This window comes from Panthera tigris, chromosome D4, assembly GCF_018350195.1.
Source record: "Panthera tigris isolate Pti1 chromosome D4, P.tigris_Pti1_mat1.1, whole genome shotgun sequence".
NCBI lineage: Eukaryota > Metazoa > Chordata > Mammalia > Carnivora > Felidae > Panthera > Panthera tigris.
The window spans coordinates 14,387,678-14,531,856 of NC_056672.1; the positions used below are offsets into that span (position 1 = coordinate 14,387,678).

Here is a 144,179-nt window from a genome sequence, read left to right on the forward strand (position 1 = left end):
GACTCAAGGAAAAAGAGAGGGATTTGGGGATACAGATCAACCTTTGTTGGCGGCGCCCCCAGCAATTCTGTTGAGGGATGCTTCCGGAACACCAGGTTAGGACAAATACTGCATCCCCAGAAACTGAAAACAAAACTGATCCGTAAGACAGGCAGTTCTAGCGGACCTTTCCACCTGTTCCTGAACTTGGGACTGTTCAGACTTTGAAAGTGCTACAGGTTGAAGAGGTACAGGGTTTGGTCACAAGCAGCCCGAAGTTTAAAGGGCAGAGAGAGCAGGCAGGCGCAACGCGAAGTGTGCCAAAAAAGACAGGTGGAGGAGGCTGGGGGACGCGGAGCAGTGGCGAATTTAGCGACCGACGGAGGTGCAAAGCTGGAAACGTCCGCTCCTTCTGCCCCTTCCTTTCTTTCCCTCCCCACCTGGGTTGGTGACTCAGCCACCCCAGGTTGAAAGAACTGCGATGTAGGCTGTGAATTTGGAAACTCAAAGAGTTAACAGATCAAAAACTAACACAGGGGAGGAGAGAAAGACCACACCCCAAGGGAGTGCGGAGCCAAGTCACAGGAGGAAAATCCTATTGGCATCGAGGAGGCACGGAACCCGCCCCTGGGCGCGGCCTGCAGGGGGCAGGCGATCGCCCAGGAAAGCGGGGGCAGGAGGAGGCCCAAGCAGGTGCACTCGGCAGCCACCCGCAGTTGCAGGGACCCCTCCTGGCACCTCCGCCCGGTGCGCCCTCCTCGGCTCGCGAACCCCGCGCTGCGCTCTGCCGCTGACATGTGCGCCGCCCCGATGCCGCCCCTGGCGCACATCTTCCGAGGGACATTCATCCACTCCACCTGGACTAACCCCATGGAGGTGCTACGGGACCACCTCCTCGGCGTGAGCGACAGCGGCAAAGTAAGCGGGCGCGGGGTCTGGCGAACCCCGACGGGCGCGCGCGCGGACAGGTGGAAAGAGTCTGGCACCTTGCGCTGCGGAGCGAGAGCCTCGGCTCCAGAGTTGAACTTGACTGTTTGACTCTTGGGGAACGCCACAAGAGCCCTGGGGCTAGGTTCGTGGGCTGGCCTGGGAGTAACACGTTCCCAGAAGCTGGGAGCTGTGGAGTACTCACACCCACGATTGGTTAGACAGCCGTCCAGGCTGCGGTGGAAGGGGGAGCGAGGCTGTGCCCTCGCAAGTATTAAGAAATCACTAATAAACCTGAACCTTGCTTCATTCATCTTTGTGTCTTTGGCGCCTGGCATAGTGCCTCGCACAGGCTAGGCGCTCCGTACATTTCATTGAATTTATTGTGAAAGAAATAACAGACGAGGGAGTCACTTGGTTAGTGTTGTTTAGCCCTTTCAGTGCATAGAATAAGCAAACAACTGACTTCATTCACTTGATTGCTCAACAGACAATATACCAACGATGCCAGCGAGATGACTTACAATGCTAGAAAGGTAGTCAGAGCGAAATTAACCACGTCCTCCCTACCCTGCCCCCCACCCCATAGCCATTTGCATCAAAGCAAGCAGTTGCGTTTTAAGGCTCAAAATGTCCTCTATGAGTGTGTCTTCTGTACTTCTTTTCCCCAAATCGGGATTTCTACAAACGACCTAGGTAACTTGATGTCTGATATTTACTGTTCATACGCACCGGGCTGGACGCACCGGGCTGGGGGTGGTGACTGCATCAGCAGTGGCTTGGCTAGTTTGGTAAGTGGAAGCCATTCCATTTTTGGCAGAAAAAAAAATAAAGACGAGGGTGGGCTTTTCCTCAACTACCAGTCTGGTTAGCAAAAGTACACCTATTTGTGACTTGTCAGCTTGAAGATACCATTCCTGGACTCGAGACGCTTCCGAGTCAGTGACAGTTTTGAATCGTGACTCTTACGTTTGGGGATAACTGAACCCTGTTTTCTTATGATGCTTAAAAATTATTCTCTCTGTGTGTATTCAGGGAGACTGCTGTTGTGTTTCCAAGGTGATGGAACTCGCAGAGCTCCCCCAAATGGGGAGGCTTTAATAATGTCCCCCCCACCCCCACCGAGAGTGATACATTATTGCCTGGTGCATTTGACCCTCAAGTTTCAGGGAACCCTTAGACTTGGGGCTAGTCCCAAGAAGTAAAGCAACAGCGACCACTACTCTGGGGAGAGATCAGAGGTGTTTCCCTAATCACCAGGAGCTGTTCATCTCTTGGGTTTCTATTTAAAAATCAACTTCCCATATCTAGAATTTTACTTGGGAAGATAGCAGACAAGAGGGTGGGTTTGAAGACTGCCTTCACCGGGTAGCGCGTAGTAAGAAAAGGAAGTAATTCACCTAAAAAAAAAAAATTACCTTTTCTGGGGGTTTTAGAGAAGAAGAAGGAAAGAGTGTCCCGAACATGCAATTAGCAGTTCAGTCAGGAAGTCTATTCCTCAGCGAGAGCATACTGAAGTTATAAATTTAGAAAAATGCCATTCCTCCACAAAAGAAAATAGCTAGGAATTGAATACAAAGGTGAGTTAATCGAGTGCCTTATGAAATGTCCGAACTGGTAACTGTTGATTTGCTCTTCTAGCTGTAAGGCAGTTGGCTGCAGACTGCGTGTAAGGGAAGAATGTGCCATATATATTCCAAGATTTGACTTCCTCCATTTTGAAAATGGGGCTGCTTTGCCTTTGTAGCTGCTGGGATAATGTTCATTTAAAAAATGTCAAGGTTCTTCCACAAGATTATCTCCCCATAAAACAAATAAGTGTGTGGTGTCATTGTGATGTTTACATTTTTACTGAGCTCCTAAAGCTGTTCACAAACCTTGGGATGATCAGAAACACGTAAGGGTGTTTAAGTGCTGGTTCCTGGGGGTCATTCTCACTCCAGAGAAGGTGAATCTGGAGTGGCCCCCAGGAAATGGCATTCCAGCAAAGGTCCCAGGGCATTTGGATGCAGGTTGTGGGTGGATTTGGGGTAAACAAGGGTATAGGGTGTGTGATGGGACCAGTTGTAGAGGGTCTTGGGACCTAGTTCTCCATTTCAAGCCCAGGTCTGGGGTAGCTTGTCAGATAGAGGGGACATGACTTCCTCTCCTTCTCTCTCTTCCTTCTAGACCTCATCTCTCATTTCCTGTAACTTCGTTTAGGACTTAGAGCATGGTAATGACTAACTACTTTTAATTCATTAAGTAAAGTTCATTGAAAATTACATTAATTTAAAAAATCTCTCGTCAACATCTTAGTATTGGGCATTTTGAATTCAGAGTTAACTCAAGTGACATGTAACTCAAGTGACATGCTCCTAGCAAACCCTTAACCTCTGGCTCACTGTAGCATTTTTGCATATTTCCACATGATGGCATCGTGCAGACCAGCAGGTGGAGAAGAAAGCCATGGCCTATGATGCACTATGTGGGACGTGGGGAGGTCACCACATTTCCACTGTGCAGCATCCCAGCTCATGTCATTGGCCCACTGGGACACAAAGATGCACCTGGGAAGAAAGATCTACATGGCATTTGTCGCCAGGCGTGCCAGCACATTGTATTTAGTATATTACTGTGTCATTATTCCCATTACAGATGGGGAAGTTGAGACTTGAGAAAGCATGCTTTCAGAGATGGTGGCATAGCTGGATTTTGAATTAGCAGGGCCAAAGCCATATTCTCTTCACTAGAGCAAGCCGCCTCTGTGAGGCATAGTCCTCAGCCTCAAAGGACTTGCACTTCTAAGCAACAAAGCTTAGACGTGTACCTGTAATAAAAGTGGACTGACTCCTAAACCAAAGACTGGACTCATTGCTGACGACACGTTGATGAGAGAAACATGCAAACCTTGTCCTGCCCTTGTGAAATTGATAACATAGTGATACATTAACAGACTGCTATGACCCATCAGAACTTGAACTAATCAGGGAGTGGAGAGAAGGCTTTCCTTAGTGTCAAGTGACATTTAAATTGTGACCTAAAGGATGAGTAGAAATTAAATAGGTAGGGCAGGAGGCATTGGAGATAGGGAGGGAGCAGCCTGTGCAAAGACCCTGGGGTAGAAAAGAATGAATGCATCGATGTGGTTAGAGTCCAAAGTTCTAGGAGAAGGATAACTCAAGATAAGGCAGGAGAGATAGGCAGGGCAAGGTCTTAGAGTGCATAGGGAGTTGGAGGGCAGAGACACAGATTTGCCATCATCAAATTGTACACTTTTTAATTTTTTTTTTCTTCTTAACATTTATTTATTATTCAGAGACAGAGAGAGACAGAGCATGAGCATGGGAGGGGCAGAGAGAGGAGGCAACACAGAATCCGAAGCAGGCTCCAGGCTCTGAGCTGTCAGCACAGAGCCTGACATGGGGCTTGAACTCACAAACTGAGAGATCATGACCTGAGCCGAAGTCGGACGCTCAACTGACTGAGCCACCCAGGCACCCCAAACTGTGCACTTTTTAAAGGTCATTTTAGCTTCAAGTTAAAGAATGCATTAGAGAGGGGCACCTGGGTGGCTCAGTCGGTTAAGTGTCTGACTTTTGATTTCAACACAGGTCATGATCTCACGGTTTGTGAGTTCGAGCCCCATGTCGGGCTCTGTGCTGACAGAGCAAAGCCTGCTTGGGGTTCTCTCTCTCTCTCTGGCCCTCCCCAGCTCACTCTCTTTCACTTTTTTCGAAATAAATAAATATAAAAAAAAGAGAATGCATTGGAGAGGAGTCAAGTGCAGGCAAGGGGATCAGATAGGAGCCTGCTGCAGTAGTTTAGGTGAAATGGATGTGGTTCAGAAGAGAGAGGCAGTGCATTGTGTCAATTAAGATATGAACGCCTGGAGCCTGCTTCAGATTCTGTGTCTTCCTCTCTCTCTCTCTCTCTCTCTCTCTCTCTCTCTCTGCCCCTCCCATGCTCATGCTCGGCCAATCTCTCTCTCAAAAAAATAAATAAACATTAAAAAAATTTAAAAAAAAGGATATGAGTATAGTTGATACACAATGTTACATTAGTTTCTGGTAAGAGATGAACTGTTAAGAGTACCTAACTATGTGCATCTGATGAAGTTACTGAACATTTCTGCTTTCCAGTTTCCTCATGTATAAAATAACTAGCGTAACCCCCCCTCATACGGTTGTTGGAGGGCTTACGTGAATTACTAATTGTCAGGTGCATAGAATACCGCCTTGGACGTAGCATATGCCCAGTAAACATCAGTGGTTATCAGCAGTGGAGGTGGAGAGAGGTGGACAGGATTGGTGTCAACTTAGGTCGGGTCAAATGGACTTGATGATATGGTTAGAGAGATATGTGTGACTCTATTAAAAGGTGTGGTGCGATACTTACTTTTCCAGTTTCCTGGTGTTGAAGGGTGGCCAGTGTTGACATTCTGACATGCAAGAAATTGGCTAAGGGGCTTCTGGGAAATATTTTTCTCCCTCGTAAATGTGGGAAGAGTTCTTCCTTTTTTGGATGTTCTCATGTGAAGAGTGAACCTGCTGCCCTTGTTTGAGACGATGAGGAAGAGCTTTAGAGGATTTCAGAGACACTTACCTGGTCTGTCTTTGAACATCATCGAATACATACATGAATAACATCATTGGATAGTTAACTGTCCCGGGAACTGCCCTCCGCCTACTGCCCTCAGACTTCTGCGGGATAATGAAATGGCTTTTTTTTGGTCTACACATCTGTTAATTGCAGCCCAGGGCACCTCTAACTACGGCACTGCTTTTTTTCCAAAAAATCGTATTATTTCAAAGGACTGCTCACTGCCTTTTCCTTTTCCCCATTTCTGTCTTCTCCTTGTTGGCCCAAAATGTCAGTGTCTTTCCAGGCACCCAGATCCTTAGTCCAGACCAGCTTGTTTTCCTCTGGGGTATCTTTGTATGCGCCCTGTCCATTATCATTGACCTTGTCCAGCCTTTCACTTTCTCTTGCAAAACTAATACAGGAGCCTCCTAGCTGTTTGCTCTTCTGCATTCCGATGTCTATTTAATGCCTACTCCTCCTTTAGATCACAATTTAAATGTCACTTGACACTAAGGGAAGCCTTCTCTCCACCCCCTGATTAGTTCAAGTTCTGATGGGTCATGTCAGTGTACCACCAGGTTATCAATTTCACAAGGGCAGGGCAAGGTTTGCCCGTTTCTCTCATCAATGCTCTCCACATCCCCGAAGGCTACTTCCTTGGAGCATGGCTAGCATCACGTATCGCCTCTCATACCACTACCGTCGGCTCTGTGTTGTCTCTGAGATCCAAATGTTCCTGATCGACATTCTAGGGATGACATTATTTGACCCCACCCTGCTTTTCTAACAAATACTTCCTCCTGCTCCGTGTTTCTCCCTGGCAAATGGGAGGGGGATTTCCATGACTCGTTTACACCACGAGGTATCCATGAGCTCAGGGATGTCTATCCCTGCCAACTTCTCACTGTTCCCCAGCACATCGTGTTCTTTTATGCCTCCTTTGTGGGTGCCAATCTCACAGCCCGGAATAGTCCTCCTTTTTATATCCCCCTTTTCACTCCACCTCTGTCAAAATAAAATCTTGCTCTTCCTTCAAGGCCCAGTTCTGATGTCTTCTTCTTCTTCTCAAAAGTTGCCCTGGCCATCCTCCTGCAGTTGCAATAAATTACCCTTTGTTCTCCCACAAAAGTTGGCATATATACTGACACCAGTGTTTTTCTGGTGGTGAGGAGCATGGCTTCTGGAGTCAGACTATGTGGATTCAGACCCCAACTCTGCCTCTTACCTGGATGAATTTTCTAACATATCTAAGCCTTGGCACCTCATGTATAAATTGTGGACAATAATAGCACCCTGAAGGAGTGGTGAGGCAGATAAGACAGAGTGTGTAAAGTACTTGGCACATAGCAATTGCACAATAAATATTGGCCACTGTTCTTGTCTTTTCTTTCGGTAAAGTAATTATTTCATTTTTGCCTTTCATTATGCTTAGCTTTATAGAACGTCCTCACTCACTGGGCTAGTGTGAACTTCTTTTACAAATGGGAGGTGAACTGGAGAGAGGGTAACATTTATTAAGTCATACTCTTTCTCAGACTCTGGCAGATTCTTTGTACGTTAGCAATTCTGAGATGAGACCGCATCATCATCGTCCTTTTTTTGCTTCATCATCTGTGCTTTACACATGAAGAAGGGAGGCTCAGAGAATTGTCTGTCTCAGCTGCGGCCACAGCAAGTTAGTGGCAAAGCCAAGATTCACACTCATGACTGATTTCAAGGTCTGTGCTCTTTCAAGGAGTCCCTCCTGCCTCCTGTCATGAGAAGGGCTGAAACCCTATTGTCCTTAGGGCCCCTCAACATTGACTTATCGTTTGAATGCAAATTAGGTCTATTGAATGTGTTGTGTAGTGTGTGTGTAAGATGTGTTGAATGTGGTGTGTAGTACGAAGACAGTCATGCGTGATGAGTGAAAAAGACATTTATAGCTCCAGAGAGATTTTTTTTTCAAATTGAAGTATAGTTGATACTCAGTGTTACATTAATTTCAGATGTACAGCATAGTGATTCCATGACCCCATACTTTGTGCTATGCTCACCAACACTCACCATACGATGCTATTATAGTACCACTGACTCTCTTCCCTATACTGTACCTTCTATCTCCATGACTTACTCATTCCATAACTAGAAGCCTGGATCTCCCACCCCCCTTCACCCATTTTGTGCATTCCCCTACCTTTTGCCCTCTGGCGACCATCAATTTGTTCTTGGTATTTATGTGTCCATTTCTGCCTTTTTTTTTTTATTCATTCATTTTGGTTTTTTTGGGTTCCACGTACAAGTGAAATCATATGGCATTTGTCTTTTTCTGACTCATTTCACTTAACATAATACCCTCTAGGTCCATCCATGTTGTCACAAACAGCAAGATCTCATTCTCTTTTTATGGCTGAGTAATATTCCTTTGTGTGTGTTTATCCATTGATCTATCGATGGATACGCGGGTTGCTTCCCTATCTTGGCTATTGTGAATAATGCTGCAGTAAACATAGGGGTGCAGATACCTTTTTCAAATGAGTGTTTTTCTTTTCTTTGGGTAAATACACAGTAGTAGAATTACTGGGTCATATGGTAGTTCTATTTTTAATTTTTTGAAGAACCTCCATACTGTCTTTCACAGTGGCTGCATCAGTTTACATTCCTACCAACAGTGCATGAGCTTCCTTTTTCTCCATATCCTTGCCAACACTTATTATTTCTTGTCTTTTTGTCTCCAGCCATTCTAACAACGGTAAGACTATATCCCAGAGAGATTTTTTTTAATGTTTATTTATTTTTGAGAGAGAGAGACGGAGTGTGAGCAGGGGAGGGGCAGAGAGAGAGGGAGACACAGAATCCAAAGTAGGCTCCAGTCTCTGAGCTGTCAGCACAGAGCCCAACACAGAGCTCAAACTCACGAGCTGTGAGATCATGACCTGACCTGAGCCGAAGTCGGATGCTTAACTGATGTGCCCCTGGAGAGATTTTTTAAAAGCACAATTGGACTTCTTCTTTGAGGCTTTGAAGCAATGCTGTTGAGTGTGACTGGAGTTTGCCACTTTCTGGTTCTGTAGTGTTTTCTGTTCATGGAATTTCTCTGTAATCATTTTCCAAGGTTGATCATCTCTTACCTCATGCATGATTCTGACTGACATTGTTTCCTACTGTCTAAAAAGCCATACTCTTTTCCTTTGTGAAGACTTTTTTTTAGTTGACTTTATTATACTACTTTATTAATTCTAAAAGATAAGCTACATTAACTTCAAATTTAACTTCTAATGGAGATCCAGTTTTCAAAATCTTTTGACCCTTGTATTCAGTGCTTCTGCTTGTGAAATGAAGATTTTTTTCCTCCCATGAATAAGTTATTCATGCACTGTTACCTGAGACCATTTCACAACAAACACCTTTGCATCTTTTCTTTCCCTATTGTCCCCGCTCAGGTTGGCACCCGCAGAACACCGGTTCCTATAGCCACAGACCTCTTGCTCTTCCCAGCCTATTACTGGGTTTTGAAGAATTATTTTGACTGAATGAACCTTTCTCAGTTAAAACCCCACTTGAAAACTCGATTGCGCGGATCTCAATTTATCGACAAGCTATTGGTTCACGAGTTAAAAAAAATCTTTGAAGGCTAAAGCAATGATACTGTAGTTCTAATTACAAGTAAGTTCTTCTAGGCTTCCTAGGAATTTTAAAGGCCTGCAGTTCCCCAAAGGCTTACGTGGGCAGAAAAAGTGTATCATGTGATCATACAACCTCTCCATGCACCTATACCCTTATAAACACACTTATAAAACACATTTCTGGAAGGCAATATTAAAATTAAGAGCCAAAATGGAGCACCTGGGTGGCTCCATCTGTTAAGTGACCGACTCTTTTTTTTTTTAATGTTTATTTATTTTCAAATGAGAGAGAGAAAGAGAGAGAGAGAGGCAGACGCAGAATCTGAAGCAGACCCTTAGGCCTCTAGTTGTCAGCTCAGAGCCCAATGTGGGGCTCAAACTCACAACTGTGAGATCAAGACCTGAGCCGAAGTTGGACGCTTAACTGACTGAGCCACCCAGGCGCCCCAAGTGTCCAACTCTTGATTTCAGCTCAGATCGTGATCTCACAGTTTGCAGGATCGAGCCCCGCATTGGGGACGCGGAGCCCGCTTGGGGTTTCCTGTCTCCTTTTCTCTCCTCCCCTCATCCACAAGCACACACGCACTCTCTCTCTCTTAAAAATAAATAAATAAACGTTAAAAATATATAAAATTGAGAACCAAAAATAATATTTACTTTTGTAGAGTAGGAGCGGAGAGTTAGGGACGTGGAGGAGAATTTTTATGTTGCACATTCTAGCTTTTCACAGTGTTAGTTTTTCGTTTTCATTTTACTTTTATAATTTAATATAATATTTACCATTTTAATGTGTGCACTTCAGTGTCCTTTATTACAGTCACAGTACAACCATTACCATTACCTAGTTCCAGAATATGTTTGCAGCATGAACCATGTAGCAGCCACCCCCTATTCTTCCCCTCCCCCCCTCAGCAACCACTAATTTGCTTTCTCTCTCTAGATTTGCATATCCCAGATGCTTCAAATAAATGCACACATACAGTATGTGACCTTTTGTGCCCGACTTTTTTCACTTAGCTTAATGTTTCCAAAGTTTACCCATTTGGTTGGTTATCACTCTAGTCCTCCTGTTCTCAGGAATAGCTAAGCCCATTTTGTCCCCCTTTTTGTTTGGCACCTCCTTACATCTCTTACTTTTTTTCTTGAATCTCCCCCATAACCTCACCTTGAAGGCAGGGACTATGACTGTCTTTCTTTCTTTCTTCCTCCTTTCCTTTCCTTCCCTTCTCTTTCCTTTCCTTCCCTTCCCTTTCTTTTCCTTCCCTTCCCTTTCTTTTCCTTCCCTTCCCTTTCTTTTCCTTCCCTTTCCTTCCCTTCCCTTTCTTTTCCTTCCCTTTCCTTCCCTTCCCTTTCCTTTCCTTCCCTTTCCTTTCCTTCCCTTTCCTTTCCTTCCCTTTCCTTTCCTTCCCTTTCTTTTCCTTCCCTTCCCTTTCCTTCCCTTCCCTTTCCTTTCCTTCCCTTTCCTTTCCTTCCCTTTCTTTTCCTTCCCTTCTCTTTCCTTCCCTTCCCTTTCCTTTCCTTCCCTTCCCTTCCCTTCCCTCCCCTCCCCTTTCCTTTCCTTCCCTCCCCTTTCTTTTCCTTCCCTTCCCTTCCCTTTCCTTCCCTTTCTTTTCCTTCCCTTCCCTTCTTTTCCCTTCCCTCCCCTCCCCTCCCCTTCCCTTCCCTTCCCTTCCCTTCCCTTCCCTTCCCTTCCCTTCCCTTCCCTTCCCTTCCTTTCCCCTCCCCTCCCCTCCCCTCCCCTCCCTTCCCTTCCCTTCCCTTCCCTTCCCTTCCCTTCCCTTCCCTTTCCCTCCCTTCCCTCCCCTCCCCTCCCCTCCCCTTCCCTTCCCCTTTCTTTCTTTCTTTCTTTCTTTCTCTTTCTTTCTTTCTTTCTTTCTTTCTTTCTTTCTTTCTTTCTTTCTTTCTTTCTACTTTTCCACTTTTGTATCCACAGCTGTTAGCATATGGTAAGCACTCAGATGACTATTTGTTGGATAAATAAATGGTGTTTGGATTTTTTCACCACATGATAACCAGGATGGAAAAGTTCACTTGAGGAGTCAGCGAAATGTACAGCTAGCTAAAAATATCTTCCAAACAACCAATTGTTTGAACAAGAACTCTGGGTTTTTCTAAGCTAGATGCTTGATACAACGTATTTGGCCACTGGGGGTTGTAATTAGTTTCATGTCCTAGTGAATAATTAAGAACCTGGAAAAGTAGAGTTTAATTGGAACTCTGAGACCTCATAAACTTCTCAAATGCCTTTAGCGCGAACCATGTGAAGGATTCGGAATAATGTAGATTATATAGGACTGCTTATTCCCTTTGGTTTTATATTATGGTTTGTTAAGTGTTCACGTCTTCATAAAATGGTAATTTACTGAAAATATTGCTTTTAAATTGCCACTTACAATTTACAGTCCTGGAACATGCTAGGCCCTCCATGAATAATAACTCTTATTATCCGTCTCCTGCCCTCATAGTACTTACTGCTTTAGCACAAAATCGCCATTCAGTAAATGCTTCTGAGTGAAAGGACAGAATGGTCTGCTATGCTCTCTACGCTATTTTGGGGGGATGCATAGATGGGGCAAAGTTTTTCACCCATACTATTTATTTATTTCTTTTAATGTTTTGTTTTGTTTTGTTTTGTTTTGTTTTGTTTTGAGAGGGGGTGAGGGGCAGAGAGAGAGAGGGACACACAGAATCTGAAGCAGGCTTCAGGCTCCAAGCTGTTAGCACAGAGCCCATCACGGGGCTTGAACCCATAAACCGTGAGATCACGACCTGAGCCGAAGTAGGACACTTAACCAACTGAGGCACCCAGGTGCCCCTCCTCCATACTATTTAACCTAGAGGTTGTTTTTCCCCTGCCATGTGTAGAAGGGTCTCATGTATGCCTTAACCTGTTGTTTTTGTTTGTTTGTTTTTGTTTTTGTTTTAAGTAGAAAACACAGAGAGAAGCCACTCTAGGTCCTCGGGTCAGTGTGAGCACATGAATCTCCTCAAGATCCAGCCTGGTGTGGACTCACAGTCCTGTGTAGCTAGGATGCTTGGAGCTCATAAGAATTGGTAGCTGAAGAAGAAAGAACAAAGGCTTCAAGGGGTTAGGGACAAAACAATGAGCAAAACAGATGCAGGTTCTGCCTTATTTGCGTTCAGAGTCAATAACCACATGAGCATGGAAAAGTATATAATTTCTAAGAAAGAAAAATGCAGAGCACTAAGGAGGTGTGAAACCAGAGGACTTGGCTTATTGTGAAGAGAGGCTTCAAGAATGCAACCCTAAGGAAGCAACATTTGAGTTGAGTTTGAAGGTTGCATGGGAGGTAATTCGTCAGAGAAAGAGGAAAGGCCTATGCAAAGACCCAGTAGGGGGAAACAACTGGAAACTGATGCTGTGGAGGGTGGAGGTGGGGGGGAGGGGTTGGTGGAAATAGATGAAGCCAGGGAGATACGTGTCAGGCGATAATAGGCTTTTTTGTTTATCCCAAAGGCAGTACAATGGGAAACCAGTGAAGAATGTTACAGAGAGGAAGGCAGATCAGATTTGCATTTAAAAAAATATATAAACAATAATTGCAGAGTAATAATTATAGGAAAACAGACTGGACTGTGGAACAGGGCAAGTAGGTGGTGATAGAGTTGGAGAGAAATGGGCAGATGTGTGAGACAATAGGGAGGCAGAAATCAATGAGGTGTGGTGACCGTTTGGCTAAAGAGGGCTAGGGACAAGCTTCCCCTGTATTTCAGGCTTCTACAACTGAATGGATGTGTTGGCCATCACTGGTTGAGGGAACAGAAAAAGAGATCCACCTGGGGAGGGCAGATTCAGAGGTCTTTTCTGGTCATGCTGAGTTGAGGCCCCCTTGTGACATCCATGTGGAGATGCCAAGTAGGGGGTGGCTGGCAGGTCTGAATATCAGAGGAGATATCTGAGTGGGAGATATAAAATGTGGAATAAAGTTTGAGAAAAGAACAGGAACTATATTTTTTTTTTTAATTTTTTTTTTCAACGTTTTTTATTTATTTTTGGGACAGAGAGAGACAGAGCATGAACGGGGGAGGGGCAGAGAGAGAGGGAGACACAGAATCGGAAACAGGCTCCAGGCTCCGAGCCATCAGGCCAGAGCCTGACGCGGGGCTCGAACTCACGGACCGCGAGATCGTGACCTGGCTGAAGTCGGACGCTTAACCGACTGCGCCACCCAGGCGCCCCAAGAACAGGAACTATATTAACCTCGGTGGTTGAGTTTGGAGTAAAAGACTGAGTGAGATGAGAAGGGCAACCCAAAGGTCAGAGGATAACCCCGGGAATGTGGTGTAATAGGAAAAAAAAAGGATGGGGGACAACTTCAAGAAGGAGGGGGGTGCCTGGGTGGCTCAGTTGGTTAAGTGTTGGACTTGGGCTCAGGTCACGATCTCACGGTTCATGGGTTCAAGCCCCATGTCAGGCTCTGTGCTGACAGCTCTGAGTCTGGAGCCTGCTTCGGATTCTGTGACTCCCTCTCTCTCTGCCTCTCCCCTGCCTGTGGTCTGTCTGTCTGTCTGTCTCTCTCTCAGAAACAAATAAACATTAAAGAAAAAAAAAGAAGGAGGGAATAGAACAGATGGTACATGTCATTGAATGGTAGGAGGAAGAGGAATAATACTGGGAACATGTCCGATGGATTTAGCAACCTGAGGTTATTGGCGACCTTAAGAAGACTTATTTGGGGAAGGGGGCGCCTGGGTGACTCGGTCAGTCAAGCATCTGACTCTTGGTTTCAGCCCAGGTCATGATCTTGTCGTTTCATGAGTTCGAGCCCCACACCTGGCTCTGTGCTGGCAGCTCAGAGCCTGCTTGGGATTCTCTCTCTCTCTGCTCCTCCCCAACTTGGGTGGTCTCTGTCTCTCTCAAAATAAATAAATAAACAAAAAAGAAAAAAAGAAAGAAAACTTATTTGGCTATAGAGAAGATGGCAATCAGCTTCATTTGGGTTTTGGAATGGGTGGAAGATAAGAAAATGAAGACAGTGGTCATAGACCACTTCTTTTGAGAAGATAAATGTGCAATACTTTTGTTTATCCTCTGAGAAAAATAAGGTAGTGCCTTTAATAGTAATAAAATACAAATAAATTATGTATGTTTTATTCTCCCAATTCTTAGGTTACCTGAGGACTTTTTATACAAATGTGCCACTTGTAACATTATATAAGCATGTTGGTATCTCCCGCTCGCCAGTGTTTGAGTGGATATCAAGACATTTGCAAACATGTATGTGCCAGTGCTTAGACGTGGTTGCAGCCTTCTTAATAATCATTTTGCACTCTTATCTCAGAAATGTTACTTACCGTCTCGGCGTCACCAGAATTCCTGGTATTCGGTCAGTATTTTTGTTTTATAGTACAGGATGCCAGCAGCGAAACTGTTTTCATTTTATTAAGATCTAACAGGAAAGGCATAATTTTTCCTTGAGTTTGAGATTTTTTTTTGAAATTAAAACAAAAATAAATAAATAAAACTAGAAAAGACCATAAAGCCAGATGTTTCCTTTATTTAAAAATGCAGTCAAGTTTGCAGGAAAGCATTTTTGGACTTTCTCTAAGGGAACCGAGAAAAACCTCTCCCCTTCCATCCCTCCTGGTGGATGACTTTGAAAAGGGGATTTAATCCAGCTGAGAAAAACAACTCCTGAATGACTCATATTAAGGAGAATTGCAATCTATACATGTTTGAACACAGGCTTGTATAATCGTTCTGGTTTTTTTTTTTTTCTTTCTCTGTCCAGATAATCAAGTAGGAAGCAGGAGAAAAACAAGAAGGCTTACGCTAGATTTATGTCAATTGAAATTAGAATAAGGAGAATTACACATGTAACCTAGAAAGGATTGGGTGCTTCCAAAATGCCAAAGCATTGGGCAGGTAGAGTAAGAAGGCAGTAAGATGAAAGGATATGGAAACAAAATGAAGTGACAAATAGTAATATAAACCCACATCAGTTTACATTTAGTCATGCCTTTGGGCTTCGCCATCGTTTTGTCCACACCCCAAATACCCTTACCTCTCATTCTCCCATATGTATGTATACCTTATCCATCACCTCCTCCAAAAAGCAAACTCATTTCTCTAGTCCTCACTGATTTCTCCCTTCTCTTGAGTTTTCTCAGCTCAGTCTGTAATGCCAGTTTGGACTTTATAAATATGCCACCGTGCACGGTTCTCAGTTTCCTATATGCACTTAAATTTTATTTCCCCAGCTAGAATATAAACTTTTTTTTTTCGTTCTTTTGATGTTAACTTACTTTTGAGAGAGAAAGAGCATGAGCAGGGGAGGGGCAGAGAGAGAGAGAGAGAGAGAGAGAGAGAGAGAGAGAGACAGAATCCAAAGCAAGCTTCAGGCTCTGAGCTCTCAGCACAGAGCTGGATTGGGACTCGAACTCACAAGCCGTGAGTTCATGACCTGACCTGAAACCAAGAGTGGGACACTAAACCAACTAGGTGCCCCTAGAATATGAACTCTTGAAAGGTGAGGATTATTTCTTCTACGTATATCTGATATGTATATATCTGATGTATATATCCTTAGCAGTTTGATGGGCATATGAGGTACATTTCAACAGTATATGCTGCCTTGAATTGTTATCAGTTGAAATGCATTACCGAACACGACAAAAGGTAGGCCAAGAAAAATATTTTAAGCAGCTTCCCCCAACCTCTGTGTTCCATGATTTGATTGGCATGTACTCTGTCACAAGCTCTTGACGTGCACGGGTGTGACTTTCACAGATGGCTGCTTCTCATTTTGTGGGGGTTTAGGACCGAATCCCAGAAGCTGATGTCAGCATGTTGGTCAGTATCACTTGGTAAGCCCACAAGCCCAACCGGTTCGCCCGCACCGGTGCCTCAGCGAGATTTCTCATCCTTGTTATATATGCGGTAACTCTCAAGAAGTAGTTGGAAAAAACCCAAATTTGGCATTTTTAATAAAATGGTATAATGTTCTTGAGAATGTAGATGGGCAAATGAAGGTGTGCTATCAAAGTAGTTCTCGGCAAATATTTGAGGAATGAATAAATAAGAAAGTGATTGTTTCTAATACAGGCAAAAGATTGCATGGCACTTTTTTGTTTTTTAAGTAGACCAGCAGGGAGCCCAATGCAGGGCTTGAACTCAAGACCCTGAGATCAAGACCTGAGCTGAGATCAAGAGTCGGACACTTAACCGACTAAGCCACCCAGGAGCCCCTGTATAGCACATCTTATGTTTCAGCCACTGGTCTAAGTCTTTTATGCATACTAACTCAATCATTGCAACAACACTGTGAATTAAGTACCATTGTGTCTCCATTTTGCAGATGAGGAAACTTGAGTCAGCAACAATTTAAGTGCGTTGTTCAAGGTCACATAGCTGATAACTAGTGGAGTCAGGATTTAAAGCCACATGGTCTAGTTCTAAAGTCTATACCTTTAGCAGCTCTGGCATGGGAGAAGTTAAACGCTTTATTGTTACTCAGATGTTTGGGGGTATATGGAAGCCTTAGGATATAGTAGTCAGTTACTGTTACAAAATTTTTGTTTGCTTTTGTCTTTTTGTCTTGCAACACAAAACTCCTAAGGCATTCTGACAATTTGTCAGTAAACCTGAAGCAATTATGTGTCCTTTCCAAGATCAACAATTTGCTAATTCTTAATCAGGTTTTCAATAACACTATTATGTTGTTACATGTTAGAGCTTTAGGACCTCCTAGGTTGGCTTTGGCAGTGGTGAAAAGTAACCTAGTAACAGTTCATGGCTGGCATACATCTTCACACAGGAGAGGAATTTGTAAAACCAATAGCTGGGCCTGTTCTGAGTTTCTTTTATTAGTCTCAGGAGTTAAGTTTGTGGAGTTAAGCAGGCAGTTCCCATGTTGGTTGTGTGAAATCTAATGTCAAGTGCATTTAGAGATACTATGAAGAGAACACAGACAAGCAGGGAGGGAGAGAATATTAAGTCACATGAAATGCTTCTTGTCAGACTCAGATTTTATCTTTTTAAATCTACTCTTTTGGAAATAGAGCCCTGATTTGACTTTAAGTTAGCAGCTGTGAATGCATGCTGCCTGGATGGCCACCATGATTTTGTTACACATCTATATAGACTTTGTAAGTGGGCTTTATAAATCAAACCTTGGAATAGCTGTAGGAAGTCTTGGCAGAAACAACCAACCAAAATTTTGCCTTTCTGTTCTCATCCAACTTTCAATATGCAGTCAATCTGATTAACAAACCAACAGTAAACAACAACAACCAAAGAGGCTAGAAATTGAAAAACATTTGGTTTTCCAGGGGAACTGGGAAAGGCTTTGTAATTAACGTGACAAATGGAAAACCGACCAAAATACGTTATCAATTTTGCCATTTTGGGTAGAAAAAAAGAGTCGTTTAAAAAAATGTATCCTCCAGCTCTGAGAGCAGGTAATGGTGCCCTACATCTGAGCCTCCAGGAGGGGGCGCTCTCTGGTATTTTTTACACCTGTGTCCCATCCAGTGACCAAATGGGATGAGGAGAGAATTGTAAATCAAGCATAAAGCCTTTGCCCCTTTAAACTTAGGGAATATGGCATCAAATACCATTCTATGGCTGCCATAAAAATACAACAGGAAACTTGGATTAGACCCACAGGTTTGACTAATGATGGATGCAGTGTTCATGAAAACACACAATTTTCCCTGAGCTCTTGGAGCGAACTGGTTGCAGGAGCTCAGGAGTGGGGGAGGGGATTTGCACATAATAATTGTAAAGACAGAATTCTAGTTGGCAAAAAGTGACTCTCCTAGAACTACATAACGTATGCAGCAAGCGGCGAGGAATATATATAAAAACTGAGAGAAAAATAAAGCTCATCATTGCCTTCATCCAGTGCAGATCTTTTCCAGACCTTAATAACTATATCATTGTGGAGCTGTGTGTAAAAGGGATTTTATAAAGTACATCTTCTGGGAAAATGTATTAGTCTGGAAGTTGGCATACCTGAACTAGAGAAGGGATTCTGTTATTCAAAGGATCGTGTGATCATGGGCTAGTCAGCACTCATTGTGGGTCTTTCTTCCTTTTCTGTGAAATGGTTCCAGGATGTGTTCTTCCAGAAAGGATTTTTATTTTCTTCTTTTGCGAGCTAGGGACTACAGGGACTACCGTGCATTTCGTCTGAGCTCAATGCTCACTGCTCACTGCTCCTCTTTCTGCCTAGAGCCTCCTTTTGAAAAGCGTCGATGCTTTCCCTGTGTCCTGAAAGTTCTACCTAAGAAGTCTTGTGCAGCATATCATTATTTTGTAACTGAAGGCTCTTTACAGTATCTTGCCCGCCATATTTATGGAAACAGGTATCGTAGATGTTACTGAATGCTAACTTTATGCCAGGCATTCTTTAAAAAAAATTGTTTTAATGTTTATTTTATTTTTGAGAGAGAGAGAGACAGACAGAGCGTGAGTAAGGGAGGGGCAGAAAGAGAGGGAGACACAGCATCCAAAGAAGCCTCCAGACTCGAGCTGTTCACACCGAGCCTGACATGGGGCTCAAACCCACGAACTGTGAGATCATGACCTGAGCTGAAGTCGGCGCTGAACCGACTCAGCCACCCAGGCGCCCTCAGGCATTCTTTCGAGCATTTGCACATGTGCTATCTCAGCTAATGCCTACAGCCACTTTATGAGGAAGGTAGTCGTTTTATTCTCATTTTATGAGTGAGGAAACAAGGTCTAGTGGGATTAAGTAATGAGTTGCCAACGTCGCACAGCTGATGAATGTTGGAACTGGGATTAAAAAAATATCTACCTAAAATAAATCCATGCACACGATAGGAAGTTCTCACTGCACAAAAGGAGATGTAGTTGCTGGTAAGTTCCCTTCCTTGTTCCTGTAGCCTAGACATGGTATCACCCCTTCCAACAGGCAACCAATGTCTGTTACCAATGTCTTACGTACTTTTCTGGAGATAGTATAGAACACATACAAACGAATGTATATAGCTTACACTTGAAAATATTTACATGTAGTCGTTTTTCCCTGGCAAATGGTAGTAACTAAATGTACGGTTTAACGGTTTGTCTTGGACGATCTTTCCTATTAGCACATAAACTGGCACATCTTAGTCGTCCATAATTTTGCATTATAGAGATGGGCCGGGATGTACTTAAGCATTCTATGTAGATGAGCATGTAAACGATTTTATCTGTTTTGCTGGGGTGTGAACTCAGGGCGTGTGACTCCCGATTGCCTACTTCTTGCCAACCTTCTCTTTTGCTTTCTGCTGAGGTGTTTTCTCTGTTCTGGAAACGAGGAGGGAAATGGAAACTTACTTACTTACTTACTTACTTACTTACTTACTTACTTATTTATTTATTCACTTACTAGATTAGTGGTTTATTATAAGAGGATACAACTCAGGAACAGCCAGAAGGAAGAGATATATAGGACAAGGCATGGGAAATGTCATGGAGCTTTCCCCACATGTCCACCTGTTCCCCGGTCTTACACTTTTCTGAACCTCATCCTTCTGAGGTTTTGTGGAGGCTCCATTATGTAGGCAGGGTTAATTAAATCATCAGCCACCAGTGTGTTTTTTTTTTTCACCTCCAGCCCCTCTCCCCTCCTGGGGTCAGGGGATGTGGGTAACGTGATCTCCTACACCTTCCACCTGTCCAACCCCAGCCATCTGCTGCAGCCACCAGCATGGCCTCACCTGGAATCCTTGAGCTCTTCATTGAGCCTACCACAGTGGTGTTAGCAGACGCATGCAACCAGTGCCAAAGGAATGCCCTGTTTAACCTGAGGGCATAGGTCACCGAGTTAGTGGTTGGCCCTTCAGCTGAATTCTTCAAGAGTGGGTGGGAATGAGCTTCCATGTCATTTCTCCCCAGTTCTGTCTCTCTGGCTTTACCTCTTACAATTGTTTTCCTGGCTCCTCTCACCCTTCTGGACTCATCAAATCAGCTGCAAACCCTAGGCTTCCTCCATCAGCCTTTTCATCCAGATATGGCTCTTTCCTAGATATGTCATCCTCTTGTGTGGAGTTCACACTCACCTCCGCACAGATGACTCCGGTCCCTGTCTCCAGACCTGGCCACCTCCAGAACTTCAGTCCTGTGTCCACACCTGCTGTTGGACAGCTCTGTCTACAAGTCCTGCCCCCCCCCCCCACCTCATCTCTCGTCTCCACTCACAAACCCTTATCTCCTCATGGCCTTCCATAGTTCTATCCTTCTTTCCTCATTCTCTCATTCAGAGATGTGTGTGTGTGTGTGTGTGTGTATGTATACACACACACATACACACACACACACACACACACACACACACATATATATATGTATACACATCCTCAACCATTCCTTCCACATCCAGTATACTACCAAGTTGTGAGGGTTCTTCCTTAACATTCTGCCCACATTCTGCTACTCTCTGCACTGGCCATTGCCTTCACCAAAATGAACCATTCAAATGGGTGATGAAAGCTTCTTCCTGTCACTAAACTGTCCTCCCAACTTACCTTACAATCAGTGTTCCATTAATTTTCACCTGACTCTTGTTTAAAAAAAAAACTTCCAGAGAATAAAGTCTAAACTCTTTAATATGACATTTTAAGGTTCTCCAGAGTCTAGGGCATGTATTTATTCATCCAGTGTCCATTAAACACCTCTGATGTACTAAGACTGTGGCCAGAAATGGAAGTATGACAATGAGTAAAAATGAACATCTCCACCCTTGTGAGATTGCCATTTAATGATAAAGACAGATATAAATAAAACATTAGTTATGAATACATGTGAGATTGTGAAATTGCAACTGTAATCAAATAGTAACTCAGACTTATATAATGTCTGTGATGTGTCAGCCACCATACTGACCATTTATGTATATTGTCTTATTTAGTTGTCACAAAGTGTTTACAACTATTATCCCCACTTTATTTTTTTAATTTTTTTTTACATTTATTTATTTTTGATAGAGAGAGACAGAGCACAAGTAGGGGATGGGCAGAGAGAGAAGGAGACACAGAATCCGAAGCAGGCTCCAGGCTCCAAGCTGTCAGCACAGAGCCTGATGCGGGGCTCGAACTCACAAACTGCGAGATCATGACCTGAACTGAAGGCGGACACTTAACTGACTGAGCCACCCAAGTGCCCCCCCCACTTTATTTTTTTAATGTTTATTTATTTATTTTGAGAAAGAGAGAGAGAGTGCACGCACACCAGCATGGATAGAGGTAGAGAGAGAGAGGGGGGGAGAGAGAGAATCCAAAGCAGGCCCCACACCGTCAGTGCAGAGCCCAACACAAGGCTCCATCTCATAAACCTCGAAATCCCGACCTGAGCTAAAATTGAGAGTTGGACACCCAACCGACTGAGCCACCCAGGTGCCCCTATTATCCCCACTTTATAGATGAGAAAAGAGGCACAGAGAGTTTAACTAAATTGTTGAAGTTCACACGACAGCAAAGGATCTAGTTCAGGTAGCCTGGTTCTAGATTTTGTACATTTAACCACAATGTTTTTCCACAAAGAGAAGGTGCCTGGTGCTTTGAGAATCATTCATTGGGGATGGGGATGAGGAATTTGAGGTAGTCTGGAAAGGCATCCTAAGGAAAGACAGCTAAACTTAAATAGGAAATATGAGTAGGGTTAATTGGGCAAAAATAGAGTAAGGTGTTTATGCAGAAGGAAGGTCATGTGTAAAGGCCCCATGGTGGCGAGAGTAGGGTGCCTACAGGATCTAAATGGGATCAATATGGTGGAGCAGAGAGGGCAAGGGAAGTGAGGAGCAAGACATGGGATTAAGCTGAAATTGGATGAGGCTAGGAAGGCACATAGGTGCAAACCACTCAAGGCCCTGTAGATCATGTTATAAACTTTTCTCAATCTTAAATGCAGTGGGAAGCCATTGAGGTTTTAAGCAAAGGATAAGAGAGAGATGTGGCAAAACTTTCTACAATGTACCGTGAATTGATGCGGTCTTGTTCTCCAGAACAGGAATCCTGGAAAGGGACTAACGAAGTTTGGGAATAAGATTATGGATTCCAGTTTGAACATGTTGACTTTGAAGTGCTTTGTGAGAAATACTCATGAGATATCAAGGAAAATGTCAAATATATGGGTCTGGAGTTTGTAGAAGTCTAGGTTGGACCTTTAAGTTTGCTTGAGCAGATGGTGCCATATTAAAAGAGGTGGCCCCTTTATATATGAAAAGTCGAAAGGCTCAGGACTTGTTTCACTGACCATTGGCAACCGAGAGATGAACTTGTTGAAGGACTTCATGCCTATTAAAGAGAACTTTAAGGCCTATTGGTGAGGTCTGCATTAGTCTTTTGCAGCAGATTTGAATGTAGGGTAATAATCAGGGAGAGTGGGAGGAATTCATTTTAGAATCTTTCTCTGCTGTGTACTTTTACAACAGATTACCATTGTATAATCACTTATCTTTCAATGATAGGAGCTAATTTTTGGAAATTGTGGTTTGGATCTATTAAAAGAAAAGTGGCATAAAAAAAAAAGGCTGTGTGAGTAGGCTTCTCAAGACTGCATTGTGCCCTTAGTGTTCAGATCAAAATGGATTATACTGGGTGACTATTGCTGTGTAACAAATTACCTCAAATGTAGAGGCTTAAAACAACTTACTATCCTCGCAGTTCCTTTGCCTCAGGGGTTCAGGAGAAGTTTAGCTGAGAGGCTCAGGCTAAGCATCTCTCATGGAGCTTCAGTGAAGATGTTGGCCATGACTGAAGGCTTGACCGGGGCTGAAGGATCCACTTCCAAGTTTTAAGTTTATTTGCATTACTATAAGCTGGTGCTTACAGTGGTTGGCAGCAACCTGTGGTATTTCCCCACAAGTGCTTTTCCCAGGACTGCTTGAGTATCCTCAAGGCATGATGGGAGGCTTCCCCCAGAATAATAATGCAAGAGTGAGAGAGCCAGGTGGAAGCTATTCTTTTCTGAGCTAGCGTTAGAAGTCACATAGCATCATGAGTGCTTCATTCCAAGCACAGCACTAAGTTTGGTCCACTACAAGGTTGGGGAAGGGAACTAGACTCCACCTTTTGACAGAGAGGAGCACTGAAGAATCTGTGGACATGTTTTAGAGCCACCACATGGATGTTTGGAATCTGAGTTGTGGAGGGAGCTCCCCCTCTCACCCTGTGTAGAAATTAATTTCTGCTACAACAAACCTAACAGATGGTCAGTCAGCCTCTGCTTAGCACTTCCAGCTATGAGAAGTTCACTACGTTATGAGTCAGTGAATTCCATTTATACCCATTTTCAATCGTTAGAAGTTTATTCTATTCATGAAATTGACAACTCTTCTGCTGAACATTCCAATATTGAAACTACTTCTGCTGCTCTAGAGTGGCACATTTATGTGATGGTGTGTCCATTATCTGCAACCAGGGTAATCTTGATTTCTTTCTTCTTAAGAGAAAATACTGTCAGCTCCACTCAGAATTTCCCCTCACGTTTTGATTTCAGGGTTTTTGCACCTTCTGGTCACCTTCCTGAAAACATCTCAATTCAGTTCATCCCTCCACAACTGCAAACCAACAACTAGTTCTGTACCCTAAGCTAAATTTAGAAGGACGGGACAAGGCAGTCCTCACTTGGCACAATAGGGAAAGACTGAAAAAAACCACTGTGAAAACTGAAATCATGCAAAGTAATCTTAAGAATCAATGAGAGGGGTGCCTGGGTGGCTCAGTTGGTTTAAGCGTCCAACTCTTGATGGGCCTAAGTCATGATCTCCTGGTTCAAGATTTCAAGCCCCGAGTTGGGCTCTACACTGACAGTGCAGAGCCTGCTTGGGATTCCCTCTATCCCTCTCTCTCTTCCCCTCCCCCACTCAGAATAAATAAATAAACCTAAGAAAAAATAATCAATGAGAAAATTATGATTATTGAGATCATTAAACACTTTTGTTAAAGTATTAAAAATTTTCCTTCTGATCTGAATGCATGGGGAGATGAAAAGAAACCGTAAAAATAGTGTTCGTGTAGGATACCTTAAAACATTAGAAACAGAGAATCACAGTGTTTTATTTCTTTATTAAAAAACACAGCAAGAGTAGTTTGGACAGTGCTTGCCTTTCTCTTCTCATTATATAATAATTATACAGAGCAGACATCTTTTGTTCACCTTGGCAAATTGCCATCCAGCTTCTGGATCAACTTCTAAGATTTTACGTCTTGAGCTCTCGATGTAGTGAAATCTCTCTTGAGATACTTCTCTGAGAGTTCCTTCAATGGGAAGCTACTGCTGGTGCCATGCCTTCTGAGACATCTTTAATCACTATCCTCATTTATGTTGATAAGTCTACCTCCGCTAAGTTCCTCTGGCTGTAGATCTAGAATTTCTCCAATGGTGGCACTGTCAACGTTCCCATGGTCAGCTATTTCTTGTATAACTCCCTTTATGTTAGATTCTTGTGCTGTGCTAAGCACTTCTTGTGCTATGGCTTTTCACTTCTCTGCTGTACTTTCATCATTGTTAAGCAATTCATTCTTTCAATGATCTATTTTTGTAAAATGCCACCTGAGTTTATTGCTGGGAGACAAGGAGGTAACACAACTACATGCTTTGCTGTCGGTGTGTGAACTCAGTAACAGATGGTAGACCATGGTAACTGGTAGACATGGTAACCTTGAACCATGCCGTTGGTGTGCTGTTGTTGTTCAACTAAACCGTGGTGTCTGAAATTGATAAGTATCAGAACCGTGCAGAGCAGGTGTTGCCTGTGTTTCTACACATTTGACCTTAGTTAGATCTGTTTTTATGGGCAATTATTCCACACGGCTTGTTTGAGCTCATGGTCCTTGTGGTTATCAAGTTATCTTTACCTTGTGCATTTGATTTTTCTTAAATAGAAAATGTCAGGTTTTACTTACATTCTGGTTAAGCTTTCTCTGGTAGTCTTAGCCCATGGATGTCTTTTTAAAACTTGATGTTGCTATCTAGAGAATATACTATCCCTTCCAAATTGTTACCTTTTTCATATCTAAAAGCTGTTAATAAGAAGAGGCTGGGATGGAGCTTACTGATGTTTCTCTCCATCTCCAGACATGCGTCCCTCATTGTATTCATCAACCCCTTGAGTAGGAATATATAAACTAATATGAATTCTCCAACTCTTTTGTCATCCAGCTTGCCTTTCTCGAGCTTATCCAACAAAGTTAACTCTCTGGGGCCATCCGATGCCATTCCGAAATCAAGGCACACCGCGACGGCAGTCGTCTCCTACCATATCAAATATTAGCACTACTGATAATACCTATGTTTACAGAGAGCTTTTACACTTCATGGACTGTTTTTACATATCTCCATTTGAAAATAGTTTGCCTTTATAAGATTGAAAAGTGTGGCACATATTATCAGCGCGTTTTTAAGAACCGTAAGTCAGAAAAAGTACAGGATTAGCCTGTGTTCACAGAACTGCTAAATAGCAGAATCTTGGTTCTTCAGTGAGTTTAGTGTTTTGGTTTTCTGTAACCACTTCAAGCTTCTCAGACGAGGTGCCTACAGAAAACAAAGGAAGAGAGTTACTGCAGTGTTTTTCCTTTGCTTATTTGCTAGAATAGTCTTCCAATCTTTCCTCCTACAGAGACTTCTATTAGTTTTCTAGGAGTACTAGAACGAAGTACCACAAGCCAGGTGGTTTGAACAACAGAAATTCATTGTCTCTCAGTTCTGGAGGCCGCAAGTCTGAGATCAAAGTATCAGCAGAGTTGGTTCTTTCTGAGGGCTGTGAGGGAAGCATCTGTTCTAGGCCTTTTCCTATGGCTTGTGGATGGCATCTTCTCCCTGTGTTTTGTCATATCAACTTCCCGCATTTCCCCTTTTCATGAGGACAGCAGTCCTATTGGATCAGGGCCCATCCTATTGACCTCACTTTAACCTGATCATGTCTGTAAAGACCGTATTTTCAAATACAGTCGCATTCTGAGGTGCTGGGGGTTTAGGACTTCAGTGGATGGATTTGAGGGATCCTCAGTTCAACCTACAACAGGTCTCTAATGCAGATTTCATGTTTAAAAAAACCCAAAGGAATAGACTTGTGTAGCCAGTACTTTTGTGTATACCTGCATTTTCTTATCAGTAGCTTTGTATCTGCCGCAGTCTGTTGAGATAAACTTTGGGGACAGTTGACATCACCTTTCGGTTCTCAAAAGAAGAATGAGTGTTTTTCCTAAATTCATACTCAGTTGTCCACTTCCTGCATTTAGTTTCTGAAGGTGTCTTTTGTGAGACAGCAGCTGAAATTGTTAGCTTGTTTAATAATTTCATGATTCAAATGTGTCATTTAACCTTGGTTTTGAGATTTGGAGTGAGGTTGATTCAATGTTTTGTGATAATTGTAACCATCTTAGCAGTTTCCCTATTTCACAAATTGGTTAAGACATCAGGGGATTTTGAATTTAAGAAACAAAAAACATTAGGGCATAATAATTTGTATCCCAAAGCCTTTTGCAAACTCTGGTGCATGTAGAGGTCGTTGGGCACATTACTAAAAGAAGGAACATATATGACCTCACTTTAGATTGCTGGTGTTGGGTGCTATCAACGTTAGATCCGTGTCATTCTGTTTTCCCGCTGCTTACGCCCCACTCTTAGTTTTTCTTGTTGGTCATTTGGGTGTTCCACAGGTTATCAGTGTAAGCATTTTATATAATATGATTTTGAAGTTAAAAACTAACATTTATTATGAGCATATAATTTGTTTTTGTTCATATATTTGCTCACATAAAAAAGAACAGCTATAATGCCTGTGTGGTTGTAATAGATGAAGACATGATGAACCGTTGTTTTTATTCAAAGCCTCCCAGATGCCCCTTCCATCCCTGTTCCTTCCCTTCCTCCTCTGAGGGAGCCATTATCCTGAATTTTATGTTTATCATGTCCTTACTTGTCCTTATACTTTCATTTGAATATTTGTACTTCTTATATTATTTTATTTTATTTTATTTTAATTTATTTTATTTTATTTTATTTTATTTTATTTTATTTTATTTTATTTAGTTTGGTTTAATTTAGTTTAGAGACAGAGCATGAGAGCTGGGGAGAAGGGCAGAGGGAAAGACTCCCAAGCAGGCTCCATGTTCAGTGCAGGGCCCAATGTGGGGCTTGACTCCATGACCCTGGCATCATGACCTGACCTGAAATCAAGAGTTGGAAGCTCAACTGACTAAGCCACCTAGGCGCCCTTAAATATATGTAATTCTAAGAAATATACTGTTTGTTTGGTAGTTAAGATTTTTTAAATATTTAAGTTACTGCAAATTGTTTTAAAAAGTCACAAGAACACTATGAACAACTCTCATATAGCCTTCACCCAGGTTCCCCACTGTTAACATTATAATGTTAACCATATTTGCTTCATGGTTCTTTCCCACTTTCTCTAGATATATGTAGATATACATATGCAAACACACACACACACACACACACACACACATTTTTTTAACTAATTGAGAGTAAGTTACAGACGTGCTGTTCTAGTCTAAATACTTCATCATGTATTTCCTAAAAAGAAAAAACAAGGATGCTATCTTACATAATCATGTACAATCATCTAGATCAGAAAATTAACATAGATCTAATTCTGCCATGTTATCCACAGATCCATTCAAACCTTGTCCATTGACCCAGCAATGTCCTTGATAGCTTTCTCTCTCTTCTGGGTCAGGATCCCCACTAGAATCACAGGTTGCACGTTCTTGTCATGAGTTTTTAGTTGTCTTCCACTTGAAACAGGTCTTCAAGTCTTTCTTGTCCTGGATAAGTTTCAAGAATACAGGACAATTTGTTTGTTTTATTTTAGAATGTCTTCCTGTTTAGGTTTACCTGATGTTTCCTTATAATTAGAGTAAGATTATGCACTTTTTGGCAGGAATACCACAGAAATGGAGCTGTGTTCTTCTTGGTGCATCATAGCAGGAGGCACACAATGTTGATTTATCCCATTATTCTTGATGTTAACTTTGTTCACTTAGTTAAAGTAGTATTTACCAAGCTTTTCTACCATATAGTTACCATTTTTCTCTGTAAAATAAATTTTGTGGGGAGATATTTTGGATTTATATAAATATCTTGTTCTGCAACAAAATTTTCACCCACTAGTTTTAACATTCATTGATGATTTTTGCATGAGTCATTTATTACAATGATGGCTGCCAAATGCTCATTTTCTAATTCTATTATTCTTTCCACATGGGTTAGTTGGTGTTCTACTGTAAGAAAAAACTCCCCTTCCTCCCTCCCTCCCTCCCTCCCTCCTTTCCTTCCTTCCTTCGTTTGTGTGGACTTAGGGATTCCTATTTTATTCATTGGGATTTAATTTATTATTACTATTATTATTACTATTATTAGATGCTAAAACTGGCCCATATTTGGCTAGCTGGAGCTTCTTCAAAGTGGCTCCTGTGGACTTTTTAACATTCTTCAACTATATTTTTAGTGCTTCCTTTTTGGTACAAAATTACATTCCAGATTTGTCATGTACTTTCTCTGCTGCAGCCGTTGCTGCAGTCAATCTGATTCTTTCTAATGGAGAATGGTATATAGAAACCAAGATCTGAGCATTATGGGTGCTGATTGCTACAGAGTATCATTATTCCTAAGTCCTCTCAGCACACAGACTTAGGAAGGACTTATGTATGTATGTATATGTATGTATGTATGTATGTATGTATGTATGTATCCATTTATTTATTATTGATCTGTCTAAATGAAAAACCATGGTTGACACCAGTACCTCCAATTCAAATCCAGTACCACCATATGCTAGCCTTCCCTTTCTATATTTGTCACTCCCCTCTGAGAATACTATCATTAACCACAGTATGTTTACCTACTTGCTGGTTACCTGTGTGTAATCAATCTCTTGATCCTGGTAGCTGTCTCCTCAGCCATCCCTGTCCTCTTAACCTGCCTTATTGACTCTATACTTCTTCATCCCCAGCCCTTCTGGCCCTGTTAGCCTTCTTAGCCTTGATGACACCTTTAGCCCTGACTGCCTTTGTGTTCCTGGTCCCACCAGACCCACAGTCTGGGACGTATTAAGGGAAGGGAAGGAAATGGAAAAGCACAAAGAAATATTTTGTAAAAAACAAAACAAAACAACAAAACAAAAAGAGAGAGAGAGAAATTAAAGGGGAGGGCTTTTAACAAAATTTTGTGTGAAAGACAATTTTAAAAATGTGTAGCATGGTGCTTAATAGCCCTCAGCCTGGACAGGGACTATAGTTTAAATTTTAGATACCTACCAGCTGTGTAATCTTGGGTAAAATAGTTAACATACCTATGCCTGACTTTTCTCATCTGTGAAATGAGGTTAATAATAGTACCTACCTCATAGGGTTCTTGTGAAGTTAAAATGAGTTAACACAGGTAAAGTGTGTAGGACAGTGTCGTACACATGGTAAGCACATTTAATAAGAATATTTTTATTATCAGATGTCCCATAATTTTAGAATGTTTTATTTTTGTACTAAAAAGTTACTAAATGCCAACGAATCATTTACAATGCCATTAGATCACAAGAATTACTGAAGTTACTTTATTTTATTTTATTTTATTTTAATTAAAAAAATTTTTTTTACGTTTATTTATTTTTGAGACAGAGAGAGACAGAGTATGAACGGGGGAGGGGCAGAGAGAGAGGGAGACACAGAATCGGAAGCAGGCTCCAGGCTCCGAGCCATCAGCCCAGAGCCCGACCTGGGTTTCAAACTCACGGACCGCGAGATCGTGACCTGAGCTGAAGTCGGACGCTCAACCGACTGAGCCACCCAGACGCCCCTGAAGTTACTTTTTTAATTTATTGAAAAATATCTGTATTTCTATAGCAAAATCAGGTTTTATAAGGTAGCCAGAATGTATACTTTTCCAAGAGTATTTTATCAAACGCTAAAGTTAAAGGAATAATTGGTAAAAGTTATTGCCAATTGAAAAACCAATCATAAATTGAGATAAAGCTTTTTTTGAAAATGTTAGTGTAAGCCACTGAGATGGTTTTCAAATTACATGATTATAACATCCCTGAGTCTTTTTAGGAGTCTGCAGCAAAGCTTGGCAAACTGCGGCCCACAGGTCAAATACAGCCCACTGACTGATTTTATATGGCCAGTGAGCTAATATAATTTTTACATTTTAAATGATTGGAAAAGAAGAAATTTTCATGACAAGTAAAAATTATATAAAATGCAATTTTTTTTCTATACATAAGGTTTCATTGTAAAATAGCCAGGCCTATCTATTATCCAGGACTGCTTTTGTGCTACATGACAGAGCTGTGTCCTTACCACAAAGACAACGTGGTCTATATTTACTATATGGCCCTTCATAGAACGTTTGCTGACCCTTAGTTAATACTATTGCAGAAGCAATCATAAAAGGTCTGGGAGAATCCATAAGACGGGTCGAGTCAAGCAGATACTCCTGGCTTGCCTTGTGACCTTCAACAAGTTATATAACCTGGTCCGTTTCCTCACCTGTGACATGAGAATATCAGATCTGAACGTGTAAGTTCCCCACGCCGCCATTTGGTGCCTTTGTAACATGAGTTTGTTCAGTTCTACCTCTATAAGCTGACAAGTTTTTGTTTGTTTTGCCTTTTTAAGGCAATCACACTTTGTCTTTCTTTTCCATTAATCTGTTTGTGGTGAATTGAGCTAATATGGTGATTTTCATCTCCGTCCAAAAGATTCAGAAATCTTTGAAACCTCATGTTTTTTATCTGATCTTATTTCCCATTACAGGGCCTAAGGGTGGATTTTATGTAATGGGTTGCAATATATGTTACCTTATTTAGTTGGATGGGCAAGCTATTTCACAATGGCCTGAAGAGCAGTTTACTCTGTTCATAGCAACAAACATCTTGCCCAAATTTACCATCTGGTGTTTGAAGCCTCTATCTTGCAAAGATTTTTTTCATTAGCTAACAGCCATTACTCATCTACTTTTGGCTTTAATATTGCTGACATTCTTGTTATTGCCCATCCTAAATAGTCACAGTTTCAAATAAGAGAGTATTTGGAATTGTTTGATTAACAGAAGGGATTCGATTTCCTCATCTGGAAAACAAGGAGGTCAGATGGGAAGGTTCCTGTGAGCTGGCACCACCTATGATTTTATGAAACTTGGTTTTTATTGATTTCTGTATGTGCCAGACAGCCCACCTAATCCGTGGCTTGTGGAGGAAGTGCGTGGGTTATAACAGGCACTCATTAAATGGTGAAAGATTGAAGACGTGGTTGAATGGCCACATAAGCCCAGAAAAACTCAGGATGAAAGAGCATTGCCCCATAAAGAGAATCTCAGTGATATTTTATAACTTTGCCACATTCATTTTCCAAAATACTTTTAGATACTTCTTAAAAATAAATCTCAAGGCTGTACCATGATCTACAAAGCCCCGGCTACCGTCTCTATTCTTCTGGTCCTTGTCGTGTATCCCCACTGGTATCCCTGATGTTTCAAAACTTGCCAAGCATCCAATTTAAATTAAATTTGAATAACATATCAGAGCCTTTGTGCTGATTTGTTCCCTCTGCCTGGAATGCTCCTCCCAGAATATCAAGGGTTTTACTCCCTCCCTTCATGTAAATCTGTGCCCAAACATCATTTCTCAGAGACATCCATCACACCCCACTTTTTACCTCATCCATTTACCTTGATTTATTTTTCATCACAGCACTCACTAATCTATGCAATATATCTGATATTCACCTATCAATTTATTTACATGCAGGCGATAATTGTTGAGTGAATACATGAATAAGAACAAGAAAGCAATCTATTAATTAAGTACTTGATTTGTGAATTAAAGCTGTCTCCAACCCAGGTTTCCAATGGTATTTAAATGTCCTATTTATTTATTTATTTTTTTATTTAGAGAGTACAAGCAGGGAGAAGCAGAGAGAGAGAGAGAGATGGACAGAGGATCTGAAGAAGGCTCTGCATTGAGAGCAGTGAGCCTGATGCAGGCTTGAAACTCACAAACCACAAGATCATGACCTGAGCTGAAGTAGGACACTCAACCAACTGAGTCACCCAGGCACCCCTCCAATGGTATTTAAAGAACAGGGGCGTCTGAGTGGCTCAGTCGGTTGAGCCTCTGACTCTTGATTTTGGCTCAGGTCATGACCCCAGGGTCGTGGGCTCCAGCCCCGTGTTGGTCTCCACGCTCGGTGTGGAGGCTGCTTAAGATTCTCTCTCTCCCTCTCTCTCTCTCTCTCTCTCTCCTTCTGCCCCTCCCCCACTCCTGCACATGTGTGCATGTGCTTGCTCCCTTTCTCTCAAAAATAATTTAAATACATAAAAAGCCCATAATTTTTTGCAGATTGTAAACATATATGTGTTAAAATTGAACTGTGACATTACTTTTAAAATGTATCTAACAGAATAAAAATACAGTGATTTGATATCTATCTTAATCTACTTTTTAAAAAAAATCATGAGCTCACTTCTTCTTAATGATCTGAAATGCTGTATAGTCCCCTTTTCTTCTTGAATTACTAACTCTATTCTACTTTCCTTACAGAGTCTATGCTAATACAATATAATTTTACATTTGAAAGTCTTTTATTGATCAACCACTGCAGTTAGATTTTTGTGCATAAAGGTATTTAAAACTCCCTGGGACCATAAGATAATTTGTTAGATGTAAAATAAAAAAGCTGTTTTTTCCCTCCAACTAGATAATATATCTCTGGACGAGTGTTAACTTGTTGGTCGAATGAAATAGGAGTAGCATCAATTTTTTTTTTATTTTCCTTTTTAAAAAATATTTATTTATTTTGAGAGAGAGAAAGTGAGAGAGAGAGAGAGAGAGAGCGCACGGGCTGAAGAGGGGCAGAGAGAGGGGGAGAAAGTGAGAATCCCAAGCAGCGTCGAGCCATCAGTGCAGAGCCTGATCCTGCAAATCATGAGATCATGACCTGAGCTGAAATCAAGATTCAGATGCTTAATCAACTGAGCCACCCAGGGGGCCCCTTATTTTCCATTTTTATGCATATAAGTGCTGAGAAATATTTTCACATGAATCAAGTGGGTGGGATTGGGAGGGGCTTTGTTATAGCAGTATCTCTCAATTTTTTCAATTCCTTCTGAGTTATTTGATAACAATTACTATTAATATATCACTGAAAAAGCACTTTTAATGATCTGTTGGTGGATATGCAATTACGTTTTCTGCAAGTTTTACTAAAAGTAAAGACCACGGTGCTAGAGAAATGTCTTAGGGTGCCAGGAGTTGATAGGAGTTGGTAGGAACACTTTGGACCTTGAAGATTATGGATATTCCACCAACCATGTCATGTGCTGCGGCCCAGAGAAGGGGAGAGTTGGATTCAGCTAAGGCTAAACTTCTACCTGGTATGTATTGACTAAGACGTAAGAAATATGAAGTAATAGGTGGTAGAATCTAAGCTAGACAAGGACAGTGTGGAAGAAGAGCACTGATGGGCTGGGGAAAAGTAGAGAGGAGAAGATAAAGGGAAATTCAGGTGGAAGACTGGTTGGAGGAGTCGAAATGGCAAAACAGGAAAGAGGTAATTTTTGTCAGATGTATGACTCGGGAGTTTTGGAGGTGGAACGGTTATGGGCCATGAACATGTCTAAGGTGTAACCACGATGTGAAGTTCATGAGCTTCATTTGTTCACTTGTTTATGAACAAATCACTGAAGATGGGTTCGTGGAAATGGGTGGTCATGGTGTCGAAAGGGTCCATGGTGATTTTTTAAGGAATGAAGGCAGGGCTCGGAGTGGAGAGAAAGAATGTGAGGCAGGCATTGACAAATGTAGACAATGAGAGAAAGGTTGGTAAAGGAGAACAACAAAGAGAGGAAAGGTGCTCTTGAAAGCTGGAAGGGGTGAGTCTTAAAGGAATTTAGTTTACAAGGAGCTGAAGGAAAAATGGTTTACAGATGGCCATGGTCGGTATGGAAGAAACCAAACTCATTGCCTGACCGGGATGCATGAGAAACACAGAGACAATCGTGTCCTCAGGGTAGAGCCCCAATTATTAGGAGGGAGAAACTTGTGTTTGTGACAGGTATCATGGTTCTGAACCGCGAGCTTCCCTAATGGGTTAGAAAAACGTCCTCAGTTTCTTCTAGAGTTACTAGTTCCTTCAGTTTCCCAGAATAAATTTTGATTGTTCATATTTTCAAAATGATTTCTTTCAGGGGTGTCTGGGTGAGTCAGTCGGTTAAGCTTTCAACTCTTCATTTCAGCTCAGGTCATGATCTCACGGGTTCGTGAGATTGAGCCCTGCGTCTGGTTCTCCACTGAAAGCACGGATCCTGCTTGGGATTCCTTCTCTCCCTCTCTCTCTGCCCCTTCCCCATGCGCTCTCTCTCCCTCTCAAAATAAATAAATGTTAAAAAAAAAAACACGTTTATTTGAAATATATATTCAAATGTGTGAATATAGTGCTTTGTATAGTTTTTGTATGTATGTATGTATTTATGTCTTTAATGGTGAGTCAGCTCTGAGTATATAGATAAATACTGTTTTTGTGTTTTTTAAGTTAATTATGGATCTGTTTTGATCTACTTATGAATTCAAATATGTTTTTTAGACTCATCAAATTACTTTTTCTTATTTGTAGGAATTACATTTTTATTTTCCTCTTCTGATAAAAATCCCAATTTTTAAAAAAGCATATCATCAATGAATAGAGAAATCAACATATATTTTACTTTACTTTCAGTTCCACAAACTATTTTTCCCACACTATATTGCCTTGCTTCTAATTAATTAGATACATTTTATCTACCAGTGTTTTTTCAGTATTTTATGTTCCACAAAACATGTATTCTCACAATATTACATTTATAAATGAAATGCAGGATATTTCCTGTATATATATATATATATATATATATATATATATATATTTCCTGTATATATATATTCCATTGTTCCTTGTTTTTTCTTGCTTTGCATTCCATTTTTATAGAGAAGACAATAACACTGTATTTAAAAAAAATCAGCAATAGATACAAAGTGTCTAACATTTATTATGTTCTAGAGATGTGCTAATTTCTTTTCCAAAATTATGATATTTACTTTCTACAGTAGCCCTGTGAAGTATGCTCTGATGTTACCCCCAGTTTGCGATGGGGAAACCAGACAAAGAGAGAGGAAGAGGCCCATCCAAGCTTCCCCAGCAGTTGCCTAGGGCTCCCAAGCCTGCGTGAGAGATCACTCTATTAACATCTCATCCACAGTACTAGAAAAATATAGCAGACCTCCCTTTTTATGGTCGATGTCCAGCACCAGAGCATCAACATAAGTCATGCTGAGATTCGATTACTGGGCAATTATTATGTGCAATCATATTGTGTCAATAACCTTCCGCATGATACACTACTACCCTACTCTAGATGCGGGTTTCCTATAAAAGCCTAACAAAAATCTTTTATTCACCTGCAGTGAGGTACACTTTCTGTAAACAATTGTTTCCTTCAATCATTCTGGGGTGGGGGAGAAATAGATATCAATGAACGATTTTTAATACCCTATATCTTCAAATTAGAATTTTGAAGTCTTACTTATGCCTACAGAAAGGCAGAAAAGGAAAAACTTCCTTACTTCCTTGGACAAGCAGAGGCAAAACCCTGTCTTTTTGTCTCTGAACGCTATCCCGTTTGGTATGGAACACCTTTAAAAATCAATTCAGCTACAGTTTAGTCTCTTTTTAAAAGATTTAGACGTTTAACAACAACAAATGCCAATGGCTTATTAATTTGTGATTCTTTTCTTTCTTTCTTTTAAAGATAGTGTTTTTAGAAGAAGCATCTCAACAGGAAAAGCTGGCCAAAGAATGGTGCTTCCGGCCGTGCGAAGTAAGAGAACTGAGCAACCAGTAAGTCATAGCCAACTTCTTCCCTTTGCTGTCAACTAGTGATGTCAACTAGTCTCAGACGATTAGACACCTGCCTGGAGACAGAGAGGCTTTGTTTTTTTTTTCCCTCTGGGGTGAGTTGAGAGGGGACTAGAGAACAGGGAGCTGTAGGGTGGAAACTTTGAGAACAGGAGTCTGCCATCATTCATTCATTCCTTTAGCAACCCTTTGTTGAGCTAACTGTGTGCAAGAACTAGGATCTGGAGCAGAAAATGGTCTATAAAGTCTTTGCCCTCGCGGGGTTTACAGTCCACGGGGCTCTCAGAGATGAAGCGGGTGCACAGACACAGAAGCACACCAGCGATAGGTTGTGATACCTTTTGTGAAGGAAATAAAGAGGAAGCGAGATAAACCACCAGGAGGAAGGGGATGGAGGTTTGGGGATCAGTAACTGACAGCACGGTTAGGGAAGACCTAATTCCAGCCACTTCTGTGTTATTGCCTGTTTCCTCTTTCTAGATTTTCTTGAGAATATATGTTGAGGAATGACTGACATTAAGATTCCTGCCTGTGTGCCTTTGGGGTATGGGGTCAGAAACTGTGGGAGTGCACAAGAGGGAGAGAGGGAAGTCGGGAGGCCATAAGCAAGTGGTTCAGCAGTGGGAGGGTGAGGGGAAGGGCAAATACTTCTGTGGCCTTTTATATTCTTTTGTCCCTCTTTATGAGGCTGCTTTTGGAGGTAAGTCCATCAAACAAATGTAGATTCTGGTGGACCTGTAAGCACCACACACAGAGAAGTGGTAAGGTAAGACAAAATGTAAACTTTGGTGGAAGACTGAAGTCTTTGAAGAAAAAGAATATTTATTTATTTATTTATTTATTTATTTATTTATTTATTTATTTTTAAATGTTTATTTTTGAGAGAGAGCATGAGGAAGGGCATGAGAAGGGGAAGGGCAGAGAGAGAGAGGGGAGCAGAGGATCCAAAGCAGGCTATTTGCTGACAGCAGTGAGCCTGATGTGGGCTTGAACTCACAAACTGTGCCATCATGACCTGAGCCAAAGTCTGGCACTCAACTGACTGAGCCACCCAGGCACCCCAGAAAAATAATATTTAAAATGCAAGGTAATTCTATTTTTAAAGTGTTTATTTATTTTGAGAGAGAGAGAGAGAGAGAGAGAGAGAGAGAGAGAGCTAGCAGGGGAGGGGCAGAGGAAGAGGGAGAGCGAGAATCCTAAGCAGGCTCCTTGCTGTCAGCGCAGAGCCCAAGGCAGGGCTTAATTCCACCAACTGTGAAATCACCACCTGAGCTGAAACCAAGAGTCAGATGCTTAACTGACTGAGCCACCCAGGTGCCCCAAAATACAAAGTAATTCTTATATCAAACACATGAGATACGTGCAGTTGAATTTCTTTAAGTCGCAATTTAAATGCCACAGAAGATGATGTCTCTGACAGTGTGTTTATCAGACTTCCTGTGCCTACAGGTCTACCTCAGCACGATGTGGATTTTTTAAATGCAAATACTAACTGGAACACTCTGAGTGGTCCTTTCATAGAAGTGGATCAGATTGTGGCTATGGGACCATAGAGAAATTGGCAGGGCCAGGATTAGGGTGAGGCAAGTGAGGTGTTCACCTTGGGCAAGGAATTTAAGGGTGGTGGGGAGGGCAAAAAAAAAAGTCAGTAATCAAGATAAATAATAGTTTGGTGCAGTATTTTGAAAAATCAAAATTAATGCAAAGAATCCATGATGAACAAAATACCAAAATTTTAAATGAAGACAGAATGTTGTTGATAGTTTTATATGCCTGTGTTGTTGTGCAAGAAACAGTCATTTTCAAATGGCCTGGGCTCCCCAGGCCCATGGGACCATCACACCCCCTGCAGGGCAGGTTAATGAAGGTTGACAATGATGTACAAACAGATTGGGCAACTCAGACCCTTCTAGACAGTCATGTGTTTTGACTGTGGAGCTTTTATTAACGTTTTCCACTTGGTTAGAACATGGGTGGATGTTCTGGCAAGTGTATATCGGGGCAAACTTTGTTTTTTGTCCTCAGAGTCTAATACAGGCTGGCCAGCACCACAGGTTTGGAAGATGAAGTCGATTGGTTTTTATCTGGGGAGGGGGGAGACACTGAGCTTTTCTAAGGGAATTAAGATGGTAAAATTGGAACGAGGAAAGCTGAAAAGCAGAAGGAAGGAGAGCTTTTTCACCTTTTTCTGTTTCCACCTGTAGGCCTCATCTCTGCTGTGTCTGCAGCTTGACTTTCATTAGTTATGATTTAGCTGCAAGTGAGGTCTTCGTGGAGAACCGAGTTCTAATCCCGACCAGGCCACCACTAACAAGATGCATGTCTGAAAACAAGCGTGTTGTGCCCAAGTTTCCTTTTGCTCTCTCTGTAAAATGATTAGTTGGGCTCAGTGACCTCTGATCTCATGAGCAGCTCTCACAGTCCACACTCACACATGCACCAATACCTGTGATACATACACAATACATATATAAGCAATATGTGAATATTGCTCATGTCAATATTTCTACTAATAAGCATTAGTAGAAAGTGCTTCCTGTTTCCCCAAAAGAATCGTTAGCTCTTCTGGATGAAAGTCACATGTAGGATGCAGTAAATCCCTGCTCTTCTGTCGCCTCTGAATTTGTTGTACCCTAAATTATCTCTTTTGCTTCTTTCGTCTCTGCTTTCTTAAAAATGTGCTCAACAAAACGTGACTTTCCCTCTCCTCCTACACTACCGTTCTTTCACTACCAAATATTTTTAAAGAGAGCTCTCCCTCCGCCCAGTACTTTCTCTAACAGTCGTCTTCCATGTTCCTGTGTGTCTTTTCAGCACCTAGGACAGTAACTAAACCATTCTAGATATAACGAGGGACTGAAGCCATGTGAGGTTGGGTGTCTCCCCCAACCACTGCATCGAAATGAGAGCACTCAGTCTTTCCTGAAACCACTCGCCCTTGCAGTTTTAACACTATTCCCTGTCCTGAACTCCTTTCCTTTCATTGGTGCCCTTCATACCTCTTTCCTGGGTCTCCCTTTGTCCTCCTGACAAATCTGCCCAGAGGGAGCATGGCCTTCTCTTCCTCATTCTTACTCCTTAAGTGGATGCTGCTGCTCAAGATTCAGTTTTGTTCTTTTTCCATAGAAGTCTCTGGCACCACCAGCTTCTAGGGTTAGCAGCTCAGGGCAGACTCTCCAATCTGAATCCCATCTGTACATCTTCTGTGACCTCTTAACCCACATTTCTGATGCTTTGGAGGTTACACTTGGACCCTAGTCTTCGTAACATCGCTCCTCCCTCAACGTGGAGTTTCCTCCTACATTCTCTGCCCTTTGTATCATATGTTCAGCATCGCATGCTCAAAAACTCTCTCTTGAACTCATTCCTCTCCTTTGCTTCCCAGACCTGATAAAATGTCAAGGTTTTTCTTTTGTATTCATCTTTTCCTTTTGTTCCTATCACCATAATCTTTATTTAGAAATGTGACGGTTGGGAGATGAAAGGAATCTCCCAACACATGCCTGGCACCACCAGATTTCTGTCCTAAACCTGTGGTTCAATATGTCACAGTTCTGCAAAAGAGAAGGAAAAAAATGTAACAAATACCATCTCAATCCCCTCTCTCTTGGGTACAGAATAACTGATACAAAATGTTTTTAAGTTTATTTATTCTCAGAGAGAGAGTAAGTGGGGTAGAGTCAGAGAGAGAGGGGAGAGAGAGAATCCCAAGAAGGTTCTGCACTGTTAGTGCAGAGCCTGATGTCGGGCTCTAACTCACGAACTGTGAGATCGTGACCTGAGCTGAAATCAAGAGTCAAATGCTTAACCAACTGAGCCACCCAGGCACCCCAGAATAACCAATACCAATTAATTCACTTAATTGACTCTTCAAGACTCTTTTTAAAGACACTTTTTTTGACTGTTGTTTTTGAAACATTTTTTATGTAGTAAAGTGCATAGATCTTAGGGATGTGAATTGATAAATTTTGATAAGCATATCTACATATGTAACCAACACACCAAGAAAGATATAAAACATTCCTATCAGCCTAGAAAGTTCCTTTGTGTCCTTTCCAGTCACTCTCCACCCCCTCATCCACTGTTTAATTTTTTTTCTATCACATAGATCACTTCTGCTTGTTTTTGAATGTCATATGGATGGAATAAACCAAGAAGTCTTGTGTCTGGATTCTTCCATCCATCATAATGTTTTGAGATGCATCCATATTATTGTTTATATCAGTAGTTCTTTCTTTTTCATTGCCAAATAGTATTCCATTGTGTCAATATACAGCAGTTTGTTTATCTGTTTTCCTGTGATATTTGGATTGTTTCCAATTTGAGGCTAGTATACATAATGCTGCTATAAATATTTTTGTACCCTGTTTTTGATTTTGTAAGCATATGTTTTATTTCACTTGGGTAAATCACTAGGAGTGAAATTGCTCACTAAGATCTTTTATATTATGACCAGATTTACTTCTCTTTTTCTCTCTAGCTCTCTCACAACACCCCCCCCCCCAATACACCACACACACAGATATCCTCACTCACCCCTAATCTGCTCAACCAGGTTATAATCTTTTTGGAGACAAGATGTCTTATTTCTTTTTGGACTTTCCAGAAGGCTTAGGAGAGTTGTTTTTTTTTAACGTATCACATACTTGGGAAATATTATTTGATTGAACGATTCAACTACATAAAGAAATCATACCACCATTTCACTGTGTGGTAGTGGAGACAGTAAAGGTCCCAAGGACTGGGTTATCCTGAGAGGTCAGTGACTCAGGCCTGAGAGGAATCCCTAGTTCATCCTCCCTCTCTTCATGCCCCACATTGTAGACTCGCTTCCTGCTGCCTTCTTGCCATGCTAGCTGGTCACTGCTCTCCATTGCCAGAGTGCATTAAGAGTTCTGTCATACGGAGGGTAGTGACCAAGAGTAGTGAGTCTGCAGACCAAACTTCCTGGACTAGTTGAATGATCGCATTTTTTTCCAAGCTACTCACATTTCCCGAGCTTCAGTTTTCTCTTGTGTAAATGAAGATAACAACACTACTTCGTAAGTTTGTTGTGAGCATTACATCGTCATAACAACTACTGCTTTTTTTTTCTTTTTGAATGCTTTTTATTATCTAGGCGCCGTTTTAGCACATGCTAACAATCCTCACGTCAACCCTATGGTGCTACTGCTGTCTCCCTTTTACATAAGGGGAAACTGAGTCACAAAACACATCGATTATCCCACTGCTGATTTATGGCGGGGTCTGCATTCAAAATCAAGCAGGCTGAGTCAAGAATGTATATATCGAATCCCTATAATCAGCTGCCTCCCACAAGTAGGATAATGCATGTAGGTGCGGTGCCCAGTGCCCAGTACATGCACCTTGTCAAGAAAATTCCCTGCTGCTACCACTGTCAGCAGTAGCGCTACCCATTCCTAGTTCTCACTGCTCTAAAAATGAGGCGTTTAAAAAATGTTTATTTATTTTTGAAAGAGACAGAGACACAGAGCGCGAGCAGGGAAGGGGCAGAGAGAGAGGGAGACCCAGAATCGGAAGCACGCTCGAGGCTCCGAGCTGTCAGCACAGAACCTGATGTGGGGCTTGAGCCCACGAACTGCAAGATCATGACCTGAGCTGAAGTCACATGCTTAACCCACTGAGCCACCCAGGCGCCCCTGAAACTAAAGCATTTTATAGGCGGCCCTGGTTTTGTCTTCCACCTAGGTGGTATACATTTGAATTGGTAGAATAAGGAATTCTTTGTTATGTCAAGTTTTGAGCTCGAGTTCTTTATGTACATTTAAAATGTAATTAGTATTTTCTCAGGGTGGTGGTGCATACTGTCTTCTAACAAATATCTGTTGGGATATGTTTAGACACTTAATAGACACCAGTGAACTGGATTCGTTCTTTAGAAAAGCCGTTAGTTTTGGTTTGTCTCGATTTTGTGGGGAATGCCTCTGAAAACTCTTTAAAAAACATCTTTCCAGAAGTTTCTGTTATAAGAATCAGTAGACATATGAAAATCAGTTGGAGGGCCAAGGTAACAGCAGGAGAGATCAGCAGCACCTGGAGAAGGGTTGATAGTCTCGTCTCCTAAGATTGCCTGCCCCTAACCAGCCTCAGTGTGCATTGCTGCTTCTTCAGAACTCAGCCGCTACATCACATGGGAAAAAACTAGATTTCTTTCAGTCAGCCAAGGTCAGCTGACCACTGGGTCTAAAATTGTGGCCACTGTGTGTGTGTCATCATCAGTCATCCTTAGTGACTTGGGAGTAATTCCTTTGCAGGGCTCTAGATGTTTTCAAGACCTTCTTTCTCATCTTTGCTCGCCGTCGATACCCTTCCAGTCGTGAGAACAAAGTCGTGAGGTGTCTTGGTCCACGGCTGCTTTGCTTCTACTCCGTGCTGTGCTTTTTCCCCTTTGTCATCTTTGGTTAACCTCACACCAGCCGTTTTAAACAGAGGAGCCGTGTCTCTCCCAGCAGAGCCTTACTGTTGTTTCTTGATCTCTAGATAACAGGGGAATTTACAGCCCTCTGGTTGCATCAGCTCTAAACCTGTGTGGGGTGAACAATTAAATCATTGTTGACAGAAGATGTGATTTAAAGATATGGAAAATGACTGAAGATGGTATTAAAGTTCTTTTCCTCTCGTATTAATTTCCAGTGAGTTTTTCATGCCTGGGCTGGTTGATACGCACATCCATGCCGCTCAGTATTCTTTTGCTGGGAGTAATGTAGACCTGCCACTTTTGGACTGGCTGACCAAGTACACGTTTCCTGTAGAACACAAATTCCAGAACCTCGATTTTGCTGAAGAAATATATACCAGAGTTGTCGTAAGTATCTTGCTTGTGAGTAGTGGTGTGTTATGACTGAATCACCTGTAGAAGGGTCCATTTTGGGGGGCAAATGTTTTTTAACGTGTATTCATTTTTGGGAGAGAGAGAGAGAGAGAGAGAGAGAGAGAGAGAGAGAGAGAAAGCAAATGGCGGAGGGGCAGAGAGGGAGACACAGATTTCAAAGTAGGCTCCAGGCTCCGAGCTGTCAGCACAGAGTCCAACGCAGGGCTTGAATTCACGAACCGTGAGATCATGACCTGAGCCAAAGTCGGATGCTCAACCGGCTGAGCCATCCAGGTGCCCCGTCTTGGGGGCAAATTTTAATTATAAAATTAGCAGTTAAGGCTAGCATGGACTGTTGAGACTTTTTAAGGTTTTTTACAGCCCAAGGAGTTGGTGACCACCTCATCTACACAAGCTAACCCCTAGCAGAAAGACAACTTGAACCCCAAATTCCCAAATCCCTGATTGGGTGGCCTCTCTTTACTCTGTTACTTCTTGTGTTTTTGCATTACTAAATTTGAGTTTAATGCATATGTGTGTTCCCTTACTCCTGCCAATCCACAGTGCTGTTCTGGGGACCATATGGAATAGCTGTGTAACCTTTGGAAAGTTCCGTGACTCATTTTCCCCATCTGTAAAATAGAGATAGTGATAGTAACTATTTCATAGGATTGTTATGATAAGTTAGTATCGTGAGGTTCTTAGGATAGTGCCTGACACATGGTAAACACTCTATATGTTTGCTTTAAATACCCAAGCAAGTTTAAAATTAAAATTTCAAATTACAGTTAGAAGAATATCACATTATTTTAGTAGCTTCCAAACTGGGAGAAATCGGGTGCCCCCCCTATAGCAGGGCATGTGGGAACGTGATGAGCATTAACACCACTAGAGGGAACTATGGAGCTAGTTCAGTCATCGAGCAGCGCCTGTGGTGTATACCCGCCATATATTGGAGGCTCTGAAAATGTCCTTCCTTCCACTCTTTCAAAGAAGTCAGTTCCCTTCTTCTTATTCCAGCCCTATGCCAAATTCGCTCAGCAGCCAGAAACAGCTTCTGCAGTTGAGAATACCTTCTTCAGATCCCATCTTATCTGACCACTACCTCTTATCATTCAACATACTTAGCCTGAAGATTCCTGCGTTTTTGTTGGACCCGTCGATGGTTTTTCCTCTAAAGTGACGACTATGTGATGGCGACAATATTATAAGCGTTATGCGGTTACCCAGCCATTTTGCCATTTTCCTTGGTCTTGCGTCATTCAAGCCTTGAGGAGTAAAAGCAAGTGCTATCCTTTATACACTTGACTTGCTTAATTATAAATTCAGTGTAATTGTGGGTCTTATATATTCAGCTAGCATCCACATGACACCAGAAAAACTGAGAAGGACTAACACTGTGCATGAAGTTGCCATTGCATTGTGTTAATGAATCATGTTAACCACACCAAACCTTTTTATCCTCAAATTTTATTTATACTTCCCATTGTTCTAGAAAGGGTTTGAGATATCTTAAAATAACATAATGTACAATGGAAGCAAATGAGTCACAAGAGCATGGCAAAGGAAAAAGAGGGAGAAAAAAAAAACAAAATAAAACCGAGAGTTAAATGTATGCCATGGCCAGGGGTGGGGGAGGGGGATCCACGCATTCTTTAGAATTTATCACAATGAATTTAACTTAAAGCTGAATGAGTTAACTCAGTTCAATAACTTCACTTGAAGCTGAATGCTTTAAGTTTCTAACAGCTGATCCAGAGAGGGGAATCAGTTATGTAATTTACACAGTGTATAGGATAAAAAATAAAACATTGCTTAAGGTAAAGCATGTCTATTCCTTATACTGATTTCCTTAAAAATTAATTCCAATAATCTTTAATATAAATACATGCTATGTTGTCAAAATATATATTATTAAGGTGCTATAGTATAAAAAACCAGACACATCTGTGTTTTAGGTTTTAGACAGAGTATCTAGAACCATATATCCTTCAGACAGTATTCTATAAATATTATTTCTTATATCAGAGAGTTAAGTATTTGATGTCAGTGACTTCAAAATAGATTTTATTCTTTTTTTATTTTTTTTTAATTTTTTTTTCACGTTTATTTATTTTTGAGACAGAGGGAGACAGAGCATGAACGGGGAAGGGTCAGAGAGAGGGAGACACAGAATCTGAAACAGGCTCCAGGCTCTGAGCTGTCAGCACAGAGCCCGACTCGGGGCTCGAACTCACGAACTGTGAGATCGTGACCTGAGCTGAAGTCAGCCGCTTAACCAACTGAGCCACCCAGGTGCCCCAAATAGATTTTATTCTTGACAAATATTTGCATTGCATATGTCCTATGTTTCTGATTGGGAGCAAGCAGGCCCACACACTTTAACAGTTGGATGAGCTGATGGTATGATTGAAATCTGTTCAAGTTGAGATGTGTTAAGTAGAACCTGTCCCTAGGCTGAAGACTGCCCATGGCAGTGCAAAGGGATGCTAAGGCAGTACTTACGATTAGAGGGAAGCCATTTTTGTTTGTTTGTGTTATTTTCTCCCACAGAAAACCTAGATCTATACATCAACAAATGGGCAATCCAGACCCCAGAGTTTTGCACCATAGATGACAGTGGTGCAAATTTCATTTCATTTCATCTGCAAATAATTAAAAAAAAAATTTTTTTAACGTTTATTTTATTTTTGAGAGAGAGAGAGAGACAGAGCCCAAGCGGTGGAGGGGCAGAAAGAGGGAGACACAGAATCTGAAGCAGGCTCAGCAGAGAGCCCAACGCAGAGCTTGCTTGAACTCATAAACCATGAGATCGTGACCTGAGCTGAAATTGGATGCTCAACTGACTGAGCCACCCAGGCGCTCCAATCCGCAAATGATTTAAAGTATATATTAGCAAGCCTCTTCTGAGATTATACGGAAAAAAAATCCCAGTAAAGCAAGCCTAGATTTTCTACCTTTAACCACTGCAACCTGGGTGAGAGATTACAGTTTTAAATTGGACTGGAATGAACTAAAAAGACTAGAAAGAGTTCAGTAATCTATATATTATACAGCCTGTAATCAAGGGATTGGAGGTGAGATCCTTGGTAAATGGACCACGATAAACTAGTTGCAAATATTGTGGATAATAGAAAGAATATGCTTACTCTTTGGGTTTGTCCAAGATTCAGCTAATGAATCCAAACAATTCCAAAGTGGTATCAAATCATTAAAGTACAAGGTGAAAAGAAAGGGAACGGGTCACTCTTCCCCCCTATTTTAGCACACTGGAAATGCAAATCATCTAATCTGTTAAGAGGCCATTGCTGCAAGCCTTGAAGTTGGTAGTCATCCTAAGTTTGGAGTCTGTTTTGAGCTCAAAAATCTTAGCCTCAAGAACTGAAGGCTGAGGAAAGACTGAAAACACAGGCCACAGTCTGATGTTATTCTTGATAGAGTCTTGTAAATGGGAAAAATACAAACTCGTCACTAATGGAAGAGCCCCCTTGAAAGCTTATGAGGAACCAGGGCAGAATGGAGTCTGGGATGCCCAAATATAGAACAAATGAAGAAGGAAAGCAGCTGTATTCTAGAGGGCCTCTTCAGTAAGTTTTAAAGCCGGATTCTTATTTCTTTCAATTACATAAGCCACGCCCATGTGGCTGGTTTGTTCAATGGGCTGGACTCTGTGGGAACCCGCAGGAGTAGTAGCGTGGGCGGTCTTTGCATCGTCCTCTTCCCTCCTGCCTTTTCTTATTTTGCTCTGCGGACTCTCCCTGTCCTGTTCCTTAACTATAATTCGGGCAGATTCTTGAACATTCCGGTTTGATCCAGTCCAATTTGAAACTGCAGTTTCTCACCCAGTGAAAGCTTCCCCCCCTTCCCCCCCACCCCCACCCCCGAGTCAGAGGAAGGACTTGTCGGCGCCTGTGCGGTGCTTCCATCGTCCTTCTTGCTAATGAGCCAACAATTTTGATTTCATCTTCAAGCCAAATTTTTAGAAAAGGGTGAGAAATTTTGAGAATTTAGAAAATGTTAGATTACACTTCTGTTTTCGTTTTGAGTTTCATTTTATTCTGGTTAGGGTGTGCAACTCATGTGATTATTTTTCTCAGGAATTAGTTCACTTTATTTTATGACCCAACAAAAGGTCAATTTTTTTTATGATTATTCTGCCCATTTTTTATTTTATTTTATTTTTTAAAGTTTATTTATTCTGAGAGAGAGAGAGAGAGAGAGAGTGAGAAAGAGAGAGAGAGAGTGAAGGAGAGGCAGAGAGAGAGAGAGAGAGAGAGAGAGAATCCCAAGCAGGCTCCATACTGTCAGCAAGGAGCCTGACACAGGGCCTGAACTCACAAACTGCAAGGTCATGACCCAAGTCAAAGACAATTAACTGACTGAGCCATCCACGTGCCCCTGCCCATTTTTTAAAAGAGTGTGGGTTCTCTGTCAACATGACATTTTAACGTCTCTGTAAGATTGAGTTGTTAAGAGTGTTAGACAAGTCTTCTATCATTTTTCAATATATTCTTCCATATAAGACGACAAGAATATTGTATGTACTGTCCCTTCTTCGTCTCCCCCTTCCCACCACATCTTATGTTCTATCATCTGAGGTTTTGATTTCAGTTTTTTTTCACTATCTACACTTAATTTAAAATAAGCTTTAGCTTACAGGGTGGCTGGGTGGCTCAGTCGGCTAAGCATCTGACTTCAGCTCAGGTCATGATCTCACAGTTTGTGGGTTCGAGCCCCGTGTTGCGCTCTGTGCTGACAGCTCGGAGCCTGGAGCCTGCTTCGGATTCTGTATCTCCCTCTCTCTGCTCCTCTCCCGCTCATGATCTGTCTTTCTCTAAAAAATAAATGAACATTAAACAAATTTTTTAAATAAGCTTCAGCTTTTAAGTTTAATATTTTAAAATTTAATTCCACTTTATTTTTCAACATCTGTACTTAATTTAACAGTGTGCTTGCTTTTTCTTGTGCTTCTTGGATCCCTGTCTTCCTTTTGTATTCGTGTTTCATTTTCTTGAAGAATTAGCTTCTGATAATCATTTCCAGTAAGGTGGGTGATAAGCTTTCCAAATCCTTGAATTACTAAAAATGGTTTTACTTTGTTATGACTCTTGAATGATGCACTTTAGCTGTGGAGAGAATTCTATTTAAAATGATTTTCCCACCAGCATCTAATGGGCTGGAGTCAATCTGACATGTATTCCTTTCTGGCTAATTTGCTGGCCTTCAAGATTTTCTTTTCATTCTTGATGTTCTGAGATCTCACTTATAGATCTCTTTTTCAGTTCATTCTCTTTAATATGTAGTTCTTTCAATATGAGAACTCCTGTCTCTCTTCCATTCTGGGATATTTCTCCCCCCCGCCCCCACCTCTCCCCTCTCTTTCCCCCATATATACTTCCCTCCAGTCTACACTTAGCTTGTGATGAGCCCTGTTAGAAAAATAATGAAATATCTTCATATACTTTCATGTCTCTTTTGTGCTATGTTCATAGAGAATGCTGTGGCCCAAGTTTGCAAATCATTAATTCACTCTTACCGTTCTAATGGTCCATTTCTCTTTCAAGGGTAAAATGTCCTCTGCTATCCATCTAAGGATGCTGATTTTAGTTCACTTTATGTCTCTTGTTGCTTAGTAATTCTGCTACCTCAGGTATTCATTCAACAAACATTTAATGAGCACACACTCAAATTCAGGCGCTTTTCTGGTTGCTAGAGATTGAATTCAATGTCTCTGTCAAGATACTACCCTTTCTCCTGGATTTGTGAATCTGATAGAGAGTTTATCCTTATCTATAGCTGACAGGCTCTAAACATCTCTGGCAGTCAAACACATTTTATTTCATATGCAAAGTGTCTTAATTTGAAAAGATTGACGTAAAAATCCAGATTTCCCAATTCTCTCAACTTTTGGGACTAACTGATGTCACTGGGCTCTCACTTGTTGTTTTTCAACATTTGGCTGAAGCTGAGTAGAGGCTGTTAAAATATGGCATATTCTTCCCTATTATCTTAAGTGCAAAATATTTTTCCCCCTGAGAGATTCGTTTTTAATTTATCCTACAACCCTTTTATTGACTTTCAAAATTCATTTATAAAATCTTTAGTGTTGGAGAGCCCTTGTTCTCTCATTTTCATAGCATTCTGTTCTTGTTTTGTGGATGCAATATATTCTTTTATTTCATTGAGAATGTTAATCATAGATATTTATTTATTTACTTATTTAATTTTAATTTTTTTTTGAGAGAGAGAGAGTGCACAAGTAGGGGAGGGGCAGAGAGAGTGGAAGACAGACTCTGAAGCAGGCTCCTGGATATGAGCTGTCCTCAGAGGGCTTGAACTCATGACCTGAGCCAAGTTGGACGCTTAACTGACTGAGCCACCCAGACGCTCCTTATTTATTTTTTTAAAGTTTATTTATTTTGAGAGAGAGAGGGAGTGTGTGAGTGGAGGGGGTGGGTCAGAGAGAGGGGGAGAGAGAGAATCCCAAGCAGGGTTTATGCTGTCAGCACAGAGCCCAACATGGGGCTCCATATCACCAACTGTGAGATCATGACTTGAGCCGAAATCAAGAGTCAGATGCTCAATGGACTGAGCCATCCAGGCACCCCAGATTTTTTTTTTAAATCAAACTTTATTCTGACCTTATAAATTGCCTCTTTTCTCTGAGATTTTTTCCCAGGTTCTTTGCTCTTTCTTCTCTTTTTTTAGAGTAGCTTTCCTCAAGTACCTATTGAACCTCAAACATACATTCCATATTTAAGTGTGACACTCAAAGATGCTGATTGGGAGTCTGGATGGGAAGTAGCACTTGTTGACTGGTGAACTTTATTCTAGGATGGACAGTGAAGGCAATGAATGGCCCTTCCAACTGTGGGCCCCAAATGCCATTGTGAGGATATCTTTTTTCTAGAACCATTCATCTTCTCTAGGAAAGAGTCATCAGTCCTGCCAGGAGTGATGGGAGTTGCATATGTGATGTTTTGGGGGGTGATGACCAAGGATCCCATGATCCTTGGGTCAGCCAGATTATCCACTTGAAACTCTTCAGTCGGCCATACTTTGCAGTATTGGATGTCTAGTCTTCAAATACTACACAGTTTCTGCAAGAGTAAATATCTCCTGCAGGATCAGGTTGGGTGGGTGGCTGATTTCAACAAGTGGGAGAAGGGTCCCAGGGTTTAATCTTTTGTATACAGACTATCGGCCAATTCTCTCTTAACAGCTCTCCTTCCAAAGTCACCTCCACGTTCTCATCCTTGTTTTTTTTTCTTTTTTGTCTAGGAAGATATAGAAATGTTTCCTCTGCTCATGTCTATTTCTTGTGTGTTAATAAATTTTACTGTTAGTTTAGTGGAAATTTGCTAAGGAAGGGAGATAAATACATGTGACCAATCTGCCAGGTTGAACTAGAAATCTGGCTGCATAATTTTGCCCTCTTATAGATAGAAAAATCTCATTTACACCCCTTGGTGCAATAAAGTTTGGATATCCTTAAATAATCCGAAAAAACAAGGAATTAATTAGTATTGCATTTTGTGAATTCTGCAACACCAAACTGTGTGAATCTAGGAAATCAAAAGTATCAGCTTCTCCTCCAGTTCACACTTTTGGAATATAAATACTTTTGCCATTTACCTTAACTGTACTTCACATCAAGATGGCATACCTTTAAATAAAAACATTTTAAAATTAAAAACTAGAATTCTATTTTCGTCTTCATCTGCCATGTGACTTTTCTGGGCACACGCGATTCATGGTTTTGTGATTTATTTTTAGAGGAGAACACTAAAGAATGGAACAACCACGGCTTGTTACTTTGGAACAATTCACACTGACTCATCCCTGCTCCTTGCAGAAATTACAGGTGAGGAAATGAAAGCATGATGTATGGGCACATCCATCCAAGACAGTCAGACCATGTCCGGCAATGACTTCTACTTGTGAGCAGTCCTGCCTTTTAATTGCTGGCGTTTGAGCACCGCCTTTCTTGCGAGTAATTAGGTGTTTGTGTATGGCCCTTGGATGTTTTTTGTTGTTTAAGTAATTTGATTATTTACCTATGGTTTTGGTTTCAGAATGGTGTATACGGGTCTGAGGTTTTTGTATTAATTTAGAGCATTTTGGAACAGGTTTACTAATTGTCACTGTGGCAACAGTTTATTATGATCCACAGATGTTGTGTTGGCTGCTGGCTACAGTTAGGAGACTGTGCGAGGTGCTGGGAATACAATGAAATAGAAAATCGTCTCTGCCCTTGAGGAGCCAGACAGGATTAACTGACTAATAGCTACACACATTAATTAATAACTGTAGTAACAGCTGCTGTGCTCTTGCTAGACGCCCGGCTTTACATGGAGCACTCGGTGTGGATTATTGCCGCTCAGTTGCAAACAGCCTTTGGAAGTAGTCGTTAATGTCCTCATGTTACAGATGCATAAACTGATGCTCAGAGGACGGAACATGCCCAAGTCATAGAGCTAGTAAGCAGAAAGGAGACTGGATTTAGATGAGCGATTCCAAAATTTGTACCTTGCACAGTGCCCAGAACATGGCAGATGCTCAGTAAATACCTCTGGCTCCTCTGGCTGATGCACTGATGCTTCTGCTTGCTGGCTAAGGTAGTTTATGCCAGAGGCCTGAAGGGTAGCACTGAAAATATATATTGCTATTTTGGGAGGAGATGGAGAAAACTCAGAATTGGATCATCTGCAAAGAATTCACGGAAGGGACTTTTAAATGGGGTTCAAAGGGACATAAAATGGGGAGAAAGGAAAATGTCTTCCCAACAGGGGAAATGACATGGACAGAGGTGTGAGAGCAGGAACATCCATAGTAGATCCAGGAAGCAGGGAACAGAGTAGCCAAACTGGAGGACAGGATTCATTGCTGGGTGGGGTGGGGGAGGAGGTGGGGGAGATGGGACAGTTCAGACTATGGACAGGTTCGTATGTGCATCAGACACTCAAGATTTTAAGCCAGAGGAGGTATCTGATGAAGGTGGGGTTTTAGGGAAGAATAATATAATGGCCAGGTATTAAAACGAATTACAGGGGAAAGAGGCAAAAAGGCTTTTGCAAGACTTATGACAGAGGCACAGACATTGTAAAAAAAAATTAATATTACCCCACATAGCTTCAACTTTCTAGCTAAAATAAAATTTCTCTAGCACCTCTAATGAGGACTAGGTTCCTTAGTGCTGAGAGCTGCTGGTAGAACTAAGTCAAATTCCCCACTTATGATACATTCTCACTTATGTTTTCATAATGATTTTAATTGAAAGATTAGGAAAGACACCATTTGGGAGAAAAAGAATGACTTCAGATTCTGTTTGTGTGTGCCTCACAGATAAATTCGGGCAGCGGGCATTTGTGGGCAAAGTCTGCATGGATTTGAATGTTACTGTTCCCGAATACAAGGAGACCACTGAGGTGTCAATCGAGGAGACAGAGAGGTATATTCATCTTGATTTGTCTTGTGGGCAGTCCCTTTGCAGCACTGATGGAGGCAACCTCTGTGAACCAGGCGGATATACACATATGTCACTGTGTGGGTTTGCCCCACTTTATGCGGTTGGTCTGGTCCTAAAGAAAATATTGCATGTCAATACTGTTTGGGAGCCTCTGTGAACTCGTTATAGGAGTCCTGGGGTGAACCCCTTTGTGAAATGAAAGATTCTTTTTAAAAGTTAATGATTTACCACTCCCTTCTCCTTTAGTATAGATGGAGGCTTTTGTAAATTGAACTTGCTTTAAATATATGTGGTGTGCTCATTAGATTACTTTTGGTTGTGGGTCATCCTCTTGCCTGAGATCACGGGTTTTTGTTCTGTTCTTTTAAGATGACCTTGGGATACTCTATGGGTCCCCAAAATACTCTATCTACACTTCTTTAATGGCTTCTCCATAGTCCCTTTAGGATCTGATTTGACAAGGAATTGTGTTGTATGACTCTCAACATGCAAGAGATCCAGAAGAACATTCTTTAGATTCAAATCTCCCCCAAGACCTAACCTATCCTGATGCAAGTTTTAGAAGCCCACCTTTTCTCCAGTTCCACACTTCCTTCACCTTAAATGTGTCCTCTGAAAAAGGTGGCTTAGGAACCGTCACCTGCTCCCAGAAAGAATGAAACACGCCTTTTATCATCGGCCATTTGCTGAATTTTTCTATGGATCTGTGTTTGTGATCGTAGTAAACCTTAATCTGCGTTTTGTTCCAAAACAAAGGTCTACCAGTAGGCAGGAAGCTAGCTAGTAAATATATTCGGCCAGGGCACAAATAGGTATTTCATAGGCCCTACGGATACTACTGTCCCTGCAGATACAATGGGTAAGATTGTCACCTGGTCCCATCTGGTGCCCCCTGCCCCCAATTCACAGCCACCTCTGGCCTATTCCTTCTGCCTTATTCCATCGTCTGTGCCCAGGAGCACCTGGCCTTTGGAAATGAATGATGATGTTGTGTGAGAAAGTAGCTTTCGCTCTATAAAGGAAAATTAGGAGGAGAGAGTCCTATGGCTTCTAAACACCTCCAGGTGCATAGGATTCCATGATTCTAATATCCAAGGAGCGTAACACCCTACAATATTCCCCCAAATAGAGCTTAAGCCAGCAGAATGGCTTCGGTGCTGTGGGGATACTTACGAACAGCCCAGCTGATGTTAGATGATAAAACTTCAGTTCCCTGTGATTTCGCACTTTATCTCCCTGGCCGCACGTGAGAAAGCAGAATAATTACTACTTGTTAATCTTTAACTGCTGGTGGTGAAACATGTACAGCGTTAGAAATGTTTGTCTGGAAGTTAGGACCTGTGAGGATCATGTTTTCACCCTTTTTAAAAACGTATTTTTAAATGCCACATTTTTCTATTTTCCCATTTGTTGCTGTATTTCAGATTTGTGTCGAGAATGCTCCAAAAGAACGTAAGTAAGCTTGTTCCCAGCTTGTTTTTGGATTGCCTTTGTGCTGTTTGCAGGATGCGTTATTAAGTTGTTTGGTAAAGATTAGTCTGCGCGTGTTTGGCTTACTCCATGCATGCAGAAATATTTTCCCAGAGCCTTAAATTGTTCCTACAGTGGACCCATCAACTCAGCTCTGTGAGGTCAGCCTTTTTTGTCTTCTCTGTGGTTTTCCCTTCCTCTTCTCTAGAACCTTTTCATCTCACAGGACTGGGCCCTGGGGAGGTAGGAGGGGGCTTCACGGATGTGGACAGATTGGTAAAAACTGGAAGTTGGCTACCTCAACGTTGGCTCTGGCCACTTGTGCTCCCTGATCTGGTCTGAAGCACAGGTAGTGTCCACCCTGATGCCCCAGCCGTTGGCTGCCTTGGTGCCTAATGTGTGGTATATCACATGGCCTGCAGGCATTCAGACACTCCTCTTTGCAATGCCCTAGTGTCGGTGAGCCTTGGAGGCAGTGCTGTTTCCTTTCCCGACCCCAGCATGCTGGTTCTTAGCTCCACTGTGCAAGCCAGCCCCTTCCTTTACCACCTTTTGAGGTCTGATCGAAAATCTAAGAAATCCATTACTTGCAATCTAATCTCGGGAGACCCACCTGCAGCCTCCTGGGTCCTCATCTTCACTACTGCTCTCCGAGCCCTTCTCTCCTGTTCAGCCTTTACCCTGGGTCACATCAGAGCCAATGCTGCCACTAAACGTCCCGAGGGAGGCCACGGCCAGCACACCTCCCCAAGATGTAGGTGGTGAATAGGCCTCCAGCTCACTTTTAGTCTCCCCAGTGGCCTCCTTTGGATGTTCTTCTGTTTCCCGTTTCTCTTCATGAAGGCCACCCAGTCAAGGCCTTGTCTGAGCCTTCATGTGAATGTGTGACTCGGAGTGTCTGTCATTTAGGACAGAATCTTCTTCCATTGAACTTGGTGCTGTAGAATCTTGTCTCCATTGTCCTCAGTCATGAGCCATTTCCATGAAACCCAAAACTTCCACCCGCTGTTAGAATGGGAGACTGTCCCCCAAAATGAAAACATAGTTACATGTGTATGATACGCATGTTAGGGTCTGCCACCCATTCATGATATCCATGGTTTCCTGACTAATTGCTTTTTATATTATTTCCAGTATTCTAGAGTGAAGCCCATAGTGACACCACGTTTTTCCCTTTCCTGCTCTGAGACTTTGTTGGGTAAACTGGGAAACCTCGCGAAGACCCATAATTTGCACATTCAGGTGGGTGTTTTCCCCCTAGTTCTGCCTCTGTCCAAACCTGCAAGACTTCTCAGTACCCTAAATTCTTGCAGTAAATCTCCAATTCTTCTCCTGAGATCTCCTAGAGAAATAGCATCATAGCACAGGAAGGGCTCTTACAGACGTCACCTAAATCCACTCCTTTCATTTCTCAGGTAAGAAACCTGAAGCTCCTTTTACCCTTGGTCTTCTCTGATCAGGCTTTGGAGAGACAAAGACATCATGAGTAACCAAGCCAGACCTACGACACACCGGTTACCTGTTCTCTGTAGGATAAATTTCAGGCATTTCTTTCCTACTTCTCTCTTTTATTTGATATTTCTTGTCAGTGTTCTAGTCCTTGATTTTTGGAGAAACCACCCATTATTTGAAAAGCAAAAAGAACCTAATTTCTACTTGCAAAAATGCATTTAAAAGCCCTTTTGTTCTGAGTTTCTTAATTTGAGATCAGGAACAAAAAAAGCATATCTTACTTTGTCATTAAATGGTCGCAATTTAGGAATAAAACCCTTCTAAAGCTTCCAGCTAGGTTAAAATTGGGGGTTGCAAGCTCCCCTTCACACATCCTCCGGGCTTCATCACGTACTGCACTCCAATTTTCCCTCTTAAGAGTTGACTATCTTATCACAATGGGCAAGGGAAGAGAGAGACAACACATTGATTCTATATCAGAGTGGAAGGTGTTCTGTTTTGTTTTAATAAGATTTATTTTGTTAGGGCTTATCAACTCTTCTCATCACCCCCCTTTTTTTGTGGACTGTGATATTTGTATTTCTTATTCAGTTGCACATAATTGTAGGGGAGGAAAAAGTTTTCCTTAACCTTCTTAGAGTCCCTGGCCACATCTGAAAACTAAATTGACAAAGACAGATTAAAAAGGGAAAAGCATACAAAGGTATTTAATCTCAGCTTTACATGGTACAGGAGACTTCATAAGGAAATGAAAACCCAAAGAAAGAGCCCAGAGCATTTCTAGGCTAGGTTGGGTGACGAGTGCACAGTCATGGAGGAATATGATCTTTGGTTTGGATTCTTCTGGGCATCCTTTTGTCTTCAGAGATAAGGATGCTTCTTCCCTCCAACTATAGGGTGGGCACCCCTCACACAAGAGTTTTATTTTATTTCCCTGTTTCAGGGAAGAAGGGTGGAGGAAGGTCAGAGTGACCTTCCCACGTCAGCTATTTTCCTTCGGCTTAAAATAATACAATATGCCACAGTGCCATAGTTGGGGGTAGTCTGTCCTGGGCTCCATGAAGACACAACCAAATCAAGCGTGTCCTTGCTGGGGATGTATGTATGTGTGCATGTGCATTTAACGTCTCCTCAAATTTATTACAATGACATGAATCATCTGGTTGTCCTTTTTTCCCTTCAGATGCCCAGGCATTTCTTCAGTGGTCTAAGTTTCCTCAAGGACAGGATAAAGCTCACCCTCTAGTTGGAATACTCTATTTTTAGAACATGGCTCTTTTTTTCTTCTATTTATTTGACTGACACTCTACTTCACGGAGAAGGGAAATGGTATTGCCATTCTTGAAAATGGCAACTTGCTCATGAGTTTTTTTTTTCCCCCCATAATATGTACTCATCACCAGTTGGTCTGGAGATTTTTGTTTTAGGCTAGGGAGTGAGGTGGTTACACCCAAGTGTTGTGTCTCAAAAACACTTTCTGCCCTCTTGGGGTTTGTGATGTTCTGCAGGTGTGGGGGCCAGGACTCATTTGTTTTGATTGCGTTTGGATTCTTATGGGCTCTTTTTTGGTGACTTCAAGATTGTCTAGCTCTGTTATTGTCAAACTGTTTTCTGCACAGGAGACATTCTGGAAGGTGACAAAGGGGACAGAATGACGACAGGGTTCCCAAATCCCAACCCTGCTTCTTCCTGAAAGGCAACTTGTTGATGACTTTTACATATTGGATTTCTATGAATTTTTATATGAATTTTTGGAAAATCACTCACTTAGCACAACCCTCATATTTGAGAGCTGAGAATGTGGAGGCCAAAGGAAGTAGCTGACTCACCCTAAGACACACAATTAAGCTCAGAACTTGAGCTAACATTTAGCTCTCCTTGTTCAAATTCTAGTTTTCTTATGAGGGAACCATGCTGTCTGTCCCTTTGTGGCCCTTAAACTCTTATTTAAATGGCTAACCCCAGAAGCAAATTGCCACCAATAGCTAGGCTCTTGACCCTTTTCAAGTACTTTTTACTTTCATTTGTTCCTAACATAGTATGGGATTTGAAAAGACTTCATTGGAAGAACATAACATTGGCTTAGGGTTAGGGTTAGAACATTACATGCTCATGTAATGACATAGTCATAGTTAATTTTTCATGCAGCTGTCATATATGATATGTATCATTGCTTTCAATAGAACACATGTACAGTCTTTGTGGTCTTACATAGGCAAGTAGAATCCATCCTTATCCTTTTGGGGAAGAAGTATCATTTCTGATGGTATTTGACATTAGAAAATTGAAACTATTATTTCTTTTCTTGTAGAGCCACATAAGTGAGAACTCCAGTGAAGTAGCAGCTGTGAAGAACTTATTTCCTGATTATAAAAACTACACAGATGTGTATGATAGGAACAATCTTCTGACAAATAAGGTACATTGCATATCGTGACATAGCCTGTATACAGCAGGGCATATTTATCTACATTTTAAGATCTCAGGGGCACCTACATGGTTCAGTCAGTTGAGCCTCTGACTCTTGATTTTGTCTCAGGTCATGATCCTGGGGTTGTGGGATCGAGCCCCATGTTGGGCTTTGTGTTGAGCATGGAGCCTGCTTAAGATTCTCTCTCTCTCTTGCTCTCTCTCTCTCTCAAATAAAAATAATAATAATAAAATAAAATCTCAATAGTAATCTCCAGACTTCTCCAACCTATGTGCATTTCCCAAACTAGAGCATGCACATATGTGGGTAGATAGTTAAAAATGACCTGAAGTTCCATCCCAGTAAAGAAATCTAAAGGCTTCTTAGAGGGATGGTAGGTCGTTTGGCCTAAGGACATTTTGTCAGTATCCATTAGAATATAAATACGCATTTCCTTGAGTTAGCAGGTACGTTTTTAAGGATCCATTCTGTACGGGATATGAATAGGAATGTTAATTAATGTGAAAGTTAGAAAATATCTATCAGTGGGGGATTGTTTAGATTATAGAACATTCATAATTAAAATTTTATCCAACATTCACAAGAATGATGTATCCAGGCTTACAAGGAAGAATGTTTGTACAGTATTGCTTGATGTTGTGTGGGTTGCATGCTCAGTTAGAAAGAAATTATCTGAAATACAAACATTGAATGTTAAAAGTGATCCTCCTGAGGGAGAAGGCAGAAGGACTTTTTACTCTTTGTTTTTAAACACTCTGCTATTGCTTTAAAAAAATGAGTGTATATTACTTTCATAATTAAATAATTTTACATTAATTTAGATTAATATAGTGAGGAGAGACTTCATTCCACAGTATACCCTTTAGCCTTGGCCTTCAATGAATTGCACAAAGTGTATGGAGAGTTTAACTACTGCAGCAAATCAGTTCTTCTGGACTTATGTGAACAGAGGGCTGAATATGACTAATCTGAAAGATTAATCCCTTACATAGGCCTTTAAATGCTACACTGTAATTTTCATCCTTCTCTACATCTATTTCCATGTGATTAATAAATTAACCTTCTAGCTGCATGTTAATTTTATTTGCATAGAGCTTGGGAAAATTTCATTTTATTAATTCTGTGGTCACGGAGCCGTGCCTCCCAAAAGAGAAAGCTGTTTGAAAACGGGTTTTGTACTGAGGGGAAGAGAATTTTGAACGAGTAAAGCCGTTTTTTTTTTTAATTTTAATTTTTAAAAATTTGAGTATAGTCGACACCCAATGTTACATTAATTTCAGGTATACAATGTAGTGATTCAACTTTGCTCTATGTTGTGTTGTGCTCACCACAAGTGTCGCTACCCCGTCACCACACAATGCTGTTATAGTACCTATATATATTGACTATATGCCCTGTGCTGTGCCTTTTATTTCCATGACTTCTTCCAGAACTGGAAGCCTGTGTCTCCCACTCCCCTTCACCCATTCTCTCCCTCCCCGCCTACCTTCCTCTCTGGCAACCCTCCATTTGTTTCCTGTGTTTTCAGGTCTGCTTCTGCTTCTGTTTGTTTGCTTATTCATTTTTCTTTGTTTTAGATTCCACACATGAGTGAAATCCTCTGGTATTTGTCTTTCTCTGTCTGGCATATTTCACTTAGCATAATACTCTCTAGGTCCATCCATGTTGTCACAGATGGCATGATCTCATCCTTTGTTATAGCTGAGTAATATTCCATTCTATGTGTCTGTATGGATATATGCCATAAGAAAGAGGTAAGTCTCATTCAGGAAAACCCACAAATTATTACCAGGACTAAACAGAAAATTCTCCTGTGTGTGCACACCGCCCACCTTCTTTGATCCATTTTACTTCCACGTTAATGCTTATAAGACATCACGTTTCCTAATTATTGTGAAAATGTGAATATGGGTGATAAAACAAAGCTTATTTGGTCGTGTAAACTATACTTCAATTAAAAAAAAAAGACTTACAAATAGATGAACAAAGATTATATGGTTTTATGTGTCAAGAGCATCGTGCATATATTTTACTAGGAGCAGAAATAAAGAACGACCGTTTCCAGGATTACCCCCACAGCTTCCATGTGCTGGCAAAGGAAAGCTCACTTCTAGAAAGTTCTGATCAGGATGGGAACAAGCACGGCCCCACCAGTTGCTCCCCACATAGAGTTAGGAAATAAAATAACGTGGCTGTTTTCTTAGGGTGGCGATGAAGCCATCGTAGTATCTTTGGGTGGGGTGGGTATCCTATACTGCCGGTAACCTGGACCCTCGTCATTTTCCAGATGAAAAAGAGAAAACGGTAAGAGCCACAAAACTTGCTGAGCCTCGTGTGATCCCATGTTCATACGGGCCTCTTTTGAGGGGGTACCCGGTACACAGGGATTTTATCCATACGAGTGATCATAAATGCTCTTGTGGGGACGAGGCCAGCCGCAGCAGCTGCGTGTACCTGTAACGTCTCGCTGTGAGTGAAGACTCACCAAACATTGTTAAGTGGTAAACTCCACGCGGGTACTCTTCTCTCCAGACAGTGATGGCTCACGGCTGCTACCTTTCCGCCGAGGAACTCAAGGTGTTCAGGGAGCGGGGAGCGGCGCTCTCACACTGCCCCAATTCTAAGTACACTACCCCATCGTAAGTAGGCGGTAATCGGTCGGTAGCTGGTGAGCATTTGGGGTGTGAGTTAGCAGCCCAAAGACCTCCGTTTTCTCAATCATGTCTTTAGTGTCCCTCTTCTAGAGGCCTATCTGATTGGGACAGAGGCCCTCGAAAGAGGACACTTTGTGCGGAGTATGCACACGAAGAACACAGCATCTTTTAAAATTTCTGAGTCTGTGCAATGCATCACGTCTGGAATTCATCCTAGACCCTTCTCTCCTAGTTTCTGCGGTTCTCAGCGGCAGCCTGTGAACTGCCAGGCCCCAACACATCAGCCTGCACCCCCTTTTCCGGTGGTATCCCCTTTCTCTGGCCTTGCAAGTCCCGACTCATTCAGGGCAACAAATTATTCCAGATGGAGAGGAGAGATGATGCTTTATAATTTGTACGTCTTCACATAGAAGGACGAGTTGGTTAAAAACAAACCAAAACAAACAAACAAAAAACACTGAAGACCAATAAGACTTTTGCACTAACTGCAAGGTCGAATTGTTTCATTTATTTCTCCTTACAAATGATTCCCCTGCTTTCTCTTCTGCTTCTTGCTGCTTTGTACCCTCCTGAGATTAACCTCAACCCAAGGATTAAAGATCTTTTATGATTGTGTGTTCCTCTGGGACTCAGGTGATCTGATGTGGCTAATGAGTTTGTACCAACGTGAGAGCCGATGTGACAGGAACCAAGTGTAGTGAAATCACCATCAGTACTGTTGGTGTCCTTTCTTTGTTGGAAGCATGTGGGTCTCCTTGTCCTGACTCTCTCCTCTCTCTACAGGCTCAGCAGCGGCTTTCTCAATGTCCTTGAAGTCATGAAACACAAAGTGAAAATAGGGCTCGGTACAGGTCAGTAGTTCGCTATTTGGACCTAAGCAAAGTGGTTGAGTAAGTGCGTAACTTTCTGATGTGACTAATTTTCAGGTAACAGTTCTATGTTAAAAAAAAAAAAAAAGTTTTATGGGATGCCTGGGTGGCTCAGTCAATTAAGCGTCTGATTTCTGCTCAGGTCATGATCTCGAGGTTCGTGAGTTTGAGCCCCACGTGGGGTTCTGTGCTGACAGCTCAGAGCCTGGAGCCTGCTTCTGATTCTGTGTCTCCCTCTCTCCCTGCCCTTCCCCTGCTCACGCTCCATCTCGCTGTCTCAAAAGTAAATAAAATGAACATTAAAAAAATGTATTAAAAAATAGTTTTATTATCTGCTAGTACTGTCTCGAGCTGATAAAATGGTAAGGTTGGAAGCAGTAAGAAGGGGTTTTGATGATACTAATCTCCTGAAGGCCATTATCCTTGCTTCCTGTTCAGAGATTGGGTGATAAAGGGTAAGTCCTTCTAAGGTGTTTTAAAGGGTTTTTGTTGTTTTTTTTTAAAGCTCCTTGATTTTTCTTCCCCTTTTGTTTTGTCCTTCTGGCTAGCTTTTGACGGTTTGGGTTTGTACGGTTTCAGTTTTTAATAACTATGTCATCGCAAATACTGTCTCAACAGAAAATTATTTGACCTTGCCACATAGTAAGCTCAGATTCTATCGAGGCCAGCATTGTGAACTCGGTGGTATGTTGAGAACTTGTTTTGCTTTTAAGCAGTGTTTCACAAAATGAGATTCCACTTCCCGAAGGTAGTCTGTCGTTGGCTGTGTTGAAGGACAGTCCAGGTGTCTGAGGAATTAGAGATGTCTTTTTTTGTTCGCAGCACATTTTAATTGTTTTTCCTGAGTATGTGCAGTGCTTCTCACTTTGGACACATGAGACAGACCGAATGTCTAGGCATATCTGCCGTGAACCTTTTATTACTGTGTGTGAATAAACTAAAAAAAATTTTAAATGGGTGTGGGGCACAAGGATATATTTTCCATTCCTTTTTATTTTTTAATGCTTATTTATTTATTTTTGAGAGAGCATGTGAATGAGCGTGAGTGGGGGAGGGGTAGAGAGAGGAGAAACAGAGGGAGAATCCCAAGCAGGCCCTGCACTGTCAGCACAGAGCCTGAGGCAGGGCTCGATCCCACCAACCTTGAGATCATGACCTGAGCTGAAAAAAGAGTCAGACGCTTAACCGACTGAGCCAACCAGGCACCGCTATTTCAGTTAATTTCATACCAGCAATGTTGGTAAGATATACAATAATACAAAATGAATTATTAATATTTTTAAAGATGTGTGCTATGTTAGATTTTCTCCCCCAATTTTACATGAATCAAAAGAATTAAGATTTTTTTTTATTCTAATTTAAGGCTTCAATCACTGAGACTGTGGCAATACTTGGGTAGAGTCACAGGTGTTAAGGTGGTGATTTTACCTTCACAGAAGAGCTTTAATGAATAAGAAAAACATGGCCAAGAATTTTTGTTACACGCTAGTCAGTTAATGACAAATTTTGTAGACAGCCAAAAATCAGGTAAGTGTTGCTTTCCAATTTTCTAGGATTTTGGTCTCCATGATTTAAATTCGTCATATGACTTCCAGGGGTGCCTGGGGGGTTCAGTTGGTTAAGTGTCCAACTCTTGATCTCCGCTCAGGCCATGATCTCACGGTTCAAGTGTTTGAGCTCCCCCTCGGACTCTGCACTGACAGTGTGGAGCCTGCTTGGGATTCTGTCTCCCTCTCTCTGCCCATACCCTACTTGTGCGTGCACTCTCTCTCTCTCTCTCGTTCTCAAAATAAATAAATAAAAACTTTAAAAAATTCATCACGTGACTTCTAGTTCTTGACTTTGGGTTGTATAGGAATGCATAAAGCCTTTAGGTGAAACTGTCACTTATTAGCTGTAAGACTTTGAGCAGATTACCTTAATTTTCTAAGACTTCATTTCGTAATTACGATAACAACAGTTATAGGTATGTGTACCTTATAAGCTTGTTTTGAAGCTTAAATTAAAAAAAAAATGCATGCGAAGTGCTTAGCACATTCCTGGCACATTGCACCAGTCAACAAAGACTGGTTTAAAGGAAAAATCAATGTTGGTGTATTGACCAAAGATTTGATTAAATATGATATATTCACTTATGCATTTGGAGAATGCTATTGCATTTTACATAGTTTCTGTTAAAATATCCCCTCTACATTCCACCCTTTTCTGAATATGCCCTTTATATAACAACCTGCCTGTCCCCTGGAGGCTCCAGAACATCATTTAACCTCATACTGTAGAGAGACAGCAGGTCCAAAAGTACTTTGTTCACCCTGTCTATCATCAGATAGACATCAGAGACAGATCTGGGCTTGTTCACCTATGAGATAGGAGAAACTCACATGAAGCTTAACAAAAACATTGCAAACCAAGAGAAAGTAGTATTCCAAAGGATGAGAAGATGAGCTTATCTCAGAAAATGACCTACTGCAGGATCCAGAAGAAAGTTTCAGAAAATTGCCGTCATCCTTGGAGTACAAGAAGACGTGGTGCTTTGAAAAGACCACAAGTTGTGATGGAAAGGGAATGTGTTTAAATGAAAGAAGAAAACCGGAGGTGGGGGGAGGGTGGGAAGAATGAGACGCACCAAACAATCGCCTGCGGCTGGAGGGACAGTAAGTTTTACAACCACTTTGGAAAACTGGCAAACTGGCAGTTGCTTATAAAGTTAAATATGCATCTGCATATGACCTGGTAATTCCATTTTGGGGTATTTACCCTAGAGAAATGAACATGTGTGTTTATGGAAAGAGGAGTACACGGACGTGTATACCAGCTGTGTTTATAACAGCCCCACACTGGAAACAATCCAGACACCTGCCGACAGGAGAATGGATAAGCCAACTGAAGCATATTCCTACAATGGAGTGCTACTCAGCATTCAGGAAAGAATGACCCACCGATGTATGCAAAACAAGGGTCAATCTAAAAACTATTTTGTTAAATGAGAAAAGCCAGACACAGAAGAGCACACACTGCATGTCCCCATATGCATGAAACCTAGGGACCAGTAGAGCTTACCTGGTGTTGATAAAAATCAGAAAGCGGTTGCCAAGGGTTGGGGCCGGAGGCAGAAATTGACTGGAAAGGGTGGCGAGAGAGCTTGCCGGAGCAATGGAAATGTTTAATATCTTGTTTTTCTGAAAGGTACTTCAATGGCCATGTACAGTCGTCAGCATTCATCGAACTGGACACCTGCCTTCTGTGCATTTTATGATATCTTAATTATACTTCAGTTTAAAAATAGCAAATAAACTAACCATGTAGGGAAGCTATGCGAAGTAGAACTATTGTTGCAGAAAATTAAATCAGTGATGTCAAGAACAAAGTTGACCAAAGATCAAAGGGGGTGTTTGAGGATGATCCACGCGGAACGCAGGACAGCATTGCACCAGCACAGGGGAGTCTCCTGGCCCAGGATCCAGAACAAAGATAATAGAAGTTTTGAAGGCTAAATCTTTTCCTTAAGCTTAAGAAAAAACTGTGTATCATATTCAAAGAACTTACCCTGTTCCAGGCTAAATCATAACTGAACACATTGTGGCAAAATATTGGAGTTGCAAAGAAAAAGGAAACAAAAAAGTCTTAAAACAGTGAGGCAGGGAAAAAAAGTCAGTTATCACTAAAACAATTAAAAACCAGTTTGGCATGAAAAATACCAAGAGAAAGAAAGAGTTTGGAGCCAAATAGTTGTTACTCAAGAATATTATATTGGACGAGATTCTCCTGTGAAGGCAACAGAATTCTCAGATGTACAAAGTTTTGGAAAATATTCTCCCCATGAACGCTTTGGAAAAACTACTTGAAAATCTACAGCATTAAATGAGTTATGAGGCTAAATAAAGGGCCAGGATCAAGGAAGTGATATTATAATAGGATATCAGTGAAGGCTAAGTCAGTTAAAACAGAAATAAGATTTAAAAAATTGTAAAAGAGTTTAAAAAACGAAAGCAAAAATAAAAAATGTATCTTAATAGAATGTGCACAGTGTGAAAAGTAATATCTTATAAAAAAGTTATCAGGCTGTGAACCTTAAACTGCTCTAAAAAATAAAGTCAGTAAACAATGGCAACAAATATAAACATTAAAAAAATTAAAATGGCAAATCAGTAAATCAAGAAGAGTCTCCGTCTGGTTGGGAAGAGGTTCCTGGGACCTGAATATTTTACTTTTGATACAGAGTGCCAGGTCCTTGAGGTTTGGTATTATATATCCCTTATGTCATTTGAACATCTTTAATCTTTCATCACAAACTTTGAAAGCGGTACATTCTCTGCAAGAAAAAACTTTCCAAATACTAAAATTTCTTCTATTTTCTGATTTTGTTAACAGAAACCAAGAAATTGTGGTTTCTGTGTAAGGTTAACAGAATGATGTATTTTGCAAATGGGAACAAAATTCTAAGTATATAAAATTTCTCATCTCAGAATAAAGGGACATAGTAAAAAAAAACCAAAAAACCAGTAATCTGAAGGGAAAAAAATATGGAACAAGGTTTACGTCAACAAGACCTACGACTTCATTAAAACAAACAACATACATGGAACCAGGGTCCTACTTACTTTCTTTTTTTTAAATTGTTTATTTTTGAGAGAGAGAGAGTGTGGGGGGTGGCAGAGAGAGAGAGAGAGAGAGAGAGAGAGAGAGAGACACGCTCAGAATGTGAAGCAGGCTCCAGGCTCTGAGCTGTCAGCACAGAGCCCAACGTGATGCTTGAACTAGTGAACCCCGAGATCATGACCTGAGCTGAAGTCGGAGGCTTAACCGACTGAGCCACCTGGGCGCCCCCCAGGGTTCCACCTCCTAATGACAATCTCCTGACTTTCTATCTTACTTGTTCCATTACTCCCAAAGCAATAGTTCTTTGATCAACTTGTAAACGCCAAGCCACTGATTCCGTGCTTTCTCAAATCCATTTTCCGCTCCTAATTTACCCAGCTTAGATGCCAGAATACACTGCTATAATCATTTCCTTGGAAACTCTCGTGTCCTTTTCATTTTCTTTGTACTCACTTAGCAAAACGTGAACCTCCTTGGTTCTCCCAACAATTCCCCTTCTCAGCGTCTGCAGCTGAGCATCTGGAAGTTGCTGGGAAAAAAATTCTCCGGTGGGGTTTCATTTTAAATTTTGCTTTCAAATTCCAAATGGCCCTCAGCACTACCCAAACAGACAATCACGTTGCTCTAAATATGCATGCATCCCCGTATTCCAAGACGGCCTTTTCTTATTTGTTTGCCCTAAACTTTCTACTCCAACTCTTACCCTCCTGACTTCTTTACCCTCCTCTCATGTCATTGAGAAAATAGAAACAATCGGAAATCCTTCCCTCCTCTTCCTCACACCAAATGTCCCCACGTGCACACTTTCCTGCGTCTGAGTTTTCTCTTCTTCCTCTCGCTGCAGCCAAACAAACACACCCTGAGTGAGGTGTATTCTGTAGTCTACATCGTACTCATCCAGCCCACGACTCTAATATCTGCCGAGTCCACCCCCTTTCCCCAAATCAGCCATGGCCACCTGAGGTTGCCATGGTTTCTTGCCTAAACTCCTGCACTAGCTTCCTAATTGGTCTCCCATTCATCCCGGGCCCTTCTAATTCAGTCTTCTCTTTTCAAAAGAATTACAGTGAAAATCAGACCATTTTACCTCCTCCTGCTTACACCCTTCAGTGGGGTTTTGAATAGGGAAACCTCATGCCAAGGCACACAAAGCTCTGTCTGCATGGTTTGACACCCATCCACCTCCCAGCCTTGTCTCTCACTTCTCCCCGTTCCCTACACTCTACGAAGTCACACTCCCTTCTACCAAAAGAACTTGTGCATTCTGTTCCTCTGCCTGGAATGCCCTTTATGTCACTCTTTATATGGCTGAGTTCTCACTCCTGTCCTAGTTTAAATATCATTGCCTTAAAGAGGTCTTTTCTTGACCGTCTTGGCTAAATGGGTTTTCCCTGTCCATTTTCTTTATTACTAGCTGAATGTTATCTATACTTAATATTTGTTTGTTCATGTGTCTCTTTTCCTTCTCCTTCACCAGGTAGTTGGCTCATGTGGAGCCCATAACTTTTACTTATGAGTGCTTAAATAGATCAAGCACAGAGAAGGTGCTCAGTAAATGACGGTCAATAAATGAATGAATGAAACAAAATGCACACGCACATATCTAATCATGTGCTTTTACCTTCCCATTGCCCTTTGGCTCAAGTTTTTACTCTTGTATGGTTTCTTCAGTGTCTTCTTGTAAATGATGTCCTTCGTGTTGACTGGCAAATGATAGCGTTGTTCCTTATTGTGATGGTAGAGGGACTTGGGGGTTTGGGAATCCATTTTCTGCAAAAATGCATTCTTTTTGCCCCCTCCAGTTCCCCCATGTAGTTTCCATCCTTTAGTCCTTATTTCTTTGCACTTATGCTATTTAATTGGATTTTCTCAGCAACTGTTAAGGTAGGTCATGTTATTTTAATTTTCTGAGAAAACTGAGGTTCATAAGGTACCGACCAAAGGTCTATAAAACAATAAAGCCTCAGATCCACAGTTTAAAACCAGGTCAGTAAAATGTAAAGCTCATTCTTTCTCTCTCCACCCCGTCACGCTGCCTCTTGTGATATGATAAATTAGGGATTTTACTTTCATTAAATGTGTTGCGGGGAGGTGTTGGGGGGCAGGGGGAAACCATTGAGCTCACTGGGTATCTTAGGGATCAGGAAGTTAGTTACTCTGGACAGAAATTCCCAGAAGAAAAGCTTGACTTTTACACAAATAGTCCAGACTAAACACCAGGGTCCATTCATTCTTTCTTCGGCACAGTATGGTTCCTATTGGTACTTTACTAACATAACAACTGAAGAATATAGGATCCTCAGCAACATAATAAGACAGCTCTCAAAATTTTCTCAGTGAATTGCATAGCATTGTTTTCTAATCTGCCCTTATTCTTTCTATATTGTTAGTTTTTATTAGATATTGAAGAAAATACTACTTTCTGTCATCTTTCATAAAACCTGTTTTTTTTAACTGCATTAGTCAAATCTTCCATGTTAATACCATCCTAATGGCGTGGCTTTTGTTTTTGTTCCTTTCAGTCTTTGTCCACATACAGTTGACCCTTAAACAATGTGGGGGTTGGGGATGCTGACCCCATGCATAGTCGAAAATCCGTGCATAGTTTGACTCTCCCAAAACCTAACTGTTAATAGCCTACTGTTGACTGGAAGCCTTACCCAAAACATAAACAGTCAGTTGGCACATATTTTGTATGTTATATGCATTATATACCGTATTCTTATACTAAAGTAAGCTAGAGAATAGAAAATGTTACTAAGAAAATCATAAGGAAGAGAAAATGTATTTACGATACTGTACTCTATTTAAAAAATCTACATATCACGTGTTGTTCAAAGGTCAGCTGCATTTTGAAATATATATTCAGTCTTTACATGTTTCCATACCTTATGGTGATAGCATTTTTATTCTGCATTTACACTTAACGTTTGCTTGGTTCTAGCAATAAAAAGTAAGCGGACAATGTTTTTCAAAGTTAAAAGTATGTTATTTCTGAATCTTATCTGAAATTTTTCTAGTTTGAAGCTATGGTAAAATGAAGATTTAATGGATTGTTACTAAAATGGACAAATAACTTTTCTTAAATTTAAGGTTTTAATTCCAGTTAGTTAACAGTGTTATATTCGTTTCAGGTGTGCAATAGAATAATTCAACACTCCCATACATCACCCCGTGCTCATCATGACAAGTATATTCCTTAATCCCCATCACCTATTTAACCCATGCCTTCACCCCTCTCCCCTCTAACAGCCATCTGTTTGTTCTGTATAATTAAGAGTCTGTTTCTTGGTTTGTCTCTCTTTTTCTTATTTTTTTCACTTTGCTTGTTTTGTTTCTTAAATTCTACATATAAGTGAAATCGTATGGTATTTGTCTTTCTCTGACTGACTTATTTCGCTTAGCATAATACTGTTTAGCTCCATCCATGTTGTTGCATGTGGCAAGATTTCATTATTTTTTATGGCTGAATAATATTCCTGTGTAATATGCCTGTGTAATATATATATATATATATATATATATATATATATATATATATATGTGTGTGTGTGTGTGTGTGTATATACATATACATTTATATATATATATATATATATATATATATATATATACACACACACACACACATATATATACACACATATATATCATATCTTCTTCATTAAAATGAACTAATAACTTAGGTAGATGTAATAAAACTTGCCAAAGAAGTGGATGATCTTCTGGTAGTATTCATCTGCTAAAAGAAGAAAATTCTTAAAAAAAATTCTATACATGTTATCTAAGGACATAGAAGACAGTTGCACATAGAAGTGAACTGCAGACTAGAGATTATTACTTAATAGGCTATTACTTTCCACTTTTGAAGTATATGTAGACACTGAGAATTAAGTTTGTCTACCTGGAAACGCAGAAGGAACCCTTAAAATATAAAAGGTATTTTATTAGTTATAGATGTACTTTTCCTTTAATAAAACATGCTTATTTATTTACTTGGCATTTATTTACGCAAATGCATTTCATAACTTCTACATTTGTTCTTGTCAAACGTAGTATTTCAACTTAATTATGGTTAGAGACTTTATTTAAATCACTAAAAATCACATTCCTCATCTGATGATGATGCCAACCAACATGTAAAGCTGTTTACATCAGCACTGTTCATTTATTACACTAATTTTCCAGAATGTCTAAGTTCATTTTAAAAGCTATCCCTGAAAAATTATCATAAAGAGGTAGCTTTTTAATGCCCAAAGTTCTCATCTGGATTAGAATAGACTTAGGATGAGATTTTAGGGCATAAGAGCGTGACTTTGTTTTAAATCTCATGTTACCCAAATTACCTTCATAACTATGCAGGCATATTTCTGTGAGGCTTCAGGGAATATTCAGAGATAAGAGTTTCTTCCCTTAACTTTATTAACCATTTGGGCATTGTACTGGGTTGAATTGTGCGTTTCTGCCCCCCCTTAAAAAGATGTCTACTGGAACATGTAAATGTGACCTTGTTTGGAAAAAGGTTTTTGCAGATGTAATTAAGGTAAGGATCCCAAGATGAAGTCATTCTGAGTTAAGGTGGGCCCCAAATCCAATGATGAATGTTCTCATAAGAGAAAATGAGCACCATGTAAAGACAGAGGGAAGTTGGCCATTTGAAGGCAGAGGCACATATTGTAGCTATATTGCCATAAGCCATGGAACGGCAGGAGACACCAGAAACTGAAGCAGCAAAGAGAGATTCTTCCCTAGAACCTTTGTAGGGATCGTGGCCCCGCCGACAGTTCGAATGAAGACTTCTGCCCTCCAAAACTCTGAGAGAATACACCTCTGCTACTTTAAGCCACCACATTTGTGGTAATTTGTTGTGGCAACCCTAAGAAAGGAATACAGGTATCCATTTGATGCTAATTGCAGGTTTTCAATTATTTTAAATGTTACTGTATACCTATTCTGTGTTTAGAGAAGATCTTTTCTTTGAAGTATATTACAGACTGAATATCAGTCACTAAAACCAACAACGCAACCTCACATACCTCGTACTCCATATAGCTCATATTCCATTTATCTCATGAAGTGACTGCTTTGGCTTTATTTTGTCTACCGTAGATGTGGCCGGTGGTTATTCATCTTCCATGCTTGATGCAATCAGAAGAGCAGTGATGGTTTCCAATATACTTTTAATTAATAAGATAAATGAGAAAAGCCTCAGCCTCAAAGAGGCCTTCAGACTAGCTACTCTTGGAGGCAGTCAAGGTAATGACCATTTTCTTTCTTTCTTGAACAGTATACAACCATGCCGATCTGTGTCCTTGCAAGCAACGTGAAGGCACAGGAGGGTCGCATCAGCAGGCATCCCATACTCACGACTGTTGTATCTCATAGGACATATCCCAAATTTAGCGACTTAAGGTTCAGATATGTGGCGGAGATGTCATTTCTTCAGCAAGCCCCCTGTCTTTGACAGAAGACATGCTTGACACACAATTATATTAATTTTGCTTTGCTGGATATTTGCAATGGTCACATGTGAGTTCTTTAAAATAATCAGTTTTTTTTCCCAGAGTCAAGTAACATGCTCTCTGTTGGCCTGAGTGATGATAACAATAATAGTAAAAATAATAGCCAAGAGCTACTGAAGTCTCACCAGATGACAGGCAGTATGCAGCATGCTTTACGTATGTTGTTCCTCAATCCTGATAACCACTGCTACGAATTCCACCTTACCAGTGAGATACCTGAATGAGGCACACACAACCATCAAGGTACAGAGCGCCATGGTTTGAATCCAGATCGTCTGATGCCAGAGCGCAGGTTCTTACCCTTGCACTGTGATACCTTCCTCTATAAATCTTAGAAATGCAGGATGATAGTAGCTGAGAGTATCCTGGGAAGAGAACTTCCTGGCTCTTCTTTGAATGTTTGGGGCTATGATGAACGCCATAAAGAACATTGAAAAAAACAAAAAACAAGTAGAGGTCATGCTCTTGGCATTTTCCTAATGATTTCGTTTTCTAAAGTTCCAAGTTTTAAATCGCCCATTTTTAAAAACAAGTGTGACACTCCCCACCCCCACCCCCAGTCCGTTTGTGCATCTGAGTTTGAGTAGCTGGCCTACCATCTTATTTTTGGGGTGCGAATGGATTGTACTTAAATGGTGCTTTTTTTATTCTAGACTCTCTGTGAGGTGCTTCATCAGGATCCTGTATGTGATCAAGCTGGTATGGGGTGCTTACCAAATCCTTTTCTGTCTTGGCTGTATAGCTTTTAAATCTATTTTCTGGGCCACTGATCTTCCTGTGATGAAATTTCTTCTCCTTAGCTTGTGCCTCTATGACACTATGAGGGAAATGAGATGAACAGTTCCCTGTTTAAACTGTGGCATCTTCCCAGCTTGCCACAGCCTTTACATTCACTCTCAAGATCAGGATGTGCATAAATCACCCTCACAGAGACATTTGCTCTAAGGCTGCAAAACTGCATTTCCTGAAACGTATCTGAATTGCTTACCAGCCCTGCTGGGCCTCTCTGCAATAATCTGAATTTAGACCAACTTACAAATTTACGAAAGCAATTGTGTCTTTTTTGGTTAGTTCATGCCTGACTTTCCAGCTTCTAATGATTAGCTCAGTTAGTTTATATATACCATTACACTGACAAATGAAGCCGGTTCTCTGGCCTATTAAACACACAACTATTTTATGTTGCATACGGTCATTAAAAACTCATATTTGTTATCCTTCTTTGTCAAAGGCAAAAAGAAGTAGATTGTAATCGGTAAAGGAGGAGAGAATTTCTGCTGATTTTCTATTACATTTGGTCCTTCCCCACATAATTAGTAGAAGTCACCTAACTGCCTTTAACCTTTTCTAATTCTTTTTACACCCCTGTCTTCCTAAAAGAATTCTTTAGCTACACACTCTTTTTCTTTTCTGAGAATAAAGGAATTGCCCTTTAAATAATCTTTTAAGAACAAGTAGGATTTCTAAATCAGTGCTTAGACAATTGCCAAAAGACTACTGGATATCCATATGTAGAAATATAATGTACCAGATATTGTCTGACAGAGATACGTAATCCAGTATTTTCACATTGGACTCTATCCTGCCTGGGACAGAATACAACCAACACATGTAAAAATTCAAATAAATAATGCTGCCCTCCAGTTGGCCTTCCTTTTATGCATGCTTCCATTTGGCACCTCAGTGCACACTTAAATTACAGCCTTTAAGGAGCTTTAGACTTAATACCTTTATTGACTAGGAAAGCCAACCACTCCCATCTTCTGAAACTAAATCATAAGTGACAGATGTTCTTCCTTGACATCCAATATTCATGGAACATGAATTCTAGCTTTGAGATGGATCAAGTCAATAGATGTTATTGACCCATGCCTATTTTAGAAAACCATTCTTCCCTGGCAACCAGAAAGCCCTTGAGGGTACAGAGAAATCAGTCTGCTTTCAAAAGTGTTGGGACTCTTGAGTTATGGGGATCTATTTACTTTCAGAAGCGAATTTTCTCCAGTCACAGGATGTAAACCGAGGAACTTATGATGGATATGCCTGCATTCGCAAATATGTAGAAGGATACTTATTTTTTTATTGACTCGAGATTCATTTCACTGCCATGAAAATAGATCCAGTCAGCTGTTTCATGGAACAAAAAGGGCAAGGAAAAGAGCTGGAATGTGAGGGGAGAAGGAGAGGGAAGAAGAAGAAAGATATTATGTCAATTGTCATGTTTGTTTGAGGGATGAATGGAAATCATAGACCAGCTGGACTGTGAAATGCACTGACAGAGCTGAGATAGACCGACACCATCCGAATCATAGATTGTGGTGATGAGGGGAACTGTCTTGATTCTTAGATTTTGCTTTCTCTGTCCTTATTCTGCTTTCTGTATGTCAAAGTTTTAGGACCGCTTGGAATGAGAGAGCTTTTCTGCTTCACACTAAGATACTAACTTTTTCTAGTGATATGTTGGCAGATTCTGTCCTTGCAAACTGGGACATTTTCACCACCTGATGGCTCCAAAGACTGACTGTTTATTAATTTATTCCAACCTGTAGCCCTGGGGCTGGAAAAAGAGATTGGAAACTTTGAAGTGGGCAAGGAATTTGATGCCCTCCTGATCAACCCCAAAGCGTCTGACTCTCCCATTGACTTGTTTTCTGGGGATTTTTTTGGTGATCCGTCGGAAGTAAGTAAAATAAATTTCATCAGAAGGCATAGATTTCATGAAGTAGTCACAATATCTTCCCTATAGAAAAAAAGATAGAAACTGAAACTTTTCATGGAATGCAGGAGGATCTTAAAAGGGACACTAGATCCTTTTCAACTGTTTATCATTTGCCAATGCAATGTGAATAATGGTACTGACAGAAATCTGTATCTTGAAGATATTTGTATATTTGAATGTATTTGACTACAAGAAGCCACAATATACCTATTCCTTATTGATCACTTGCTATGTGCTAGGTAGTATGGGATTAAGTACTTCCATGCATCCTTTTTGATTAACCATTAGAATGACTCTTAATGACACGCAAATGCTATTAATATCTCTCGTTGCTCACATGGGCAGTGAGGCCTAATGGAAGTTAAGTGATTTACCTAAGGACTCCTGGCTAGTAATTAGTAGTTAGTAGATACAGTTTGGATTCCAGCCCAGGACTTTCTGACTTCCAGAGTCTGGCCTCTTGACCACAATGCTACCTTGATTTTCTTAACTTTATAATAAAATGAGTTTTATTACCTTGTTCCTCTTATTTTAAAATATTTTTTCTATGTCTAAACTGGTTCTTCCTAACAACTCTTTATAAAACTGAGTTTTTCTAGAAAGTAATTAACTATTACTGATGTGATGAGGGCTGGGAGCGAATGATCAGGAAAGAATTCTTGAGATGTTTTGGTGCAAAAAGATGTTTTTATTTAAGCACGGAGGAGACAGGACCCTTGGGCAGGAAGAGCTGCTCTGGAATTGTGAGGAACAATTGATTTTGTACTTTTAAGTGGTGGTGATGGGCAAGGGTGGTAAAGACAAAGGAAGTTTCTAGAAGGTATTTTCATATGCTAAAGAAGACTCATAGGATCCTGGAAGTCGTGGCTATTGTCAAGAAAGGTTGCATTTTACCTCTAGCAAAGTGTTAACATCAAAGCAGTTTTGAGTTCCTTGAAGAATGTCCTACTCTGCCTGTCTCAAGTATTTGTCAATGGGCTGAAAGTTCTAGGGAAATTTAACTTTGTCTACATTTCTTTTGCATTTGTTCTCCTCATCACTACTACTTATAAATCGATACACTGGTGAGAGTAAACAGGACATTATATATAACTTGTCAAGGTTTTTAGAAGAAAGATGCCAGATTGCTTGAAGGTGGTACCATTTGTTATTTTTATATTACTTATTCTTTTATTCCTTCATTAAAGTAAATTTGTGGGAATAGGGCTGAGTCCCATTCACCCACTTTTCTTATACACCTCTTAAAATATTTGAATTATTTTATTAAATTAATTTCTTTAATTTATGTAACACTTTTCTCTGAAGATTTCAATATCACATGCCAAGAACTTTACATAATGGATAAACATTTGTTAATAGCCAGGATTATTTTTTAAGCAAAAGACCATTTCTTTTTCACTAATAGAGTAGATTTTGCCATTGAGAAATACATTTCTATGTCTGTGCTTTGCCAACCCCTATTGGCTATGAATTTACTTTCCTAAATGCACAGAATTTTTTTTCTTATTATTATTCTATTTTGTATTTTAGGCTGTTATCCAGAAGTTCCTCTATGTAGGTAGGTGGATATATGTCTCTGTGGGAAATAAAATCTTTGCTTGTCTCTTTCTTGGGTATGGCTCCCTATATTTGTGGCACCACAGGCTAAACCCTATGCGTGACCATTTTATTTGGTTTATTATTTTATTTTAACATTTCTCAGCATCAAGCCCATTTAGGGCACACTATTTAAAGGCACTATTTGAAATGCACATGGCTCTCTTCGAGATAAACCCAAAGCTGAGGAATGGCAGGCAGGCCCAGGGGAGGGGCCATCCTGTCTCTTCCTCCTACATTCGCTCTGTCCCCGCCCCCCACCCAAGGCTACCCTACCATGTCGTATTTGTGATGTTTGTGGTGGAGTCTCACTGCGTGTGGTTTTTTGTGTTTTGTTTTGTTTTGTTTTAATGTACTCACATTCCATTCCGTTCACTGAGAGAGAGAAATAAAGAGTACCGAAGGCTCTACCCTGCCTCCACTTGGTCCACTGAGCTCTGAGTCCTGCATAAACCTGAGATGGGAGAGACGCAGGTGCTATTTCTTGAGCTCACTTCCTGCAGGCCTTCCACCTCACCACCCAGAGTATGATTCTGAGGTGTAAAGATAGTATTTCCTTTACAGTTGGTGCTGGAAATGCAAACCACTCCAGCTGAAAGGGAGCGGACCCAACTTTCTGTGATTTCTGCCTTAGATGCAGAATTCCAACCCTAATCCTCAAATTCGAGGCAACATCTTCCCTTGGCCATGTCCCCTTGTCCAGATAAGAAACAATCTGAGAGAAAAAAAGCACCTTTGTGCGTTTTCTCTCATAGAAGTGGTATTTGTTTCTAAAACCCGCCCGGTGGCAATTAGAATACTCCAGACATAAAAGCCCTTGATGAATGATTCTTTCATTTTTCTTTCAGGAGATGACCGAAATATTGAAGAAGTTTACGTGGGCGGAAAGCAGGTGGTACCCTTTTCAAGCTCAGTGTAAGACCCTTGGCCTCTACCAGCTCTCGGATCATGTGGTTCTGCGTCTCCCTTGTGCCCGGGCGGAGTTAGAAAGTCAAAAAATAGTATCTTGTTCTTGGGATGACTATCTCTTTCTGTGTCTAGTTACAGTATTCACTTGACAAATCATTTGAAGGAAGTTGCGTTAATTCTCAACTCTGTTTGGGAGGATTCAAAATTTCTCCCTTTGAGCTGTTCGGATTTACTTTAAGCTCAAACATAAGGGAATGTTCTTCCTGATGGTGTTCTTATTATGAGATTTAAGTGAAATCACTCCATATTTGGAAATGTGGAGAGAAAAGATACTCCTATAAGGCTAGATACTTTGAGCTAATAAATGTGAAAATCAGAAATGGAGAATGAAACAGTGGATATATTTTTATGAGGGAGAAAAAGTTAGACTATGAGCAAACATTGGAAAATCAATTCAGATTATGTTTGAAAATTAAATGCTGAGCATATTAATTTCAGAAGAGAACTTGTTGAATTTTAAAATGTGTTTCTAGATTGACCTTGTGTTCTGGAAATTTGCACTTAATGGAATTTGCATTTCAGAGATGTTATTGTTGTGCTTTGCCTTCTTTGGGCATGAAATGTCAGAAACTGGATGCCACATGCTTTCTTAATACAGTTCTGTGCTTCAAAGTGTTCGACAGAGGTTGGGTATTAAAGATTTAAAGTCTCTTAGGAATATTATTCATATAACTACATGGCATAAATAGTGATATTTTTGTGTACTTCAGAATCACCTTAAAGTATAACTCTGTGATGCTATTATTGCTTCCGTGTTATTAGAAGAGAAACACATTCCATACTCCACACTGTTGTGTAGACTGGTCTTCCTAAACTGGGGTAAGTGCTGGATGTCAAGGATCCGTCAGTACTAAAAGGAAGGGTTCCATTGCAATGACGTATTCTCTCCAAGAGTAATGCCACAGTTGCTGAAAATTTCATACTCGGATATCAATCTGTTAGAACTTTGAAATGAAGGACAAATTCAACTAAAAATATTGTTACAAATCTTTAAATCCTGCTTATCGAAAGTACTCTGTGTTTCAATTTTATCCTATTGACTTTTTACTTCAAATAATTTTCAGGACATCAGAAATTTTAGGATAATGAAAACTATGTAGATGTCCCACCTGATAGTTATATTAATAGGACTTAATCTGTACTAGACATCTAGGAACATGAAACAAAGCAAAAAGTATTGTTATGCCTCCCAACTCTTACAGTGTGCTTTCCCATACCCTATAATTAAAAACAAATTGACTTTATGATAAACCCTTAAGAAGTATTGATGTGAATGTCACTTAAATACTACATTTTCCCGTTTAATTCCAAATACTATAAACCAATGTGGAAAAGGAATAGATTTTCTTAATATATCATAACACTCATGCCTCGAGCTTAAGTGTGACTCTTTATTATTTACTTTAGAGAGAGAACTTCATGTAATATCATATAGCTAACTCCATATTTACCGAACTAAGACCAAATTCCTCTTGTACTATACTTTGTTCTCACATAGTTATGCTAAATCAGCATTAATTTGATTTGCCTACTTTTTGTTTTTTGTTTTTGTTTTCCCGGTGGAAACACTTTTATAATTGATTTTGTATACACAACACCTACTGATCTTATTTTTATTCTTTTTAAGAACTTTTCTTGAGTACCGTCGACTCACAATTTGATCTTATTTTAAAACAACAACAACAACGACAGAGTTTGTGTTGTGGGATATAAAGTAACTCAGTAAATTCAGTTTCCAGTGTCAATCTCTGTATTTCCAGAATTCCTAATTCCCGAGCTGTGTCAACAAGGCCCCGCCAGTTTTCTCCCCATTTCTCTGTAGTGTTGACTGAGTGTTTCCTGCTCTGCCTCCTAGTCCCTGCCAAAGGAACATGATTACCTGGTGTCTAACCCACAGGAGCGGGCTTAAGAATTTGGAGGAGACACGCAAAATCCACTAATAGGCAGCGGCTATCCCCAGCGTTTGCAAGATCCTACACTTGTACCTTCCTTAAAGATGTACATTTTGACGTTGACCATCAGTTTTCATTTAGACTAAGGATTCATACACGGTGTATATAAGTAAGCGCAGCATCAGCGACAAGTAGAATGGATCTATACCACCGATTTGTCGAACATTAAATGTAGCCCAGTAGGATGTTAAGACCCTACTCTCTTTTCTAGTAAAAATAGAATGTGTTGACATGTTTACATGTAGTTTGATCTCCCTGCATCGCTTACAACTTACGTGTTTGGTTTCTCCAAGTGCCGTGTTCCGAACGTCGCATATGCTTTTCGCAGCGCTACAGGCATCGGCCATACATGTGGCCAAATGCTCTACACTTTGAAACCTTGGCTTTGCCTCGTGCGGCTTAACTTTCTGAATTGTGGACAGGCGGTATTTCATCCCAACACGGTTTGTCACTTTATGTTTGAATATTTTGCTCTCTGACAGGAAAGAAAGAATTAATTGAGACTTCTTATCAGCCCCCCCACCTCACCCGGCACTGCTTGCCTCGGGTTTTGTGGTACTTTTAGTGACATACACATTAGCAGGTAAAAACTGATTCAATAGTGGTGACTAGCACACATTTCAAAGGTACTTTTTACAACAGAACACAAAAGCAGGCCGAGCAGCTAAGGTGCACTGAATTTCCAAAAGGGAATGAAACATGGGACTAGGGCCCGAGAGGTTGTCCTCATAATCATAACCTGAGACTGAGACCCTGCTCCCTTCATAAGCTCCTTCTCTGATTTAATTGTCAAGGGCTCTAGAATCCAAGAGAGTATCTTGAACTAGCTCCATTCATGGCAGGAGGAGATCTTTCTGAGTTATTATTGTGAAAATTGAACCCCACTGAATCTCTTTTTCACTTCCGTGAGAATTCTGCATGGTGCAGGGAGGAAAGTAGTTGGAAACACTCCTGTTACGCTCAGCTGATTTTGAACTGTGCCCTTGAAATCCCTGTTGGCAACTAAAGCTGAGATGTCAGAGAGGAAACATAATGGATGTGAGATCCAGCAATGTATTTTGAATCTTCACTCCCTTCCAGACTCTTCCTATTTTTAATCTTTTCACCTCAGAACTAGACATATGGAAGGCTTTCAAGGCAAGCTGGAAGGCACGTTGGATCAGTTCTACCTTGTGCGATACCTAAAAGATCTCCAGAAGTGGAGGCTTGTGTAGTAAGTAGCCTCCAGGACATCTTTTCATTTTTGTCCATTTTTTTAAAGTTGATGATGCTTCTGGACACATTCACATGTCTGAAAGGAGTGTTCGGAATTTTTAAAAGTTAGACGAAGAATTGTGTCATGGCAACGTCTTGAAATAATTTTCAGATTACATGGATTGTTATGAATTTTAGAAGAGATATTTGCAACTTCAGGTCTACCTAGCCCCTTTAGGTATGATTTTGGACCCCAACCCTTTTCAGTGTGTCTAAAGGAAAAGTGTGGAAACAAGTGCAAAGATGAAGGAAGGGACACTGTTGGCAAGCCCTAGCATTGGTCCCCATGTATGTTTTCACACCCGTCCTTTCCCTCCCACAGCCCCAAAGGCGAGAGATTGAGAGCTGAGGGGTTAGTTTATAAATCTGATCCGAATTTACTGAAATGCAAAAGTTGAACAGGCCAGTGATGGACGTCAGTATAAATTCCAAGATGGCTTTCAGAGTCCACGGGGTTCAAGTGACTCGAGTCACTGATATTACATGGCATTGACTTACCTGTCCACTTCCTACTCAAGAGCCTGTCAGAAAGCATTCTCTATCGAAAACCACCTTCCATGGTTGTTAAGCTCCTGATTGCTGCTTTTAAGAATATATATGTGTGTATTCATGGGGACATTTTTACTCAATATTTGTGTGATTTGCTTACTGTTCATGTGCTGAGTGAACTCCTTTGTGCTTCAGACAAAAATAAATGAGATTTTGTGTTTACATTTTTTTGTTGTTGTGAGTTCTATCATTCTGACAGAAGGGAGATTAATCTTACAATGCTCTCCTCCTTTTAACGTGAAGTTTTAAAAACAGAATATTTAGCTGTGGACCAACATGTATCATGACATTTTATGACAGATAATGTACATAACTTTAAAAAATTAAGCTATAATGTCAGCCCTTCAGAATCAGATTGTGATCGCTTTTGATTTCTGCACAGTTAAATTTCCTATTTTCCAAAGTCACAACCCAGAGTCAGAAATGCACTTGAGCAGCAAGAATTAGTTCATACCTCACATACGTGCATGTGGATTTAAAACAAAACTCTCACAAAATAATACTCTCCGTAACTGATGCCCTTGGGCTATTTTCTGCACTATTACTCTGTTCCATCCTTTTGTGTTCTGTTCTATGATATTTTCTTCTAAGTTTTTTTTATGCTGATAGTGATTTCGCAGGTTGGTTTCTTGGTCCTGGTGGGCTGGCAGCTGCAGCGTGGAAGCGGAATTTCTAGTGTCTTTTGAGCTGTTTAAGTCTCCATGACTCCATTCTGTGATTGGGGCCTGACCTAAGTACCTGCCTTAGAGTAGTGAGGATTAAATAGAATAATACATGGCCAGCTCCCAGGAGAGCATCTGAGACCAAGTGAGGGCTCACCATGTGGTAGTTATTATTTTTAAAATGAATACAGACTGAACAGAAATAAAAATAATTTGAACTGTATTTTTATCAGTTTATTTTTTAGAATCTAAATCAAGTGATGTTAAGGATCTCTCTGCGCATAAAAATATTCTGTAAGGATTAAATCTGATTTCTCCCCCCCCCGGCGCTATGATGTTCATTTTTTCTTTATAACACGAAACATAAGAAAGTGGTAGAAGATTTGGTCTTTAAATTCACCCTCAATTTTCTGAGCAAGCCACGAAGCATCTTTTCTTCCTCCTGAAGAACAACTTAGTGAAAATACCCAGAAGAGAATTCTCAGGCGCGTAAGCTAGCGATAACGTGTGCCTAATTTGCAACCGTGGGCACAGAGTTCTGTAATAGTTAATTAACAGACATGTGCAAATTATTGCATGGTACTAAATTAGGGATTTCAATAAAATAAGGTTTAGGTATAAAAATACTTGCTAGTAGCAAAATCGAACCTGTGGCAGGGTGTTTGAAGACTCCATGGGGAGGTCACTCAGTTAAAGGAACAGGACCCGTAAGTATTAACCAACGGGAACAGGTTTTGAGTTTTGGGGTTTTTTAATCTTGTTTTAAAATGGGATAAGAGGAAAAAATTTAAATGAAATGGAAAAAGGGAGTTAGTCTCTGTTCTTTAAAGTGATAGAACATTATTTTAAAGTGTAATTATTTTTTTTTTAAGAATTCAGACTCATCTGCTTTTACCATCAAGCCCGCCTACACCATCATTGTAAAATGACATTAACTTTGCTATACTTCTTGGGTTTTTCATGCTTCTGTATGAGTTGAGTCTATATTTTGAGGTGGGAAGAGAGAAAGATCGCTAAAAAAAGTATTCTCCATGGGAAAGACTTTAGTGGGAAATCTTTCAGTGGTAACTCAGAAAAAAATAAATCGTTTTTTAAAAAAGATTTTATTTTTAAGTGACCTCTACACCCAATGTGGAGCTCTAACTTACAACCCCGAGATCAAGAATCACATGCTCTACTGAGTTGGCTGGGTGCCCCCCAAATAAAACATTCTTTTGCCTATACATAAAAAGTGATCAAAGAAAATATGAACAGATGAAATGGAGTTTCACAGGCCACTTGAGCCCTCCTCAGTCGCCTGGACTGTGCCCACCCCTATAGGGAATTAAGCAAACTTCATTCTGCATCTGTAGAGAGCTCAAAGTCATAGCCGTAAAATCCAACATACAAGAAGTAAAGTCCCTAGAAATATTATCATTCAGTCTGATAACAAAAGGTTCTCATACTTGCTTGAAAACTTGAAGCTTCAAGAGACTTGAAGCTTCACTGGGAAATTAATTTTTTTACGTTTGTTTATTTATTTTGAGAGAGAGAGAGAGAGAGTGCACGTGCAAGCCAGCAGTGGAGGGGCAGAGAGAAAGGGAGAGAGAGAATCCTAAGCAGGCTCCATGCTGTCAGTGAAAAGCCCTATGTGGGGCTCAATCTCACAAACTGTGAGATCATGACTTGAGCTGAAATCGAGAGTCAGTCACTTAACCGACTGAACCACTCAGGTGCCCCACAGTGAAGTTAATTTCTGTCCCAATCTTGGACGGTCTCCAAATCAGACTTTTGTTTTTACTTCTCTCAAACAAAGCCACAAATCTGAATTGAATAATCTTAGGAAGAGTTTTACTCTTGTTTTTTAATTTCTAAATTTGCTTCCTGGAGCACTGGAGAGATTTTAAGCAGCTTTGGTGGGGTTTTTTTGTTTGTTTGTTTTTGTTTTGTTTTTTGTCTTCCTGCAAAAGTTGAGTCCACTGTCACCTGAACTTGGCAACCAGTGCAAGGATGGCTTTGCACTTGGCAAGCACTTTGAAAATCTCCACTGAAGCCTATAAACCGATGAGGAAATGAGAGGCTTTTGTTATTTCAAAGGAGAAGTTAAGAGCCTCAGGAGAAAGCAGTGTGTACGCTTCTTTTAATCCATGAACATTTTTCTCCTGGCAGAACTATGAAAGATGAATCAGACTTAGCCAATTACATCTTCTGGATTAATTTATGCGAGTGCCACGGACCCCTTTGGCATCATAAACATGTCCTGGCACGATGCAGGGGCAGGCAATGCATCCAGTAAAACCCCATGGCAATGGTTCCGTCGTGCGGGTGTAAAAGAGAAGTTGTGGACTTTAGGGTGTTTGCGGTTGTTGTCGTGTGAAGCTCGGTGACAGATTTTTTTGATGTCCAGGACAACTGTGCTATCTCTTGCAAGTGGGCTATTTATTGTAACACATGGGCAGAGAAAACCCAGTCTGTAGAGACTTGTACAAATTCCTCATGTTCCTTATAAAATTGCTGCCCAGATAAAATAAGAAAGAAGTCAACATCAATGCATACAAAGTCTTCATTAAACATGGTTTGTGACACTGTAGACCATTTAACATGGCACAATTGCTTCCAAAGGAAATCGCAGTTAATCGATCAAATTGCGCTGAAATGCACATGGCTGTTCTCATGCTTCTCATTGGTAGCAGTGAGTACTTAAGATTAATGAATTGCTTCTTTTAAAAAAGGTAGATAGAAACCCATCCTGCAGGAAGCATAAGTTACAGCCTAGTAAGTAATGTTTTATTTACTCATCGTGAAAGTTGGTAAGTTTTAAACCATATTCATTCAAGTGATATTTTATTAAATGCACACGAGATACCAGGCATGGCCCAGTTTCAAGGGTTAAAAATAACGTTCAAGGTGCCTGGGTGGCTCAGTTGGTTGAGCTTCGATTCTCGATTTTGGCTCAGGTCATGATCCAAGGGCTATGGGATTGAGCCCCACATCAAGCTCCATGCTGAGCATGGAACCTGCTTAGGATTCTCTCTCTCTCTCTCTCTCTCTCTCTCTCTCTCTCTCTCTGTCTCTCCCCCCTTTATCTTTCCCTCTTCCCCTCTTTTGCTTGTGCACTCTCTCTCTTTCAAGTAACAAAAAATAAAAATAAAAGCGATGTTTATCTCTTTGAGGAACTCGATCTGGGATGGTTGGTGAGAGAACTAGGCAGAGAAGTCAATATATGAAGTTCATGACACATGTATAGAGTGTTTACAGGCGAAGGCTGGGGTGTGTTGGGTACATGGTGGGCAGGGAAAACAGAGGCAAGGGCTAGTGGTGACAGTGTCACAGAAGAAAAGAAGGTGACACAGAGGTGTCACAATTCTTGAGCTGTAAAGAAGAATAGGAATTTCTTTTCCATGTGAAGGTTCTCAAAAGAATCTTCCAAAAGGAGCATTCGGCATGAGCAACAGCAGTCCTCATAAAGAACATGACCTCTGAAAAAAGTAAGCTAAGATTGAGATGGACTAACCCAGTGACCATAATGGTCACCAGGGGTGTTGATTCAAAATGAGGGTTTCCAGGCCCTTCTTCCTAGAGACTCTGGTTCAGCAGGTCTGGACTGGGGCTTATGAACTGTACTGTGACCTCGGTGAGGTCAGGTCGATGTGTTTCGAAGAGGACCATCCTGGTGAAGACAAGGACCGGGTGTGGTAGGAGGCATGAATAGTGAAGAGAGAAGGTGTGTCATTCACTGAGTGCAGGACTGTGAGCCTCGTGTGCAACCAGGGTCCTTTACCGGTTCACGGGGCAAATGTGTTGTTAGCACACCGTGTGCACGGCTACTGGGGAAAGACAAGCTGCCAGCCAGGTATGCCCCTGCCACCACGAGAAACCGGAGAGATGAATCCTGCTCGTAAACACCCAGAGGTCGAATTTTCCTGAGTCTGGAACTGGAGACGCAGGGGCTCCGGCACAGGTGAGGCCCTGATCCAACTGGAGACCCGGGGCTGCTGTGGCTCCCTACTGCCCTGCCACTTCGTGAGCTACCTCAATATCCTCTGGTGGCTTAAGCCCCTGCCAGCTTTGTTTCTGGCAAATCAAAGATCCCCACCTAAAATCCCTCTAATCTCTCCCCTGCCCCGATAGGGCTATTCTTCAGTAACAGGTTATAAATTGTGAAACAGCCACTTTCTTCGTAAATAAATGAACGAACGATAAAGAAACCACAGGCATCTGGCTGCCTCCCCCACCCAACCATGCCCAGAGGCTTTATTCTCCACATCCACAGGGGCACCTGCAGCTGAACCTGGCGTCCTCCACGACCCCAGGCCAGCCTCCACTCACGGGTCCCTAGTTTCTATCCAATAAAGGTACTAGCGACACATCACTCATGGCAGAATTCCAGGTGGAATATGAGGAGAGTCCAACGCTGTTTAAGGAAGTAAATGGTGGCAAGTTTAGCTAAAAGAAGCACCTGTTCCCTCTGCAGAGGCAGCCACACTTCTGTGACTTCATGGAGTGGAGAAAACTTGCAAAATTGCAGGACAAGCTTGGGAGCCGTGAGCTGAAGATGGTTGGGTCACATGATGCAATTAGCCTGGGTCACCAAGTCACCATCAGAGTCTCCCTGATCCAGAAATACATGGATTAAAAGGGGACCAGCTGGCCCTACTGCAAATTCACGACTGGTTAAAACACTGCCATTCTGATATTGAAATCCAGAACTGTTCGTTATGCCCTTTGCTGAGGCCTTTCGGGGCTCTGTCCCCGCCCACCTGGATAGACCAAAACAAAAGCCAGGTGGGGAGACCCCTGTGACTTCTGCAGGCAGCATCAGGCTTCCCTGCTGCCAAAGAAAACTTGAACTCAAGAGAATGTTCCTCTCCCAGGGGTGTGGGTACAGGGCCAGGTCAGGTCCAGAGCGGCCAGAGCTCATGGCTGCTCTCCTCTGGCTGCAGTCAGCATTTTCCACTCGTGCAAATGGACTGGACAAATAATATCACTTCCTGTTTGTGCAATGAGCAGACCCAAATTAGAGAACGCTGTTTAATGGAAACTGACCCCCAGCCCACTGACGGCCCCTCCTGTTTGCCAGGCACCTGTTTGGGTTACCAGGGGGTTCCTCGTGATCAGTTGTGGCCCACAGGATACTGGCAGCCTGGGGCACCTGGTTGTCTCAGTTGGTTAAGAGTCCGACTTTGGCTCGGGTCGTGATCTCACGGTTGGTGAGTTCAAGCCCCGTGTTGGGGTCTCTGCTGTCTCCGCACAGAGCCTGCTTCAGATCCTCTGTTTCCATCTTGCTCTGCCCCTCCCTCACTCATTTTCTCTCTTCCTCTCTCTCTCTCTCTAATAATAAATAAACCTTTAAAAAAAGAAAACAGATACTGGCAGCCAGAGACAAAACAGCAGTTGCTTTGGAGTCTGAAAGTTGGTATGACATCTCCCCAGCCAGTCCTGGGGCGCTGCTCAGTGCTCTGGTGGTGGCCTAGGAATGCTTGAGCCAGGCCTAAGTCTCTCTGGGTCTCTCTGAGAGATTCTGGTATAAGCAGCCCTGATCATTGTTCTAGAAAAGTGCCAACACTCTTTAAGCAGCAGTTAGTGAATAACCAAACAGGCTCACATCTTCACGTGAGGACAGGGTAGACCTTGTCCCAAAAGGACAGAACAGCAAGCCCCTAAACTTTCATTTCATGGAAAGCTGATCTCTGGACTTCAAGGGCAGACAAAACCACTAGGAAATGCATCAAAATCCCATCACTCCTGGTGACCGATGCCAAAAACGTCTTACAAGCATCTCAGAAGAATGTAGAACAACTTCCAAGGGAAATTATGGATACTCTGGCTGAAACATTCATTTCCAGGAAAGCCGGAAACTGCTTTCCCAAGAAGCTACTAGAAAAGTTCCGAGAAGGGACTGTGCAGGAATTGAAGGAACAGAAACATATGTTTGAGAATTAAACAAGGGGTAAATTTCTGAAACTGCACTAAAGATAGTAAGTTTGCCTGGGATTTCCAGAAAACATTACATGATGGCAACTTGAGATTAGACAAAAAGAATACAACATGGACACCTGGGTGGCTTAGTTGAGCATCGGACTTCCACTCAGGTCTTGATCTCACGGTTGGCCTGTGCTGAGAAGCAGAGAAGAGACCATGTGGTCCCAGGGAAGGCGAGAAGCTATGCTGAGCACTTGGTAACTTTGTTTTTTGTTTTTGCCTCCTTTAGTCAAGACTCCTAAAAGGTCTGTGTTCTTCCTTGTTGCAAGTCCTGCAAGACTTATTGTATTAAATCTTCTATAGCCTCTTTTTGTTGTTGTTGTTGTTGTTGTAATCCTACAACTCTTAAATAAAGACCTACCTGCTTGCCATTGAAATGGAGCACTGTTATCCCTTCCGGGGCAGCTATTACCCCAGCAAGCAAGCAGCTGATTTCTTGAGGCAGAGGTGGGGAGGGAGGAGTGTGTGTGTGAGTGGGGGGAGGGGAGGTATCTTCTGCCATTTTGACAACACAGGTTAGAGTTATGATTCATCGTTGGTGAGGTGAAATAAGCCCCTGTTTCCGCAGTCAGTTGGTCTGACACCCTATTGAAATTCTTTCAGCTTCCACTTAATGCCCATGAAACAATCCTCTGCAGTTAAATAGCTTCCACTTAGGGGCATCTGGGTGGCTCAGCCGGTTAAGCATTCACCTCAGGTCATGATCTTACTGTCCTCCGGTGGAGCCCTGTTAGCTTGAGCTGACAGCTCAGAGCCTGGAGCCTCCTCCAGATTCTGTGTCTCCCTCTCTCTCTCTGACCCTCCCCTGCTCGCATTCTTTCTCTCTCTCTCTCAAAAATACATAAACATTAAAAAAAAAATAGCTGCCACCGCTTGGGGGCTTCTCAGATGCACCTGGAGAGAAGCTGAACGGCACTTGGTTTATAAGAGGAGGAGATGCGTGAGTTATGCAGGACTCTGAAGTCCTCAGTAGGGTGGCACCTGTTCCCCAGAGGGATGATACCCCAACCTGGTGTACCCTCCCCCCATTCTGGAGAGTATCAGAACTTCCTGACTTCCTCTCTTATTTTTCTTTAAAAGATGAAAACTAGGGGGCGCCTGGGTGGCTCAGTCGGTTAAACATCTGACTTCAGCTCAGGTCATGATCTCACAGTCTGTGAGTTCAAGCCCTGTGTCAGGCTCTGTGCTGACAGCTCAGAGCCTGGAGCCTGCTTTAGACTCTGTGTCTCCCTCTCTCTCTCTGCCCCTCCCCTGCTCATGCCCTGTCTCTCTCTCTCTCTGTCTCAAAAATAAATAAAAACATTAAGAAAAGATTAAAAAAAATAAAAGATGAAAACCAAACTGAGATTGATGTAATAACAAACAGTAGTTGATACTTAGTATGTACTTACTTTATGCCAAACATTGTTCCAAGACATTTACTGAATCCACTCAGTCTTCACAGAAACTAAGAGGAAGGAGCCACCATCATCTTAATTTCACAAAGAGGGAGACTGAGGCATGTGGAAATTAAGGAAGAGGGTTAGATTCAAAGCCCAGTAAAGGACACTGGTGTGATCATTGGCAAGATTTGAATAACATTTGCAGATTCCATCAGGGGTCTGCAAACTGTCTATGTAAAGAGTATATATTTGGGGCTCTGTGGATCAGCAGTGAGCATACCTCAGAAATCTCTGTCATGACTACTCTGTCTTTGTAGCACAAGAGCAGCCACAGACAGTGGCCACACCTGAAAGTATTTAGAGATAAAGTAACCTGTTTCCAACTTCTCTCCACCAAATGGCTATCCAGCCTCTGCTTGCCTACCTCCACTGATGAGAAACTCGTTTTAACCAGCTCATTTTATTCTATGACAACATAGATGAATTAGAAAATTATGTAAGGGGCATCTGGGTGGTGCAGTTGGTTAATACCCCACTGTTGATTTTGACTCAGGTCATGAAGTCATGGTTCGTGAGATTGAGTCCCACGCACTGTTAGCACAGAGGCTGCTTGAGATTCTCTCTCCCCCTTCCTCTCTCTGCTCCTCCCCATCTCACACTCACTCTCTCTTTCAAAACAAATAAACTTAAAAAAAGAAAATGATGTATCAGATTGAAAGAAAATATAATTCAAAGTGGGCTAAATCCTAAGATAATATAATCATTTCAAAGTAAATGAAACTGGCTCTTTAGTACAAGATCTAAAATGCGCATTTTGGGAGTACGAAGCAAGATTGCTTGCACCCAGGGAGGTGGAGATAATGTTTCATGAGTGCACCACCTAGTGGCCAAAGCTTGAACAGACTGCTCTGTGCAACAACCAACGTTGAACAACTAAAACGGCCAAGTTGCAGAGGGAGAAAGCCAAATTAATTTTATATTGACACCCAGCAGATGGGAAGCTTACAATTTTCATAAAAGACTAAAACAATACAAGAAATTTGGAAGAGTATTTTTCTAGCAGGAAGCTGGACATATTCTTTTCCTATACAAAGAAATTATCAAATAATTTCTTAGGTTGAACCCAGACTCTATAACAGACAAAACATAAAAACAAAACAAAACAACTATATTCTCAATGAAAACAAATACAATTTACTCACTGTCCTTAGTGAAGACAATTTCACAAGGAAAAAAAATGAAACAAAGTTGTGAAATCTCAAATGGCTTGCTCAAGTTGTCTCAGTTCCTTGAAGATAAAAGGCAAAGATGTGTCCACTGGAAAGGAATCTTGCATGTGGACATATTGCAAAATGATGAATTTCCATGGGTATGTTAAATTTGTCTTAAGAAGTAAGAATGTGGGGTTCCTGGGTGGCTCTGTTGGTTAAATGCAACTCTTGATTTCAGCTCAGGTCATGACCTCGTGTTTCATGGATTTGAGCCCTGTATCAGGCTTTGCACTGACAGTGCAGAGCCTGCTTGGGATTCTCTCTCTCTCCCCCCCTCTCTCTGCCCCTCCCCTCCTCTCAGTGCTCTCTCTCTCTCTCAAAATAAATAAATAAACAGTTTTTTTTTTAAAGTAAGAATGTAAGACAAATTGTTTTACGTATTCACCAAATATAAAATTCAACCACACTGCTTGTAGGTTGGTCAATTATTTTCAATTACTACACATACATGCATGATCCAAATGATAAGCCTTGCTCTAGCTTATGCCAAACCAATTACCAATTAACAGGCATTATCCCCTTGCCAGTATTAGACAGCCAAATGAAATCATGAGCAGGGGAATTTGGAAGATGGTGTGTCATAGTCCCATGAAGGATCTTACGAATCAAATCTTAGAAATCTTGAATCTCAGATTTGGAAGAACATTTTAAAGATCATCTAGTCTGGCCAGCTGGCTGACGCTTGAATCTCTTCTTTAATATCTCCAGCAAGGAATATTTAAGCTTGTTTAAGCCCTGGGAGTGATAGGGAGGTCAAGGCTGTGTCCCAAAGCTCTTTCCATTCTTGGACCACAATTTAAGAAGTCTAGCTAAAAAGACCTATTAAAGAGACCATGTGGAATGACCACGTAGAGAAGGCACATAAAGATGAAGAAGTCCTAAGATTGAATGGAGGGAGAGACTCAGCTTTTCCAGCACCTCAGCTGAGCCCAACCTTCCAGTCATTTCTGCATGATGCAATATATGTAAGCAAACAACCTCAGCTATTCTAGCCCAGTTGAGCCTCCCGATGACCACAGCCCCAAATGTCATCACACGGAATAAGAGAACTGCCCAGCTGGCCCCATTAACCACAGACTCATGAGAGAAAATAATGCAGTGGTTATTTTAAGCTACTCTATTTTAGTTTTTTTTTTTTCAAGTCCAAGAGTTAGACTTAAATGCTCAGAGCAGTATGCACAGTGTTATGGCAGTTATCAATTTATTGCCTCTTAACTTCAAATTCATGCTTCGTTGCCTTACTTATGAAAATGTAACCAGACCCTTCAAATCTTCTACCTTTGTCTGGCACAATGCTAAGCTTCATCAGTAGAGGGCCCTAGAAAGAAGGGTTCCTGGGGGCTCTTGACTAGGTTGGGGAAAACAACTTCTTTCCACTGCATGGATGATTGCTAGAGGCCTGTGGGACACAGCTTTCTCCACATTTGGGTACCATGCATTTTCTCCAGTTCTCATCTCAGGCAATGCCAGTGTGGCTAGGAGTCCCAGGTGGTTATATACATATAAACCTTTTCTTACTTCGAGGAAGGAGGGTTGCAGGGAAGATGGGTTGGTCACTGAATTGTACTTTATATGCTTCTGTATTGTTTGAACTCCTGGTGGGTAGCAGTAAATACCCTATGATTTGGGCTTTAAATTGACCCTAAATTTCAAGGCCTCTCTTTGCTTTTGCCACTGGGACACATTTCTGTAGATTTTTGTTTTTATGATCATATACAAGCTGTTCACCGGGAGAACAAAGTATCCATATGCTATTACCAAATCAGATACATATATAATCCTGGATATGTACTAATTGAACAGTAGACAGAGTGTGGAGCCACATTTCACAGCACTTCTGATATTGTGTTCCCTGGAAAGGGGGAGCCGTTAGGGTAGCTGTGACCAACCTTCCTTTGGCCAACCTAAGTAGATCACAGAAGAGTTTGGTATTCGACTGTCTAAGTTGAGTGTGATTTATTATTGCCCTTTGAAGCAAATCATTCAGCTGATAATGAATGCGATTAATGTCCCATCTAACAAATGACTGGCACAGTCACAATACTAAATAATATTGTGAATGAGGCAGAATTGGAAAGTATGTTGTGGGCAAAAATGCAAATTAGAGCTCATCTGATGTTTTGTTCAAATGGGATATGACCCAATGCCCACCCCAGAAAGTGAATAAAGCATATTAAATTGATTCGCCTCCGCAAATTTTGAAGTGTATGACTAGATTTGTACATATCCAGAGTCGTTAACAGTGCCACTCAATCCAATTATATGAATTTTACAGGCATCTTGCTGTGACAATAATTGAAAACAATGTCGACTCTTCTGCTTTTCTAAAATTACTGTATCTTCAGGTCAATAAAAATGTTTTCACATTTGCTAATTCATGATTTTTTTTCTATCCGTTCAGAGATGAGTCTGATACGGGTAGTATTTACTTACTGTAATGGAAATTGTTCATTACGTTTAGAGGACTGATAATCTTGGGAAGAATTTGTCTTTCAGTGGGGGGGGGGGGGAAGCATACTTGATCTGTTTTAAGACTCTGAGGACAGAGGTGGACGTAGAAATTTACAACTTTTGGATCAAAAAGGGGCAGTGGCGTTTGTACTGATCAGGTTTCTTTGTGGAACACAATGGAAATGACCCCAGTTAATCTAAGGAGAGCTGTTTACAAAGTCACCATGGAGGCTGGAGAATCAGCCTTAGAAGTCAGGCACGATCCAACGTGAGGCTGACTGGCTGGAACCACCGTGAAAATCAGGCTACAGGAACAGGGTGCTCTAGGCCCTGCTGACTCCACTTTTGGTGGACACTGCCTGCGCTATGGGAGAACACCGCCATGGCGAATGGTTCTAACTGTACTTCCGCTCTTGGTGCCTGGCCACCTGATGGGCCAGCCTGCGTCCTGTGCCCCTATATTTGTCAGGGACATGAAGTAGGGAGACTTCGCCCCGAGTGACCTCAGTGAAGGATGGGGTACCACTTCCCACGGACGCACGGAGTGGGGGGTTTCTGCAAATTAAAAAAAGGGCTGGATGGCGGGACAATCTGGATAAAGATCAAAATGGTTTATAAGATTCATCCCTACAGTATAGGCAGATTTGACTTCTAGGTCCCATTAGTTACTCTCATGTCCCAGAACAACATTTGTGTTCCTCACATCCTGTCCGCACCTGTCCTATTATTTTGGCTCAGTACCCCCAATCTACCAGTAACACTACCTCGCGCCCCCCCCCGCCCCCCGCCGCTACCGTCTCCTTCCCTTTCCTGTTGGACCTTTCTCTCCAGGACACGACAGCCACTCATCACTGGTGTTTGAAGTAGGAAGTGGAAGAGTGGGAAGAGGGGGAAGCAGAAGGCCATCTGCAGGGGAACTTTTTGTTCTCATGGTCAAGGCTGCACCAGGAGTGACATGTGTTCTGATCCCCGTGGTTAGAAGTCTGTATGCAAAGATGAGCTCTGTATATCGGACTGTTAGCCCAAAGCCCACCAACAACAACCTTGAATCCTTACACATCCAATTGCTTTAAATGTAGCCCCAATAGGCCTATTTCTAGCAATCCAGAGCCTGACGGCTCTGCATACCTTGTGGAAGTTCACCCAGCAACAGCTAGCCGTGCATAAGATAGACCCCACGTCATAAAAGACCCCAACGTGCTGCTGTGAATCAGAGACTCCCCTCCTTGTTGCTGAGCGACATTGCCTAGACACACAGCCCCCTCTTCAAGTCCCTTCCCCGCTGAGAGTTCCCTGGCCCTCTTCCCCTTGTAGGTGGTGGGTCCTCACCTCTGTATCTGGAAGATCACCCCATAGGGAGGGATGTCCCCTCTCAAGCAACCCTGTCCCAGCACTGCCCAGGGAGCATGTTGTACAATACTGCCATCTTCTGGTCCTGTCTTCTCCTATATAAGCCCTGAGATTCTCCAACACACCACAGGACCTTGCCTTCTCTTGTCCATCATTCAGAACCTATTCATGATCGGGACTCCATTTCAGCCAGACCAAGGGTTAAACAGGTTTCTATGAACTAATCTGGAAACATAACCGTCTGAAATAAGTGGAGTGACCTGGTGTCCCGGTTTGCCAGAACTGTTGGTTTACCAGGCCCGAGGGTGTTCTTGGGATGTTGGACTATCAGTTCTAAAACTGGAAAAGTCCCTACTAACCACGGTGAGTTGGTTACCTTAGGAATGACTGTCTTTGTGGGAAAATATATTCTTCACTCCAAACAATTGATTTCTAGTCAGCTTAGTGAATGCAATCTTTGGAGACAGCATGCTGGAAAGTGTTTGACTCACCTAGTCAATGCGATCGGCTTCTAAGTAGGGCGGACATAGGTATGTCAATATGATTTTCTGATAGCTTCCACCAGAGGTCTTAATGTTCAGGAGTATTCTGTAGAGACTAAACCTGGGATACCAAGGATATCAAGAGAATATTCGTGTCTTGGTTGAGTCAAAGAAATATTTTATACTGGTCCAAGAAAAGAGCCAAGACATGGCTAGAGTCTTTCTTTAGAAAATTTTCATTAAAGATTTGATTATTTTTGGTTACTGGTACAAATGCACTCCACACAGGTTGGTGAGACCATACTGGCCAAGAGTCTGGTTGTATGGGTAACTGCCCTTGAAATCCTGGGGGACGTTTTGTCACCAATGAAATTTCAAGGGCAGCTCTGCAGGTGGGAAAGAGTCTTGGTTGAAAATTGCTAACACTAATGAAACCAAACTCAAAGCCCTTTTTGAGTCCTGCACATCAGTTTGGGTGAAATTCCTAAATCTATTTTTTGGGTGGAGGGAACCAGAAAAGCAAACAAACAAGCAAAGAACTTTTGGGGTGTGGGATGAAATTGTTCTTTAAATTTAAACTCCTTTCTTTGTATGTTTTTAATAGGACATCATTTGAATCTAAGCCCAATCATCATGATGTTTGTGTTAGTTTGGGTTCTCGTTAAAAATATAGCCTGAGAAAAGAACTTGGGTGCAGGTAGTTTATTGGAAGTGATCCCTGGAGGCAGGAGTGAGGGAACCAGGAGTGGGAGTGGGAGACAGGGAAAGAAGAAAAGCTAATATAAGGGTGTACTATCAAGGTTATGACCAAGAGCTCATTCCTGCTGGGAATACTGAAAAGTACACAGTTTCTGTGGCTCAGGAATTTGGGAAGAGCTTGGCCTGGCAGTTCTGGCTTGGGGTCTTTCGTAAGGTTGCCAGCAGATGTCACCTAGAAATGTAGTCATCCAAAGGCTAGTCTAGGGCTGGAGGATCCTTCTCTAAGGTGACTTAGTCCCAGGTGGCAAGTTAGTGCTGGGTCTTGGCATTAGGCCTCGGCTCCCTTCATGTACCCTCCACAGGACAGCTTGAATGTCCTCACAGCATGGCAGCTGGCTTCCCCGAAGCAAGTGATCCATAAGGCCAACATTAAATGTGTACTATGCTTCGTAATGTAGCCTTGAATGTCCCACACAGTTTCTTTCTTTTTATGCTGTTGGTACACAGACCAGTCCTGGTTCAAAGTGGGAAGGTCTACATGAGGAGGTGAGTTCCAGGAAGAGAGGGTTTTTGGGGATCTTGTGGTAGCTGACTTCCACTTAGTCTTATTTTCTTTATCAATGGGAATAATTATAGGACTATGTCATAGGGTCGTTGAGAATATTAAACCAGATAATGCATATGAAGTTCTTAATATTTTGCCTAATATAGTAAATGCTCAATAAATGCTAGTTATTACCACTATTATGAATTTCTTTCTTCCTTTTTCTTCCTTCTACTCAGTGGTAGGCCATCTTCATAGCAGCTGTACATGAATTTATAATTATACTGGCCATACAGAGCTCAAGCAAAAGAGCTTGAGGCTGATGTCTGAATTGAATAACCGATTGCAAAACGCAAGTTTTTGAAAAGGAGCAGGTTACCCGAAAGCTTGAGAGCCCTGTCAGCCTGAGAGCCGTAAAGTATGATTATCACTGCATTCATAGTTCTGCATGTAGTTTAAACCCTCCCTGCCCCGGAAGGCTTAGCTCTACCTTCTTCTTCTCCTGGCATCGCCCTGGTCATGCTAAGTAATGATCACCTGCTGGAGCTTGTGAAAACTTGCCTGTGTCCATCACAGTGGGGAATGCATTTCCTTATGGGCCTAAACCCCCTTCCCCACACCCACACCCCCAGGTGTAACCTGACTTTTTTGGAATTGGAATAGCATCCTGTTGATTCGGTTTGGTTTGCTTTGATTTGGCTTGATTCCTTTTTCTGGGGACAGCTCTGTGGATAGATTTGATTACCTTATGTCCCCAAAACCTGCTCTAGTCCTCACCTGGGGCATCGGTTGAGCGTCCAACTCTTGGTTTCAGCTCAGGTCATGATCTCGCAGTTCTGTGAGCTGGAGCCCTGGGTTGGGCTCTGTGCTGGGAGCCTGGAGCCTACTTGGGATTCTCTCTCTCTCCCTCTCTCTCTCTGCCTCTCCCCCTCTCATGCTGTCTCTGTCTCTCTCAAAATAAAGATATTAATGAAAAAAATATTAACCCTCACCTGGGTCATGTTTTACTCTATTCTTCTTTGTCCCATCCAGTGACGTGGTGATGTATGAATAAACCTAACATCCTCGGCCAAAGAAAAACTCTTCGACTGGTAGAGGCTTACAATATCTCCCTTCTCCTGTTGCACTTTTGGGGGAAAAACTCAGTAGCTCTACTGTTTGCTGCTTTTCTCCCCCAACTTGCATTTGAGGATTGTATTTGCTTTCCTGCTACCCGGCCATGGCTGTGCTTGTTTTCACTTCCAATAACAGCCTTCAGCCTAGAGCAGAGGTTCTCAACCTTGGCTGTTCATTAGAATTGCCTGAGAGCTTTTAAAATCCCAATATCTTGGCTACACACCAGACTAATTGCATAAAGATCTCCAGGCACAGAACCCAGGCATCAATATTTGTTTCAAGCTTCCTAGGTTGATTCCAGTGGGCGGCCAAGGTTGAGAGCAATGGTTCTCAAGTGTTTTAACCTTAGAATCTTATCATTCTTTAAAATTGTTGAGGACCCCAAAGAGTTTCTGTTTACATGGATTATATCTATAGATATTTAGTATATTAGATATTAAAACAAAACAATTATTAATTCACTTAAAATAGTGGTAATAAGCTCACTGTATATTAACATAAGTAATTTTATGAAAAATAGCTATATTTTCAAAAATTAAAAAAAAAACTTAGAAATGTGGAATTGGGGGCGCCTGGGTGGTTCAGTCGTTAAGCATCCGACTTTGGCTCAGGTCATGATCTCGAGGTTCATGAGTTCAAGCCCCGCATCGGGCTCTGTGCTGACAGCTCAGAGCCTGGAGCCTGGAGCCTGCTTCGGATTCTGTGTCTCCCTCTCTCTCTGCTCCTCCCCCATTTGCACTCTCTCTATCTCTCAAAAATAAAGAAACCATTAAAAAAAATTTTTTTTTAAAAAGAAAGAAAAGTGGAGTCGCTTTACATATATTTACCAATACTTTTAACGTCTGGCTTAATAAAGACAGTAGGATTCTTATATCTGCATCTACGTGCAATCTGTTGTGATTCCAGCATGTCATGTGGCCTCTGAAAACCTCTGTACGCTCACGCAAGAATGAGAACAAAAGAGGTACATTGTTGTATTATTATGAACAGAGTTTTGACTTTGTAGACCCACTTGGGGTCCCTGGACCCCACTGCTGTGCCAGGGGGCTATAGAGTAGGTGAGTGCCAGCTGGGTTAGTTATGAAGCCCTCCAGCATTTCACCCTCTTTCCTCCTCACCTTCAATGACCTCTGTTCTCCCTGCCCTTATTATAGTCGGCCTCTAGAGGGAGCCCACGGCCTTTTACGCCAACACCAACAGGTGCGCTGGTACTGGGTCAAGTTTAAGCAGTAAGTTGAGGGCAAGGAGATCTTGGGCTCTAAGAAGAAAAGGAATTAAAGTTTTGACTTCTGTCACAGACTCTCCCAGTCTCTCTCTCTCTCTCTTAGAAGTCCTGCCGTGTTTGACCTTTCTCTTGGTAGAGCTGCCCTTTTTTCCTTCTAGTCAGTGGGTGCAACAAAGAGCAATCAAGATAGGACCTAGAACAATGGTTTTCAAACTTCATGCTCCTCAGAATCACCTGGACAGTTTGTTTAAAATGCAGCTTCCAGGGCGCCTGGCTGGCTCAGCTGGTAGGGCATGTGACTCTTGATCGTGAGTTCGAGCCCCATGTTGGGTTTAGAGTTTACTTAAATAAATAAACTTAAAATAAAATAAAATAAAATAAAATAAAATAAATAAAATAAAATAAAATGCAGCTTCCTGCCACAAAAATGTTGGTTTCATTTTTGATAAGGCTCATGAATCAGCATTTAAAGAGGTACTTTAGATTGCTCTAATCCAGGTGTTATAAGAACACTGCTCTGTCACTGACAGAAGAGGCAACCTGGGCCTGAGTATTCCAAGCAATAAGATCTCAGGCTAAACTTCTTTCATGAGAGTTTAGGGTGCAGACCCCAGCTGATTGCCGTGCTCATTTTATTCTGTGCGTGATCGTGTTTCTGCTAACGGCTTTCACACAGTGTCACCACAGCCCTCTGCAACTCAGTACCCGGAGTTCAACAGCATATCACTCATCATGGTTAGAAAACTGTCTTCAACTCTTGCTTTTCTTCCCTCTTCCAGAATCTCTTCTTTCATTATTTTAACTGGACTCTGTCATTGTTTCCAGTGGAAACACACTGGAGCGTGTTCAGGGGAACATCCAAGAATCAGTTAAAACCAAGCAGCATGGCCCAAAAGCACTAAGTGAAAAAACTGAACGTGTTTAATGTGGAGAAGTGAAAATTTGACACAGATCAGGGAGACGTCTCTGAATGTACGCAGATTTGTTTTAAATGACTTTGTAAGTAAGATTAGCGACTGGTTGGAAACTTGGAGACAAAATATTTTGGTTCTTTCTAAAGAATTTTCTAAAATTAGAGCTGTCGAAAGGTGAAGTAGACTGCCTTGGGAGTGGTGAGTTTGCTATCACTGGAAGTATCTAAACATAGCTCATACCATGATTTGGTAGGGATGACACGGAGGGGATTCAACAACAGGCTGAGTGATTGGAGAGGACTTTCCGTCCTAGAAGTCTTGACTGACGAACTGAACAAATAGAATCCTTTGGCTCCTGTCACCACAGGAAAAATTCACAAAACCAGACCAACTTGCACATTTCATAAGGTACCAGAGTTGTACATGTGGTTTGATTTGCAGGCGGTGGGTGCCCCCTTGAGAGTTCACGCATTTGTTGGGCATTCTGCACCTTCTTCCGTCTCTACACTGCAGAATCTTTTAGAGCCTTGGACTCCGAGTGTGGTTCCTGGACCAGCAGCAATGACATTACCTGGGAGCTTCCCGGAAATGCAGAGTCTGGGGCCCCATCTCAGACCTGATGAATCAGACCACAATTTAACATCTGCCATTGAAGTTAGAGGCAGTCAAATATGTTTCTAACACAAGAGAGTCTATACAGGGAAGTATCTATTAGGAAAGGGCTGGCAGATTGTTCATTTTTGAGGGCTTTGCACAGAGCCAGCTCTCGGTATATGTTGATTTGAAGTGGTTTATAAATCTGGATAAAGAAAGAGGGGGAAGCAGCAGTGCAGCGGGAGGGTAGGCTGAGATGTCAGGACGTGGGTCTTACAGGAATTATAAAGAGGTAGGAAGACTCTCAACATAGTTTTGGAAACAAACTCGACGTACTTCTCTATTTTGCTTTGAGCTCATCAGGGCCCCCACTCAACATTACTGCTTACAGCTCGTTGCCCAGGGGTGCCCCCAGATAAGGTCGCTTTACAAGTCATTCTGGATGTGGACTGGATCAACAGCCACCATGTGGCAGGGAGAGAACTTGGTCCCTCTGCTGTCTGGTATCTCTCCTGTACCCAGAACTGCTGTCCTTTCTTACCATTGTTAGCTACTTCTGCATAACAAATTAGCTCAAAATTTAGTGACCTAAAGCAATAAGAAACATTTGTTATCTCACACACTTTCTGTGAATCGGGAATCTAAGAGCAGCCTAGCTGAGTGATTTGAGTTCAAGGTATCTTCAGAATGTCTGCCGGGGCTGTCATTGTCCTGACTGGGGCTGGGGGATCCACTTTCAAGATGCTCACACCCATGACTGTTGGCAGGAGACCTCAGTTCCTCACTACATGGACATCTCCATAAGGTTGCTCGAGTGTCTTCATGACATGGTTGCTGGTTTTCCTCAGAGCCAAGGATCCAAGAGGAGGCAAGGCAGAAGCCACAATATATTTTATGACTTAGTTTCAGAAATCATACTCTGTTATTTCTACAATATCCTACTGGTTACCCAAGTCAGTCCTATTTGATGTGGGAGGGGATGACACAAGGGCATGAATACAAAGAGGTGGGACCACTGGGGACCATCTTGGAGGCTGGTAAGCATACACCCTTAAACTCTGCTGTTTCCCTTTGGTCATTAAGACAGACTTCTTCAACACAGGTCTACATGTGCAAACATGCTGAACAAGCCTGGCTCATGACACAATCAAAACACAACATTAGTTTAGTCTCCTACATCCCTGTAAAATTATTCCATGGGAGTGATCTTCCTCAGACCTTGGCAGGCTCATGACTTCACAGCTCACTTTAAGGCCTACGGTTCCTTTAGAAACCAAACCTACTCTTAATTCAGAAATTAGAATATCCAGCCCAAAGTAGAAATTCAAGCACTGAACTTGATTTAGCTTCGAGTTTCCTCCCCAGATGTGGTCTGGACCTGCTTCAGGCTGGAACTTAGACAAGAGAGTGTATCAGTTAGCGTTTGGTCAGAGAATTGGGCACTGGTCGAGACGTGTCAAGCAGAGAGGGATTTAGCTTGTTCTCAAAGGGGAAGAGCTTGAGGAGCAGAAGAGGGAACGGAGTGAAGAAGGTGTCTGTTGGAGCCCAGAGCCAAACACACAGCTCAGCCACTAGGGACGTGTGAAGTGTTCTTGCTGTTGGCACTTCACGGGATCTGTTAGGTGGAAATCCGGACAGCTGTGCTCCTGGGAGCTGCTGAAGTCACCACCAATGTGCTCGAGTTCACACTTAATGCTGTAGGCTGCAGTTACTCCCTGCCAGAAGGAGCTGCCAGCAGAAGAAAAAATTAGCTTCTCCCTCCTTCCAGTCCCCATGCCTGTGCCTCTCTCAGCAGAACCCAAATCAGGGCCTCCTAGCAAGGAGATCTGTGGGTCTCAGTGAGGGAAAAAGGGCACGAGTGATGGTAATGATAAATGGCAAAACAAGTTTCTCTCCCTTCTCCCGTTCCACCACACCAACTTGCTAGCCAGTTTCAGTTGCTTTCAGGGTTGGGAAGATAAGAACATCAGAAAAGGAAAGGAAATGGAAAGTTCTAGCACTGTAGATACCTGGCTCACTGTTTTCTAGACCTGGCAATGCTACAGATAACTTTTTCTTTGAGGGGGTAGTTTGTAGGCTGTTTCCAGGTCTTTGCTGGGTCCCTCTCCTGAGTTCCCTGAGCCTGGGAAGATGCAGCTTTATTCCATAAATGACTCATGACTTCTTCTGCCCCCAGCATTTGCTCCAGCTTCCTGATGGTGTGGACCCTCTACCCCTCCTGGTCATCCAATCAGAGAAGCCCAAGATGACCCTTTGCCAGCTCTGAGTGCTGGGTGATCCACCTCTGGTCTGCAGGAGGCACCCATTTATCCACTGGTCCAAGAAACTGAAACTTTTTGCCATTCCCAACCAGTGCTTCAGACATCTCCCAGCATGGCCATCAAAGCAGTTAAGCAACTTTTCTCTCACCCATCGAATGACCCAGGCAGGCGTCAGACCCAATTCCAGAGCTCCCCTCAACTCCCGGGAGAAGCATCTCAGACCTTTTGAGATTTCCCTCTAAAGAATCCATTGCCAATCTAGATTTGTAAGGAGATGGGGCTCATAGTCCAGCATCCTCCAAAGATAGCCTCTTCACCTAATCCCTTCCCCACTATCCTGGAGGCTTTTATATACCCTTTGTACTCTCAAAATGCCATGAGATTGTAAGGATCGTGGAAGAAGTTCTCATTCATTTCATTTAAAATTCTGTGCTTGGTGATTTGGCACCTCACATTGGATGTTCACTGCTATTACATCTTGAAGTCTATCAGAATTTGAATTTTAACCTCCCGCTACATATGCATGTCTGAACTTCAGTTGTGGGAAAATCCACTTTCTTCCCATGGGACAGCTGGACCTCAGCCAATAGGGATATTTAAGTAGGCTCCTCGAGGGCTGGATGGGCAAGGAGGAGTAGAAGAGTAATGAACAGGACAGGTCTTACTTGAAGTAGGGCTGTATTTAAAAAAAAAATTTTTTTTAATGTGTATTTATTTTTGAGAGAGACAGAATGCGAGTGGGTTGGGGCAGAAATAGAGGGAGACACAGAATCTGAAGCAGGCTTCAGGCTCTGAGCTGTCAGCACAGAGCCTGACACGGGGCTCCAACACACGACCTGCGAGATCATGACCTGAGCCGAAGTCAGACGCCCGACCAACTGAGCCACCCAGGTGCCCCAAAGCAGGACTGTATTTTAAGGAGTGCCCCCAAACTCCCTGAGAGTTAAAGAAGGCTTTATCAACCCAAGGTACACATAACATCTTGGGAGAGATGGGGGAATGGGGTAGCTCTGTCTTTTCTGAGATTCAGCTTTGCTCTAGCTAAGTCACATTCAAATGAGTATCTTAGCATTCAACTCCCCAAATACTGAAAGAGTACCCACTAAGTACCAGGCATTGTGTGCGAGTCTAGAGGCTGCCAAAGCATAGACCCTACTTCAAAGAGCTCACAATCTATTAGCACAGCCCTCAAACTAGTTGTAAGTTTAAACCATTTACTGGAGGAGTCATGAAAAAAGTTCTTTCAACCCCTGCCTGACTTCCACACTAATTTTCAAACTAACCGCACCATTTTACATTTCCACCAGCAATGTACGAGAGTCTTTATTTCTTCATATCTTCACCAACCCTTGATATTGTCTTTTATTATTATTATAGACACCCTAGGGGTGTGAGGTGGTATCTCATTGTGGTTTTGATATGTATTTCCTTAATAACTAATGATGTTGAGTATCTTTTTATGTTCTTATTGGTCATTTGCATACCTTTTTGGGAGAAATCCCTATTCAAATCTCTTGCCCATTTAAGTCTGGTTATTTATGTTCTTATTGTTTAATTGTATTTATATATTCTAAATCCAAATCCTTTATGATATATTCTAGATACAAGTCCCTTATGATTTGCAAATATTCTCTCCTATTCTATGGATTGTCTTTTCACTTTTTTGACGGTGTCCTTTGAAACACACACAAATTTTTATTTATATCAAGTCCAGTTTACTTATTTTTCCTTTATTACTTGTGATTTTGGTGTTGTACCTAAGAAACCATTGCCTAATCCAAGGCCACAGAGATTTACTTCTGTATCTTCTTCCCGAAGTTTTATAGTTTTACCATCTTCATGTCAGTCTTGGATCCATTTTGAGTTAATTTTTGTATACAGTGTAAAGTAAGCGGTCCAAATTTATTCTTTTGCATGTGGTTATCCAGTAGTCCTAGTACTGTCTGTTGAAGAGATTATTCTCTCTCCAATGAATTGTCTTGGCACCCTTGTCAAAAATCAGTTGACAGTAAATGTGATCGTTTATTTCTGGATTCTCAATCCTACTCCATTTATCCTTTTGTCAACCCTTATGCGAGGTCCGTACTACCTTCATAACTGTAGTTTCATGGTAGGTTTTGAAACCACAAAGTCCGAGTTCTTCAACTTTGTCCTTCTATTGCAAGATTGTTTTGACTACTGGCTCCCCTGAATGTCCATATGAATTTTGAGATCGGTTTATCAATGTTGACAAGAAGAGGATCATGTTATTTTCTGCCCTTTATTCTATCAATATGGTATGTTACAAGATGGACTTTCAGATATCAAATCAATCTTGCATTCCTAGGAAAAATCACACTTAGCCATCATATATAATCCTTTTTACATGCTGCTGGTTTCAGTTTGCCTGTGCTTTGTTGAGGATTCCACATAGTGTCTTTGATAAATATTTGTTGAATGAATGCATGAATTATGCATGCATGAATGTTTACAGAGTGAGGGCTTCTTTTATATAGGCAGACATTAAAATACATGCATACACATTTTGCATATAATTTGAGGAGGTTCAAGGACATGAAATTAGGTACCCCTGAAGAGTTTGGCAGGACGTGCTATTGTGGGATCATTAGAAAGGAAGTGGTTATGCTGAAGCAGTAAGAACACTGATTGGGATCAAAAGACACGGATAATAACCTTATTTTGCTAATTCCTGGGCATGAGAACTTGCGTGGTTATCCTATTTCGATAGACTGTGTTTCTTCATCTATATAATGGAGGTGGGAGGGAAATCTTGGGGAGGGTATATACTTGAATTAATCAACTCTCAGATACTTTCTAGGTCTAATAATACTTAATTTTCTAAAATATGGTGTGAAATTCAGTTTTAAGAAGAACCTTTATATATTTTTATAGCTTTTGTTTAATGTCTCTGGAGTGGCTTTGTGGGGAAAGATATAGGAAGATGATATTTTTTCAATATCTCAACTAGTATGCTTTGTTTCTAAATTTATATTTAAAAATTTTCAAGAAGTAAATTTTCTATTTTCTTCTAAAGTGTCCTCATAAATAATTTGTGAAAGAAAATCCCTTGGTCTAAGATGGAATTTTATATCTTCAGAGAACTCAATAGTGTGCTATCTTATTCTTGAACTCTGAATTTTCTGGGCTGAGTATGTGATTGAAGTTAATCTGAACAGGCAGCAAGGCTTATAATTTTAGGGGTCCTTACATGATAATAAAGGCTTATGGGTGTCAGATTTGACCTTCAACATGATTGCACCGTCCTTTCTAATTTTATTCACTTCCAGACGTCATATCACCACTTCCCCAGCAGGGGGGGCATGCTTTTTAAATTAAGTTCCTTCACCACTAAGAGTCCACATCCTTTTTGCTTTTGGTCCATGGATTTTATTTTTTGTACATTTATCTCTTCCGTAGTTTGCTTAGGGTGCAGGAAATAGGAAAGATTTAAAATAAACTTAATTTTATATCATAAACAACAAGAAGTCAGAGAACATTCTCCTCAACAGAATGAAAGTAAATGGTAAAGAGCACTGTACTTTAAGGAAGTTAGACAACCAACTGGGTTCAAGCTTACAAGGTAAAGTGAAGATGAGGAACCACCCAGAAAGCCGAGACAAAAATAACACAGTTTGAAAGCATCTTGGGGATATTTATGTTCAATTGAAGGTGATTTAACTTACTCCAAACAGCTGTTTAAATTGGCTTTTTTTTTTTTTGCATTTAAGCATCTTTCCATTGATAAAAAAATTAGCAATCTCTTTTTTTTTTTTAACGTTTATTTATTTTTGAGACAGAGAGAGACAGAGCGTGAATGGGGGAGGGTCAGAGAGAGAGGGAGACACAGAATCTGAAACAGTGTCCAGGCTCTGAGCTGTCAGCACAGAGCCCGACCCGGGGCTTGAACCCACCGACCACGAGATCATGACCTGAGCTGAAGTCAGACGCTTAACCGACTGAGCCGAAGTCAGACGCTTAACCGACTGAGCCACCCAAGCGCCCCCAAAATTAGCAATCTCCTAATTATGACCACATGCCTACATTATGGGCTGGTAAGAAGGTCAGCAGACAAGGACTCAAGGACCCAACTTCTAACAAGATGGAGAGGCGATATCACTTACCTACTTCCCCGTGTGGTTGAGATATCATATATAAAAGAACCTTTATAAAATAATTAAGTTGCATACATGTAAGTTATTTTTAGCATGGGAAACACTCGGTCTTGCACCTCTCCTCCAGCTGGTAGGAGACCATGTACTCAACGGGCAAAGTCTCTGTGAGTTACACAGCCTTACCTTCCATGGAGGGAGGCCAGATTCACTCAAAATTTAAATGTAAGAAACCTTTGCCATTGATGCACAGAGTCTTATACTAACAAAGGACTTCTTGGAACAGAAACGCTGGGCTCATTTGTGATTCTCCTAAATGTAAATGATTGTGGAAACTAGCCCCCCAAATTACAGTGGTCATCTAGATAGACATATCAATTCCTTTTGCTCAACAAATATATATGCTCTGTCAACCAGACACTGGGTTTACACACAGGAGATATTTCGGTGAATAAAATAGACAAAATTCTCTGTCCTGTTGGACCTTCCATTTTTGTGTGAGGCGATAGTTACTAGGCTTTTTTGTTTGCTCATTTAATAGGATATAGAAATACTTCAGGGAAGTGTGCATTTTCTAGGCTAACATATTTACCGAGACATGATGAGCAAATCTCTGGGTCCTGAAATAAAAATATTGACTTAAAATTCCATCTGACTCTTGGGGGAGGTTTCATTATGAATTCAGTTTTGTCCATTGTCAATAATATTTATTCAGCACCCACTGTGGACAGAGAGTCTAATGGGTGATATTAAATATGTGGTTTCTGGTTTAGTGTGTATCTTTATCATTTTTCCCATTTATTTTTCGCCATTTTCCTGAAAATTCTTCTCTGTCCTCTTCTTACAGACACTTGAGAGCAAATGGCCTTGTAATGAGCATTTAATAATAACATAATTATAGCGCTTTTTAGTTCAGAAATCACTTTATGATACATGTCTTTTGAGACCATCGGCAATCCAATCCATAGATGTTATTTCCATTTTATTGAGGAAGCTAAGATTCAGAGACTGTAAGGAACCTACGCAAAGTTGCACAGCTGGTGAAAGGCCCTGCTGGGATTCAAAGTCACATTTTCTGTATTCAGATCTCAAGACCTTTCCTAAAGGCCACCTCTTTCACTTGGCTTGAGAAAAGAAAAATATCACCTACCTTTGGTGTTTTAGTTCCCTCTAAAGCATGACCAAAGTCAGCCTGTCAAGAAATTTATTATAGTTATTAAGCAGAGGTAGGCTTATTTTCTTCTTTAGAATATTTTCTAAATAGAAATTAGAATATTAGAAAGTAGAATATTTTCTTCTTTAAGTTTGTGTAGATTCCTGAATCCTTTTTAGTGGTTGGTGAAACCAGTAACTGACCTCACTGGTACAAATTGCACCCAAAGTCTACTTCCTGAGTCACCTTCCTTTCTAGCCTAAGCTACAAAATGCATCAGCGTAAGAAGGGTAGGAATGGGAATTGCTTCCAGACACTCTACCAAGAAAGCTATGTTTAGGTGTAAGAACTTTTAACACTGATTCTGGCTTCATTTAAAGTAAGAAATATTGGAGCATCTGGGTGGCTCAGTTGGTTGAGCATCCGACTCTTGAATTCGGCTCAGGTCATGATCTCATGGTTCGTGGGTTCAAGCCCTGTGTCGGGCTGTGCACTGGCAGTGTGGAGCCTTGTTGGGGTTCTCTCTCGCCCTCTCTCTCTGTCCCTCCCCTGCTTGTGCTCTCCCTCTCTCTCTCAAAGTAAAAAATTAATAAAGTCAAAGATGTTAATACTAACTGAGGTAGCAGATATGTTCTGAATACAAGGAAGGGCACGGGTCATCCATTAAAGTAAAGAAATTGAGTCAACTCTACTCCAAAAGGCTAAAAATGGCCAGCTTTAGGAATAGCGAACCAGGAGAACACCTGAGTTGGTTTAGAATGTGAGGTGGGGCTTGACACTTGTGACCTTGAGGGGCTGTGCTGTTGGGTAGGTAGTTTATGTTTTTGTAATTCTGAACAACTTTGTTTTACCTTCAGGTACCTGTGGGTGACCGCCTAAGCAATGCCCAAGGTGGACATTGGCTGGCCCTTCCAATATTTGCAATGGAGAAATAAGGCCATGAGGAAGGAAGCAAAAGAAGAGAAAGAAGAAAGAGAACAGAAAGACATGGGGTTGGTGGTGGACACAACACTCGCAGACCCCTGTTTGTGCCACAGATTCCCTAGTCCAGGGTTCAGAAAAGAGGAGACTCAGGATTTCTATGTCCTTGTCCTTTTTTGCATTCTATCAGACTCTTTGTGTTCTGGTCCCACCACAAACATTTGTGGGACCCAGGGCAAGAATGTCAAGGGGATCCACCTACCTTATGTCTAACTATTTAAAGGTTATAAACCAAGTGGACAATCTGATAAGTGGTACACCTCGACTTATGCACCATGATAACGACCTAGAGGTTTTTGAAATTAGAATCTCCAAAGTACCACGTTGGAACACAGTGGCATAGGGAGACCTGGGTGCTGCCATTTGCTCAACCCTCCCCACCCCAGCTCTGTCCTCAATCATGAGGAGCTTTGATGCAAGGGGTGTGGACACCCCAGACTGCCCCCGTTGAACTCTGTCCACACCTCATGGGCAGCAGGTCCTTGGTCACTTTCTGGCTGGAGGTTATCACGGCAGTGGTACAGTCTACTCTTCAAAGGAGAGACCTGAGGGCAAGGACTACAGATGCCCTCAGAAATGGAGACATTGGGTCAAGGTGGGGAAGGGACTGCTGGGTTCCGCATCCCTTTGACCCCATGTATTCCTTGCTCCATAAGGAGGGATGTTGTTTGTGGAAGGCCAGAGCAGAAACCCCCAAAATTATGTATCCGGGGACAGGACCCCTCCTGCCTGGATCTAAAAGTAAGACCGCTGTGTCCTGATGCCCACTGCAATTTTCTCATCATGCACAATGCATGGAATGTTCTCTTTCAAATAGCCTGGGAGGCAGGAGCTGATGTGCTGCCACCCAAAATGTGCGACCATGCGTGTGCTGTCCTGCTGTTTCAGGTAGACTGTGCTAATAAAGCATTTCATAAGTAAAACCCAGTCCCCATGTCTGTGTGGCCAGACATCACCTCACGACGCTGCTTTTTATTGTCATTATTATTGCTCGACTTTTGCTGGTCAAATGTTTAAACTCAAGAACCACTAAGTCTTAATCTGTTTTCATTCATCATGCATCTCATTTTTGAGCCTTCAGACTAGCTTCATCACTGGGTTTATGCAAAATTAATTGCACGATTTCTGTTTGCTTTGGTAACATGTAGCTTATCACTTTTAGACACTTTGGCGTTATAATTACATAAAGCCACACTGAGAAACACTGGTACGCTTCTATGCTCCCCAAGTATTTTTTAAAGCTGTTTAGAACAGTTCTTGGAACTAAGATTCTCATTTCTTTCAGTCCTTGGGCAGCTGGTGAGCCCGGGTCGCCTCTGCTCTGTGGCTACTGGCTGCTACTTTCTAGAAGCTTCATTCCTTTATGCCGACATGCCCTGGTGTTAAAGAGGTTGGGCAGCTTGGCAAAAGTGATTTTGCTTTGAATGCATCTGGAGATACTGCATTTAAGACCACCCTAAGTTACTAATCTAAACAATATTGGTATTTCCTCTAATGTAGCAATGTATTTGGTCACCTCAATCTTCTGAAATGCCTTTCCCTCCTCCTCCTAATTTCTCCCAGTTCTGCTTATCCTTCAGTGCCTGCCGAATTTATTCAATCATCAAACAGGTTCAAAGCTCCTTTGTTCCAGGCATCATGCCCACCTTCTCCCTGAAGCCCTCCTTGACCACACTGGTTGGCCGTGGGCTCCCTGTCCCTTTTTAGAACTCATAGTGTATTTTATTCCCACTTCTATCTGCACACAGCCCCTTGTTGTTTCAGTTCTGTTTTTACACACATAGGTCAGTGAGGTTATAGATCCCAATGAGGTCATACATTCTTGAAAGAAAACCCTGCTTCTTATAAGGTCCTGTGTTTCTCACTCCACTGACTCAGGTGCACTTCACATCTATATAAAATCTCTTGACTAATTGATCGTGACTATAATAATCATAAATATCCTTTGCTGGGCACAGTGCTTAGAGCACAGTCTGTGCAGCGTCCCGCTGAACTGGACTGAATCCTGACAGTATGGCCTGTTAACGGTGCCCTCTCGGGCCGCTGACTTAACCGTTTCCTCGTCTGTAAAATCCAGATCAGGATGGCACCTCCCTCATGGGATTCTTCGAGAATTAAAGGAGCTAATCCCTGAAACAAACACCCGGAAGAGGTCCCGTTTGGAGCGGGTTGGGTGGTAATGACAAAAACCACGATGTCCTTGGCAAGGGGATAAGTTCTTTATATGTATTACCACTAACTCTTATTCTCTTATTATAATTCTACAAAGTATGAACTATTCTTACACCTACTTTGCAGATAGGTAAACTGAAGCTTAAGGAAGAGAAAGATCGGGCCCAAGGTCACAGAACAGGATTGGAGCCCAGGCAAGCCGGCTGCACAGCCTACCCTTTGAACCACTGCAAGACGTCAAGTGGCGAAGAGAGCTGTATCTGAAGCTAATGGCACTGTCCCCTTCAAGGCACCTGTTGAAGAAGCATGCTGGGTAGGTGCAAGCGTTTATGTGTAAAGGAGTCTTGGCCCGAATGGAAAGGGATTTTGATCTGTCTGAGCCTGGGCACGACCTAGTAGCAAGGCCGCCGGAAGTCAATGTCAGGGAGTTTGGCTGAATCTTGAGTGGGAGGGGTGGCGTGCCCTGGTGCCTGATGTAGAGAAGGGAGGGTAGGAAACAGCGTGCCATTTGGTTCCATACTGTCTGAGGCCTCTGGGGCCAGGGGCTGCAGACAGATGACGAGGCAGCTGTTTTCACGAGGGATGCTGAGACACAGAGGTCTAGGCCGCCTGCCGGGGGCCCGGTGACAGGCTGTGACACAGAGCGGGGCGAGCGGTGTTCTCCCCACTGGCCGGGCCTGCCTGTGTTGCGGTGCAGGCTGAAGAGGGCCGCAGTGCCACGGCACTCTCAGCGGTGGGCAGGGCACCCTGGGGGCAGACGTCCGTGTTCTCACTGAGGGCCCACGCAGGAGCGGCGGCACGGGAGGACCCCAAGGCGGCTCCCTGGGCAGAGCGAGAGGAGAAGCACCTGAAAGCCCCCGGCACCCGCAAGACAGCTTCTGGGATTCCAGAAGAGCTGTGCACCATGCAAATGAATGTAAGACAGTGCACCCCACATGACTGGTGGCCTCACCAGAAGAGGAAGAGACACCAGGTGCCCACACACACACGGGGCAGCCATCTGCAAGGCGAGGAGAGAGGCCTCTGCCAGCACCTTGACCTTGGACTCCCAGCCCTCAGAACCGTAAGAAAATAAATGTTTATTGTTTAAGCCACCCAACCTGAGGTATTTTGTTACGGCATTCCTAGCAAAGCAGAACGCTGTTCCTAGAGAAGATCCATTTCACGTCTCTGGGCTGATGCGGCCTGGGGCAGCTTGGGGTAGACTCCCCTTTAACTCTTACTGGACGTATTCAAGGCAGGTCGTAGCTCTCCTTCTACAGCATAGGGAACCACGGTCAGGCAAAGCAAATAGCTTGCCCAAGATCACAGAGCAACTGAGTAATGGAGCCCAGACGTAAGCGCAGGTCTTTGTGACGCCCCGGTTTGTATTCCATGTTTCAACACTCATTTTCTCCTGCACCATCACTAAGTGATTAATAGGACGGGCACATATCATATTGCGACGTGGATCCAAAGAAAGCGGGTTCTTTATTTATGAATTGACTACAGTCGCCTGTGAGGTAACATAAAATCCAGAAATAGGTGCCGGCAGAGGAAAATTCGATTTCGTAAAAACATTTAAAAAATATTTCCAAGCCATTACTACTCGAGGCCTTAAAATGATCTTATTAAGATGATGTACAGCGGGGCCTTAGGCAGTAAATAGATAGATAGATGGGTCTATTCCTGAGTAAACGTGTATTGGATAAGCAGGGGAAGAAAGGGTGAGGGGACAGGAGGAGAGAGGAGACAGGGACTTCTCTACAGTTCCCAAAGTCAGAAGATACGTCCTCAGCATTGTTACGTCCCCTGGGGGGCTTACCGGGTTGGGATCTGTGGGCTGGCGACGTATACTTGGTTATTGGCCAACTGAACAAATGAATGAATTCAATCTTCTAATGAGAAGAGAAAAAGTCCTTAGGCCTTTTCATTGACCTAAATTTGTCAAAGTATTTTGGGCTTTTCCTAATTTACTTTCTGTTTCATTTAAACAAATGAGATGGAACTCGAGGGGAAGTAAAGACTGAACTGAAGAATTGAGCCGCAGACCAAAGCAGAGCAAGCAGGGGTTCTTGCCTGAATATTTGAAAAGGATTAATGAAAATGTATCATCCTGTCACCCTTTACCGTCATCATGGAAATCAAGTCCGTCCACTGCCTCCGGTGAGCCGGGAATGTATTTGTTTCAGGAGGATACCCTTGGTCTACATATGGTGAGCTACGGTCAGAGACGCCAATAGCTCAGGAGACGAAATACAACAACAATGGTAAATACAGGCAGAAATCCAAATCTTGTGAGCCAAATAGACTTCTTTTTGGCTGCTGGTTTTTGAGAACTGTCTTCCGTGCTTGTCTGTTTTTTTAATTATGCTAAAAATAATTATCTAAAGGCAGAGCACAGAGGATTTCTAGGGCAGTGAGACTGTTCTGTGTGATACTACGAGGGTGGGTACGTGTCATTACACATTTGTCTGAACCCGCAGAATGGACAACACCAAGGGCGAACCTTCACGTAGATGACGAACTTTAGGTGATAATGATGCATCAGTGGAGGTTCATCAACTTACAAATGTACTAGTCTGGTGGGAGATGGTGGTAATGGGGGAGGCTATGTATGTGTGGGGGCTGAGGCTATATGGGAAATCTCTGTACTTTCTGCTCAATGTTGCTGTGAACCTAAAAATGCTTTAAGCAATGAAGGCTACAAAAAAATTATCTACTGAAAAAGTAAATAATAAGACCTCCCTCCCCATTAAGAATAGTGGCTACCCCAGTTATGAACAAGACAAAACAAAGCGAGATGCCCTTAAAGTTTTCAAGCACTATTCTCAAACCGGCACTTAACTCTAGTACCTGTTACCATAACAAAACGCAAAAATTCCTGAGCACTCTGTCCACATTTGGATGAAGCACTGCAGGGAAAAAGCGAGTGTTTTCTCACTCTACCTTGGCTTATTACAGTTAGGAGTGTGGCAGCTATGATACCTTCTTTTCTCAGATGCTACGTAGCACTTACTTTGAAGAATATAATAAATTAGGGCGAGTCACTTTGCATCAGTATCCCAGTGTTTCCTTGGGGACAGGGAACGTTCTAACAGCTGGATAATTTTAACAAATATTTTTCCATTTTTTTCAATAACCTCATCAAGTTATTAATTTCTAACTTCTATCTGTAGCAATTTTAACGGGCTTTCAATGACAACATTCCCATTTTACTTGCAAATGAAAGATACCTCCAGCCTACTATCTGCCATTGTTGTAAACAGGACTGTTGAGTCTGAACAATCCAGTGCTGATTAGAGGTCTTCAGCCTTAAGCGCTGGGCTCATTTCTAAAGTTAAACCAATAACACAATACATAATTCTCTGGCACGTCCAGTCCTTTTATGTCACGCAGTTAACACTCCCTCTACTCACGTGACAAGCCAACAGAAAGCATCCTATAATCAACTGAGCAGGCTATGATTAACTTCGCACGGAGCCATCCCCAAACTCTGTACAAACTCCATAGTGGTTCTCAGATGAAAACATGTCAAGACATATTTCTCTAATGAAGAGAAAATTTCCAATTAAGAGCATCTTATGTGTCTTACTTTTTAGGAGATTATGAATCAAATTAGCACAGGGCCTGGCCAGACTGTCTCTAGTCTTATTTTCACCTGCTTCTGCTACACAAAGCCAATCATCTGCAAGGTGCTGGGCTTTACAATCTGGTCGGGACCATTATGTTAATTAATTAATCGAACAATAATGCATTGAACTCATTCCCGTTACCCTGAAGTGGGGCAAGTTCCAGCCACATCTGTGAGATAAGTAGATGCAGTGTTATTCCCATGTCGCTTGAGTGTGTGCACATAGTCCTATCAGGAAAATGAAAGAAAGATTTTGGATTTCTTTTCCTTCCATATTGTAGGACAGTGCTTAGTACAGAAGAAATTTACCTTTGGGATTCTCTTGGAACATTCTTGGTAGGACAGGATCCTCAATTTCTTGGAAGATAATTTTATTATTTCTTTTTTGTTGAGAGCAAAGAAGGACCTCATTTGATTGTCCTGTGTCCCTCCCCGAGCCCTAGTAAAGTGCTTAACAATAATGTGAAGTCGCAGTGGGTAGCTAATAGCTCTGAACTCAAGGCATCTCCGCCAGCATGGCTACTTGCTCTCTTTATTGATGGCAGAGGTTTAAGTTACAAATAGTAGGAATTGAACAGCATCTCAGCTGCCTTCCCGTGACAGACACTGTCAACCATCTGTGTTCCCCATACACACGAAGGTCTAAGTGAATCTGTTTACAAAGCACCTAGACCACTCCAGTGAAAGAACTAGCATTCTGTCTGACTCCAGAACCAATTTGGAACCACTTCGTTCCAATATCAATAATTTCATGACTATCCCAAGTAAAGTGATGGTAGTTATCTTCTGACTAACACGTTTCCCAGTCCGGGAAAACTGTCTTGTCAGATGGGCTCATAAGGTGGCTAAGTGTAATGAAGTTCCCTGCTTAAGGAGAATCTGTCCAGAAAAGTCATTCCGAACTCCCCAAAGACCGGGGATGGGGAGGTTTAATATGTCTACAGCATCACTAGATTAAATTCCAAAACCTTAAATAATTTCCGGGGGTGTGGCTGCTGTTTGCCATTCTGCGCAGGTCCCTCTTTCGGGACCGGAGATCTATTCGTCCAGCTGTTTCTTGGAAGGACTTCAGCTGACAGTCCACAGAGCTATTCTACTCAATGTCACAGCACTTCCTGGAGCAGCCAGCTTCCAGTTATTGGTCCAGGCTTCCCTTTCACAACTGAGAGCAATGCAGAAGGGCCACCCCAGCTTTAGCGCTCCTCGTGGGGTCACCTCAGGCCTTGGTTTACACCCCTTCTTCTCCCCTCTCCCCATCCTGCTTTCTTGCTCTCCTTCCCTTCCCATCATAGGTTTTGATCCCAAGGGCACTCCCTATAAACTATTTGCATGCCGAGTTCCATCTCAGGGTCAGTTTCCCAGAGAACCCAAATGTACAATCTCTGGCTTCCCCTTTTTCTTCTCTTTTAAATACTATTGTGTTCTGGGGCACCCGGGTGGTTCAGCCTGTTAAACGTCTGACTCTTGGTTTCAGCTCAGGTCATGGTCTTGCACTTTGTGGGTTTGAGCCCCCTGTCAGGCTCTGCGCTGTGAGTGTGGAGCCTGCTTGGGATCCTCTCTCCCTCTCTCTCTGCCCCTCCTCTGCTTGCACTGTCTCTCAAAATAAATAAACTTTCAGAATAAATACTATTGCGTTCTTGCAAATGGAACTAGCCTTTGGAGAATATAGTGAATATACATTCTGTTTCCACATGAAATTTCTGATAGTATAGACTGTGCCTGCTTTCTAGTCTATACCCACAGAACATCTAGTACAGTTAGGATATAATAAATACTGAACAGAAGAAGCTGCACGGCGGGGCTGGGTGGTGCGTATTATTACTCACAAATGCTAAATATTTTATCTGGGGCTAATTAGTAACTTCAGAAGACAGCAAGTGAGTTAAGTTCACTTGGGCTACCATTATGCACAGGCAGCTACGTTGAACAGTGGAAAGTGCCTGCATTTTGTTTTCCTCTGGATATATTTGAGGATGGGGAAACTGGTCAAGTGAAATAGTTGGTTAATTGTCAACTTCCTTATTTGAAGACATTTTTGGAAAATGTCTTGCCATTACTGTTTTTTTTTTTTTAAATTCTGCTTGTGGATTTTTATTTGTTGACCTTTTTGTTTCTTTAACAGATCCAAATTTTGAATTGGTTGAGAAAACTCACTAGCAAGTAATGTCAAACAAGTACATTTATATTATTATTATTATTATTATTATTATTTTGGTTTATTTTTTTATTTTGAGAGACGGGGGTGGGGGAGGGGCACTGGGCTCTATCTCATGCACCTGATCATGACCTGAACTGAAATCAGGAGTCAGATGTTCAACCAACTGAGTCACCTATGCGCCCCTAAACAAATAGACTTAGAAATAATGTGAGGGGTGCCTGGGTGGCTCAGTCGGTGGAGTGTCCAAATTCAGCTCAGGTCATGAACTTGCAGTTTGGGAGTTTGAGCCCTGTGTCAGGCTCTGAGCTGCTTCGGATTCTGTGTCTCCTTCTCTCTCTTTTCCTCCCCTGCTCGCACTCTGTCTCTCTCTCTCAAAAATAAATCAAGATTTAAAAAAATTAAAAAAATAATGTGAGTCATAGTTGAGGTCACTGTACCCCCTTAAGACCTACAGGAGATAGCCTCAATCCTCCTGCCCCTGATTTGTGGAAAGTCTAAGGCATTCCTCAATGATTCTATGAATTTCTGGAGGGCTTACATTCTCCTGGTGAGCTTTGATCTCAAGTTCCTATTCTGCTAAAGTTGTTGAGTTTAGGTATGGTCTTTTCATAAACTATTGCTTTCTTTATTCTGTACCATGTGAATACAATGTAGAACCCAGTCTTTCACCCACCCCCCCTCTCTCTTGGTACACAGACACATGGACACACACATGCACGCGCGCACACACACACACACCATTCACACAAGGCATTCTTTTTTTTTAATGTTTATTTTTGAGAGAGAGAGAGAGAGTTGGGGAGGAGCAGAGAGAGAGGGAGACACAGAATTTGAAGCAGGCTCCGGGCTCCCAGCTGTCCACACAGAGCCAGAGGTGGGGCTCAAACTCACAAACCATGAGATCGTGACCTGAGCCGAAGTCAGACACTTAACTAGTCCCCCACAAGGCATTCTTACAGGTAGCCAAATTTACTAGAGTTTTGGGAAGGTGAAAGTTATGTAACACAGAATGCAAAAAGCATGATTACAACGTTTATCATCTTTGTCCTCAAAAAAACAAGTCTTTCTTCCTTATCTGCAACAATGTGATGGCCTCTCCCTCTTTCTTCCTTCCTCCCTTAGGTGCCCACTTTTGTTTTTTAAGAGAAGAAAAAATTCCCCTCCTTCTCTTTAAGAAAATACTTTAGCCCTTTCAGATGCTTTTTTCTGTTTCTGCATCTGTATATAGCTTCTTCCTGTCTTTCTGGATCTTTCGCAGTTCCATCTTCTAATTCCCTTTGTTTACAATATTATCCCTCTTTGAAATCTCATTATCAACTGCAGCCAACGGGGGGAAGGACAGAGTTTCTTGATTTCTTTTAGTAAATTTCAATTACTGTAAACTTCTTCGGTTACATAAGTGAGATGAGTAAGAAATGATGGCTGATGGTACAGAGAAAGTGGAGTTTTCTTTTTGAAAGGTGGGATTACTCCCACATAAGGAAAAGCTTACTGTTTTTCAGAAACGACTGGAGAGAGTGATGAGAGAGGGGAGTCAGAGTTGTTAGAATATTTGAGAGATTAGCTTAGATCCACACCTGGAGTACCTGCTATTTAGAAGGCATTGTTTTTAGGTTCTTACATTTCTTATCCAATTTGATCCTTGTCACCTTTCTACAGGTTCGCTGTTGTTTTCTCACCTTTACAAATGTTGAGACTGAGGTTAGCTCATACAAAGTCACACAGCAGATTAGTTGGAAAAGATCTATTTGGATGCAGACGTATCAAAATACAAAGCTAATACTTCTTCCAAAAACTATTCTTCAATGGTCCTTGTCTTGTAGAGTTTGGTGGGTCTACAACCGGGTAAATATAAGAGATAAGCTTTGGTAATAGAATACTGACTTGCTAGCCACATGGCTTATGTCTGGGATATATTTCCTTTTTATAAGAGTGTAAAATCAGGGGGCGGCTGGGTGGCTCAGTCGGTTAAATGTCTGACTTTGGCTCAGGTCGTGATCTCACAGTTTGTGGGTTTGAGCCCCACGTCAGGCTCTGGGCTGACGGCTTGGAGCCTGGAGCCTGCTTCAAATTCTATGTCCCCCTCTCTCTGCCCCTCCCCTGCTCATTCTCTTTCTCTCTCAAAAATAAATAAATATTTTTCTAAAAAAGAGTGCAAATGAGGAAGTAAGAAGAGAAGGATGAAAGGGAGGGAGGAAGGAAGACAAATGGTCCCTTTTTCTGCTTCTACTGAGGACTGCTCAAAAATAATAATAATTTTTAAAATACTGGTCTTACATTGCTTTGGTAGAAAGTTCTGTTACTTTTAAAGAAGGTATCTCAGAAAATGGGTTATTAGATGTAGGAATGGGCCACCCAGCAATTAATAGAATTAACCTTAATGAAAATTATCATGTCTAAGGTGTACCTAAGATCAACGATGGCCAGATTCAAGGACAACAGGGATTTGACTCAAAAGCCTGTGGGGCAACTATAATTTTATAATGTAATTACTTCCTTTAGTATTAATTTAAATGTAGTCCAATTGAAAACTTTGAGAAGACCATCTGAGTATGTCCTCATGGGGACACATCTGTTTGCAGACCCAAACGGCTAGAACGACACAGTTATCAACATTTAAACACACTAACGTGAACATGAATAACATTACTGAGACACTGAGATATACACAGGTACTTGTTTGTGAAGTTAGCATATTGCTAGGAAAAATGTATGATTAAAAGGAAATAAGAGGGCCTTACAAGTTTGTTCATTCTTTCAGAAAAATAGACATTGTTTTTCACTACAAAGTCAACGGTGATCCTTTTCCTTGACTCAGAGGCCCTGCTGGAGCATTACTAGGTCAGAGAGTGACTCAGATTTATGGTCCAAACAAGTTCCGGATTTGAGCAGCGCTATACATCAGCTCTCATGGCCCTGCTGGTGAATCATAGCAGCTACCCCTACATTCCTGGGACCTTTTTCAGCTCCCCTCAGCTGTGATTCCCCAGATCCATTGCTCAAGATTAACAGAATATAACACACGAAGATCAGAGGTCAGCTTTGAAATACAAAAGCATCATGCCCAAATGTCAAAAACAAGGTCAGCAATAAATCATGTTGGAAAGAAACAGAAGGTCATAAATAGAAGACAAGAGATTATAAATCATAATTCACAACACGGAGCACCACCCTCCTAAGAGAATGGACTAAAAAGTAACAACAACAGCTAAGACAGTGACCGCAAATAACGCAGGTCAGCAATCTGAAGTTTAGAAGGAAAAGACCAGAAATGTTCCAAGGGTCCAGAGGAAAGGGCAAAGGGCACAGGTCACAGGATTAGACAGACTAACTAGGTATCAGAACAATGTTTGTTGGCTTGCCCATTGTTTTTCATTCTGGAAAATGCCAAATCTCTAGTTATTAGACTTTTTGTTGGTTCTTGGAAGTTACTATAGAAGTGCAGAGTCACTTAGAGGACCCTAAGAATAAAATCTCATGTGCTTAATTAAAGACATCCCTAATATCTTGGAGGCAAAATGCTGAAAATCTTAGAGTAAGAAGGGTAAACTTACATCACATTCTTCTGGTATCACTCAGCAATGCTAAAATATCATCCAGACTTTTTTCAATATGTAAGAGCATATCCTTGACATGAAGAGAAGAATGATTTTACTCTAAATCAGAGATAAGCCACAACCACAAATCTCACTGTCAGCTTTCTTGGTCAATTGCAAAGCTAACGATGGTTTAAAACTACTAATGACCATACATCATGTTTTTCTTGCGATGAAACATAATTACAATGTGTTAATACTTACGAATCACATTGAGGTTCTCAGACGAGGTGAAGTGAAAAGAAGTAAATAAATATTACATAAATAAGTAATTATACAAGCAATTAATGCCTCTCAAATTGTGGATTGTAAATTTGAAAACACTAATTGCCTTATAGGACTGAGCCCTGCACACAACATGGGAAGGGTTGCTGTTTAGAGTGAAATCAACCCCTCTCTGATTTGACTTTCAGATCAAGTGAAACAGAAAGAAGAAAATGAGGTTCTAATCTATTTGATTTTTTCATACTGCTGGAGACATTATGTATTAGTTGAATATAGTTGACTTAAGGATATGGGCAAGGAAATGTGTATGATCTTTTTCTTTTTTGTGGTCATATACAGTTAGTGCGTGCAAAAAGCTTTTAAATAGATTTAAAATATCTGATGGCCAGAACAGTCAGAAAGAAATATATGTGGGAGTAACTCAGTCTTTGAATCACATTCAGATGAGATGTAAATATTTTAAATGCCCACATGTAATTATTGAAAACTCAATTTTTGTATTTTCTTTTTTTAGGTGTAATATTTTAATCTTTCATGAATAGGAAGAAAAATGGGGAAAAATGGGGAGTGGCAAATCACATTTCTAGTTACTAAGACTTTTCAAACCAAAGCTTTGGAAACTCAGTATTCCAGATCATTTTGGGAGTTTTAAATATTAAGACAAGAATCCAGTTTGCCATACAATACGAAGCATTTGGGAATATCAGAAGCTTACTGCTCCCCCATTCAACAATTCTCTAGAGATTCATCTGTAACAACTAGAAGTAGGAAAATTTTTCTTTATTCTCATTTAACTGCTTGAAAATGACTTAAGGTAAAATACCTTGAAATTGCCCTAGAATCAAAGGGGTTTTCTTTGTAGCTTTTCACAAAAATAACCGCACAGGTTATTATTCAAACCCAAAAGAGCTTTGAACCTGGGCCTAGATCAAACAATAAGAAATTTGGCCCTATTTTATTGGCTTCTTTATACTCTACTATATTTTCTGAATTTCCTACGATGGACATATATCACTTTTATAATCAGAAGAAAACATCCCATAAAGAAGTTTAGTTCAGATGAAACACGCTCAGGGCCCATAGAAATGAGAAAATAGGCTGGAGCCCATGGCGTGAGTTCTTACAAGCATCACCGTGGGAGTCTGTGCACAGTTTTAAGAACTATTCCTTATGTTTAGTAACAAACACTTGGATGATGTAGATGATGGAACTATTACTCCCACCCCAGCCCCCTTACCGATGAGCAATGAACGATGTGTACACTTACATAATTTTCTTCTGCACGGAGGTTAAAAAGTAAATTGTCTAGCAGCATTATAAACAACACGAAGGCTGCTTTAAATAAATGTGAAGCTGAGTTTGCTCTGGACAGTGTTAAGCCATCTGAGATTTCTGCTAGGGAGAGGCTGTCAGGCCCATCAAAGGCAGCAAGGATGAGCTTCTCAACTGAAAATTATTGTTTTCAGGAGTGTAAAGAGAGGCAACACAGTCTCATAAAAATTTGGAGTGATCAAAGCAGCACAATACAGGAGCCTCTGGATTTAACACCCACTCTGATATTTACAAGCTCTGTGACCCCGGGCCATTTGCCTAACCTCTCTGAGCCTCTGTTTTCATTTACAAAATGGCTATGTTAATAATAGAACCTGTTTGGGGGGTTATTGGAAGGATTAAACTAGGTAAATTGTTTGTAGGATATCTACCAGCACGTGGTAGATAACTTTTATGGAAACCTATAGGGTCTACTCCCCTTATATGACAGTGGTATTAAATGAAGAGCAGCATCTGAACGTTTTAAAATGTATTTATCACACAGTAGACTACGCTGGACGCACCGGGTTCCCTTACCCTCATGCTAAGAGAATTATCTGTGTAGAACCTCCAATCGGGCCCCAAAATGATGCCACCTAAGTAGTTACTCACCCTAGACATGGCATGTAGAATTTCCTTGTACAAAATTAGAGAGAGCTTATGTTTGTATTTAAGGTGTTGGAAGGAGTCCTAGAGGGGAAATCATGTGCCACTGGCAGATAAGAATCTGCTTATAATATGTATGATAAACCATTCCCAAATGTTCACTTGGAGTGAGAGAGTTGCTAACAAGTTGCCCCTGATTCATTTCTCACCACCACCCTATGCAGCAGGCACTGCTTTAATCTCCGGAGAAGATTGAAGCTCAGAGAGGTTAATAACTTTCTCACTGTCATCCAGGGAGTAAACAAGAGATGGGGCACTTCAGCGTCTAACCATAAATGGGAACATCCATTTATTTGAGAAAAACCCTGTTAGTCTCACCCTTTTTAGAAATGGTGGTGGGGAGGAAATAAACCCGCAGAGGAAGGGAGGAATAAGGAGGAAAAATTCAGCCAGCCGATTCTTTTGTTGGAGGACAGAACCAACCACAATTGCCCAAGAAGCCAAATTGGACACTGGGGTGCAAAGACAATCTTCTAGGGAATCCAAAGAGAGGTTATGCTTTCAAAAGGGGTGAGCGGTGGCTTGGTTCCCGCCGCTCCCCGCCCCCCCGCCCCTCGCCTTCTCCCCTCAAACCTGTTTGTCTCTGGGAAATGAAACAGTTTTGGTTTGCAAGCTGTCGCCAGGGAGTGGGGCAAGACTTTGTGTAACAAACAAGAGCGACTGCCAGAGCCCCCAGCCAGCCTCTCCGGGGCCAGACTGCCAAGGAAACCTGGCGTTGTGACAACAAGGTCCATTCAGCACGACCAGTGGTCACTGAGGAGCGGCTTTGGGAAGGACAGCCATGTGAGGCTCAGCAGGGGAAGAGTGCCGCCTCCCAGTAGTGAATTGTGTAAGCTCTTAAAATCCCTCCAGCCTGGAACACCTGGAAATAAGTACAATTGTGTGTGTGTGTGCGCACACATGCACAGAATTTTCTAGGAAAAAGGTTTAGAGCTTTCAGCAAATTCCTAAGAGCCCGCGACCCTCACGGGAGAAACCACAGTCAGGAGGAGCATGTGTTCTGATCTTCCAGAAAAGAACACCAAGCTCACCAACTTTTATTTCTGGAGCAACTGAGCCCAGGCTGTCAGCCCACTTTCCTCTTGCAAAACCCTCAGGCACTTAAAAGAGACCACAGGGGTAAAAAAATCACTCAACCCCTTTTTTAATCTAAACCTAATCCTCCTTAAACCTCGCCTGACCCAGGCTACCAGGAATCCTGCCATTGCCAAATGATACGATGTTTATTCGGCTCAGGTCTCAGCCTGCTGCTCCCGAACCACAAAATCAAAGAGGGACGTGTCAGCCGCCACCTGCTGATGAATGAGTAAACAAAGGGCCAGTCAAGAAAGAGGAGGACCAGTGTTTGAGGACAATGCCCTTGTGTAGTTCTGGCTCAAATAAGGGCACAGCTCCTAAGGAACAGGCCTGAGACATGCATAAATGCTGTGCCCGGAAGCCTGGGGACAGCTGTTCCTAATACGCCCTTTGCCCCTGCTGCCCCCTAAAACTACAGTAGGGCGCCAGTGACACGGTGCCCCCTTTCCCAGAAGTGGGCAAAATTACACTTTGTGAACCCGTTAGGTTTGTGTCACAAGAGTGCTCTCCAAGGTATTTGCCCAGAAGCCTCAGGTCAGTAAGAGCGATGGAGAGCTCAGAAGGCATGGCCTGACCCCCATTTTACTGGAGCAGCTGTTTTGATCCGCTTTATATCTGGGGGATCTGAAAGAGGTTTGGGGGGAGGGAGTTCTGTTGTTAAAAATAGAATGTTTGTAATACACTCCTGAAATATCAGATTTGGCACATCCATACCCAAGACGGGCTGAAATGAAATAGGTCTTCTAGATCCCGAGATCCAGCAAGCTGGTTTTATCCTCGATGTTCTCTGCTTCCCTTCTCCGAACCGATGCCTCCTTATAACTCTTTCCATGTGTGTTCAAATCAGCGTCGTCCTCCCAGTAATGGCTGTGAGAGGGACAGCTAACGTTTTTCTATTGTGTGACAGGCGATGTGCTGGGCATTTACTGGTCCCTCGGCAGCCCTTTGAGCAGGCGGTCTCTGTCCTCAGTTCAGCCGAAAACAGTGAAACAGAAACACAACAGCTATAACCAAAACATCAGCAACCACCGCTTGCCCAGTGCTCGTAAGTGGCGGGCCAGACCATAGCCCAGATGGTAACTCAGAGCCCGAGCTCTTACTCAATGCATAGTGTCGCCTGTCATATTTGAGCAAGGTGTGTGTGTGTGTGTGTGTGTGTGTGTGTGTAAATCAGATGTGTGTTATTTTTACATCTTAGACATAAATAAAGTCTGAAGGTAAAAATAGGAAGAAAAAAAAATCGCCCATCATTCTACCGTTCCAAGACTATCAACTGTTCGCATTTGGCCATATTTCTTTTCAGTCTATTTTTACGCATAATTTCTAGCTGTGCACATTTAAGAAAACAGCTCTGATTATCTATGCATATTTTATTTTGCTTTTGTCACTTAATGTGACAACATGTTGATGTTTTTAATAACACTGCAAATTCTCTCTCATTTTTACTGGCTTAATAATAGTCTCCTAGGTGGAGCTATTCACTTTAACAAACACTTATTGAGGATGTAATGTGTCCTAGACCCTATGCTAGGCCCTAGGAATACTGGTTTGTTTTTTTTTTTTTTCTTCAAGGAGCTAGTCTAATGTCGGCCAAATAAGGCACATAGATAACTATATAGTTGTAATAATAGCGAACACTACTGAACATATACCATGTTTGAGACACCATTCACATGAACTCACTGAATTCTCACAGAAACCTTATGAGCTGCGATGATCTCTGCTCTTTTTTTTTTCCCTTTTTTGTGAGGTTTAATAGTACCTACCTCATAGGCACAGAGTGAGGTTTTATTTTTTTTTAATGTTTATTTATTTATTTTGAGAGAGAGAGCAAGAGAGCAGGGGAGGGGTAGAGAGAGGGCGAGAAAGAGAATCCCAAACAGGCTCCACACTGTCAGCTCAGAGCCCTACTTGGGGCTCGATCTCATGAACCATGAGATCATGACCTGAGCCGAAATCAAGAGTCCGACCCTCAACCAACTGAGCCCCACGGGTGCCACTCTGCTCTTTTGATAGGTGTCGAGACTGAGGCATATCTTGATAGCAAGATAGTGTTTCCAGATACGGTAGGTAGAAGGTGCTTGAAGATGTCCACCACCTTATCCCCAGAATTTGTGAATATTACTCTACATAGAAATTACCTGTAAGGTAAAATAGTAAAACGTAACATTACCTTACTTGGAAAAGGAACTTTGTAGGTGTGATTAAGTTAAGGGTTTTGAGAGGGGAAGATTGCCCTGGATTTTCTGGGTAGGCCTGATCTCATCACAGGGAGATTTATAAGAGGGAGACAGCAGTATCAGAGTCAGAGGAGATGTGACAATGAAACCACAGGTGTGAGAGTCTGTATGTATGGGAGAGAGAGAGAGAGAGAGAGAGAGAGAGAGAAAGAGAGAGAGAGAGAGACTAGAAGATGCTACAGAGTGGACCCCGAAGATGGGGGAAGGGGCCATGATCCAAGGAAGGTAGGAGGCCTTCAGAAGCTGGAAAAGACAATGAGACAGATTCTCCCCCTGGAACTTCCAGAAGGAACACAGCCATACCATCACCTTGATTTTAGGACTCGTATCTTCCGCAACTGTATGATAATAAGTTTATGTTGTTTTAAGCCACCAAGTCTGTGATAATTTGTTAAAGCAGCCATAGGAAACCAATACACTAGGATTCAAACCCAGGCAGCTTGACTCTAGAGCCGTTATTCTTAACTACGGTCATACGTGCTGGGCAAGGCATGCCCAGTGTGCTGTAAAAGCCCAGAGAAAGGACACCCAGCAGAGCATTAGGCAGAGACAAGAGGATGACAGCCTGAATCTTCCAAACTGAGCACGAATTGTGAAGAGAGCGAAGGATGAGAAATTGAATTAACGTAGGAAGATATCCGTGATATCAGAAGTGGAAAAACATTCTAATACTATGTATAATAATCTTCCCATTTCTGTTTAAATAGACACACGAGTGTCTATTCATCAGCATATGTGCAGATGATACAGTCCCATAGTTATCTCCGAGGAGTGCCTTTGTGGGTAATTGTAAGGGGACATTTTCACTGTTTACTTATAAATCTTCGTATTATTTGAAAATATCACCCCAAATGTATGTGGGGTTAATTTTTTGTGTGTGGAATAAAGTATCTATAACATACCTTTTTTTTTTTTTTAAGTTGGAGGAAATGCTATGCCTCGCTGGGATATAAATATTTGTGGATAGAGCTTTGTGCTTCTGTGGGATGATTTCCTTAGTGTGGAAAATTCCTGGAGGTAGAATCGCTGAATCAATGGGTAGAAACATTTGGAAAACACATGTATTAAAAAATAACGGAAGTAGTACTCAGTCAGTAAGCTAAAATGAAACGTAGGAGGAGGAAATGGATGTATAACCCGGTGAGCAGACGACATGGTAGTTTTCTCCTCCTGTGTGGAGGCTGATACATTGGATACTAGTTCCCCGGGGCTGCCCGGGCAAAGTACCACAGATTAGGTAGCTGAAACAACAGAAATTTCTTTTCTCGTAATTCTAGGGGCCAGATGTCCAAGATCAAGGTGTCTAGAGGGCTGGTTCTTCCTGAGGGCTCTCTCCCTGACTTGTAGATGCTATTCTTCCTGTGTCTTCTTCGTACGGCATTTTTTTCTGGGCATGTCTGTGTCCTAATTTCCTCTTCTTCTAAGGACATCAGATGGCTTGGATTAGGGCCCATCCTAATGACTTCATTTTAACTTAATTACCTCTTTAAAGGTGCTACCTTCAAGAAAGATACTGCATTCTGAGGTACAGGATATTAGGACATCAACATATGAATTTGGCAGGGGGACGTAATTAAGCCCATACCACATGAAAAGAAAGCTCTAGAGGAATGAATCAATACCCATGAAGAGAATTTCTGTTCACTCTGAGAAGGAAGCTTTGTAATATCTTAACATTTTCCATAATGGAATAGAGCTAAAGAATGAACACCATGGTTATGCTGGTTATAGGCTCCCTGTTTCTTCCCAGCCCTGCCCAAGTGCCTGTCTTGATCAGCTGGGCTGAGCCGAATGCAAACTGCATAGACTCTTTCCTGACTTTTCTCTTTGGGAACCTAAACCCGAATCTGCTCTAAACAATGACATGACTCTTTCCTAGTACCCACTGTGGTTCCACTTTGCCTCTGTAATCTATCTCCAAAGACAGCACGAGAAGGGGGAGAATAAATCATCAACAGGAAGAGGGTTTGGCCCCTTCCCCCTCCCCACAAAATGTCACTGCGACTTCTTTGTGCCCTTTGTCTGTCCTTGATCCAGATCAGAAATCTCTTGGAGTGGGAAAAGAGGGTAAGGGTGGAATCCTGAGCTTTTTTTTTTTTTTTTTTTTTTAGGATTAGAATACATCACCAGTAAGAGGTTTATAGAGTTTAACTCAGGAGTCATAAAACACTTCAGTAAAAAACTAGATAGGAAATATTTTAGCATTGCAGGCCACAGGATTATTGCTGAGTATTCAATTCTGTCATGTGGCACCAAACCAGCCACAGAAAAACATAAAAAAAAAAAATCACTGTTGTGTTCCAATAAAACTTTATTTACCAAACAAGCAGTGGGCCATTACTCAAGGAAATGGAAAATATTTACTAGGTTGAACAAAAGTATGTAGTGGGCCCAGAATGATCAACTGTGAATTGTATAAATTTCCTTCTTGATTTATTAAATAAATTACGTAGTATTGAGTGTAACTTATGTATTTCTGGTTTTTTTCCTCAACACATTTTGTTCATTTCTTATGATAAAGAAGGAGGCTTCAAAAGTTAGTTTAGTAATAACATGTTTCTGAACCTGAACTTTAGTTTTTTAAAAACGTTTTGCTACATAATGCTTGGGTTAAATCTGACACAGAGGTGACACAATCAGATGCTATAGTTACAAAATAAGGGCCAGAGATAAAGGACAGAATAAATCCCATTGACTTGGTGTTTCATTCGGTCATTCATTTAACCAATATTTGCATATGTGCTGTGTGTAAGTCACTAGAGCGAGTGCTGTAGAGAATTCTTCAAAGTCACCGGTAGTTCTCTCCAAATCAAGCGAGAAAAGAAGACTCCTGGCCATGGGTGATTAGCCTGGGGGAGAGCACCTGGCCACATTAGAACAAGCAGACTGTTCCTGTGGAATTTGAATCTGAAATGGAATGCCATGGTGGGAAGAGCCTGGAGCTGCTTCACCAAGGAGATAGTTCGTTTGTTCCTGCCGCTGAGCTACGTGGAGTTGCCCCCTTTTCAAGGTTGTTTGGTTGGTGAAGGAGACTGATAAGAAGTAATATTGAAAAAGGAGGTGGGGGTCAGCTGTGGTGAGCCTTCACAACCAGAGGGAGGAGCCTGAATTACACCTTACAGGTAACAAATATCCTTTGATACCACGACTGATTCGAGTGGGTTAACAACCAACCCGGCAAGCGCAGTTTCCGCATCCACAAAGTGCCAACCACCATCCTGGGTTATGCTAGATGGAAGGAACACCGAAGATCTGGAGCGTTTGGCACTCCTTCAGGTCTGCCAGTTCAGTGCTATAGAGCAGAAATTCTCCACCTCAGCACTAGTGACATTTGGGCTGGATAGTTCTTTGTTGGGACTGCCTGGTGCATTGTAGGACACTCAGCAGCATCTTTGGCCTCTCCTCACTAGCTACCACGCAGCTGAGTTACGACAGATACAAAAGTCACGTGTCCAGACGTTGCCACACGTCCCCTGGAGGACTGTATGTGTTCCCTCTTGCTGCTGTGACGAATTACAAGAAAATTAGTGCCTTAAAACGATCCAAATGTCTTCTCTTACAATCCTGGAAGTTAGAAGTACAAAATAAGTCCTATGGATCTACAATCGAGTTGTTGGCAGGGCTGGTTCCTTCCGGGGACTCTGAGGGAAGAATCTGTTTCGTTGCCTTTTTTGGCTCCTGGTGGCCACCTGTACGCCTTGTGTAGTGGCCCCTTCCTCCAACTTCCAAGCACACCACTCCAATCTTGGCTTTTGGCTTCACGTGACCTTCTCCCCCACTCTCACTCTCCTGTCTCCTTCTTGTAAGGATCTCATAAGGCTCCATTGGGTGATCTGGACTACACAAATTAATCTCTCCATCTCAAGATCCTTAACTCAATCTCATCTGCAAAGTCTCTTGCCACGTAAGGTAATGTTCCTAAGTTCTGGGTCTTAGGACCTAGACATATTTGGGGGTCGGCCTGCCACAGGAGCAAAATCACCCCAGGTTGAGAGCTCCTTATCTAGAAGAATAGGGTCAGCTGACCTAGATTTGAGTCCCAGATCTTCCCTGCCTACCAGCTGTGTGGCATTGTTCCCTCATCGGTAAATGGGGCTGGTGGTAGTATTTATCCCATGGGATTAATAATATATGAACTGAAACACAGAAAGCCGTTGTCAAAGTTTTGGGCATACGGTGCTCAATACACATTAGTTATTAAAAACAAAAGTAAAGGGTCTTCTGGGTGGCTCAGTCAGTTAAGTCTCCAACTCTTGATCTCAGTTCAGGTCTTGATCTCAGGGTTGGGAGTTCAAACTTCACATTGGCCTCCACACTGGGCATGAAATACTACTTAAAAATGTTTTTTAAAAAAGTAAGTTTCGATTCGAGATTTATAAACATGAGGATCATTTTCATGATCATACAAAGAAAATGAGAGTGGTATGTAAGGAACAAGTCCCTGGCTAATTTGGAGTCGGTTAGTATAATTATAACTCATTTAAATATGATATTTCCTGATGCCTCCTGATGACCATTTTTACAAGGTACGTGAGGGCACACAGAATTTCTCCAAGTGCTTACATTTACTGAAATGTGGTACGGGCCAGTCTCTATTCTGTGCTTTTTACCTGCAATAGTTTATTTAACACTCAAAGCTACTGCAAGGCATAGGAATTTGAGTATTCCCATTTTACAGATGAGGAAACTAGGCTACAGAGAGATTCAGAATCTCATCTGAGTTTACAGTGTTGCTGACAGAGGTGAGATTTCAGTCAAGCAACCTCTGTCCAGAGTTCCCTTTTGAACGTCCACTTATACTGCCTTCATTTTTGTTTTCAAATTGTTGTAAACATGCACACACACACACACACACACACACACGATTTACCCTTTTAACAAACGTTTAAGTGAACAGTGCATTACGGTTAACTATAAGCACGTCTCTACAGCACATCTCTAGAGCTTTTTCATCTTCCATGACTGAAACTTTACACATTGAACAGCAATTCCCCGTCTCTCCCTCTAGCCTCCTGTAACAACCATTCTACTTTTGGATTTCTCTGGGTCTGATGACTTTAGATGTCACAGAAGTGGAATCATGGAGAATTTGCCACTTAGCGTCATGTTTTTAAGGTTTGTCCCTGCTGTCACAGAGGGCAGAACCTCCCTCTTTTTTTAAGGCTGTATAATACTTCAATGTATGTATAACTGCCTTCAAAGACCCAGCCCTTCTCCCAAATCAAGTTATTTCTTACTCAGATTAGGGACCAATTCATATCTACTCCCTGGGGATAAAGTTAGTTAAATAGAATGGGAGAAGGACAATTTTTCAAAATGATGTCCCTGCCTACTTCATTCTTGTTGTAAGAATATATATGTAACCATAAGAGCTGAGGGATTCTTGGAGCAGCTAAAGAGCAAAAGATAAGGATTCGTTTGTGGGACGCAGTTTGGACCTTTCATGTCCCCCTTCTAACTCTTGCCTGCAGGGTCCTGAGCTCCTCTGCAGACCCAGATTCTCTGGGGCAGAGAGCAGAGAAACAGCATTTGTAACAGGCTCCCCTGGCAATTCTTCCCCATGCCAAGGTTTGAGAACACTGTTCCTAATATTTCTAATCTCAGCCCCAGCTCATCAGAGAGCTGTTTTCTCTTCCATGGAAAAATCACCATCTTAATGATCGCTACCAGGGCTGGCTTATTAACTAAAGGGGGCACGGAGACTCAACTCTCAATGGTTGGCAATTATCGCAAGGTAGTTCCTGCCATTTTTCCTTCCCCCAAGGGGCAGCTTAGCAGCAAATGGCTCACTATTAACTTCACCAGTTGAAAAAGAAAATAACAAAACTAACAGTCAACTAAATTTGTTTTTCATTGGTAGAAGCATTGGCTGCCTATATGATGCATCACGAAGGTTGAAGAAAGTCTCGTCTCTGCAAATACCTCTGTCCCACCAATCTGCTGGGGGGTGGGGGGAGGGGGCAATTTTGTGGTTTGGAGTTTCCTAAATTCCAAATACGTTAACCAGAAGGTGTAATAAGTAATACATTAAGCTGCTATGATTCAACCACAGCTTAAGGAGGATTGCAAAATCAGCTATGAAGCAATTGAGCAAATAACCAAATAAAGCCTTGAGAGAGTGAGATTTAGAATAGTATATTTAGACGAGCAGAAAAAGATTAGGCGAACTCAAGAAGAGGGGCTATTACAAGAGGCTGAGTGGGTAGAACAAACGAGTTCGTCATCTTCTCCCACTATTTGCCTTTCTGCCCCTTATGCTTTCTCTAAAGCAGGAGTCAGCAAACTTATTCTGTGAGGAGTCACATAGTTTATATTTTAGGTTCTTTAGCAATCACTCGGTTCTGTCACTGTAGTACAAAAGCCGCCGAAGACAGTATGTAAATGAGTGAAGGTGGCCGTATTGCAATAAACCTTTGGTTCTGGACCCCGAAGCTTGAATTTTATATAATTTTTACATGTTCCAATCTTTCATCCTCCTCTGGGTTTTTTCCAACCATTAAGACATATGAAAACCTTTGTTAGTTTGGGAGCCAGGCAAAAACAGAGAGCGGGATAGTTTGTAGACCCTTGTTCTTAAGCAATGACCATTTGCTTTTAGGGGGCGCCCGGGTGGCTCAGTCGGTTAAGTGTCCGACTTCCACTCAGGTCATGATCTCAGGTCATAATCCTATGATTTGTGAGTTCGAGCCCCATATCGGGCTCTCTGCTGTTAGCGTGGAGTCCTCTTAGGATCCTCTGTCTCCCTCTCTCTTCACCCCTCCCCCGTTTGTACTCTCTCTCTCAAAAATAAATAAACATTTTTTTAAAAATGCTATTTTCAGTGCACACCCCAGGCTAGTTCAGTTCTCTGCATTTGCTTCTGCTATTTCTTCTACATGGAGTGTTATTTTCCCACCCCTTTATTTGCATCTTGTGCTTACCACCTGGTTCGATTAGTGTCCCCCTTCCAAAATGGCCTGTCATCCTCCAGTGTCTCCATCTGTATCTCTCTAATAGCCTCAATCATTTCTGATTTGCATTATTTTGTGGCCCAAGCTGTTTTATTTTTATATCCTCCGTGGCACTGAGCCTAACACGGAGTTAGCGACTGCTAGTGTTTTTTGGGTCAAGGCAGGACCATCAGCATTTAGGAAACCGTATAATATTGGGATAAGAAGAGAGCTGAAAGAGAAGTGATAGGACATGCCGAACACCTGTAGTGGATTGATTCGTGGCCCTTAAAAGATACGCCCACCTTCTAATACCCTGACCCTGTGAATGGGAACTTACTTGGAAAAAGGGTCTTTGAAGCTGTAATTAAGTTAAAGATCTTGAGATGAGATGATCCTGGGTTACCCAAGTGGGCCTTAAATCCAATGACAAACATCTTTATAAGAGACAGAGAAGAAGGCATGTAGAGGAGCGGGCCATTGAAGGTGACACAGAGACTGGAGTGACACAGACATGAAGACTGTCCAGAGCCACCAGAAGCTGGAAGAGGCAAGGAAAGCATCTGCGTTGGAGCCCCCTGAGGAAATGCCGCCCTGCCAACACCTTGATTTTGGGTCTCTGACTCCCGAACTGTGAGACAATACCTTTCTATTGTTCTGGAAAGCTTGGTTTGTGCTAATTGCTATGTCAAAGCTAATAAACCCTCCCTGCAAGTTAAATATTGATAGAGTAACAGCTGATGTTTATTTAGCACTTATTTTGTGCAGTTTCACATGGAGTATTATATTAAATTTTCACAACTATCCAAAGAATTTGGAACTATTCTTATCCCTTGTACAAATGAGGAAACGGATATTCTGAGTAACCGGCACAAAGATCCACTCAGTTAGTAGGTGATGGAACCAGAATTGAGTCCAAGTGGTCTGACTTCAGAGTCTCCTCCTTTTGATCACTATGTTATCTGTTCAGGTCTTCTTAGTTATTCATCTGGCATTTCACATACCCTAAAAAAGATGGGGGAAATGTTGGGCAATGACTTTCATCTCTGGGCGTTGAAATTCCTTGAATTGGATTTGTACTATTCCAGCAGCCCGTTCTTTCTTTTCTTTCCTTTTTGCCTGCATTAAATAAAGTCCGTTTCCCTGAGCAGCCCTAATGTGACTACAAGTAACAATCTTAGCTTCTAGTTTCCATTAAGGAAAATAAATAAGAAGAAACACAACTCCAGGCAGCAGTGGGAAGATGTCAGCAATGGAAACACGGCCTGTTGAGGGGTGAGTCATGAAGAACAAAGTGTCCAGCTGTCATTGGGACCTTCCCATAGGAAAGGGCTCTGTGGACAGGACGCTGTTTGTACAAAGCAACCCACAGTTAGGGCTCACAGGGAAGCCAGACAGCATAGTATTTAGGAGCGTGAATACACTTGGGTCTAGGTTTGAATATACTGGTTTTGCAGCATACTAGCTGTGTGACCTGGGCAAGTTAACTTCCTTGAATGTTAGTTTTTCCATCTGTGGACTGGGGATGATAATCATACCTACTTCATAGGTGATATTTGTGTCAAATGCAGGCACATATGCAGTATGATCAAAGTCTAGTTGTTAAATTGTTTATAGCCAAGGCTTAAAGAACGGAAGCCTGTCTCTACACACTGCTTTTCCTTCCCCCGCCCCCTTCTCTTAACAAGTTCTTTGTTGCTAGGTATAACTTTGCCACTTCATTAACTTCTGAGTAGCTATCTGAAGGCCAAAAATAAGTTGGAAAGAATAAAAATAAGAATTCCCAAAGCTCACGCAAACTCTCCTTTAAAAAGTAATGACAAAATAAAAGATGTTTTCAGAGAAGAGAGATTTCACACAACAAGAATTGGGATCTTTACCCAGTATTCTAACCTGGCCAATTCAGATTATTTCATAACTCCATTACAGGAAAACCTAATTGGGCCCATTTTCATCACTTAATTCCTCTCCTCCCCCCTCCCCCATGCCTGCTGCCTCCTAGAAGCATTTATTATCTCAAGATAATTTCACTGATTATTGAGCCATTAGTCTGCTGCTTCTCCTGTGACCTCTTCATTCCTGAAATCATTCCTTTGCTTCAAACATGACATTCTGGCAAGAATACGGTTTTTCCCTATGCCTGCATTACCTGGGTCCCATAGCTCCAACATTTGCAATATGAGGACCAGAATGGAAAATGTCATTGGTAGAAAGTGACACACAGGAGTAGATGTAATACTCATTTTGCCAATAACACTCAGCATTTCCTGACCACTGTCTTCATATCACTTACTTTCAAAGCATTTTCTGTCTCCTTGATGTAGATCGTGTATGTACGAATCCCTACACATGTGTATTTCTTGTGGTAATTGTTATGGAATATAGTATCATACCCTCTTTATAGTTGGTATGATTTGTTGATGGAGTGAGACCCAGGGTGAGTTCATTAACTGCTAGGCTGGCCCTATGGATTCATTGCAGAACTATAAATTCAGAGGTTAGATTTTTATTGCTCACAAGTCCAAGCATATGCATTCTTGAGATAATGGTAGGACTGCATGCCTTAGTCCTTCCGACCAACGTTCAATACCACAGTAACAGTGTTTCCTTAGTCTGCTGAATTCTGCCCCGTCCTAAAGAACGTTACCTCCATCTGCCTTGTCTCTTTCCCCTTCCTGCGAAATTTCCCTTCGTGCCTTCTTCATTCTTAGCCCACTGGAACCTGATTCCAACCTCACCTACCCTACTGACTGTGGTGTCTTCAAGGTCATTGATTTATTTAATGTAGCTTTGGGGAAACGAGAACGTGTCACGTGCCACTCCTGAGTTAGTCTGCATTGCTGTTTGTGTCACTTTTGTCACCAGGACCTAGAGGTTGTTAAATCTGAGAACAGATAGTTCCCACTTTGGTGGGTTCCAACATCTGTGAATTAGTTATTTGGAGGGTTTTTGTTTGTTTGTGTGTTTACTTTGGGTGCAGAAATTGCGGGACATGGTAGCCAGGTCCCTGTGATAGCACTCAAAAGATAATTTCACCCATAACAAAATAGGTCCGTGATATTACATATATTTTTAATGTTTTATTTATTTTTGAGAGAAAGAGAAAGAGTCAGAGCATGAGTAGGGGAGGAGCAGAAAGAGAGGGAGACACAGAATCTGAAGCAGGCTCCAGGCTCCGAGCTGTCAGCACAGAGCCCGATGCGGGGCTTGAACCCATGAATGGTGAGATTATGACCTGAGCCGAAGTTGGATGCTTTAACCGACTGAGCCACTCAGGCGCCCCATATATCCATGATATTATAAATCCCAAGCACTATCTTAAGTTTCTCTGTGAAAATTCATTTACAAAAATTTGAAAGATTTGTGGATGAGTATAGAGAATTCATTTGTCATGTTGTCCCTTATTGCATTTCTGCCTAGACATAGAAACAATCTTCTTGAGTTTCAAGGATAAGCTCCTTTCTTAACGGGAAGCTATGTAATGAAAACTTAGGTGGGAGGTCGGTCGGGTGTCCCCAATCTAGGGTCATGACCCGGAAAAAGAAAGCATTCAAGAAAACCTTTAGGGATGTGATGCTCAGTCTGGTGAAGAAAATCTCATGCTATAGTTTTAGGGCTCCTCCATTTCCCCCACAAGTCCTTTTTTGTTATTCTTGGCTGCCTCAATTTGCCCGTCCTCTTTCTCAACGATTGCAGGGGCACCTGGGTGGCTCAGTCAGTTGAGTGGCCAACTCGTGATTTTAGCTCAGGTCATGATCTCCTGGTGGGGAGATCAAGCCCCGAGGGGGGCTCTACGCTGAGTGTGAAGCATGCTTAACCTTCTTTCTTTCCCTCAGCCCCTCTCCCCGGCTCGTGAGTGCGTGCTCTCTCTCTCTCTCTCTCTCTCTCTCTCAAATAAAAAGCCAAAACCCCAAATCCAAACAAACAAAAACCCACAATGATTGCAATATCCCCCAGGCCTGGAAAAGAGCCTCTGCCTTTGGAGCAGAAGAAGCAAGTCCTTCGTCAGATAAGTGATGGCTGAGGTTTCAACATGGGTCTCCTCTCCTTCCAGCTTCTCCACATGCCATTCCTTGCAAAAGGTTTATTGTTGTTCCTCAAGGTCTCTAGGGTCACACATTCAACGTAGGAGAGCAATTCGCGCGAGAGATGGTTAACATATGCAGCCAAGGCCTGCCCTTTTTCAGGATTCTAGCAAATCCAGGTTCTCTGATACTGCTATGTATATATACGTTCTCCGGCATTACCGTGACTCAAAGCCACATGACGGAGTGATGGGCATCACTATTACTCAAAGCCACATTAAGGATCATTCTCCTTTATGTGGTCTTGTGCCCTTTTAGGACTTTCCCCCAAACCCAAGCGTGAGCACTTATACCTGAGAGTGTTGTGGTTTAGTCCAGACACCAGCCCAGGTAAAGGTTTTTCTTTCTTCAACATTCCCTTCGCTCTGAGCTATACATCTGCCTCCTGTCATACTTGAAACCCTCTTAACTCTCATTTTCTTTTTTTTTTTAATGTTTAGTTATTTTGAGAGAGAAAGAGAGAGAGCTTGGGCACATGCGCTAGAGAGAGCAAGGGAGAGGCAGAAAGAGAGAGTGAGAATCCCAGGCAGGCTCTGAGCTGACAGTGCAGGGATCGGGGCTCGATCTCATGAACTGGGAGATCATGACCTGAGCAGAAATCAAGATTTGCACACTTAACCAACTGAGCCACTCAGGTGCCTCTTAACTCTCACGTTCTTAAATGATCATAAAACTCCCAGGCCTTATTGATAATTTGTCTTTTGCCTCTCTTATCATTTATTGATTAGGGTTAGAAGCTATTGGTCTCAATTGATACTGTCTTTGCTTCGCTCCAACAGTACAAACACTCTTCACTCATTAAATCAAAACCTCCCTCTGGCTGAATTGTTCACAGGATAAAACAAATGCATCTGGATATAAACCTGTGCTTCCCTAGCCGGCGTAAGATTTAAAAGACATGTTTTTAGTCACATGTATAGTCCCTGTTTATCAACTTAACAAAAATTAATCTCGGTAATGTATTTCTTTTAGTCTTCTGTCCTCTGTGAAAATATCGACAAATAACACTGGAAGACAGCTCCTCTTGAGTTTGTTTATTGGAATATCTTTAACAGCCCTGTTTTCTTATTTATCACTAGGGCTCAAGCACAGTCAAATCAGCATTGCTCAAAGCAGGCAAGGCACTCACAAAAGCATAAAGAAAGCAAAATGGAGAGAGGATCTTAGCATTTTGCAAGGTGGGTTAGTTGAAAAGGAAAGACACGTTCTCTCTTTCTCTCTCTCAAGCATCAGAAAGGAGCTGCTTTTTCCTGGTTAAAAGCAAGGAAATATGAAACCATCGATTTTCCAAGCGAAAGGTCTTTTTCCAGTCCCTCTGAGGGTTAACTTTATGACAAAATGAAAGATTATCCCCCTGCCATCTGTCACTGAAACCCAGTCTCCACTCTATATCCAGACCTCAGTGCAGAGTGGAAGCAAAGGAAATCAAGAGACTTAAATGCACCAGGAGCCATTGCACGACAAGCTTCTTTCTCATTTGTCTTCATCAGAAGAATTTCAAGATCGAAACATCGAATAGACGCTCGCTGATCACTGATAGGAAGATTAGTGATCAAGGGTTGGAGCCATTTGGAAAGGGAGTGTGCTCAGCCAGGGGGATCGATGCGCACATGAAGAGGCAACTCCAAGCCCTCAAACAGAGACCGTTGAGGCTAAAGGCCCGAGAAGCTGCTGCCCGGGAAGGAGAGGGATGGATTCCGTCTTCTGTGGAGGCCGCATCCCGCGTCCATGCAGACGTGTGCACGCGGCCCTCTTCAGAGGAATGGGGACTAGCCAAGTGGTGTGCTTGAGAAAGCCAATCGCAGGAGGCCTCTCACATTTGAGGGGTCAGCTCTGTGTGAGGAGAGAGGACATGCGTCCGCGAAACAAACCGTATGAGGGAGTCACGGCCTTCGAGAAGAGACAGTATTCAAAACGTGGTTCCCGGCATCATCACTTACCGGAAATCTGTTTCATGGGCATATTGCTCTAGCCTCCGTGAATCCAGGGTCTCCTCCACAGAATTGCAATTGAGAAATGAAGATTGTAGGGATTTTTGGCTTTTCAGCTCATAGACGGCTCACGAGGCCGATGAAACTGTTAATTCCATTCACACGGATTTATCACTCCCTCACCTCCTCCCCCTCCTCCCTCACAGTCTACTGATTGGTTCCAGAAACAAAAGTAGAGACGTCGTCAGATTACATACTTGAATCTGAACTGGCCCACGGTTAGGCTTGAAGGAAAATGAAAGACTCTCGGTGGAGAGGCTATAGAAGTCCCCTCGTGGTGACACTTTGGGAGACCAGCAAATATTCAGACGAAATGAGGAGACTTCACTCAAGAGATGTGGTGGCTGAGCCTCTGGCTTCGAATTCTGACTCTGTCCTCCTATCTAAGATGAAATGAGGCTCTGAATAAGAGTCCACCTCCCCTTCTGGAATCCCAAAATGTGAAGGCTGGAAAGGACCTGAATGCCGTCTCAAGCAGGCCCTTCCTTTTACAAGTGAGGAAAACGGAAGATGCCAGACGTACCGCGACTTGTCTGCACTCACAGAACAACTTCACGACAGATGCCCAGTTCACTTCCGTCTGGTGACGAAGATTCTCTCCTCGACCAAACCTTACTCAGGCTCCTCCCACCTCTCTTCTCAAATAGGCCTTGACTTTTGGGCTTCCAAAAGTGTTTGTCTCTCCATCTCCAATTTTAGCGGGAAATCCTGCCAAGTTGGTCTAGACAGAATCCCCCACTCTCAACGTCTGATCCCCCTTGATACCTGGTCACTTCCCCCGCAGGTGTCGTTTGGCCACACAGACCTGCCCTCCTCAAGACTCTTGTCAGGTCGGTTTAGCCAGAATCCTCCCTGACCACTCTTAGTGACCTTTCCTCTGAGTAATCGTCCACCCGCTGACCCCTGCCCTGTTTCTTGGCTATAAATTCCCTCTTTTCCTTGCATTGTGGGTTGAGCCCATTACAGTGGTCCTTACACTTAGGATGGCTCTGAATAAAGTCTGCCTCTCTATTCTTTAACAAGTGTTGTGAATACTTTCTTTAACACTGGTCTGGGGCGGGGGGCATTTATTTTCTAATCATCATGAAGAGGGGAAAGTAAGAATTCTCCATCCTTCGTTCATATGATTACAAGTGGTGGAGAAAGAGGGTTGAAATTTTTAACTAAAAATGAAGTACGATTTTAGATTCTTTCTCATTTTAGAGAGAGAGCACGCACATGAGAGAAGGAGAGGGGCAGAGGGAGAGAGAGAGAGAGGGAGAGAGAGAGAGAATCTCCAGCCCTGATGTAGGGCTCGATCCCATGAACCTGGGATCATGACCTGAGCCGAAATCAAGAGTCCGTCACTCAACCGACTGAGCCAACCACATGCCCCAAATTTTAGATTTCTAACTAAAATATATCTGATTACTGACTGAAAGCTTTCCTTCCTTTTAAGGAAATCCTCCTCTCTTATTTCTAGAAGGTAGACCAACATGGTACATAAACCTTTAGATGCCACCCCCACTCTAGTGATCCACATTATTCTCATCTCTACCCCCAGTTACCCTCTGAAATTTCCCAATTCTGGTAATAGTGTTTTTGAACGCTAGGGACAGGTACTTTAGTTGTTTTTCAGTTTACACATTTAGTGAAATATTATTAACGCTGAAATTATTAAAACCTCATCGACTTGTTTAAACAGAAAAAAAGGCCAGTCTAAATTACAGAATATTTTGAAAGAAGTGGACTTAATAGCAACACATGAGTTTACTAGCTTGAAAAGAATAAGATGTTGTGAGGGGGGCTGGGTAAGAATGAGTCTTAATCAGCATTGGAATCCCTTTGTATCTTTCCAAAGGAATTTGCAAAATTTGTTTGCAGCAGTGTTTAAAACCTTTGCCACACTATTGTCGTGCTAAGCAAAGAAACCGTGCTCACCTGCACCAACTCAGGACTTATCACTTGGAGGGATTTACCAAACTCTAAAGAAGCATCCCCCCTTCATGAATTTGAACATGAAGTGTTATTTATTTGTTTTTAATGTTTGTTTATTTACTTAGAGAGAGAGAGAGAGAGAGGGAAGGAGTGCACACGTGAGCTGGGGAGGGGCAGGGAGAGAGAGAGGGAGAGAGAAAATCCCAAGCAGGCTCCACACTCAGTGTGGAGACCAATGTAGGGCTCAAACCCACGAACCATGAGATCGTGACCTGAGCGGAAACCAAGAGTCAGAGGCCCAACCAACTGAGCCCCCCAAGTTTTATTTTTATCGTCAATTTACTGAAGCATTTGAAAGTTAAAATGTGCATAAAACAATCATTTGCTAAATGCATCAGCCCCTCAGGGGCCCCCATCAACAGTTGTGTTCATCTAGAGGCTTAAAGCTTTCCGTTCGTTGTCACTTCCAAAATTCTTGTCAAAGTTGTCATCAGGCTGAAGGTCTGACTCATGTTGAGCTTATCTGAGCAGGCTGTTCGGATCTGTCAGTTATGATTGTTCTTTTTACTTCTCTAGTCATGTTGGTTAAAAACCCCGTCTGCACAGCCCGCCTAACCTCCTCCCCCAGCTGCTCCAACCATCACCACTGGATTTGGTGTTTTTGAAGATGGTAACTTGTAAACCCGTCTGCTTCATTCTCGGTCTGGCTGCTCAGACAACAGCTGCTGCTGTCAGTCAGGTCAGAGCGGCGCAAATGAAAGCCTTTCCCTTCCTTAAAGAATAGTTTTTGAATTGATGAGGTTTCTAGTAGATGGGTTTTTTTGAGAGAGAAAAAGAGAGGGTGCAAGTGAGGGAGGGGCAGAGAGAGAGAGAGAAGAGAGAAGCAGGGCTCACTTGATTCAGGCCTCGAACTTATGAACTATGAGGTCATGATCTGAGCCAAAGTCAGATGCTTAATCCACTGAGACACCCAGGCGCCCGTAGATGATTTTTTTCGGTATATTGATGAACTTTTCGTGAATAAAAAAAAAGTAATAGCTGATTTGTGGCTTGCTGACTTTATTTGCTCTTTGCCCAAATCGGGACTATACAGTCATTACCTTCTCCTCTAAAGTCGTTGTGTTCTACCTGTTCTTCCTGTTTATAGACAGAGTGACGCATGGCAGGTACCTACTGTATTCGTTTTGTTGTTGCTTATTTTCCTCTTTCTTTTATTTAGTTAAAAAAACTAAGATGTGAAATCATGAGTTTTCATCACGAGTAGTATGAAGGCTGAAAAAAAAATACGGATACTGCTTTTTGAAGGAGATCAGTTCTTGATGGAAAAAAACCATCATGGGGAGCCCGGGTGGCTTAGTCGGTTAAACATCCGACTCTTGGTTTCGGTTTACGTCATGATCTCCTGGTTGGTGAGTTCAGGCCCTGTGTTGGGCTCCAAGCTGACAGCTCGGAGCCTGCTTGAGATTCTCTCTCTCTCTCTCTCTGCTCCTCCTGAACGCACGCATGTGCTCTCTCTCTTTCAAAATAAATAAATAAACTTAAAAAAAAAATAAAGAAAACCATCACAATGAATCAGGCGCTGGGAAACACGGTGCAGATACAAAGAGCAATACTTGACAGTCAGTGTTTGTATTCCAGGGGCTTTCAACGCACACAACGCTGCTTACTCGTAGTTGGATGATGCTATGGACTTGCATAATGCAGAGCCTGCATCAGGGGGCTGGGCCGCGAGGCAGTATGCAGCTCAACTGCATCCTTCACCCATGGCACACTGCAGTATGGCCAGGTACCCTTCCCCATCTGGTCGTTGTGCCACCGGAAAATGTGGTCCCCAAGTCACCCTAGCGGGAACAGCGGTGGAAGGAGACTCGAGCAGAGTGTTTCCACGGGCCAAACTTAGACGTGGTTTACATCGGCTCCACCCATGGTTCATTGGTCAGACTCTGGCAGGTGGCTCACCGCAAGGAAACTTGGGAATAGTTGTCTTCCCATGTGCCGGGCAGGGGGATCTGGGTGGGGTGGTGGTGGGGTGACGCATGAGTACTCAGCATTGTTTCTGCCACACGACCGAAGCTCATTTTCCTCTGAATTTTTCAAAACACATAACAACGTTGAACATAAATGTCAACATTTCTCGCAATCATAAGAAAGTACATGTTTTTAGAATCACTGAGGTATACTTCTCAGAGAGACCTATTTGTTTCTTTACTGAATCCATTATATCGAGGAAACAGCACACACTGACCTAATTTTTATCTGTGGAAAGGCTGTTAATAAAATCTTGGTAACTATTCATGTAAAAACATATCTGCATCATAATCAACATAATTGGTTTTTTTTTCTACTTCAAATTATAATAGTTAAAGCAAGACTCCTTGGACACATATTCTAGTCTTTATTATATCCTTTATGTAGTGAGTTGAATTATGTCTTCCAAAAAGATGCATTCAAGTCCTAATCCCTCGTGCCTGTGAATGTGATCTTATTTAGAAATAGTCTTTGCAGATGTAATCAATTAAAATGAGGTCATTTTGGAGGTGCCTGGGTGGCTCAGTCTGCTAAGTGCCTTACTCTGAATTTTGGCTCAGGTCATGATCTCACAGTTCATGGAATCGAACCCCAAGTCGGGCTTGGTGCTGATGGCATGCAGCCTACTTGGGATTCTCTCTCTCTCTCTCTCTCTCTCTCTGCACCTCTCTCTCTCTCTCTCTCTCTCTTAAAATAAATAAATAAACTTTAAAAAAAGATAAAAGAATAAAATGAGGTCATACTGGATTAGGATGGGCTCTAAATCCAATGACTGTCATCTTTAGAAGGGAAAGGAGAGGGAAATTTGGATATAGAGCCACATGTACACATAGAGGGAAAAAAGTCACATGAAGTCTGAGGCAGAGTCTGGAGCGATGCAGCTACAAGCCAAGGAATGTCAAGGATTTTTGGCAACTACCAGAAGCTAGAGAAGAGAGGCATGGAGTGGATTCCCCTTCAGAGCCTCCAGAAGGAATCAATTCTGCTGACACCTTGATTTCAGATCGCTCAAGAACTATGGGAGAATAAATTTCTATTGTTTTAAGGCACCGAATTTGTGGTAATCCGTTACAGTAGTCCTAGGAAACTTGGACCTTTGACTTACAAAGAATCTAGACTTTAAGAGACAGATACCGTCTTTAGGCTCCTACTGTGTGCAAGGCACAGCTAGACATGAATGATGCAAAGATGGGCACAAAATGCTTGCAAACTATTAGAAATGAAAGACATGTAAATTGATAGATTTGAATTTGAATGGGGGGCATTCTTGTCCGCTTTGACTCCCCACCTCCAAAAGAGAACAAACATAATGTCAAAAATTATGTTTTGTGTTATCACTTCTTTTTCTTCCTTCAATAATCAGAATATCCAGTTCATTTCAACCAATACTTGGGCTGAACAGTGATCTTTCGAGACATTAAGATATTACCGATGTTACATAACGTGACGGCACAGGAAACATCCCATTTGTCTTTCCCAACGTCTTAAGGAAAAGATCACTGATGTTTTAGTATTTGATAAGACAACTGTGTTTTAGAACATTGCTACAGGCTAAAAAGTGTACAAGACCCCATAATTCTTGGAAATCATTTCATATCAGAAAACAAGGGCAGATCAAACCCAGCTCTGCATGATGGTAGTTGGGTTTTGATGTGAAATAAAAGGGTTATTTTGTGTTGGAGCTGGGATGTCCAACTTGAAATGCCACTAACTAGAAACCATTTCCTGAGGAATAGCGAGTGTCAGCAAAGACCTGTGTATATGCTGGAAAATACCGTCAGATACATAATACTGATAATTGTCTGTTTTTGGAATTGTCCTTTTGGTTACATCTGCTAAATGGGAGACCAGATCACTGTCAGGTCATTATAGAAGAACCACGCTGATATGATAATGGGGCCCTGACTCCATGACTGTGTAACTCATGGCATTTTAAGGGTTTATTATTGATTCAGCTTTGTTAAGTAGATGACTAACTGTTGATTTCAAGTCATAGGAGTCTCATAATGGATGAACCCAGTGAATCTCATTCACTCGAGTTTTGTAGTACCGGTGGAAAATGCCACATTAAATTTATCGTGTTCAAATATTTATGTAGTGTGATGCATTTCCCTGAGAGAGGAAAAGAAGAGGAATTTTTTCACAAGTTGGCCCTGGTTTGGCACATAAAGTCAAATCCAGTTCAATTGCATTCCCGGGAGTGTGGGGAGTCGCCCACAGATAATTTACAACAAGTTACACTGAAGTTCAAGTGTAGGTCACGATGAAGGTGCTGTGGCCAAATTACAGGATGGCCCAGCACATAGCAAATACTTGGGTCAAAAGTCACCAAGAAGAGAAAATTGTGGCTAAGTCAATAGGCTACTATCTGAAGGCGACCATGTTAGCTCCTCCCTGCCTCCCTCAGAAGGTCCCCCAAATCATTACATTTCTCATCTCGAGGAGAACTTGACTGCTTTGTGTGTGGTCATTCAGCCTAACCCTGCACTTGCCACTATGCGAATCGCTTCCTGAAGTCTGTTGCTCTCCACAGCAGGGACCTCGTGGATCCTTCTAAACACCTACCGGAGATCAGCATCTCCCCTAGACCCCTTATTCCACCCTTCGGGGGCTATAGCTGATGACCTGTTCTTGCAACCCAGGAAATCTGGCTCAGATAAATATTAACCTGAGGGTCTTCACTACCAGAGTTCATCTAATGGTTATAGCCCTTTCCCTTCCACAGGAG

General features: G+C 41.9%; 1 protein-coding gene across 1 annotated transcript; it reads left to right on the forward strand.

Moving 5' to 3' along the window:
* Positions 1 to 455: 455 nt before the first annotated feature.
* On the forward strand, positions 456 to 80,450 carry GDA (guanine deaminase). The gene is made up of 14 exons (XM_007077493.3): positions 456 to 897; positions 35,845 to 35,933; positions 42,606 to 42,777; positions 50,560 to 50,647; positions 52,129 to 52,234; positions 53,677 to 53,704; positions 54,857 to 54,964; positions 57,486 to 57,593; positions 60,138 to 60,244; positions 61,043 to 61,110; positions 70,837 to 70,983; positions 73,799 to 73,929; positions 75,499 to 75,526; positions 76,413 to 80,450. Exons 1-14 carry the CDS (start codon positions 775 to 777, stop codon positions 76,481 to 76,483), a joined length of 1,374 nt encoding a protein of 457 aa, XP_007077555.2. The 5' UTR covers positions 456 to 774; the 3' UTR covers positions 76,484 to 80,450.
* Positions 80,451 to 144,179: the final 63,729 nt, after the last annotated feature.

Excerpts from the sequence above, each read along its gene's own strand:
- GDA (XM_007077493.3), top strand. The coding sequence starts at position 775 with ATGTGCGCCGCCCCGATGCCGCCCCTGGCGCACATCTTCCGAGGGACA. Across the intron at positions 50,648-52,128 it reads GCTCCTTGCAGAAATTACAG|ATAAATTCGGGCAGCGGGCA; the intron begins GTGAGGAAATGA and ends TGTGCCTCACAG. Across the intron at positions 53,705-54,856 it reads CGAGAATGCTCCAAAAGAAC|TATTCTAGAGTGAAGCCCAT; the intron begins GTAAGTAAGCTT and ends TATTATTTCCAG.